Source organism: Muntiacus reevesi, chromosome 2 (assembly GCF_963930625.1).
Source record: "Muntiacus reevesi chromosome 2, mMunRee1.1, whole genome shotgun sequence".
In the NCBI taxonomy this organism is placed as follows: Eukaryota; Metazoa; Chordata; class Mammalia; order Artiodactyla; family Cervidae; genus Muntiacus; species Muntiacus reevesi.
In genome coordinates, this window is record NC_089250.1 from 22,989,062 (window position 1) to 23,133,240 (window position 144,179).

Below are 144,179 nucleotides of genomic sequence, written 5' to 3' on the forward strand. Positions count from 1 at the left end.
GATCTTAACTCTGTATTTATATTATTGACCCATCTTAAATTAATTTTTATATATGGTGTGAAGTAGGGATTGAGCTTTATTTCCTTGTATGTGGATCAGTTATGCCAAAACCATTTGCTGAAGAGAGTGTCCTTTTCCCACTGATTGGATATGGTTTGGTGGCCCAGACAGTAAAGAGACTGCCTGCAATGCAGAAGACCTGGGTCCAATCCCTGGGTCAGGAAGATCCCCTGGAGAAGGGATTGACTACCCACTCTAGTATTCTTGCTTGGAGAATTCCATGGACAGAGGAGCCTGGAGGGCTACAGTCCATGGGGTCACAAAGAGTTGGACACGACATGAGCGAGTTTCACTGAGTGTTCTTAGCACCCTTCTTAAAAATTATATACACAGATGTACAGGTTTATTTCTTAATTCTATTACATTGGTCTACATGTCTATTCTTACATCAGTACCACACTGTTTTGTTTACTGTAGCTTTACAGTAAGTTTTGAAATTGGGGTATGTGAGTTCTTCAATTTTGTTGTTCTAAAAATATTTCTTGCCTTTTAATAGCTCCTCACAATTCCATATGAGTTTGAGAATCAACTTTCCCATTTCTGTAAAAATTATCATTGGAATGTTGGTAGAGATTGCATTGAATCTGTAGACCACTTTGGGTACTGCTGCCATCTTAACAATATTGTCTTCTGTTCAATGAATATAGGATGTCTTTCCATTTATTTACAACTTCTTTAAGCAATGTTCTGTAGTTTCCAGTACACAAGTCTTTCACTTCCTTTGTTATGTTTATCCCAAATACTTCATTCTTTTGGACACTCTTGAGAATGAAATTGTTTTCTTAATTTCCTTGTCCATATATTTATGGCTGATGTACAGGAACACAACTGTGTGTGTGTGTGTGTGTGTGTGTGTGTGTGTGTGTGTGTGTGTGTGTGTGTGTTGATCTCACACTTCTACAATTTTTCTGAAATTTGTTTATTATCTCTAGTATTTTTTTTTTCTTTTTGGTACAGTCTTTTTGAAATGTTTTTATATATAAGATCATGTAAAAAAAAAAGCTCATGTCTTGTGAACAGAGATAGTTTTACTTTTCCTTTCCAATTTGGATGGCATTTATTTCTTTTTCTTGTGTAACTGCTCTGACTAGAACTTCCAGCACACTGTTCCATAGGAGTGATTAAAACAGGCATCCTCACAGTGTTACTGGTCTTACAGGGAAGTTCACCATTGAATATGATGGGAGCAGTGGGCTCTTCACCAACGCCCTTTATCATTTGAGGAAGTTCCCTTCTCTTCCTAGCTTTTTTGGGAATAGGGTTTTAGATTTTGTCCAATGCCTTTTCTGTATCAACTGAGATGATCATGTAATGTTTCACCTTCATCTTATTGATGTGGTATGTTTTGTTGATTCATCTTCTTACGTTGAACCACCTTTGCATTTCTGGGATATTCCTCACAATGTCCTAGTATATAATCCTTTAAATATGCTGCTAGATTTGATTTTGTTAATGATTTTTTTTTAATCAATGTTTATAAGGAATATTGGTCTGTAGTTTTCTTTGCAGTATTTTTGCCTGGTTTTAGTATCAGAGTAATACTTTCTTATTATGAAATGTTTCCTCTTTTTCAGAAGAACTTGAAAATAATTGGTATTATTTCTTTAAATGTTTGGTAGCATCAATTGATTTTAATTTGCACTTCCCTATTGTCTAAAGAAGTTGAACATCTTTTCATAAGCTTATTGGCCATTTTCACATCATCTTTTGTGAAAGTCTGTTCAAGCTTTTTGTCCATTTTCCTACTGGTATCTTGTCCTTTTCTCAATTTGTAGAAGTATTTACATATTCTGGATGAGTCCTTTGTCAATATGTGTATTGTTTTATCTTCTCCCACTCTATAGTTTGCCTTCTCATTCTCTTAAGAGCCTCTTTTGATGAACAAAATTCTTAATTTTAATATAGTTCTATTTGTCATTTCTTATTTTTTGGTTAGCCCTATTTGTATTGTGATTAAGCAATCTTTGCCTACTCCAATGCCATGAATATTTCTCCTATGCTTTCTTCTGAAAGCTCTGTAGTTTCCCCTTTAACAAGCAATCTACCTGGAACTTAATTTTTGTGTAAGGTGTGAAGCAAGGGTTAAGATTTTTTTCCACTTATATATCCAACAATCCAGCACCAATCTTTTCCCTACTGGCCTGAAGTGCTACTTTGGTCATAAATTAGATAACCATATATCCATGGGTCTTTTTCTGGATTCTTTATCCTGTTCTGTGTGGTGGTTTGTCTGTCTATGCAGGAATACATAATACATTTTCCTAATTACTATAAGTTTTGTAATATAAGTCCTAGGATCTGACAGTGAAAGTCCTCCAACCTTGTTCTTTAAGATCGCCTTGGGTAGTCATCACCCTTTACCTCTCCATATTAATTTTAGAATCAGTTTCACAATATCTACAAAACAAAAAGGGAAAACTTACTGGGATTTTGACTGGGAGTGTGCTGTTTATAGGGCTTTGGAAGCTGAAAATAAAAAGGGGACAATCTAGGATTTGGGGACAAGATCAAAAGAAACATTGCTTATCAATGAATGTTTGTTAGGTGCCTGATTCCGGCCATGCCCTCTGGGAGGTGTGGTGGTATGTGGAGACACAGTGGTAACCAAGACACAGTACCTCCACGTAAGGAGCATTCCTAGTGAATCTCCGAGTCCCACACTGACACTCTCCATAGCATTGGTGCTGCTTGTGTGTTGCTTGGTAATCATGTGTTGTTGATAATGGGTGAGATTAGACTGAGGCATTTTCTGATCATTTGTAAACGTCTTCCGGATGAAACTGAGTGCTTTCCAAATCCTCATGAGATTCACTTAAGAAACAGAAATTCAGAGTTTAATATGTACCACTGAGAATTTCAAAGATTTTAATTCTCATGACAACACCCAACAATGAGATAAAATATTATTATCCCTATTTTTACAGATGAAGAAACCGAGTCTTAAAGAGGCTGAGTACTTTAACCAAGATCATACAAGTGTACTACAGATCTAGTAGCCAAAGCCAGTGCTCTTAACCACCATCAATCAAAAATAGAAATGATATAAAATTATTTATCCTTGTGATTCAATTTCTTGCAACATGTCTGCATGTGCAAAGTTATAACAGAAGAGCCATGACATAAACAGAGTCGTATTGGTCCAGACGGTAAAGAATCTGCCTGCAATGAGGGAGAACCAGGTTGAATCCCTGGGCTGAGAAGATCCCCTGGGGAAGGGAATTGCTACCTACTCCAGTATTCCTGCCTGGAGAATTTCACGGACAGAGGAGCCTGGCAGGCTACAGTCCATGGAGTCCCAGAGAGTAGGACACGACTGAGTGACTAACACAAAGATAGACATGTATGAATTTGTTGGTGTTTCTGCAGTGCTCTGGGGGTAGGGGACAGAAAAACTAGAGTGATTGGGAACCTGGCCTGACCAGGTTGGGGCTGAATGGAGTAAACAACCAAGCAGTTTTGAAGGATGGAACTTTGGTAATACATAGTGCAATTAACTATAGCCACCTGGCATGAAGTGCTATTATATTTCATATGAGGCTTCATATGAAATCAAGGGCTTTCCCCCCAAATACAGCATGGGATGTTGAAGAATTCAAAGATATGATGAATTCAAAGACTGCAGGGTAGAACTGGGACTTCCAATGGTATGGGAGAACTTAAAGAAAGAAAATGGACTTTATCAAGGACTCATACTGGGACTTTCTATGATTATTCTTAAAGAATCTCTTATATATTGTGTAGCAGGGCTGATAGACCTCAAAATAAATGCTGAGATTACTGAAAATCGAACATCCACTTAGATCTTGTGAGTTATCTAATTTCAATACCAGGTGAAGTACCAGCCTCACCAGATTGCTCATGTTTAAGTTAAGGCTCTGAATAAGCAAGTGTAGGACTTGAGGACTGGAGTATGAATACATGGGAGGATTAGACTCAGTATATACTGAAACTCCAACCCCATGGAGTTTCCCTTGTTAATTACAGCAGATAAGATTCTGCTTGCCTTGCTAGAAAACTCCATAAAGACTTGACCTGGTGAGAAATATTTTCCTCATACCTTACCTCCACCACCCATCACTGTCTGTCTCTTATCTCTCTATCTAGATATATAGTTACATATACATGTGGTAATGCGTGTATGTGTGTGTGTATATATATACAGCTATGTACAGCTACATATATATTAATAACTACACATATTTATACCTATGTAACTATATGTAGTTATGTAAACATATTATATACATATAAATATACACATTGGCAGGTATATTCTTTACCACTGCGCCACAAGGGAAGAGTCTAAATATATACATAAGTAACTACATATGTAGTATATGAAACGCATATATTAGTATATAGAATGCATATAGTATATAATAATATGTATTATATATACCCTAGCATGCCTTGGAGGAGATATGTGATAATAACAAAATCCAGTAAGAGAGATAATGACTACATATCAGAAGAATTGTAAAATTATGCTAATTTGTATTTGTAAACTTTGGAAACTGATTCTGAGGATGTTAGGCTAAGACTAAGGGACGGAATTTTAGGTCAGACTGAATTTATTGGGTGTGCTAATGCCAGCAGCTAGGATTGGGTCTAATGCTTTGCCCAGTTGGTTGACTGAAACCTGGCTGAATAAAGTTGAGATGCCAGAAATTCCTTGATACAATGTCAAAGAAACAATACAAAAAGCAGAGAGATAAAATGTTGGAGTGGATCCATCAGGGAGAGGTTGCTCCCCCAACTCCCAACTGTGTACCCTTAGAGGGTCCAGAGACACTCCTTGGTGAAGGGGGTACCAGCACTGAAGAACAAGCACACAGACATTGTCCTGGCTGTTCAGTGCAGCCTGGGGATGTGTTAGTTGAAATGGTTCAGTCCCCAGTGAACTTGCAATGGGCGTTCCAAGATCCCACAGCAGTGTCACCAGGCAAGGTGTGTGTGGCAGTAGACTGGGAGTGGTAAAAAGAGTGAAGCCTACAAGAATCTTTGTTAGCAGCTATTTCAGCATTCAGTCCCTTGAACCAAAATTGATGGTCAGCCCCTTAAAGGACTAATTGATGAAATAGCCAACAACTAATGAGACTGGTGAATGACAGTTGCTCTGAGCCTTGGCATTGGGGGTTCAGAGCCATTTACCTGATTTCTGAACTTGAGCTGGTTCAGTGACCCCGAGCGTCTGCACTGAAGGGGGAGGGGGACCTGTGGAGGATAATCCCATCACAACAACGCACACAGGTACTGTGAATCTTCCTTCTGATTTTCCCCAATAGTACCTGAAGGTCATTGTTCAGGGAAAGAGTATATTATAGAGGCAAATACCTAGATGTTTTGGGGGATTATTGGAAACTGGCTGAGAACTAATTCATTCCTGAATGAAACTGGTTTACAGGATAGAGATTATTCCCTTGCTGCCTTTAATCTTAGCAGAAATACAGCCTTCTCTGGGCATCCTATTTAAAAGTACAAACACCTCCCCATCTAGAACTCCCTATCTGCTTTCCTTGACTGATGTTTTGATCCATAGAATTTATTGCCTTCTAAGGTTCTATATTATTTAGTTAGTTAATTTATTGTTACCTTCTTTTAGAACATAAGCTCCAGGAAGACAGGGATTTTTGTCTGTTTTATTCCTTGCTGTGTCCCAAGAAGCCAGACGATGTCGTTTATAGGACAGACACCTACAATGTAGTTACTGAATAAATAAAAATGAGAAATAATGTTTTGATCTGTGTTCATCTCTGTAGGCCCAGTAGGACTCTGATTTCACTCATCTGTTGCTAAGAGCATAAGGAATAGATGAAGTAAAAAACTGAAAGAATGACTCCTTGTCATAGTAAGAGCAAGAGCTATGACAGTAGGAAGGGCTACAATCAGACCCCTTGGAGCATTTCCTGTGTATCCCCCTATACCAACAAGTCACCAAAAAGCAAGCCCCATACCTGAGGGGTCACAGAGTTAAAGATCATCATAACAAACCTATCGGATGCAAGGGCAGGATTCTTTTCACATCACCACTTAAGTTACCTGTATAGTCAGTGAAGCTGATACATGTTTGCAAAGACAGCATATTATCAAAACTTTAATTCAAACGAAAACTTGAGAAGTATTACAGTGAGCTGATATCTATGGAATTCACTCATGCATCACCCAGAAATAACTGGCCTTATGGGAAATTCTCTAGGCAAGAATACTGGAATGGGTTGCCGTTCCCTTCTCCAGAGGATCTTTCTGACCCAGTGATTGAACTCAGGTCTCCTGCATTGCAGGTGGATTCTTTACTGTCTGAGCCACCAGGAAAGCCCAAGACACTGAGCTGGTACCCTTGGAATTCACTTATGCATCACTCAGAAGTAGTTGGCCTTATGGAATGGTGGAATAATGACACATGTTCTTGATAGACTGCTGTGCTTTCTCATGAGATACAGCAAACCAGCAACCAATTTTCCCAGTCAACCAGGTGAAATATAGAACTGAGCAGATGCTTGTTACTCATTTTTGTCACCAAATATCTGGGTTCTTTCTCCGTATTTCTAGAACCCCTCACTTTATGAGACATGACAATGAGAAACACTTCTTTTTTTCCCCACCTAAGTGAGAGCTTAGTGCTGCAGTCCATGAGGTCACAGAGCTGGGCATGACTGAGCGACTGACCTGAACTGAACTAGGCGAGAGCTGTCAGTCAGATGCATCTAGCAGTTCAAAGTCCCGGGAATCAGCAACACAAAAGACAAAAGGGGTGTGGTGCTCTGAAGACAGATGCCAGCTGGGGGCTGTTTCCTGAGCCAAGAATGAGCACTAGTTCCAGCAGGACCCTCCTGTGCCCTCCCAGTGACCGGATCTGTGCGCAGCTGTGCTGTGTGCCATTAGCTATTCTGCGTGCAGGGCTAGCTTCTGTGGAGCATGCTGTTTCCTGGCTGAGTGGCCACCAAGCAGGAGCGCGCTGGAGCCAGGTTTCCCTGTTTGTAAAAGGTAATCGCCAAAGTTTCAGGAATTCTGTAAGCCAGTCATTAAATGTAATGTTGAATATTAAATTATATAATATAAACTCACAATTAAATAAATTATCTATAAAACAAAGTAATATACTCTCTTACATCTATGGCACATTTCTTCCTGATTTCATGTTCAGTGACATCACACTGGAAGCTCAGACATCAACCATCATGGGAGTATTTACACCATGGAAATTGGCAAACACCACAAGTTGAGGCTTGATTTATTATTTTGTTGTCTAGAATTTGATTGTCTAAAATTTAACTGATGGAGAAATGTTAATACAAATTACACTGAAAAGCATGTCATGTTTATAACCATTACTTGTAAACAGCAGAGAAATTTAACAAAACATATTTTTCCCAGAGAGCTATATCTATAACAGGACAGTATCTTTGCAGTAGCACACAACAAAATTCTCTACAATGAGACTACAATGTCAAAGGGAGGGCAGGACTCTGCCTTTCATTCTGAAGCTAAGCCTCAGCTTGTAATAAGAACATTCCAATGCTTTGAACAGTAGTTCAATTCCTGTTCAAAACTGTTCATCTTTTTACATGTCCTGATTTAGTGGCATCATCTCTTCCACATCTTATAGTATACACCCAGTGTCCCTAAATGCATGTTTATATTTTGACATGGTACTAGTGTGCCTATTTTTGAGAAATTTAGCTACTCTATTAAAAGCCACAAGCATTTATTGAGTACCCGCTACTCACAAAATAACGGCTGAAAAATAAGGAGAAAGTTTTATGTGGTCCTTAAAGACCTTTATCATTCAATACTAGAGGTGACATAAACACAACAGCTGTAATTCAAATGAAATGTTAGGGGACTTTCCTGGTGGTCCAGTGGTTAGGACTCTGTGCTGCCACTTGCAGGTGGCCTGGGTTCAACCCCTGGCAGGGAACTAAGGTCCTACACGTGTTGGGGTGTGGCCAAACATGACAAGTAAAAATAAAATAAAATAAAAATGTTAATAACAAGAACAAAAATGTTAGGAAACATAAAACATGTTCAAATTGCTGGGAAACCTGATTTCAACATGGTAACAGTTAACCAGTTATGCCATCTATAACAATAAACCGAGCTTTACAATGAGTATCATCCAAATAAAAATCTTAATTGCACTTTTCAACATGAGAAGAAGGAATCAGACAGACCTGGGCTTGAGAAGCTCCTCAGCAACTTGCTTTCGATGGTTACCTAACTGGTTAATCATTCAGCTGGGGAGGCAGGACCACTTAGGACTGATACAGACTAAGGGGTTCGTTACAGTGAGTAGATATTACACAAATGGGGGGGGGTGGTGAAGATGTGATAGCAAAGGTCTGTGAAGGAGGGGGATAGTTGGAGGATCAGATAAAATTGCTAACCTTGGAACATGAATGGAAGCTGATGAAGGGCTCTCTTGAAACCCGACTCCTCGGCCGGTGGCCCCAAAGTCACCTGCCTGCAGAGTGGCAAGGCAGGCAGGCAGGCAGGCAGGCAGGAAAGCTGAACGCCAAGTGGTGGGAGGCAGGCACAACTGACTATGGTAACACAGCGTATTGCCTTCACACCGAGTCTCTTGCTGCACCTAATCTTGCCCGGGATCAAGAGCATTTAAAGGAGAAGACTGGTGGCACTGAGGGAGCTGCTGAGCCTCAAAACGAAAAGATGAGCCAACAAGGACATCGGTGACAGCCTGCTTTGAGGGTGACGGCTGCCACTTCACTTCAAATCTTATACAGACTTCTCCAGAGCCAACTTTAGACAGGAACCACACAAGTGCAGAACTTCCCAGGTATCTCAGCGGTAAAGAATCCATTTGCCAATGCAGGAGGTGCAGGTTCGATCCCTAGGTCAGGAAGATACTCTGGAGAAGGAAATGGCAACCCACTCCAGGATTGCCTGGAGAATTCCATGGACAGAGGAGTCCCGAGGGCTACAGTCCATGTGGTCCGGAAAGAGTCGGACATGACTTAGTGACTCAACAACAAATACAAGTATAGAAATTTTGAGGAAAATAATTCATTTAGCTAAAACATTATCGAACCAATATACTATATTACCTCAAGTAAAACCCTCTTAGCCTCAGTTCTCTTATTTGTAAAAAGGAAATAATGGTACTTACCTGGGAGTGTTGTTGTGAGGCTTTGTATGGCAAACATATTTAAAAAAGAAAAAAAAAAAAACCCAACTCATTCCTTATTAATTCTCATTTGGGACTTCCATAGTGGTCTAGTGGCTAAGACTCCATGTTCCCAATGCAGGGGGCCTAGGTTCCATTCATGATCTGGGAACTAGGTTCCACAGCCCAGGGATCAAACCCAAGTCTGCCACATTGCAGGCAGATTCTTTACCATCTAAGCCACTACGGAAGCCCAAGAAGACTGCAGTGAGTAGCCTATCCCTTCTCCAGGGGATCTTCCTGACTCAGGAATTGAACCAGGATCTCCTGCATTGCAGGTGGATTCTTTACCAGCTGAGCTACCAGGGAAGCCCACCCACATGGCACAACTGACCAAAAATAAGAATTTGCATGCCACAACTAAAGGTCCCATGTGCCACAACTAAGACCTGTCAAATAAACACATATAAATGTGTTTTTTTTTAAATTCTCATTTAACTGAGCATCTAATATTGTATACGGCAACACTCTCTGATTCTCCATTCCTTCAGAGGATCCCTGACCTCACTAATCTAAAAATCTTTTCTACTGTCCTACTTCTCATACTTTTTGCTGTCAATTCCCACAGCAACTCACTTCACACTCAGTATATCCCTAGATGAAGCATTATCTTAACCTCTAAAAGGATTACCCTTTCCATCAAGTCATGTCTGTCTGCACTCTTGACCCTTCAGATAGAATCTTGGGTTCATTTTCGAGTGTCCCTCTCCATCTTTACCTACCTCCATACATGACTGAGTTCCGTCAATTCCTTATTTAAAGTGACTTTCAAGTGCTCCTTTCTTCCTTGTTTTCACTGCCACTACCTCTCCCTGACTCTCATCTGCTAGATGGTCTCCTTAACCCCAGTTTCCCTCTTGGATCCTGTCTGAATCCTACTCAGCTTCCTGATGTCTCATTGTTCTGTGCTGATTAAGAACTTACAGTTGCTTGCTCTTGTCTGTTGTACTAAGTACTATGAAAAAGTGAAAGTGTTAGTCATTCAGTCATGCCCGACTCTTTGTGATTCCATCGACTATATGGCCTGCCAGGCTCCTCTGTCCATGGGATTCACCAGGCAAGAATACTGGAGTGGGTAGACATTCCCTTCTCCAGGGGATCTTCCAAACCCAGGGATTGAACCTGGATCTCTTGCACTTCAGGCAGACTCTTTACCATCTGAGCCACCAAAGAAGTCCATTAAGTGCTATAATTAATGTCAAATCTTTTGATCTTTGAAGAACAATATTATGAAAATGAACAGACAAGTGGAAATTTTCTCACACACACAAAAATAGGTAATCTGAATAGTATTATATCCCTTTGAAAAGCTAAAAGCTTTTTTTGAAAAGCTAAAGGCCTTAAAACAAAGGCAACTGGAGGCCCAGATGGCTTCCCTGGTGAATTCTACTAAATATTTATGGAAAAAATAATACTAATTCTATACAAACTTTTCCAGGAAATAAAAGAGGAAGGAAGTCAGCATTACCCTAATACCAAAAGGAGACTATTAGAAAAAAGAAAACTAAAGATCAGTATGTCTCATGAACATACACAAAATATCCTCAACAAATATTAGCAAATCATACTCAGCAATATATAAAAGGGATAATACATCGAGACCAAATAGGTCTTGATGAATTTATACCATAAATGCAAGTTAGTTTCAAAAATGCAAAAATCAATCAGTGTAAACTTAAACATACTCACATCAAGCCCCACACCTTGGTATTTATTTGAGAGAAATAAAGCATATGTCTATACAAAATTAGCCCACAAATCTCTATAGAGGCTTTATTTGTAATCTCCGAAAACGAGAAACAATCTAAATGCCCACCAGTTGGTGGACTGAATAAACAGACTGTGGTATATCCATACAACAGAATATACTATTTGACAATAAGAAGGAAAGAACTATTGATACATACTTCAACATAGGTGCCTCCAAAAATATTATACTTAGTAAGAAAAGCCAAACACAGAAACTGCATACTGAAGGATTCTATTTGGAAGACATTCCAGGGAAGACGAAACTATAGTGAGACAAAGTAAATCAATGGCTGCCTGGAGTCAGGGGTGAGGCAAGTATGATGACTGCAAGAGGGAAGGTAGGAAATTGTTGGGACTATGCCACTGCTCTGCTTATTGAGTGTGGTATGGCTACATGACTGTGTACACTTGCTAACACTCAGTAAATTGTTCAATACCTTGGAGTCCTGAGTAGCTCAAATGGTAAAGAATCTGCCTGCAATGCTTGAGACCTGGATTCAATCCCTGGTTCGGGAATATCGCCTAGAGAAGGGCATGGCAACCCACTCCAGTCTTCTTGCCTGGAGAATCCCCAAGGTCAGAGGAGGCTGATGGGCTACAGTAAATGGTGTCGCAAAGAGTTGGAGATGACTGAGCGACTAACACACACACACAAACTTTGGAGTTGTAGAGCTCAAACCTCCATATTCCAAACTGTGTGTCGTCCATTCCATGGTAGGCAAGGGTTCTTTTTTTCTTATTGTTTTAAATTTACTTTGTCTTCTCAATGCCTTAGGAAGCATGTGGCTTATGCAAAGATAGTCCAAGCAGAGCCAAAGGACCACAAGTCATGGATTACTCTAACCAGAGGATGAAACAGTAACTCCCTGACAACAATCAAAGTTCAGATCCTATAAACTTCAATATACTTTAAGAAGGCAGTGTAACATATATAACTTTATAGTGATCCTTACAGTTAAGATAAAAATAAATGAGAGGTGTTCCAGAGGAAAACATGAGGATGTCTTGACTTTGCTCCTGGACATTTTCTAATGAGTTGCTAACAAAGGAAATGAATGGATCAAGAAAAACTAGGGTAATAACCAGAGGAAAGAGAAGGAAAGCCCCATGAGGCCTTCTTAAGAGGGAGGTCTTTAGAGGCTGGCTGACCATAATGGACGCTGGCCTGGATTCTGAGATTCCTGGGAAGTCAAGAAATGAAGGGTAAGATAATTACTGTCATCAAGGTCTTTGTGGGTATCTTTTGACTGTTGCTATTAAAAGAGTTCTGTCAGATTCACTGTAAAGAAGTGGTAGGCAGCCCAGAAGGTTTTTATTTAATTTTCTAAGTAGGGGCTTACGTGCTTGGGGTCCTCAATGTTTGTATCATGTGCACTACAGCTGTAAATCTGCATGGAAAAATATCTACGCCAGTGAAAACAAAATTCAGAATTACAATATTTGGTTATAATTGCATGCATGGAACACACGCTAAGGCTGGGCACTGAATGCTTTGCACATACTTAGGCTCTGAACGCTTTTCAAGAGCCATATGAAAGAGATGCCATTATTCCTTCCATTATACATTTGAGACAAATAAGACTTTGAGTGTAAGTCCAAGGTCATAGAACTAGAAGGTTGGAGAGGGATATGAACCCAATTTGCTCTGACTCCATGGTCTATATTGCCTTCATTCATTCAATAAATATTCTTTACTATCTGTTATGTACCAGGTACTTGTCTAATAAAAGAACTCTTTTTATAAAAGGAGAGCAAAGTAAAAAAATAAAGAAGTAAAAAATGTAAAGGTTTAAAATTCCATGAGCTTCAGTATACTTTAAGAAGGCATTGTAACTTATTTTTATAACCTTATAGTGATCCTTACAATTAAGATAAAAATAAACTTTTAAAGCAGAGTTATGAAAATCTCCCTATTTATCTAGAATATATCTCTGGATAAGTACTCCACAAGAGATTTTTTTAATATTCATTTTCAATAAATCTCATTATCCTAACCAAGTATATTATTTGAAAAATGGACATTCAATATGAAATCATGGATAAATTCTAATCCTAAATTTGCCATTTAAACTCTTCCATTTCCAAAATATTATTCATCTAATTATTCAGACATCCTGAAGGAAAGAAAAAAGAGAGTAACACTTTTCTTTTCATTCAAAGAATGGTGCTTTATTATTACATAGAGCAGCATTATCTACTCTTTGATTATTGTATTTAGCTGGAATGATCAAGTGATCACTTAAATTTTTTGCATAATGTAAAGCTATGCAGGAGGTTGTGTTAACAGTTTAATGTAAAGTTTTTTGGTTTTTTTTTTTTTTTCCCTTTATCATTTTGGGAATTGTAACCAAGTTTTCTGTTTACACAGTTTTCTAAAACTTTAATAAAATAAAGGGAAGCTAAGAGAAAAGCTTAAGACAAACACAATTAACTTGTCTTTATACCATTTATATCAATGGACAGATAATTAAGGCATAAGTAAAGGTTTAAGTCTGTTACTTTATGACATAGGCTCCTTGCTACCTTGGCCATTACTTGACAGGATGTTTGTTTGCAAAATGACTATTTTCCTACAGTCACTCTTGATTTTAATATAACAGACTATCATTATGACTCACCTTGAAGATTAGTCACCATAGAATGTCATAGTCTCTACAAACAGTTGAATATTGATCATAGCAACTTTTAGAAACAGAATAACCAAAATGAAATGTAAATGAATTAAAAAGTATTAGTTTGAAAATGCTTTTAGGTTTCTAAAAACACATTAATCATTGGTTAAAATGTCTTGCAACTCTCTGTAATTTTAAATTTTTATTAATGTCCACCCTGTTATAAAAGTAATTTAAGGCAAACCTCAAAATTATAACATGCACAATAAAATACTATTTTCCTTCTATTATAATTGGCATATGTAAAATCAATATTTCCATATACACTGTTAAAGAAAGAGTCCTTTGTAGAATGAGCACTCTCTCTGTTCTTTATACAGAAATTTATAAAACAAAATGTGCATCTCCTTATTGATACCATTGGTCTTATAAAATATTCTTTATTTCAATTCACAAATATTTTAATTCAATTACTATTTTAAGAAAAACAAGTTTTCTTAACCTTCTGTCCATCACTACACACCTATATATTATAGTTGGGCCTCATTAAAAATCTTCTATCACCTTCAGATTTTAAGAAAAGCATATGAAAATTCCGAGTTTCCTTAGGCCTCATTTGCCCATGTATTTCCATTAACATTATTATTCTTTGCCAAATTTCTCCTCATTTCTTGGTCTATAATTTATAGAACACTGCAAGTCAAATAAAACTTGCCAATTATCTGATTAATTTTGATTTAGAACACCGTTGCTCCAAATGATCCAGTCCTATTTATTTTAGCACAAAATAAAATGTTGAGTAATTACCCAGATACTGGTAACTCAAATCCAAGTTTCTAATAACGTGGACTGAACTGACTGTATTAATACAGTTCTCCCTTTTACCCTGTTGCCACTCATTATTTTCTTGATATTTTATGACATTAAAATGACTTTATAAATCTTGCTCCCCACTTATGGAAAGTTTCCATGAAACACAGGTTAGAATGCTTACACAAAGGAACGTAATTTTGAAAATAACACTTGAAAGAGTTAGGACAACTGTGGTTATGTTTTAACCTTAATCATCAAATGTTTAGGGAGAAAGAAAGGGAAATTTTCATCTATTTCATAGGCACTTGTTTTCACAACAGTCTATAAAATTACTTTCTGAGCATTTGCTACAGTGTAAAAATCAGTTATGTATCAACTCTTTAAAGTATTTTCTTACCAGAGGCAAAGAGGTTGGATGGGGATGAATGAAATAGGTGAGAGAGACTAAGAAGTATAACTTCCAGTTATAAAATAAATGAATTATCAGGATGTAATATATATTATAGAGAATACAGTAATAAACATTGTAATAACTTTGTATGGGGACAGATGGTAATGACTTACCAAGATGATCATTTTATAATGTATAAAAATATCAAGTCACTATGCTGTACACCTGAAGCTGATAGAATACTGTAAGTCAATTACACTTTAATTAAAAATAAATTAATAAAGCAAAATTTCAGAATATTCTATATATGCAAAAAATGTGACAGAATTGAACACAATTATTCTAAGAATTTTTAAAAGTATTTTTAGACTGAACTTCTTATAAACTTGTTTCAAGTCTACATTTTATTTTGACAAGGGAAATAAAAATATGTATTCTGTTGAAAATACCATTCAAAAAAAAATAATTAAAATGTTAACTTCTTATCCAGTATTATTTAAAATATCATATATCTTTCAACATATTAAAACTCTTTCACCCAAGACTTTTTTTTACAAAGTAATCTCTCTTAACATATTATTTTGGTTTAAGTGGTTACTTTAAATGAGTTTAAAGCTTATTTTGTTCTCGTGTCTGCAATGTATTTAATTCAGATCACACATTCTTATATTATACACATAACTTCTGAAATAATTCATTTGATAAAAGATGGTCAGATCTTTCATTTTATAAGCAGTACAGATGATTGTTACCTGAGTTTAGTCTACAAAATACTTTATTTTTTGTTTCCTTTTTTTAAAATGATACTCCTTCAAAAAAATAAGTATAATTTTTATGTATTACTGAAATTTCAAATTTTAATATATAAAAAGCATGATCTCAAAATGCGAACTTTTAAAAAATACTGGCTTTATACAATAATATTCCTTTGAGTAGGCCCATTTGTTCCTTTTCTGTTGTTGGAATTCATTGATCTGGTCAAAACTTTATAGTTTCTGAGGTCTTAGAAAATACAGTGTTAAGAGTAGAGATTCCAAAAGCAGGACCAGAAAGGAAGGGAATCTGTGAGATATTTTCTGTTGTTCTAGAGTAAGTAAAAGCCATCTTAAAACTAGTTAGGTTCTGGACATGACAGATCTCTTGTTCCATTTTGAACATGACTGTGAGACTTAGTTGAATTCAGCGGAGCTAAGAGAATCTTGCTATACTGTACTGTGTCAGAGAAAAAAAAAGTAAAGAAGAAGTTTTTTGTGACATTTCTTCTCTTCAAGGGAAAAAATTTCCTCCCTCCCTCCCTTTTTTCCTTTCTTCTTCCCTTCCTTCTTTTAAGAAATATTCAATCTCTTTCTCCCTCTCTCTTTAAAAGTATACTAACAATTTAAAGGACAGTCTGTATGTATATGGAAGAATTAATCAGACATATTCATCAAAGTAAACTTGTTTCAACATGCCCATGCTTCACTTTCATTCAACTCTAGCTAACCCATGGGTCATTCTGGCTGATACCAGATCAATGAAGTAGGAAATCAAAGTGGTGATCTTTATCATTGAAGTTGGGAATAAAACCAACCTGCTATTGAGGGGGAAACTGTTTATTATCTAAACTATTTGACAGAGTTTATTGGATGATTGGCCAGTTTCTAATTTTTATATCACTTCACTGGTGAAGTAAATATAAATTATGTGACAAGGAGTAAACTTGGTTATTATAACCCACACAAAAAGATACTTTGTCATCATTTCAATCACTTACTGAATTTAAAAGTAAATAGTTTTGATCTGTCTGGGTAGAGAAATTCTAAGACACATAATTCAGCCTGCTCTTTTCTCATGAATTATACTGTGAACTATAATTGCCTTCCTTGTTTCTTATTTGCTTACCTTTAAATTAAATTTTGTCTGCATCCGTTGCCAAACAGCATTTTAAAATTTTCATTTCCTTTTAAAAACTCATTCCCCATTTCTTCCTAGCTGAAGATTTCATGATTTTAGTCAGTGAGACTCAGATACTCCCATGTGACTTTACTTGCTTGGCTTCAAAATAAGGGATTAAACTTCCTAACAGAAGCCCTGGAAAGTAGACACGATTTTTCCAATATGCAGAAAACCCTTTGAAACTTATAGACTGTTAAGATACAAAGATTTAACATTAAGAATTATCATTTGATTATTATGTACATTCCTTTAATATTATAGAATTATCTCATTCTGACTCAAGAAGCTAACAAAATCAAGGCAGGACACTCAATGATAAGTTCTAAATTTTACTTTATAAATTCATGACTATTTTCCTTTTTAAACAATATCTTGACTATAAACTTTCCTATTTGCAAAGTTTAACAAAATCATAATTTCTTAATTTCAAAAGAAATACTTTGATACTAATCTATTTAAGAAACTCAATTTCTTAGTAGTATGATCATTTAACCTATTATAATTTAGATTTGAAATATTTAATTTTGATTACTGTTATATCACATTTAAAGTTTGATATTTTCCTGAAACTATCTGAAAAGTGAAAATTTAAAAATACCACTAAATGATGAAATTATTAAATAGAAATTGTACTAACTAGTTTAAATGTTTTGAATTACAGTTTTGGGGAAAAAATTCAAAACATTTGTACAAAACCATAAGCATGAATTTTATAAGCATTTTGGAGAATGCTGTAGCACTGATTTTCATTCCTATGGTTCCAATTTCTTTAATGTGACTAGCATTTCACTTGCTTTCACACACTAAGGCACAAACTCCATTGAATGGAATTTGAGTTTATGCTCCAATCCTCAAATACAAGACAGGCTATATGATGTAAGGGAAGGAAAAGGTTGTATTTGCCTATATTAATTATTGTAGCAATGATCATTTATAAATTCTTAGACACTGAATTAAATATTTAATTTGAAAATTAAAGCTTTCTTGTCCTTTCTGAATGTTCGATGTGGTCTTTTGACATGTGCCACAAGACTAAATTTGAAATCACTGAACTCTGCTGTCATAAATGTGCAAAAACTTGATCATTTAAATTCCAAGACCCAATCTACACCTTGCCAAGTTAAGATATTTAATAAAAGAATGTGTGTAGATTTTATAAACTTGACTGAAATAATTTTGACTTACACTTTTATATATTATTTGCATCTCAGTTAATCACTCCTTCCAAATGTCCATTTGTGGCTAAAATAATTTTAAAATAATAAATTGCTTTTATTAATATTTCTCTCAAGGCTTTAAGATCACTAACCATCAAATAATCCATATGAGGGAATAGAGACAGAAGATGGCTTCTTGTGCTTGTATAATATTTAAGCATTTTTAACACCCTTCTTTCTGGAAAATGAGCAGATATTCCATGAGTAGGGATAAAACAGAACCCCATTAGAACACAGTATGTATGCCAATAAAACCTTTGGATGCATGAGCGTTTAAGTATATTGGCTTTTTTTTCTCCCTGTGGATGTTCAAGGAACTCTTTTGTCTAAAGGAATACTTTACTTAAGTTTTCTCTGCACAAAAGCTAAAGTATTTATACAAACTAAAAATTAAATACTAGAAATTGTTTTCTGCAACTAACAAATGTACCAAGGAGGCCTCTGGGAAAAGCTGATCACACAGATCCTACAAATGCCCCAGCATATTTAAATTGTAACCATGGTACAGAGGCCAATATTAAATTGGCTTCTAAAAAAAACAAGTTAACTAACCAGCACAAAGGATATAATGTATTTTAAAACATCCTAAAACATTATTTAAAATGATACTTTCTAATTCTTTGAATAATTTGTAGAGCCTCAAAAAGAAACCCAAATTTATCAGCATTGTCTATCTTAATATTTGCTGTGTAAAAGGAAAAATACATTATTAACACGATCTTTGAACATCTATTTTGCAATTTTCAGCTGAATATAATTGTTATTTTAAAACGCTCTTTCAGGGCAAATTTAATCTATTAGCTTTAAGGCTGAAGAATTTTTTAAGTCTAGTGAAAGCTCCAATGCCATTTTCAGGGATCAAAGTAAAAATTTTAAATAGTCCCCCCCCCCCCCAATTTCAGAACGTGTTCATATATAGTTTTTCTAATAATATAGAATATACTGATCTTATTGCCACAAGGAAGAGAGCCTACATCTACATAATCATGCCTTTTAATAATTATACTTAAATGTATTTCAATGGCTTCCTTGTTAAAGATACACATGTATGATCCACAAACAAATACTTAATCCTGTGCCTCCTTCAAAGGGAGTTGAAATAAATGTAGCTATAGGAGAAAAATTCAGTTTTTCTAGTATCAGAAAACATTACAGTGAAAGTTTTGATGTGAACTGGAAATGGACCCATAACTTAGGCCTAACACAGAAATACATATAGGCAGAAGAGGACAAATGCCTTGTAAAAGAAAGGACTTACATATATACAGGAGAGTAACATGACAGTTATTACAGAAACAATTCTTGTGAATTTCCTAACTTTTATGCTCAGAAACTCACATTTAATTGTACTTACTTTCCTCTTTTAAAATAGCATTTAAAAAAAATCTATGCTCAGCATTACTGCCTTCTTTTTTGACACCAAATTACGATTACAGTTATCAACTCAAATTCTTTTAGAGTATTAACAATCAATGTTATGCAAGGTTATAAAATATATGTGTAACAAACATAATGAGCTTGGGTGTTGTTAATACTGTTTAACTTTTACACAACTCTGCCCTGTAAAATATTCCTTATGCAAATCAGATATCTTGACATTTTTCAACTGACATTTTACTACTGATGAGAAACAGGGAGTTTAGAAAGAAAAGAGAGATGGGAAGGAAAAATGAACATGATTAATAGGTGTTTGTATCATAGAGACTCAAGAGAGACTTTTAAATTCTTCACTGTTCCTATAGGCTGACCAAAGTGGAAAGCTTGTTCACATGCCTTTCAATGCTTTCAAAGGAGAACTGAGTAGTTACCCAATCTTTACTGATGCTAAATTCTTCTATTTGCGTTCTGTTGTTGTGAAATCAGGTGCTTTTTATCCATTGATGCAAGGTTAATGTTGACTGTATTCATTAGGAACTTGTTTTTCAAATAAGCACCTAAATTATGCCTTTAAAAGTGTTTCATGCTAAGTCTGTTTCAAATTATGCCTCCTGAAGACTAAAACATCTTCCTCCTTCCTTATCCCTCCTCTCCACCCGAAAGAATTTTAAATTCTTTTGATCAAAAAAACTCATAACCTACTTTGTTGTGCTTTTTTCTTTTTTTAAAGAATCATTCTTGTTCTTCAACTTCGTGTAACTATAAAGGGGGAAGTTACTTTATACAATATTTGAAGCTTCAAAATTATGGGCATTCCCTTCTAATAAAGATTTTGTCATTCTTAACTGTATTGTACTAAGATAACTATCTGATATAAATATTTGAGGACTGCTTGACTGATTAAAACAGGACCCATAGATGTGAGCACAGTAGCACAAAATTTGTAGCAGTTTCTTTTGGAAAGGTGTTTATTTGCAGCTGCATCTAACTATTTTTTATCATTTTGTCCAATGTGTTCGTAAATAAGGTATTATTCTCTCAGTTGTCGAAATACAGAACTTACATGCGCGCACTGTATGAATGTATACGTGTTTACACACACACCCCCACGTAGAAAGGAATCAATTGCCGTATTCCAGAAATGACAATGAAAAAGGAGAAATAAGCAAGAATTAGAGGTCTACAATCTCATTCACATAAGGGCAGTGCTAGGGGGTTAAGCAGTTGAGTTAAAAAACAAAAAAGCTCAAAACCAAAAACCAACCAGTTGCCTTAGACTGGAGCTTCCCGCAGCTTTCGCGCTGAGCGGGGCACGGGGAAGGAGTAGTTCTCGGGGCCGGTGGGGGCCGGGATACCGACCCCGTCACCACCGCCCTCGGGGTCTTTCGGGAGCGCTCCCGCGGGCCCCGGAGGAGCCGGTGACAGTCCTAGGTGAGCGCCGAGCGCGTCCACAAAGCGCCCGGGCCGCCCCTCGCACTAAGGCGCGGCGGCGGCGGCGGCTGGAGCAGAAAGAAGGGCGAGACGGAAGCGGCGGCGGCGGCTGGCGGGCGGCCGGGGACGCGGGCCGGGACGCGGGCGGGGAGGCCGCCGGGGAGGCCCCGGGCAGGGAGGCCCGCAGCCCGCGCCACCGCCGCCGCCGCCGCCCCAGCCGCGTGCGCGCGCGGCCGCATCAGCTGAGCGCGCGGCGCGTGTCACGTGGTGCGCGTGTCGAAGGTCACGGCGCGCTCACAATGGAGCTCTCGGAGTATGTGCAGAAAGGCTTCCAGATGCTGGCCGATCCCGGCTCCTTCGACTCCAACACCTTCACGCTTCTCCTCCGGGCGGCTTTCCAGAGTCTGCTGGACGCCCAGGCGGACGAGGCCGTGTTAGGTAAGCCGCTCGGCTCTGAGCTGGATCGGCCTGGGTGGAGGGGCGCTCGGAGAAGAGGAGCGAGACCGAGCGAGAAGGGGAAAGCCCCGGGAAGAGGAAGTCTTCGGGCTTTGCCCTTCGCTCCGGACGGAGTGTGGGGATGTGGCTCTGCCAGAACCCACAGCGGACCCAGATCACTGTTCTCTCCTCACTTGGCACCTGCACACCGCCAGCTACACTTTCCTGGTCTGATTTTCCCTCTCAGGCTCTTTGTTCTTTTGTAAAGCCGGTGCTCAAGTCTTGTTTGTGGCCTAAACATCTAGGGTTTTCACCCTGGTCTGGGGCAGACTGACACTTGGACTTCATCAGGGCAGCTCCCTGCGATTCAAGCTTTCAGTACTAGGCTGGCGAAGGTTTTAAAGGGTCTGCTTCCAGAGTAATTACTCGGTTAAATAGTGTTGACATTTTCCAGCTTAGAGAATACCTCAAGTTCCTCTGATCATTCCAACACTCTAGTTCAACATGTTTTGCACAGTTTCCACGCCCAGACTCTTAAAATGTGGTGTATAATGTTTTGTTCCGCATCAGTTATCAGGAAGCAAGCCTGTTTTAAGTGGTCCGGTCACTGCGGAGTGCGATGTCAGTATGGATGGAGGCATATTTTAAGATAGATCGCTTTTAAATGATTTTCTTAATTATAAATATCTCAACAATTCAAATTTTTGTGTTTTTTTTCCCCTGTAGTTTCACGAGCTAAACATGTGTACAAAATGTATGAAAGTGGAAGTTCTTTAAACGAAAATAGTAACCACCACCTGGGTTAATCTCCAAAAAAAAAAAAGACTGTCAAAACTTGAAAATATTTTGAACTCTTTCCTTCTCCTCCACCTCCATGTATTAAAGTCCGTGGAGCCAGTTACCTACCCTAAAATTAATCTTTAGAAGGAAAGTTTATTCATTCTTAAATTTACACCATGTAAAATATTTATCTTATTTTCCTCCGTCCATCTTTAAAGTGACCACTGTATATTTTACAATAGGACTTTTTTTTTTAAGTGTTAAGGTAAAATAGAAAGAAGGTAATTTGACCAGGTAACAGCATGATTATTGATGTGTGCTCTTCATTGTTTTGCCATTGACCATATTGCTCATCTCATTTACTTAAAATTTCTAGTCCTTATAGTTGAATTCTTCTTATTATCTTGTTAAAGAGAGTTCTTCACCAAATGAAAATACCTTTTTAGAAACAGGACTATAAAGAATTTATTATTACAGGCATCACTGGCAATTACTTTTATTGTAGATCACCCAGACTTGAAACATATCGACCCAGTGGTTTTAAAACATTGTCATGCAGCAGCTGCAACTTACATACTGGAGGCTGGAAAGCAAAGAGCTGACAAATCAACTCTAAGGTACAGGACTTATTTAAATATCCATTTGTTTTAAAATAGTGCCTTTATGATTCAAATTTCAGTTTTTAAAATGGAGACTAAACTTTGGCTTTTTTTTTTTTTTTTTTTAGCACTTATCTAGAAGACTGTAAATTTGACAGCGAGAGAATAGAATTGTTTTGGACAGAATATCAGGTTACTTAAATTTTTAAAACTTAACAATTACTATTTTTCTTCTACTCTGTTTGCAAAGACATGTTTTCTTTTTCTTTTTTTCTTACCAGAATAATAGGAATTCCCTAGAAATCCTACTGGGAAGGTAGGTACTGTATAAGGTGTCAAGCTGAGCCACTTTTCACTTGCAGGTATGAATGGAGAGTGCTGGTGTGAAACAAAACAGAACAAAAAAACGGGGATCTAGACCAAAAGAAAAGGGGCCAAAGGGCAAGTGAAACAATTGAAGTTAAGCTAATGTTTTTAAACATAAAGTTTATTGAGATAATTTTTAAAATGCTCTTTTACTATTCAGAACTTGAAATAAAGTTTAACAGTATTTTAATTTCAGAATGGATTAAAATTGTGTGTGTGTATGGTGCAGGAGGTGGTAGACACCATTGTTGGTAAAGGACAAATACTGAAAGTTTTTCTGTAGCTATTATGTACAAAACTGTCATTATATCTTTCAGTATAGGCAGATCTCTCCCTCATATAACTGATGTTTCTTGGCGTTTGGAATATCAGATAAAGGTAAAGTTTAACAAATGTTCTCTAGGGCAATTTAGGGAATTAAAAAAAAAAGAGCTGAAGACTGAAATCTCTGTGTTATGTTGTTTTAGACCAATCAACTTGATAAGATGTACAGACCTGCATATTTGGTGACCTTAAATGTAGAGGTATTTATACAGAAGCCCTGTCTAAAAATTAAATGTATAATGAAATTTTCAATTTCCTTGATTTAAATAAACAGCATTTTTTTCTTCCCTAGAATACTGACTCCCGATCCCACCCAGAGATTAGTTTTAGTTGCAGCATGGAACAATTACAGGTACAGTATTAGGATCTGTGAATATGCCTATCTTCTTATAGATTTTTAATTGTGAATTATGCCCATGGAAAGTTCAAAAGAAAATTAACCATCTGTCAGTAGACAATGAAGGTTGGTTAAAGAATTATTGGGAAGGGGGTTTCAAAAGAAATATTTTAAAATAGGCTTTTGAAATTAAGATGTTAACTAATAGAGAACTGGTCTGGTTTGCTGTTCCCTTCAATTAAAATAAACTTGTAGTGTTGAGTGGTAAATTCTATTTGTGATGTGTTTGAGCCAGTAGGACAAAGGAAAAGAAAGCTTGGCTTTGAAAAATGTTCTCTTTGCTTTCAGAAACTTTGAAAACGTGATTTTTAAACAGTGGTTTTAAATGACTTTTTATAAAGGGGCAAGTTAAAAAAATTCTGAAACTGTTCATATTGCCTGTGTAAGACACTGGGGAAATTCAAAATTACATTGATTAATGGACATGACAACGAATTTATTTCTTAGCACTTAAAAAAAAATTAAGGACATCACTTCAAATTTTGATGAAATTGATTTTTTCCAGTGGAATCTCCTGCAGAGTCGTTTTAATGTAACCATTAATTGAACTTTAAACTTTCAAAAGATGTGAATACAGCATTATCCTTGTTAGATAACTGGAGAAATTTAATTTTGGTAAACCTTGAGTGTTCAGAAGATTCAGTTAGAAACTATATTTCACATCTGAGGGCAAGCATTTTGAAGATGAGACATTTTAGAGGAAAACTTTACTTTGATAGTGGTTTGTCAAAGGTTTAAAATCTTGAGTTTAAAATTGTTTAGAAAGTGTCTCCCGACTTTTTTCTTGCATCTTTCTCAAGCTTGGATACTTCTCTCTTGCGTTTTATCCTAAAAACGAGCCATGGTATACATCTTTCAGGACTTAGTAGGAAAACTTAAAGATGCTTCGAAAAGCCTGGAAAGAGCAACTCAGTTGTAACTTGGGAAAGTTAACGATCTGCCCGGATCTAGAGGAAGACCAGGAACGTCTTGCCGTCCGCTGAACCATCATTTCTGCAAGCTGGATGTCTTCCTTTTCAGAACAGATTTTTTTCTTTTGGGTTTCTGTCACTCATAAGTTTTGACACTTTATTTTTTTACACCTCTGGAAGGGTTAAGAGGGAATTTCTGCCTAAGTATTTGAATCTTTAGTATTATCCGTACACTTGATCCCATTTGATCTTTTCCACGTCTTCCAAAAGGAAGTAGACAGTATTACATTCTGAATAAATAAGTTGTTCTCACAAAAGAGTGGTGAGAGTTTGTCTGGATTTGAGTTTGTTAATTATTACTTTGAAGACATAGACACGATTGGCGTTAACTTTTAACGATCTCCTCTCCTCAGGATTAAAGTTAAACACTCTGGAAGGATGCGATCTCCGGGGTTGCTTGAAGACCCCAGCTTCGGGACGTGGGGAGCGGGCGCGGTCGCCCAGCGGCGGGAGCCCGTCCGTTCCGTTAACTGCGCCCGAGGGCTCGCCCGCAGCCCGACCCTCGCCCGCGGAGCTCCGGAGGCCCGGGAGGGCCGGCCCCGCGCGGAGCCCCTGCCCGGAGCGGCCGGCTGTCCGCGCGCGCCCCGCCTCGGCCACTGGCGGGCGGGAAAGGGGGCCGGCGCGGCCGCGGGAAGACTGGGGCGGGCGCTGTTGTTTCCGCGAGCCCAACTCGGGCGCAGGTTCCGCGCCGTGGTGCCGGAGTCTGGGCCGCAGCCCGTGGGGCCGAGCGGGGGGTGTCGGCCGGCGGTCTCCTCGCGGACATGTGTGCCGCGGGTGGAGACGGACGGCGGAAAGAAAGAAATAACGGGGGTTGGGGTGGGCTGAGCTGCGTGCGGGGCCGGAGCGATGCCCGCGCCGTGAGCAGGGTGGCGCGTGTGGCGCTGTGGAGAAATGTCTCCGCAGCCGCGCCAGCGCCGCCGCCGCGCCGAGCGAAGAGGAGGAGGGGGCCGGGTCGCGCTGCTCCGAGGGGAGGGGGCGGCCGCGGGCCCGACTACACCGACACTAATTCCCAGGCCGCCCTTAAGGAATGAGGGGAGCACGTGACCCGGTGGGGGGGCGGCGGGGGGAGGGGGCGGGCGGACTCTGAGCCATTTTGGAGCCGGTGTCAGTTTCCACTCTGCCTTCAGCGGTGCATTTTTTTTTCCACCCTCCCCTCCCCCGTCCTCAGCCTTCCTCCCCTCCCCCCGCCTCTCCGCACGCACACACACGGCGCCCCCCACCCGCCCTCCTCCCTCCCAACGGCAACTATGAAATAATAATCGTAGTATTAAAGGCAGAGATCGGGCGAGACAATGGGGATGTTGGCGAGGGAGCCCCGATCCGGATTAGAAACACCTCCCAGCCCCGCAGAATAATACTGATCGCGCCCCCTCCGCGCGCTCCCTCCCCCGAGTGCGGAGCGGGAGGAGGCGGCGGCGGCGGCGGCCGAGGAGGAGGAGGAGGAGGCCCAGGAGGAGGAGGCGTTGGAGGCCGAGGAGGAGGAGGAGGAGGCCGCGGAGGAGGAGGAGGCCGAGGCGGAGGAGGAGGAGGAGGAGGCCGGGCTCGGGAGGCAGCATGAGCCGAGCGCGGCGGCCGCCGCTCCTCTCGGCTGCGCTCGTTGCCCATTGACAGCGGCGTCTGCAGCTCGCTTCAAGATGGCCGCTTGGCTCACATTCATTTTCTGCTGAACGACTTTTAACTTTCATTGTCTTTTCCGCCCGCTTCGATCGCCTCTCGCCGGCTGCTTTTTCCGGGTACGTAGGAGGCGAGGCGCCTCCGGGACGGGGCCTGGGGGCGGCGGGGGCCGCGCGGGACTCAGGCCGGCCGCGGGTGGACGGGGAACGGCCCCCCCCAAAAGCGCCTCGCCCGCGCCGGCCGGGAGGGCGCTGACAGCGTGGGCGCCGAGCCCCGCGCCGCCGCCCGCCGGCCCCGCGCGCCGCCCGGCCCCGCGCGCCGCCCGCGCCCGCGAGCGCGCGCCCGCCGCCGCCCGCCGACTCCCGCGGCGCCGGGACCGACCCGCAGCCCGCGCCGCGCCGCCGCCGCCAGCCGGCCTCGGCGCCGCTCCAGCCGCCGCCCGCTCCAGCCCGGACGCGCCGCGCGCGGCCCCACGTTTTAGTTCCTTTCTCCCCCGAGCGCCCCTCTACACCCTCGCGACGCACATGGCCCCCGAGAAGAATACTTCTATTTGCAGCCTCTGCGGCTCTCCCGGCCACGGCGCCCTTTGTTGAGAGGTAGATTTTGATGAAACGGGGACGGGTGCCTGAAATCGGGAGCTGCTTGGGTCAAGTGGCTTCCCTCCTATCCCGAAGAAAGGGCTTTGGAGGGGTTTAAACAGTCAGAGAACGCCCCCATTTTATAGGGACGGGTTGCTTGGGGGGCCGCGATCCCGCCAAGGTGGATGTTAGGCTGAAAGGAGCCCGAACAAAAATGTTATTAACTTAAGTTGGAGGGACACTTGGGTGAATTTAGATGGCTTGTAAGATGGCGGTTCCCAGTTGTTTCCAAGGTCTCCTGCGTTTGTGTTTAAAATGGTAAAGTTTTCAAGGTGTTATTTGTTGAGAGTATCGGATAAGTTCTTCAAATATTACTTGGGAGGTGCTCAATGGGAAGTGGGCATTTCAAATTTGGAGCTTTTTTTGGAGTGATGATGGTGAGTGGACGTTAGTCTTGCAAGAGGTTTCCTCTCTTTTTCCTCTTTTTCTTTTTTTCCCCGTCTCAGAGAATACAGTTTTGTTTTTTGGTTTTTTTTCTTTTTTCCACCTCTAGTATGGGATGCACTTAGAACCATGACTTAAGTCTACAACGTTTTATAGGTTTTACTAAATGTCAGCATAGGTCATGTGGTGAAGAGATGCTTTGGAGAAAGGAGCACTAAAAAGTTGAAGGCATATGTTTATGCAGTCTTTTGGGTTTGACAGCCGTGTAGCACGATCTTTTTCCCAGAGATTTACAGTTAATAATTGGAAGTAAACAAGTATAGAGACTTTGATCATTCCCAATTGCAATAAAAGGATTTAGTGGGCTTAGTAGTCACGGTTCAGTATCTGAAATAGAAGCATGTATTAACCCCTTCCCAGAAAGTAGGCAAAATCCTGGGCATATTTATTCAAATCCAAATGTAGGTTGGTGATGCCTAGAATGTTATGTGTAATTCAACTTATGTTTTATAGGAAACTTAACCCCCATGTTCTGGAAACATAAGCCACACTACAGTCTAGAAACTTAAGGATGCCAATTGTTAACAGCATATGCTAACTTAAGACTATGTTAACATTTGAGTTTTATTTTAAGTAGAATTCCTTTGAGGTTGATTTTATGAGCAAATTTATAAATTTTTAAATAATTAAGTTCATTTCCATATATCTGCACCAAAGTGCAGAGGTGTTTGAAATAACCTACCTGTATAAACTTACGCCTAGTAACAGTATCTTTAAAGCCATTAAGCCAATGTGTATGCATGTGTGTGTTTGTATACACATGCATACACACACTTCTGTAAGAAAATTGAGCATTTAGTTGCACTTAAGTCCATTAATGCTCTACCATTAAGTTCTTGGATGTGCATTCAGTGCCCCTAAAAGGTGAAATTCTCCCTAGGACTCAAGTTAACCCCAACTTTCCCCATACTTGTATTGGGCTGGGAGCCCCAACTGGGGTTATGGAGTTCATTTGCATTTCTTAGACTGCAATAGTCAAGCTGATTGTTAACATAAGAACTTGCTTCTGTTTTCCTTCATTTTGACATGACTGGTGTTAGGCCTCCAACTAAACTGACTGCCCCAACTAAGTATGTTATAATGACAAGCTTTTAACTATTGAGTATTTTTCCATAGTACATTTGGTGCCTTTTTGCTTTCTTAACTGGCAGTTTCTATGGTGGAACCTAGAAGGTTTTCCTTTCTAAGGTGCAAGAGATTGTTTCTGAAACTCTTATCAAACATGTCAGATGTTTTGGAAGTCTTTATTAGGCTGCCAGTGCTTTCAAGTGGTATAAAAAGATAAAGAACTGATTCTTACACAAGTAACAAAGTGATACTTACTAGCACTGTGAATGGTTATAGGGTTGTGGCCAGATTCTTCTGAATTGAAGTGAAGGAGTTGTGTGAATTAAGACTTAAGATGAATTTGAAAGGGTTTTGGTCAAGTACGTGAGACTTAAATCTGATTGTTTTCTCTCTTAATATTTGTGTTTGTCTGGTGTTAGTTTTATATACAGGAGAAATTAAGGCAGCTGTTTTGATTAATGCCCCTTCCTGAACTTCAGGATCCCCTGGCGTTAGCATGATGTGCTTTCACATGGAGACAGAAGTATCACCTTGCTAACTATCAGTCTAGGAAAGGTCCTGCTGTTTCACAAGGAGAATTTTCTTTCAGAACCCAGAGGCTTGTCTTTAATCACCAAGTACAATAGAATTAAATATTGCTACTCTTTAGGGACACTGCTCCACCCACAACTCCTCTGTAACCCCACTTAGATATATAGTAACAATATGTTGACAATATTCCTCTAAACAAACCTTCCAAAGTTAACTGAGGAGTCACACATGACGTTTTCTGGTTGAAGTCACTCGTTGCCACTGTGGTCACTTTTCATAAAAGACGCTTTGTTTTGTTTTTACCATCCCCCCCCCCCCCCCCCCCCGCCCCTTAGTACTCCAAAGCTTTTAGTTTCAGCCATTGAACTGTGTTGATTAGTATTTCCCTCTTCTGCATTGCAATTCCCTGAGAATTAAAACCTCAGAAGCATCTTCAAGTTTCACCAGTTCCTAGATTTCTATTCAAGGCAGCTTTGAGAATGTGCTTCAGAGAAATCTGGAAGCTTGGTCTTATATCAGATTCTGAAATGAATGAAGTGGGAGTAAGAAATGCATTTTTCGAGCATGCTGCACGAAGTAATTGACTTCCCTTATTGTCCACTGGTGTATTGTTGCTGACAGTTCCCCCCGCCACTCCCCTCCTCGTGACTTTTCTTTAATATATGATATCTGTTGGGAATGTCATTTCATTGTGTGGAGGTTTGCTTGGAGGTTAGGCTGAGAAAATGACATTTGTTTTTCTCTGCTATGGATGCTCAGGGCTGACAAGGTGTTGATTTAGCGTTGGGAATGAGCTGGTCACATGGTTCTTTAACTTATTGTCACTATCGTCGATTCAAATAGTTTTTCTTGTCTCCATCCAGCATAGTTCAGGTAAAACACAAGGCTTTGTACTCGCCTCCTCTGCGGTAAAACAGATTTCAGTTTTCAGCCTTTCCAAAACTTTGTATCGCTCATCTAATCTGCGGAAGAACTTCCTACTAGAGAAGAAAGCATTAAAGAGGTTCATTTCAATAAACATCTCTGCAATTTGAGCCCTGATGGTTTCGGGCTAAGTGCACAGTTGGCAATTCTCAAAAGATCCCTTCGTGAAAATTTTGACCTAGTGATTGCTAACTGGAGAGTACGAGTCAAGATCTGAAAGAAGCTCTTCGCGCCGAGTCCACATGGAAAGAGGCCCCCAAGAGTGTCCGAAATGGCCGAGTGCGGCTTGCATTTTCCTTTACCACTTCACGCTCCAGGGTCCCCCGGGCTGCCTACCCAGTCGCCTGGTTCGGGATCCTGGTCCCCAGCGTCAAGGGGCCTCGTGGGGCCGCCCCACCCCCGCGCCGCGCGCCCGCACCCCACCCCGCCCCCGCGCCGGCCCCGCCCCCGCGCCGTGCCGGGCCCCTCCCCCGTGCCCGCCGCCGCCGCCCGGCAGCCCCGCACGCCAGCCGAAGCTCCGGGCTCGGCCCGGCTCCGCGCGCGGAGTTGCAGCGGTGGCCGGATGCCAAGTGTAAGTGTAAGTTGCTATGGAAACCCCGACAGAGGCAAGTTCCGAATCCGGAGCGAGACGGAGCCCCGGGCGCCGCCGGATCCGCCCCTCGCATCCCGGCCCCCGGGCGTCCGCGCGCTCAGGCCCCAGCCCGAGGCCGACTCGAGGTGCTTCTCCTGCGGCCCAAGCACCCAGCTCCGGAAATGCCAGGGATGCAGATAGAGCAGAATTTGCTTTCCCTTTGTATCACGTCAAAACGTGCCAGGTTCTGGTGGCTGGAACCGCCTAAAACTACCGGAACCCCTGGGAAGCGGGGGCATGCGCCTGGATTTTCGATCGCAGAGCCATAAGGAAGTTTTACGATAAATTTGGAGTCCTGGAACAACCCCTCGCGGTTGGTAAATATCTGCGGGGAGTGTGTGGCGTCTGCAGCAGCCGTGGGGCTGCTGGGCTGGAGGACAAATGGAAGAAAACGACCCGAATACTCTCAGCTCCCAGCCCCCACCTCAGACCTTTTCTTCTCACTCCTGGAATGACCCGAGGGACCAGATATTACTTTTTTTGGATTCTTTTCCACCTTTTCAGTAGAATTGATCGAGATCTGATCGGTGAATTCCTTATGTAGAAGACGTTGGGACAATCCTGCTGTACAGTGTTAAAAATGCATTTTATGAACTCCTCCAACATTTCAGAGCGTATGGTTCCTGGGAGTTGGAGATAATCTCGATTCTCTTTCTGTGAATTATAGCCAGTATTACTTTGTCTTTTAGGATCTTTTATCAAGCAGAAATGCATCGAACAACCAGAATCAAGATCACTGAGCTAAATCCCCACCTAATGTGTGTGCTTTGTGGAGGGTACTTCATTGATGCCACAACCATAATAGAATGTCTACATTCCTGTGAGTACCAAGTTTTAGACCTTTTTGTGTCGTGGATATTTAACATCTTGTCCTGAAATTTGAAAACTAACAATTCTGGCTATCCTTAAGAATGTTGGTGCAAAGTGAAGAAGTTGTTTTCTTCTCTTGTATTTAATGACTTTTTTGTTAATGCATATAATAAAAGATTATTGTGTAAGTATTCTCAGTCTATCAACTGAGTTTGATTGTAAATACCTTTTGGCAGTTACCATTTTGTTACTACTAGTTCTCTGTTTCTGACACTGATTTTATTGTTTAGCATCTAATTTCTGAACTGTAAAAAATTTGTGTTTTTACTTCTAGTCTGTAAAACGTGTATTGTGCGTTACCTGGAGACCAGCAAGTATTGTCCTATCTGTGATGTCCAAGTTCACAAAACCAGACCACTACTGAATATAAGGTAAAAAAATGTTTAAAAATCATTGTTTGTAATTTTTATTGGAATTGTAGAACTTAATAAATTATAAATCTATACATAAATATTCAATAAATTGTTGAGTTTATTGTTTATTTCTTCACACAAAATTCACCCTTTGGTCCCCATTTGATATGCATGTTTTGTAGAGGGTAGCCCCCTTCAATTCTTGGCCATTTTAATGATGACTAAACAGATTTTAAGTTTTTTTAACCATATTTTAGAAATCGAATTCTTTTTCCATTTTCGCATTGCCTTACTGACCTTGTGACAGGCAAGAGTGAATGTGTTTAAACTGCTTCCATTCTCTCATCTTTGTTCTCTTTCATATTAGCTAGTTTGGTCATTTGAAAAGCACACTTCTCTTAGTGAAATGTGAAGAATTTATTAGTGAATATAAAATGAAATATTTTGCTAATTTAAGACAGTGCTACCACATAAAGAACTTTTATCCCCATAATTATGTTGATGTAGTTATAGACAGTGTCACAATCAAGTTAAATAGTATAACACAAAGAAAACAAAGAATGTGTTGCAATGTATGAACATCATAGGTTTTGCTATATTGAAAACTTATTTTCTAATTTATTCTCTCAGGTCAGATAAAACTCTTCAAGATATTGTATACAAATTAGTTCCAGGGCTTTTCAAAAGTGAGTAACTTGCTTAAAAATAAACATTTTAAAGGTATTTACCTGTTTTACCTGCTATACCAAATATTTGTCTTTTTATTCTCTTTAGATGAAATGAAGAGAAGAAGGGATTTTTATGCCGCTCATCCTTCAGCTGATGGTAAACTCTTTGGAATGGAAAAGATATTTTATTTGGAGGGAGAACTTATTCAGTAATTCATTAAAACTAAGTTTAAAGTACAGTTCCATGCTTCTATGTATGCAGTATTTCATTTAAATGTTTAATTATTAAAAATTGAATTTTAAAATGTCTTTATAGCTGCCAATGGCTCTAACGAAGATAGAGGAGAAGTTGCTGATGAAGATAAGAGAATTATAACTGATGATGAGATAATAAGTTTATCCATTGAATTCTTTGACCAGAACAGGTAAATTCTTTAGGAAATATGTTTTATGCTAATATATTTATTAGGTACATTGTTTGCTTAATAAATTATTTGTTTTTTAGATTGGATCGGAAAATAAACAAGGATAAAGAGAAATCTAAGGAGGAGGTATGTTCCATGGACAAAAACACATTGTTTAGATTCTCGACTTTATGAGAGTGAATGTTGCCCTTTCGAATATCCTAGGGTCAGATGATGCTACCAAATAGAAGAAAATCATCACATTTGATGTTTTAGAGTTGATCTATATCTGATAGTTAATAGATGGAATTTATATATGATTACTATTCTTACAAAATATTTTCAGTAATATTTAATGCTTTGATAATACTGAAGGAGTCTGTTCATCTAGTATTTATAATAATAGCAAATTCAAAGTATAGTTGAGAACAGTCGAATCTCAGCTTTGGTGTTAGTACCTTTTATCATACTCAGACATCTATCTAACTGACAAAAAAAAATCTTAAAGTTAGGAGTTAAAAAAAATTAACTTTTCTTAATTATGCTTTTAGGTGAATGATAAAAGATATTTACGATGCCCAGCAGCAATGACTGTAATGCACCTAAGAAAGTTTCTCAGAAGTAAAATGGACATACCTAATACTTTCCAGGTATCTACTTTATGGTTTTCATGCATTTGATGTAAATGCTTTTTTAGAAAATTCAGTGACCTTTTTCTTTTTGCATTCTAAACCCTAAAAAGCAACATTTTTTTTTTTTTAACTTGGTACTTTATTTGAAAATAACTCTTTAAATGTTTGGTATGGATCCTGTTTTATGCTATGAAAGCAAACCCCTTAATGATTTCAAGAAGTTTTTCCTCATTTGAAGTTCCAAGAAGGATTCTTGCTTTGTCCAAATGTTTGGAAAAAGTGTTTTTTTAAAAGCGTTTGTGGTTTTTTTAAAATCATTTTTGGATTATATTTAGATGATCAGAAAATGTATATTCACCATAATTCTTTGTGATGCTTAATAATTGAAGTGTTGTTTATCAACAGATTGATGTCATGTATGAAGAGGAACCTTTAAAAGATTACTATACACTAATGGATATTGCCTACATTTATACCTGGAGAAGGGTAAGTAAGCATACCTGTTGCTCATAGATTATTTTGGTAAGCTGTACTTAAAGATCTAAGACTGATTCTTTTCCCCCCTCTTAACTTTGTAGAATGGCCCACTTCCTTTGAAATACAGAGTTCGACCTACTTGTAAAAGAATGAAGATCAGTCATCAGAGAGATGGACTGACAAACACTGGAGAACTGGAAAGTGACTCTGGGAGTGACAAGGCCAACAGCCCAGCAGGAGGTATCCCCTCCACCTCTTCCTGTTTGCCCAGTCCCAGCACTCCAGTCCAGTCTCCTCATCCTCAGTTTCCTCACATTTCCAGTACTATGAATGGAACCAGCAGCAGCCCCAGTGGTAACCACCAATCTTCCTTTGCCAATAGACCTCGAAAATCATCAGTAAATGGGTCGTCAGCAACTTCATCTGGTTGATACCTGAGACTGTTGAGGGAAAAAAAATTTTAAACCCTTGATTTATATAGATATCTTCATGCCATTACAGCTTTATAGATGCTAATACATGTGACTATCGTCCAATTTGCTTTCTTTTGTAGTGAAGTTAAATTTGACTATAAAAGATGGACTAGATGTGATATTCATATGGACGTTAATGGAAAAGAAAGATCATTTCTCGAAAGAATTAGTTTCAGAGAAAGCAGGCAAGATGTTTTTCTGTGTTAGGACCGATGTGAAATGGTTTCTGTCACCATTGTTTGGATTTGAAAATCTGCAGTGGATATAAACATTGGGCCGTAGTTTGTTAATCTCAACTAACGAAACCTCCATTACATCCTCCTTGATTGTTCTTGTTATTATGCTGTTTTGTGAACCTGTAGAAAACAAGTGCTTTTTATCTTGAAATTCAACAAATGGAAAGAATATGCATAGAATAATGCATTCTATGTAGCCATGTCACTGTGAATAACAATTTCTCGCATATTTAGCCATTTTGATTCCTGTTCGATTTTTTACTTCTCTGTTGCTACGCAAAACCGATCAAAGGAAAGTAACTTCAGTTTTACAATCTGTATGCCTAAAAGCGGGTACTACCGTTTATTTTACTGACTTGTTTAAATGATTCGCTTTTGTAAGAATCAGATGGCATTATGCTTGTTGTACAATGCCATATTGGTATATGACATAACAGGAAACAGTATTGTATGATATATTTATAAATACTATAAAGAAAATATTGTGTTTCATGCATTCAGAGATGGTTGTTAAAATTCTCCCAACTGGTTCGACCTTTGCAGATACCTATGTTTGAGCCTTATCAGCATAGAATATTTTTAATGTGGATATCTAATTCTAACTTCTGTTCCATTGGAAGCAATTGCCATTATTGTCATACGGATTTTTCTCTAGTAATACCTTTTACTTTTAAAATCGCTGCATTAAAGGAAAACTTTTCACTAAGGCATTTGGAAATGCTGTTGTCATTTCCTGTTGCTTACGATGGTAATTAATGTGTTTTTAAAATGCATATTGATCACTGTAATTCTAAGACCGATTTTGAAATAAGCCAGATTGCTGGAGAAAGAAAATTTTTATCTAAAATTATTTTAATATGTGGCATAGTGGAAATCTCAAATTTAAGAACTGCTTTTACAATTATAAACAGTGGAATATACCCTCTCTGTAACGTCAGGAAATAGAAGCAATTTATTGTGAGCTTCTACAGGTATTAGTTTTTAAATAGAGTGAGCATGTTGAATTTAAAATATGAATATCCCCCCACCCCCAAATTTTCAGTTTGTGTTTTGCTTTGGTCGAACTTGGTGTGTGTTCATCACCCATCAGTTATTTGTGAGGGTGTTTATGAATATTGTTTCATGTTTGTATGGGAAAATTGTAGCTAAACATTTCATTGTCCCCCGTCTGCAAAAGAAGCACAATTCTATTGCTCTGTCTTGCTTATAGTCATTAAATCATTACTTTTACATATATTGCTGTTACTTCTGCGTTCTTTAAAGATACAGTAAAGTTTTATGAAACCACAAAATACATATATTTTTATTTTGACCTAAATTTGTACAGTCCCATTGTAAGTGTTGTTTCTAATTATAGATGTAAATTTAAATTTCATTTGTAATTGGAAAAACTCCAATAAAAAGGATATTCATTTAGAAAATAGCTAAGACTTTAATAAAAATTTGATATGAAAAGCACAATGTGCAGAAGTTTTGGAAACCCTGTTGTGGATTACACCAGGTAAAGGCTAAAGAACATCCATTGCTGTCTTAGTGATGTTGCTGAGAGTACATGCTTTGTTGTATAATTGCTTGAAAGCCCAATGGAAAGATGTATCTGTTTATTTACTTTATAATCTTTGAAGTAAAAGTTACTCATGTTTGCCAATTTTGGTGAATTTAACTTATTTTTGTAGGCTTTTCTCCTCAAGTATTTCATGATGTTATCTAAGACAAGAAAAAAAAAGTTAATGAAAGTTTCAAGTGATGTTTTTACTTTGGCTATGACCATGTATATAAAAAATGAAAAAATATTTTCAAAGGCTAAAAGCTTCAAGTGCTAGTGAACTGTCATTTGACTTAACACAAAACCAAGTCTTAGGACCAACACAGAGCTCAAAGACTTTACCTCTCGACTTTTTATGGATTTATTTTTTAATTTACTTAGTAAAATATCAGATACTGCATTTATAAGCTCACCTAACGCTGTTTTCTTTTGAAACTATGTCCATTTATTTTGTTTGAAAGAGGAATTTTCCCCCAGTCAATGTGAAAATTAAGCTTTAAAGGCTATTTCAGCTAAAATTTGTCTTTAAATAAAACAGAAGAAAGATTACAATGTTTTTTATTCTGGATAACCAGCCATCAGGCTTGACAATTAGGCTTTAAAACTTTTGCTAAAATGCCACTTAAAATTTCAACCTTACAAAAACCCATAGCTGCTAACTTTGTAACTCTTAGTAGTCAATGCAGGAAACATGAAAAGTCGGCTGTTGCTTCTGAAAAGTATTCTGGGATTCTATACCACAAAGTTAGAGCTAAAAATACTCCACAGAAAACACCTAAATTGATTTCACAGATTTTAGCTTAAATGCAAAAAAAGAATGAGGCTGGCTCCTGTTGTGTAAATAGTGATCTATCTTGCTTTACACATGCATACCCCTTTACAAGTACTTTCTTGCTTTTAAAATTGCCGGCCGTTAATTGCTCTGAGTTGAAAAAAAAAAGTTGCCCTTCAGTTGACTTCACCTACCAACCATAGTGCTTCGTTTCCATATTCGTATGTGCAAATGTTAGGACCTCTGGAGGTACAGTGCCACCGGCAGAGTAAGCTATTGGGGCTTTTCCTTCATCCTTTCCTCTTATTCTTTTCCCAGTATTAGAGTTGCAGTTCACTTGTGGTCTTTTGGTACACTCACTGTATAGGCCTATCAAGTTTTGGTATGAAAAATTAATAGGAACGTGAAAAGAACCCATGTGAAATCCTACTTGCACTGGCCAAGGAGAAATGAAAATGTTTGGTTTTTTAAAAATAGCTTATGTTAATTAACCTTTAGAGGAGATGGGATTTTAATTTTAGAAACAATCTACACATTGAATCTAGTCTCCTTTAGAATCCTGAGGTGAAGGAAGTGTTATTTTTGTCCACTACTCTTTATACTTCAAAAGTTTTAAAAATGCATCTTTTTCTTCTGGGTATTCTATTGCCCTGGGATGACAGCTGGAAATTCTGATTTAGTTTAGTGTTCCATGGAATGGAGGATCCATGTTATTTTGAAATACAATGATTGTTTCCTTCATACAATTTTACTCGCGTGTTATCCAAAACAAAAGGTCTTGATGAAATAACATTTTAAAGGGCTATTAAGAGGAAAAAAAAAAAAAAAAAGTATATACCTTTAAGACTTGTAAGGTGTAAAGAGCACAGAACGCAGCTCCAAGGTAAGGCTCTTGGGTTAGACGAAGTCATTTCTTGAGGATGTTTCTTCAAGTATAAAATGAACAGTACAACAGGTGATTATTTCTAAGGTTGCTTAAAAAAAAAAAATCCTGATTCATCCAAGATAAGCTGGGACCACAGAATTCAGATAGATGGGTCCTTTACAAGGAAGAGAAAGTATCACATAATAGAACCTCCCAGTAGATTAGACGTGGAAAATACCCCGCGAAGCCTTTCCATCGCCTTAAAAATCTCAAGATCGCCCAGTTTTGATTATGAAAGTCTCCGAAAATGTTTACACAGTCGAGTGTTTCCTGTTTCCGCAGTTAATTTTTTTTAACGTTTTTTTCTTCTTTTGGTTCTTGAAACGGATTTCCTTTATTTGCACCAGTTTCTTTTTCTGAGTGTGCAATTTCTAGAGGTCTCACATGAAGACTTCACCACCAACTTTATGTCTTCATCAAGTCGACGACATCAAAAGTCATTTATCACTGGAAAGGCTATTCCAGGATCGTTGGGAGTTTTCTCAAGAAGTTTCAGAGCATGTGGAAAACTCACGCGAAGTCTCATTTAACCCTCTAGAGGAATAGTAAGCACTCAATAAAACTTCCAATGAACGAGTTAAATTACTTCCATCTTCTGACTCTGGTCTTAAAATATCCTTTCCAGAGGCTATTAGAAGGGACTTCCCCAAAATAGCAAATGATGTTCCCTCAGACTCACCTACATTTCAATGTTTTAAAAAAGTTACTTCTTGCTGTTAGGTCGTCATAAACGCCAAACTTCAAAGTGAACCTGATTTCAAATTCGGTGCGGATTCGGCGCTCTCCAACCTATCCTTCTAAGTTAGCTGGAACCCAACTGACCCTCGGAAGGCTGCGGACCAGGGTACTCCCGAGACGCGTAGAAAATTGGGATGGGCGGAATGAGAAAATTACAGAGACGGATAAAGAGGTGACTGGAGTCAGCGATGTCGATTTAGGGGCTCCAGTCTTAGGTCTAAGTGCCCCCAAGAGTGGAAATATTCAAAGAAAGCCAAAGACAGGAGCGCACGGCGCGGCTTGGAACTTAAAGCGGGGGCAAGGGTAATTAGGCTGGAAAGAGCAACTGCTTTAAAAAAGAAAGAAAAGGAAAGAAAAAGGCTTCTTCTGTTCAGGTATCGGGTGGAAAGGGCATAGGACGCCCGCCTGGAGAAAATGACCTTCCTTTCCCGGTAAATGACCTGCCTTCCCAATTAGGGAGCATTCACCGAAAGGACGGGTTAAAGAGGAAACGACCCTTCTCCCCGCTTTATTTTTTAACTAGCAGCATTCCGAGGACTGCAAAGAGCTGCAGCCCAGCCCTCTGCCGGGGATCGCGCCGTGGGGTTCGGCCCGGCCCGGCTCGCGAGCCCAGGCCGCGGGGCACCGGGAGGCCATTTTGCGCGTGCGCCGCTCGCCTCGCGCCGCTCTCAGCTCCGCGGACTCAGATCCCGCCAATTTTGAAAGCTAGATTCTCAGGCCCTAGCAGGCTGGGGAGGAGGGGAAACGAAGTCGTTTCTCCAAGTCCGGACGCCTTGGCGAGCCGCGGCGACAGCCGGGTGCGTGCGACCTCACAAGGTGGCCCCCGTCCGGCCGAAGCTTTTCCACCGGGCGGGACACCGAGGCGCGGCAACTGGCCCCCTGTCCTATGTCCTATGTCCCCGGGAGGCGGCGGCTTCGCGTGCAAAGCCCTCAGAAGCGCATCCTTACGGGGGCCATTCCAGATCATCGTCTCGCTTTGCCCTCCTCCCTGTGGCTGCTTCAATCCCTATCCTCTTGCCCCTTCAATAACAAGGTGTCCTTGGAGCTCGGGGTTTTGTTGGGGAAAAATTGTAAGCCAAATTATTAATCAATATAAAACTGCCATCCTGGGGGTTCCTAAAGGCTGAGCTTCGTGGACTGGAAAGGCCGATGGGAGAGAGTCCTTAACCCTCTTAACAGGTTGAACTTGTCTAATAGGTGGAACGGGCTCTAATACCCTGGGAAGGAAACTTGACCAGGTGATAGTGTCGAGGAAGTGAGTGGCCGCGCGACAGGAATCTCAAGATCTGGGCGAAGGACCACACTTTGGGACCCAAAGGCGACGCCTAGGTCTCCGGCCAGGGCAAAACTGGAAGGTCCGGCGGCCTTGAAACCCCGGCGGGGCAGAGGATCGGGCGGTCGGAGGTTGGGACGTCGCCTCTGACAGCCACCAGGACGCAGTGGTTTCCTGCAGAGTCCGCGCCTGCCTGATTCCCCCGGGGCAGAAACGCTTTTCTGGCCCAGGACTCCCACGTGCGCCCAAAACCCGGGAGCGAGAGGGACGGCTTGGGGAGAGGGGTAGGGGTAACTGCAGAGAAGTGAAAGCGGCCTAAAATGGGCGACACCCGGCGAGTCCTCTTTATCGGCGCAGACTGCAGGGGCCGCCATTTGGTGGCGGATTTCGGTATTTCTGTAGCACGTTGTGCTAAACTTCACAACTGGCTGGTCTACGTGGCACGGTCGTTTCGGAACCGCAGTTCTTAAATTTGCAAATTTCCTCTGCCCACCCGCCCCCCCCACCCCCAAGCCAGTCTCCAGGGATCCCCTTCCCTCCACCACCCCGGGTGGAGGGCGCGGCGGCTCCGCTCCGCCTCGACGCGGGGCGGGGACCTTTCCTCGGGGCTCCACTGGCCTCCACGAACGCCCAAGGGCTAGTATGAGGAGGGGTGGCGCCTAGCGTAGGACTAACGAGTGTTTTCCTCCCCGTTTTCCCCGATATTGCGAGCCCGAAGCTTTCTCCCCCGAGGAGAATCTCATTTCCTTGGCGGGCGGTGATGGGCATTGTCTTTTTTTGCAGGGACCGCATCCCAGCCCTGGGCTCTCCGCCTCACACCTCTTGGAAGCAAGGAAGAGAGAGGCGAGCCAGGCCTGGCGGGAAGGGACGCACCCGACGAGAGGCTGCTCCTCCCTAAGTGTAGGGTTAGCCTCCCGGACTCGCGATTACAGCTCGGCCCGGCGCCCTCCGGAGACACAGGGGAGATAAACACCTCTCCGGAGTCTCAGGACGTCGGCAGGCGTCACCCTGGGTCACCCTGTCTTCGAGGATCTCCATGAAAAGCCCCCGAAACGCGAGGTGCTTATCGAGTGGAGAACAAAGGGCCGAGGGGCGAGCGCGAGGCGAGTCCGCGCGCGGTTGTCCTTGGCTGAGTCCAGCTCGGAGGCGGGGGGCGCCGGCAGTGCGGACTCCGAGCCCGGAAAGGAGGCGGCGGGCGCGCTGGGAAGTCCGCGGCCCCCTCCTACCCCGGCGGACTGGAAGAGCCCCCAGTCTTCGAGCCAGGGCTGCCATGTTGCATTCGCGGAGGACAGTAGTGATTTGACGCTCCCGAGGCAGCGACACCTCCGACCCGAGAGCTCTTTGGGGCAGCTCTACGAGCGTCACAGCCCGAAGGGATCGCGGGTCGCGGGCGAGAACCCGATCCCCGCGGGCTGCGGAGCCGGCACGGCCGCGGCGCCGCCACTTCCCCTCGCCACCTTCCTTCCAGGGGCTGCGGGGCTGCGCGCTCGGCAGAGGCTCGGTTGCCAGTAGCAACCACACGACGGCGATTTGCAGCCAAGGCTGCAGCCGCCGGTACAGCCGCCGCCGCCTCGTACATCTCGGTGTCTAGCATTCAGAACCCTGGGGGTTGCCCTCACTGACATCTCTCGCCCCCTCCCCGGGGTCCTCACCCTCCAGGACCCTCAACTCCGCTCGAAAGCAAGCTCCCCGGCTCGGCCCTGCCCCCACGGCAGACAATAGACACACAGGCTCGGAGCACACTGCAGCGCGGTGCTGAGCCGGCACCTGAGCCCCCAGGATCCTTGCGCTCGGCTTCGTGCCAGCCCCAGGTGCCCTTGTCTCCAACTTGAGCCGAAATCTTTGTCAGTGGCCAGTCCATTAAGAAGCCTTTCTCGACATCAGCAGTAAGGATAGTGGTAAAGAAAGAAGTCAAGACAAGACGCCCACTCCCTTTTTAGTAACGCCGACACAAAGAGCTTTGGGTTGTGTCTGGTCTTGGTAGCGGTGGCTTTCCTCTGGGTTAGAGCCACAGGCAAACCGTACCGTCTTCTCTCTTCTTTGTCTACCAGAATATTTTGCATGAAATTCATAATATAACTTTCAAACATTACCTCCAGATACCTTTACAGAAGTGGATGGAGCACTTTTTTCCTCCTTCATTTCATTTGATGAACCACACCAGCCCTTGGTAATGAGGACTGAGTGGTCTGATGCTTAAAGAAAACAACTGACATTAACCCTTAGGAATCTTTCTGCCTTTTCTAATATCTGTGGCTCTAGGACATTGATTTAATTTTTTAAAGAACTCTTGTCAATGTTTTAAAGAGGTTTTTATTGAAGAAAAATCTTCAGAGTATCCAACACAATCTCTTGATTAAGCTAGTAGGATAACCCAGGAAATAGGTGCGTTGCCAAATTTCATCGCTTTTACCAAATGTCCCAGTTTTAAAAAGCCATTAAGTTAGTGGAGTGTTCTTCCTAGATTGACATTTAATGTAAGTCACAGATGTGCTGAAATTAAGTTTAAAGCTCCTTGAGGACAAGCACCTATCCTATTTATCTTTGTATGCTCCAGGATCCTTTTAACATAACTCAACAAATATTTACTGAATTTCCAGAGGATTCCTGAAGTTCAACAACCCTTATGAGAAATAAAACTTACTAACAGCTACTATAAAGCTTGGGTATCATTCATGGACTCAATGAAAAGGTGAACATTTTCCAATGAAAAGGTAAACATTTCCCAAGCTAGTGGTACTAATCAGATATCCTCACTCATGCATAATTTTTTACCTAATTATATTTCAAATGTGGTGATTGTATTAAAAAATATCTGACAGATGTTCCCAGAATTCTAAGAATGACAAGAACTTGCAACTTTGCTATTTTCCCACCAAAGGTGTCTGGAAATTGATTAAACAGGCATAAGAGGATATTTTAAAGTGACTTTCATACGGGACAGGCATGGCATTAACTGTCTTCACAGTTCATCAGGAACTCTTTAAGGGGCTAGTATTGGATACTGCAAATCTACTAAGACAATGCACAGTGAAATAGCCTGTTTAACTTAATCTTTAAAACGTACTGAAAATAGTTAATATGTCTTAATCATACCTGATAGTAAACTCAAATCAACGTGTCTCCTAAAATGCCTCTTAGGTATGTTATCAGAGGTTCACCTTTAAGCTTCAGAAAATGTCAAGTTCATGATATCAGACAGTTTACTTCAAAGAAGAAAGTTAACACTACTTGATTCCTAGAGGCAACATGATGACCTGTAGCTTGCCCAAACACCCCCACCACCACCTGAAAAATAGGAAAGCAAGGCTTTAGTGAAAAGTTCCTTTCTAGGTCTTTCAAGAAAGAAAAGCTCCAACAACTTGCTTTGGACCAAGTTAAAGAGATTATCTCCCTTTTTCATTATGACTGTGTCTTTCAAAGAATTGAAGGATAAGATCAAAGTGCATTCATATTCATGTGAATTATCGCTATTGACTTGAATAATGATGGATTTCATTGTTTTATTTAAACTGAAACCAGAAATGCTGCTGCTTTTGAGTCTACACCCCCTAAGGCTGTAGAATTTCTTCTAAGGACTCAAAAACCAAGCAATTAGGTCTGACAACCACGTCATTTCCATAATGTACTTCTGCACAGAGGACTTTTTATTGGAACTGGTTACATTTCTATAGAATCCTACCATGCAATTTTTGACTCCTTTTCAGCCTTCTGAACAAAACTCCTAAGTTCAATAAACACTCATCCAAAATACTTAAGTATAAATGGTGCTGGGGAAATTGAGTGATGTTTAGAAAACATCTAGCTGTTCCTGAATCAGAAAATTAATGTTATCAGTAATTAACTCAGGAGAGTGCTTTCTCTTTGAACATGATTTATTACAGTTTGTTTTCTAGTGTAACTGAAGAAGTTAGAGTAAGCTTGGGAAAATGTGTTTTCCAGCTGTTTCTTTCTAAATATGCCTCATGACAGCTATCTTAAAATATTTTCATTTGGGTTCTCTTTAAACTATCCCATCACTTTCTAGTGAGAAAGAGGCTACCAGATCCAAGGGACCCCACTCCCTTTTACCAAATAATCACGCTCCTCAAGTTAGTCACCAATTAAAATGATCACTTTGGAGAAGACGTCTAAGGAAATTCATTAGAATAAAGTTTACAACAGAATAATACAGGCAACCTTTAAAATAGGCTTAAGGAAATGCTTTTTCAAGAACTTTAATACACACAATTTGTATAGGCTTTCTAAACTTAAAGACAGACCTTAGTGCAACCAATTCTATTATATTATGATAATCTGCAATGGGTTCTGAGAATACCCTTTCCAAGAAAGAAAATTGATATCTTAATTGGTATCACTGTTAAATGTTTGCCATACAGCTAAAGCAAATGTATAAGCATCACATTTTAAAAAATCAGTGTTTTTTTATCCAGTTGTACTACAAGAAGTCTCTATCTTAATTTGTCTCCATTTGGTGTCCTTAGTATTGCAAAGCATTCTCTAAGGCAAAAGTGTCTTAGTAAATTTGATTCTTTGGAATTTGACCATAAATACACCGACATTACAAACTTTGTAAACTTCCAAGACCTTCACCCTTCACTTAAAATCAAAATGATAGGCAATTATTATTATTTCACGGGGGGGGGGGGGAAATCACTTCTTGAATAAAAAGTGTTTCTTTACAATTCATTTCCTGTCTTACTAAGGGGAAAGGCATTAGCATTTTCTTTATATAGGTAGTCATTAATTTTTTCTTATGTCCATATAAGAACCTTTATTCTTCGCTTTAAAAAATAAATATGAGGTAACATTGAAATAGGAGGTGAAGTAATACAGCTTTAGCCATATTCAGGTGTTTCCTCTGAAATGTATATTTTTTAAAAAGATGACAGAAGTTGCATAGCTTGCTTGGACTAAGGAGGATGCAAATCATAGCGCAAGTATTTCCACTTAAAGAATGGGAAGCTGTGCCACTGAGACTTCCAAGTCTAGCCTACATTTTAGCGGAGCTGCCTCTCGGCTCTGATAATCTGTGGGGGGGAACCGAAGGACCGGGTGGATACACAGCCTGGGCTATTTTTGTGAAATCAGAAACCTTAAACACCTTCTCATTGTACTTTTACACTATTTCCTAGGAATCAGAGCATACGGTTATTTTTCTGTGTAATCAATGAGCAAGAAATTTTGGCTTGGGATTTGATGTAGCGAAATGACGTCAAAAAATTTTTTAAAGACTTGCACATGCGCAGTGAGACGCCATTTTTTTTTTTTTTTTTTAAAGTAAGCTTTGGGCTCTTCACCCCGCCTTCGGGATCCGGCCCGCACCGCGGGGTCTAGGAAGCTGGCCGATCTAAGGCGTTGTAGGATTCCCACACTCCACTCGGGGCAAAGAGAGTCGGATCCCCCCTCTCCAGCCAAGCGGGCTCTCTTTTTTAAGTCCCGGCAGGAGAAAGGGGAAGCAGGGCCGACCTGAGCGGCCGCCGCTAGCTTTTCTGACTGCGCAGCGCTGCGGAGCCTCTGCTCCCGGGGTTCCAGCCTCCGCCTACATCTGGCTAGCCCCTGCGAGTTGGCCGCACCACTCCGGGGCCCACGGGTCAGCCGCGCCGTGGGGAGGCTCGCGCTGGGACCTCTCCGCGACAGCCCGCGCAGCGCTGCGGTGCTTGCTGGAGGCCTGACTGGGGGAAGCAAAGCGAAAGGACTCGGGCCTTCTTCATCTTTCAACCCTCCCCCAGCAGACGCCGGCGGCGGCATCTACGGCCCTTCTCCCTCCCGATCCCTCCCCAGGCCGGCGGCCCGCGGAGCCACGAGTCAGTCTGAACGGGGACCTGCCCGCTAGCTCGCCCCCGCAGGCCCCGCGGGAGGGGCGCCGCAGGTGCGGAGCCTGCGCTGCGCTTCCGCACTCGAGCCCTCGGGCCGCGCGCCCCTGCCCTTTCCACGCAAAGGTTCTCCCGGCCCTGCCGCCCCCACACCCCCTTTTCGGCCCATCCCAGCAACCCACGGCAGGGGCCTCGCGGGTTTCTGATTCAGACGACGGCCTGACCCCAACCGATTCATGCGCCCCCTCCCCGGTTTAGAATCGCGGGGAGTCCGCGGAGATGCCCGTTGGGAGTTTGAGAAACTTTGGCCTAAAGGAAAAGCCGAGGACATCTGTGGAGCATCGTCGTCATTCCTTCCCCTGGGGCCCCGACACCCACTGTCCACATTGAACGCAGTCGCCTGCCAGGGCCAGCGCCGTCGAGCCGGGCATCTCACGCCCATTGCGCGCGGACACCCGCCAGCGCCCAGCCTTGCGGCGTCGGTCCAGAACCTTCCCAGTGCGGCGGGCCTGACAGGACCGCACCTGAGGGATGCGTGACCGCCTCTCATGGGTCTTGGCCCAGACGCGGGCTTGGTGAGGCTCCAGGGCTTTTGTGGGGTTTTTTTTTTTCTATTGTGGCATCTTCCATCTTTTGTCTCTGGCGTCCTGTACTAATAAAAAGATGGAAAAGGAATAGTACCGACCTTGCTTGAGATGAGTCCAACAACACCAAGATTTTAAAGGGATGGGGGGTCTGAGGAGTGCTGAGAAGGAGTGGCCGACAGACATCTAAGGCAAGGCGCCTAGAGGGTATCTGGTGGTGCCGGGCTTGGGTACAGTCGTAAAGGAAAACCCACATAAGTCTTTAAAAGAAGATGTTCACGTAACACACACACATATAGCAGCAATAATTTGTCTTTTGTGCGGTGTCTCATTGCCTTTGAAAGTGTTACACTGTATTTCAAATGTTAGCGTCATCAATTTCATCACTTTGTGCTATATGGTGATTTTGGAGGTGAACTTATTCGTGTATAGAATTTCCCCCTAATGATGGTTTACTTTGGTAGTGGAAAAGCCGAGTTCAATCTCAGCATCCATTGAATCACTGGAAAAGGAAGCCATTACAGGCATATCTTTAGAACTTTGGAGCCAGCAAAATCTGTCAAATATTTAAACATTTTATTGGCCTTAATACAAAGAAACGTGAAAACTTTAAAGTTTAAAATATAAGGAGTTGCCTTTAAAAGGCTTGAAAAGCAAATGATAGGAAACAAGACATAAGCACAACACCTGCATAGAAATGTTAATCTTCCCATCTTGGATGGAAGTGTCCAAGTCTCTTCTGCTTTGCTGACCAACTTGATGGCACAACTGGTTGGTCTCCTGAAAACCAAACGTAAACTCCTGAGGTTTTTTCTCAAAAGAGGAGCAGAGCAACATTTAAGATGTCATATGTTTCATCATTACAGATAATATTTTGAGAAAACTAACTTGGTTATGGAGTATGTAATACCTTTATTTTTCATTTAAGTATGTATATATGGAGTTATTAATTTTAGATTTTACGTGGCAAAATGTTGTATTCTTATAACTTGAAAAATTACATGCAGTTGCCAAATGAATGCATATTAAGTACTGCCATTGTGTTTTTAATTTCTGGGGTGTGGGGGTGGGGGGAGGAAAGGCGATTATATCTAGGTAAAAGCCAGCTAATTTTTCTTAAAAACAAGACACCTTTTATTAAAGTGATAGTTTAGATATCCTCACCTTTTCCCCTATGTCACCCTAAATCCCTCTTCTTTGTTCCCAAAGCACTTACAGCACTGAGTGCAATTATAGTCCTTAAAACGGGGCAGACTGCAGTATATGCTTGTTTAATGAATTAAACTTTCTTCAGATGTCTTTATCTCCCACTAGATTTCATGTTCTAGAAGACAGGTACATTCTGTTATTTGTAGTGTGTGGTAGACACTGATATTTAATGTTTTGGGCTTGGGAGAGAAATATATATATACACTTGATTTATCTAGAAGGAGTTTACAAAATGTGGATATTATATCAAATTAACATCTAATTAACACATACAAAGCTTTAACTTTAAAAATTCATCTAGAAACTGAAAAAAGAACATGTCTGTTAAAATTAGTAAAATTTCTTCTAGGCATGTGTAGAATATATTCCCATGATAATGGGTTTTTCTCAATTTCCAAAGCAGATTTTTCAAGAGAAACAGCAGGATTTTTAAACTGGGTTTAGAATGTTGTCTTTTTTGAATCTCATTTTCATAAAAAGAGAAATTAGATGCAAAAATGATTTCAAAATTACATGTGATTAGCTTTATACAAAAGGGGCCAAAGTTTTCCACACAAATCTTTCATGGAAACATTTTTGCAAGTTAATTCAGATAATATGTTTCATTCTCAATCAAATGTATAGCTTACTGTGTCAAGTACATTGTAGATCTGTATTTAAAGTCACCAGGTACTAGAAGAGTAATCTTAATAGCACCTTTTCTTTTTTTAAAATCGAAATATCCCTTTGAATAGTTTTCTTTCTCACTACTTAACTGTTAGAGGTGTGTGTATGTCATCTTGGGGCATACAGTTAACATTATAAAACAGAATGGTATTTTATTTTAAAGTTAGTAAGTTCAAAAGTGGGTCAGAAATTATACTTCTGTCAGTAAAAGTAATCTTCCACTTTTGCCATATCTTACATTTGAATTACTAACAATTCTTTTCTGTTTTTTGATTAATCTATGTTACATTTTTCCATTTAATTTTAAAGACTTCTAAAAAGAAAGTAGAATAAAGAGCAAAGATCTAGTTTCTTTAGTTTGTCCAATTTCAGATATAAAGTAAGAATTCTATATTGTGTTTTATCAGCAACAATACAGTTTAAACCACAGACACTGTTAATGACAAATACTCAGAATCTATAGTTAAAATAATTTATACTCCATTTAACTTTTCAAACTTTGAAGTGTTCCATAAATAGACTGTCATGTTTACAGGTTTAGATTTTTTTCCCCCACTATTGGACTCTTATCTTAACGCTTTTAAAGTGGAAAATACACAGTTAAAAACAATGACTAAAAATGGCAGCTGTAGTCGCTTAGGAGTTCGAATTGTTAAAGGACTGAAACCAAACATAGAACCTTTTAGTTTTAAGGGGATTTTTTTTTTTCATAATGCAACAAGGAACTGAAAATAAAATTACAATGAAGGTTTATTTGCTATTTTAATTATTTGTCCAATCTGTCCCCCTCCCATCTCTAAATTAGTACACACCAAAACTTTAATTTTAAAACACCTGTTTCCTTAGGGAAATATGGGAATCACTGTTAGACTTTATGTCTTAGGGTTAAGTAAAGGGATTGTGGGTATTACTGGCTTCAGAACTTCGAAGCAAAAGACATGCACCTGTTCTGGGGGTAGCAGGGATCCCAATGAACATACTTATTATTCTTCTGATTGCTGGTCCATTCCACAACTATTTGGGGCTTCAGAAAATACCAAGACTTCATCAGAGAGCTCAAGTCAGAGTGAGATTTCAAAGATTATTATATAGGACTTATCCCAAATATGAGAACAAGCTAAATTTGCATGTTTCCTTCTATTAAAGAAGAGACATCAAGAGGTTTCCTGTCTTGGCACTACTCAGCAGCAGCTGTGACTATCCCCTTGACATCTGGCGAAATTGTAGTTTCTGATGGAGGAACATTTAAAGTTGACACCTGTCATTGAAACATTTGGTATACAGTTTTCAGACCAACTAGAAACCAGTGATAGACTACCTAACTTTTGTTAAAAGAAACTGGGTAAGAAAGTTATGTCAGCTAGAGAAGTCTGATTATGATAGTTTGAATCAAGACTTTCCAGGTAAAGATTCTCTCTCCTTTTCTTTTGGAAACGTCCTTCAGCAACAAATGCAGTCTGCATTTAAAAGACAAAATGTTTTTAAAAATCTCATAAAAATGAGGAAGCAGCAAAATTGGTCGTAATTTGGAAAAGTCATGGACGATAGGACGTTTATATTGTTTCCTTGTCTGCTTTTCTCATTGAATCTTTAGGACTGCTAATTAAATGCTTTCAATACATTATAATTAGGTGTATGAACCTAGGTATCCTGACCCTCTAGGAATCCTCAAACCTGAAATGCCCAGTATATAAAAGCTGGACTAAAGGGGGAAATATTTGACTTGAAGGCAGCACTGACAGTAATGTATTTATCAGATAACACAGTGTCATATGTGAGATTTCTCTCGACTGTCGAAGCCCAGGAGACGCCATCGCGGCAGTGTGCCTGTCTCGCCGCTCTAGGATCGAGTTCCCTTGGCGCATGGGGCTCCCTCTCGCCCCGCTGCAGTCAAGTTTGGGTTCGGTTTGTGAAGTTCTCTGACCTCCTGGCGGACGCCTGTGCCCACAAGGTGTGACCCTCGACGGCGCACGGCTCCCGTGGCGGCCGGGCGAGCTCCGCGCGTCCAGGGAGCCGTGCACCCGGAGTTCCCCACCTGCGACCGCTGGTCGCGCAGGGCGCCCAGGCACCGCGCCGTGACGTCACGCTGGGGACTGCGGTTGCCGCGAGACGGCCGCGTTCCGGTTCCGGTCGGTTGCCCGGGAGACGCAGGTACACAGAGAGAGCCGTTGCCGTCGGAGGCAGAGCTGTAGCCGCGGTTGCCTGCTCCGTAGACTCGCAGGCCCGGCGCTGTCGAGTCCGGCGCTGACGAGCCGGTGACGGGCGCAGAGACGCGGGCGCCATGAGTCAAAGGCAGGTGCTGCAAGGTAGGCCCGGGCGCCCCGACGGGGGAAGGAGGACGGCGGAGCCCGAGGGCCGTGCGAGGCGCCCTCCAGCCTATGCCTCTCCCCGCAGTGTTCGAGCAGTACCAGAAAGCCCGGACCCAGTTCGTCCAGATGGTGGCGGAGCTGGCGACCAGACCCCAGAACATCGAGACGCTGCAGAACGCGGGTGAGCCCTCAGCCTGCATCCGCGTCGCTCCTCACCCGGGTCCTGCCTCCCTTGCAGCCCCGTCCTCTCCCCAGACCTCCATTCCTAGTTGCCTCAGGCCCTCCTCTCAGCCTCGCCCCTCACCCCATATCCCCAGTCCTTTCGTCGCCCAGTGTCCCCTGGCCTCGCCTCAAGTCCCCGTCTCCCCGCTCCCCCGCTGGCTGGGCTGTCAGGGAGCTGCAGGGCGGGGACGGACGATGGCGTCCCTAAGTTCCTCCAGTCCACCGCGGAGGCGGTAGAAGTGTTCGGTCTCTTTTGCGGATCTTTGCGGGTCAGGTTTCCGGATGGGTATGAGAGGGGCCAGGCATTCCTATTTCCATCTTTATCACAACTAGGCAAATGTCAGATTTGAAAGTCAAGACCGTACGAAGTGCCTGGAAGTCACTTTATGTGAACGTGAATCTACCCTAATCAGCCCCATTTTCCCGGATGCCCTGCCTTTGATCACCTTCGACTTGACTTTCTCACACCAAAGGAATTCCAGAGCGGTTGATAACGTTATTTCTCGCCTTGTGTTGGTGAAAGAGTAAAGAAAGATATGCTTGAATATTTTCCCAAGAGATTCCAAGTAGGCAGAGACCTAGCTTTGAGAAATCTCTAGTGATGCTCGTATTCCACGTCTTGATCCGAACTTATGTAGATTCTACAGGCAGAGGAAGAATGTGTGTGCTATGTGTGTGATTTTCTCCTTACCTTTTCACATAATGGTGGTCCCTTCTCTCTCTCCATCCTCTGTGTCTGATTAAGGATGATTCCACCACCACCTGAAGGTAGCATTTTATTGCTGCTGTGTCATGAGAAACCTTCAATTTATGGGTTATGATCTTTAAAACTCATTTAAATTAACATGGAATTAGAAGAGAAGTAAGAACATATTTCCAGGGCAAGAATTTTAGACACACTGTTTACTCTGAGTTTCTTTGAGGGGAATTAGTACTACACTAGGTGGCAATTTCTATTGTCAGTGGGAGGAATTCTGGTGCTTATTCATTGCATGCTTTTATTGGGGGGGGGGAGGGTGGAGGAGTGTAGTTAGAATAGGGAAAGTGTATTTTATAATCACTTTAAAAAGCTATTAATTTTGAGGTAAGTGTACATTCACATGCAGTGGTAAGAAATAATACAGAGAACTCAGTTGCCTCAAAACTGTAGTGTGATCCAGGATATTGGCATTGATAACAATCCATCAGGTTTTGGGTTTGTTTTTTTTTTTTTTTAGTTTTCCCTAGTTTTCCTTGTACTAGTGTGTGTTTGTGTGTGTTTAGGTCTATATGATTTTATACTGTGTGTGTCCATCACCATTATAGTCAGAGATTATCACCACAGGATCTCTTACCTCCCTCTTTTCCCTAACTTTGGGCACCCACTCATCCCTTCTCCGTTTTGAAATTTTCAAAGCTGATTATCTTTCGTTCTACAGTTGTTTCACGTGGATTCATTTCCTTTCTTCTGCATGTGTATATGTGTGCTTGTGGGCACGCACATATATCCCTCAAAGTATCCAGCACAGTGCTGGACATACAGTGTTTCATATACACTGACTATGTTAACTTTATTAGAGCATGTTACATTTTTTGAACACACTTTTTTGAGGGAATTTTTTTTCCTTCCAGTCCTACTTTTGCTATTTACAAATACTTGATTTTTTGGACAGTATGTATACAGCTAAACAAAAACGTGATTTCTTAAAAAGGGAAAATGATTGACATTATTTTAGAAATTTGATAGCTGAAATATGGATTGTACAGATAACTATTAAGATGCAGAATATCATGTTTAATGTAAGAGTGACAGATTATCTCTTCCCATAAGTATACACTATAGAATATATTATGGAATTTAATCAATACAAACAGGCTAAGTCATCACCAAACTATAAGTAACTTAGATATGACATTCTTAAATAGCTACCTACTGTACTTACAGTCTGACTTAGGAAAGAATGGAATACAAAAGTAACATAGCTTAACAGTTTAAAATGATCTCCACTTGGTGATAGCCTGTGATGGTTAATTTTATGTCAACTTGACTGGACCTTGAGATCTCCAGACAGTTGGCTAAACAGTATTTCTAGGAGTGTCTAGGATGTCTAGGATGGAATGGTAAGGTTTTTCTTTCCCCTGAGGAACTTATTTTCACATACTTCATGTTATCTAAATTCAACTTAAGCACCACTTTAATAACTTTAAATAGAGACAGATAATGAAGATTCCAATAGATTTATCCTTTTAATATAAAAATGTAAGCTTTGTTGTGAAAACTGCTCTTATTAGTCATTTAAAGATTTAAGTGGTTTCCTTTTCAAAAGTCACTATGGATTTAAGATGCGTCTGAATGAGCCACAATATGTGTACATTATTACATATTTTGATCAATTTTTTTCCAGTCAAGTGAATTCATTTTGGTAACATAAGATACTAGTACATTTTATTCCTGACTTTGATATACAGTCTTTATACCTGGGAGAGTTTTGTTTTCTCACTTTTCTCCCTTAATAAACTGTTTAAATAAACATGTATCGGGGGTCCAAAATAATGTGAAAAGAAGTTTCCATATAGACATCATGATAAATTAGTAGTTCACTTGTTAAGAATTTTTAAATCCATTGACTAGGAAAGGAACCTTAAAGGTGAAAATTATCGATGAAGTTTTATTTCATTTAAAAATCTCTGATCTTTTTCATTGTGTTTTTGAAGTGTCAGTGAGAGAATTTGCTCTATTAATTATGTCCAAAGTAATTTTAAAACACAGTGTTGCAAGATACCTTCTTCAGAGTATTTGGACAAAAATTGGTCTGACTTACTATAAAAACTGTGTACAGTGTATCTGTAACCTGGATTTTTTTCCTCTTTGAGATTTTGTTCTTTCTAAATCAAAAGAACATACATGAAAACATTAAAAATTTGCTATAAAATCTCATTATACACTTTCAAACCCTATATGTCTGAACCCTTAAATCTTACAGGTATTTAAAAATGAATTTGAATACTTTCCCTCTTTGAATAATTAGTAACACTTGACTGCAGTGATAGAGATAATACATAGTAACTTGTACCAATTGTAGAATTTCAGCATTTGGAAGTGGTTGTTTAATTATAAAATATAAGAAAGATGTTTTATGGTATACTGGAGTGCCAGGCCACTTTTTGGTTGTTTAGAAGGTCTTTTAAAATAAGCTAATAAAAGCCCCAAGAACTTGATTTTTAAACTGCTTAGCTACATTAAATAAACTTCTTCTGAAGCAGCTATTTACATAAGAAAAGTAAGGGTAAAGTTTAAAATAATACTTTGTAATATTTTGCTTATAACCTATATCCAAATGGTAAACATGGCAAATCAAAAGTTATGCATATTTTCAAAAGAGTAGGAATAGAAAAGTTTGCCTAACACTTTAAATATGCACCTGTATGAAGCAAATTTACAAATTGAGGCAGTTTATTTGGTTCATAATTCAAGATAATAATTAATGCATATAGACATAAAATTTTAAATTACATGTGTCTGGCACAGGGTGAAAATCTTCAGATTAATGATCTAGCACTTCGGTTTCTATGAGAAGGAAAGGCCTGTAGCTGGCATTTATGATGTATTGAAAACACATCCTGGTAGATACATGAAGCATGAGTCTCCTACAAAAACTACTTTTCTAAAGGATTTTAGAACCGAAAAAATAATTAGTAAAGCAATTTCAAAAAACTTAATAAAAAAAAACAACCAAAAAACAAAACTTAATGAGTTATGCTCTTTAAATTTGATGTTTTTCCAATATAAAAGGAGCCTTATAGTTCTGAATGTATGATAATTACGGCACTTTTTATTAATGACAGAGGGAGTGTTTTTCTTTTTTTAAGGATAGAGATAGAGTTGTTTTTTTTTGAAGGATAGTGATAGAGGTTTTTAATTTTTTCTTTTTACATATACTTAAGTGGAAAATATTCCAGGGAACTATAAAAATTCTGAATTTGTATGCACCTAGTATGTCCTATAAACAAGGTTTTTCAGAGTTTTATTGTATGTCCCCAATCATTGTTCCTATGTGGACATTTCCTGTTTTGATATCTAAGCATTGGTACATAAGTAGAAAATAATACAACCAGGACTAGAATTTCACTATTTTCCTAGGAAAAGCTGGATGACTGGAAAAAAAAAAAAAAATCCAAGCAGTACATGAGCCTGAAAGAGTAGGTTCTTAAAATGGCAAATTGTGTGGGTTAAATTTTAATGTCACAGATTAAATGGCCTTGAAAAGTTATCTCAGTGTTTTCTAAAAACACTTTACATTTGAATGTTTTTTCAAGGCCTTTGCTCCTCTGACTAGAACTTTTTCCTACACTTTTTTGCCCAGTTAATTCCTACTCATTCTTTGTAGCTCTATTTAGATGTTGATTCCTCAGGGAGACCTTCCTCGAGCCCTTCCAGTGAGTTGTCTCTTATGTTTTCCTGATTCTAACATTTCTCTTTCATAGTCATCACAATTGTAATAGTTTAATTTCTGCTTTCTCTACTAACTGTTAAGTTCTATGCTTAACATAATGCTTAGCTTATCATAGAGCAGATGTTCAACATGTTTAAAGAGGATAAGGAAGGAGTAATTATTTTTCTAAGTGTTTTCATATCTCTTAGATTAGATTCTTGTAACAGCTCAGGTGAGTAGAGTAGGTATCGTCTTCACTGTGGTTAAATCTCAAAGAAGTCTGGATAATTGCCCTCATCTCTAAGTGAGTTAGTGGCCGAACTGGGACTAGGACCTGTTTCCCTATTGCTAGCTGACTTTGTGCTCTTCCTGTGTTACCTGAGGTATCAGGAAACCATTCATAGATATTCTAGGAGTTTCAAATAAACCTCAGTGTTAACTTTTTTTTTTGGCCGAGCCACGTGGCTTGTGGGAGCTTAATTCCCAGACCAGAGACTGAACCCCCGTCGTCGGCAGTGACTGTGTGGAGGCCTAAACGGTGGACCGCCAGGGAACTCCCACTTAGGGTTAACTTTTAAAATACGTCATCTGTCAGGCCTTTGGGTACCAGTGACTGTTCAGTAATTGTGTGTAATGGCTTTTGAGGTCTCCTCGAGGACCACTGTGGGACCTTGAGTGAAGGCCTACATGCTGAAGACTAACTTTAATTGATACATACCCGGAGATTTGAGGAAATGGAAGTTGTGTTTAGCACTTAAACTGGCCTCAGAGTTCTAGAAGACCTTTTGGCTTCCTCTTAACTTCTAAGGAAAGCCTTATCAAACCAGAGGCTCTTTCAAATCACCCAGAGAAAGTGTCTAATCCCCTGGAAGTTGAGAACCAAGAGAGAGTATTTGACAGAGTTGTTGGACTGACCCCCGCCACGAAGAGTGCCCGGGAGACCTTGCCCAGAGAGGCCAGCTGCCCTCTGACTGACCGCCTGCCCTCCTGGGCTTTTTGAGAACATGTGAAGTAAAGCTCAGTGAAGAAGAAGGCCCTTGATATTTGTTGGTTGATTGATGTGAGCGAATACTTAGCACTTCCTTTTGTTCTTTATTTAATCATACTTTGTGTGAAGGACTTTTCTTCCATGTTCACAGGGAGCAAAACTTTGGGATTTCTGTTAAGTAGATGTACTGGTCCTAGGAGAAATCCAGGGCTGTACCTTGAGGAAAAAATTGCCCTTGCTTTGTAGTTGGCCCATCTGAACACAAGTCAGACTTAGCTAATTTTCAAAGTGAAATATTGGTTTTGCCATACACCCTGGTCTTATAAGTGCGGCTCAGTTTAGAATTTATTTTTTAATCAAGTTCTGTTAAAAATTGAGGTGAAAACTAGTGATATTTATGCTTGAGTATGTGTGCCTATGTCTCCAAAGGAAATGATCTCTGTCCACTCACTGTCGAGTTAGAATCACTATTTAATTCTGTACGAATGCGAGATTACATTAGTTTTCCATGGAACTGTCTTTGTAGATTTAGTCTAATAATATTCCCTTTTTTTTTTTTGAAGACTTGTTTAAAAATAGCTACTTAGACTTTCCCATGACTTTTAAAATCTATCATTGAAGACATTGTGCATTTTGCTGTTATTTTTTAAATATAAAATTATATTATTTTAAAAGGTTTTTTGATATGGACCATTTTTAAAGTCTTTATTGAATTTATTACAATACTGTTTCTGTTTTATGTTTTTTGGCCCCGAGGCAGGTGATATCTTAGCTTCCAAGCCAGGGATGGAACCTCCATGATCTGCATTGGAAGGTGAAATCTTGACAGACTAGACCACCAGGGAAGTCCCCAAGTTTTACTCTTTTATACAATCGATCTTTTGCTATTTATTTAAATATTATTTTTCAAGCTAGGCTTATGATTTCAGGGAAAAAAATTGTTCCTGCTTCATTTCACAGAATGATTCTCTTTTTACTTTTGCTGCCACAAAACTCAAGTTTTATGCTCAGAGTTCAGTTGTAGCAACTATTACCTAAACTATATTTCTGATTAAAAAAAAACAAAACAAAACACCCAGCCCCCCTCTCCACTCCATTGCTCTTAATTATTATCTTTGTATCCATATCTTTTAGAGTGAACTATCTCAAAACAATGTAGGCAGAGTATGAGTAAAACCAAAAATTTCATCTGAAGATAGATTTTTAAAAATTAATTTATTTATTTTAATTACTTTACAATATTGTGGTGGTTTTTACCATACATTGACAAGAGTCAGCCACAGGTATATATATGAAGATAGATTTTTGAACTGATTGCCTTTCAAGAGTTTCCTTTTCAGAAATTACCCATGAAACCTCTTGGAGCAGGCAGTCCTTTTAGCAATGTTTCCCTTTTCTCTGTACTAGCCTCATCCCGACATTCCAGTCTTCTCCAGGCAGATGGGTGTAGTAGGTATATCTGTAAAAGAGAAAACAACAGCCTCATCATTTGCTCAGAAGAATTGAAAGCAGGGACTCAGATGGATACCTGCACATCAATGTTTACAGCAGCGTTATTCACAAACCTGAAGGTGGAAACAACCCAAATGTTCATTAGCACATGAACAGACAAACAAAATGCTTGAACATACAATGGAATATTGTTGTTGTTTAGTCACTAAGTTGTTTCTGACTCTTTTGCAACGCCATGGACTGTAGCCCACCAGGCTCCTTCTATCCATGGGAATTCCAAGGCAATAATAACCTCAGATATGCAGATAACACCACCCTTACGGCAGAAAGTGAAGAGGAACTAAAAAGCCTCTTGATTAAAGTGAAAGAGGAGAGTGAAAAAGTTGGCTTTTAAAGCTCAACATTCAGAAAACTAAGATCATGGCATCTGGTCCCATCACTTCATGGCAAATAGATGGGGAAACAGTGGAAGCAGTGTCAGACTTTATTTTTGGGGGCTCCAAAATCACTGCAGATGGTGATTGCAGCCATGAAATTAAAAGACGCTTACTCCTTGGAAGGAAAGTTATAACCAACCTAGATAGCATATTAAAAAGCAGAGACATTACTTTGCCAACAAAGGCCTGTCTAGTCAAGGCTATGGTTTTTCCAGTGGTCATGTATGGATGCGAGAGTTGGACTGTGAAGAAAGCCGAGCGCAGAAGAATTACTCTTGAGAGTCCCTTGGACTGCAAGGAGATCTAACCAGTCCATCCTAAAGGAGATCAGTCCTGGGTGTTCATTGGAAGGACTGATGCTGAAGCTGAAACTCCAATACTTTGGCCACCTCATGCCTAGAGTCGACTCATTGGAAAAGACCCTGATGCTGGGAGGGGTTGAGGGCAGGAGGAGAAGGGGACGACAGAGGATGAGATGGCTGGATGGCATCACTGACTCGATGGACATGGGTTTGAGTAAACTCCAGGAGTTGGTGATGGACAGGGAGTCCTGGCGTGCTGCGATTCATAGGGTCGCAAAGAGTTGGACACGACTGAGTGACTAAACTGAACTGAATATTGGAGTGGGTTGCCATTTCCTTCTCTCAGGGATCTTCCTAATCCAGAGATCGAACCTGTGTTGATGAGGCAGGCAGATTTTTTTTTTTTTTTTCTGTTTTTTTGTTTTTGGCAGGCAGATTCTTTACCACTGTTATTCTATCTTAAAAAGTAATGAAATTTTGATATGTGCTACAATATGGACAAACCTTAAAAATATTTTGCTAAGTGAAAGAAGCCAGACAAAAAAGGACAATATTGTATGATTCCATTTATATGAAGTATCTAAAATAGGCAAATTCATGGATACAGAAAATAGAGTAGAAACTACCGCAGGCTGAGAGTGGTGGATGTGGGGAGTTATGGTTTAATTGGTATACAGTGTCTGTTAGGAATGATGAGTAGGTTCTGGAAATGATAGTGGTGATGGTGGTACAACATTATAACTGTACTTAATACCACTGAACTGTGCACTTAAAGTGGTTAAAATGGTCACTTTAACGTTAGGTATATTTTACTACAATTTAAAAAAGAGAAAACAAAGAAGAGAAGTCACCAGGGCAGCCAGAAATCTTTACTGTGACTTCAGTGAACCCAGAGGCCTGATTTGCAGAGACTTGCTTTCAGTAGAAAAAAGTTGAGATGTTAAATATCTTTGTAAAGCTCCTCAAATTGAAGTAATATGTATAGAAATTATACACATGTAATATGAGACTGAGTTATTATTTTTTTTTTTTCTGAGTTATTTTTTTGTCTTTAGAAATGTTTGACCTTTTCCCCCCTGGCTTATATATGCAATTGGCCTGCAAAATTCAAGTGATAGGCCTATGTTGTATTAAAAGGAATTAAGGGAAAGGTTGATTGAGGCTATTCTATAATTTCTTCCAATACTTTTATGAGTGCATGAGCTGCGTTTACTCATGTGTGAGGTCCCTATTTCTTGCCACTTGGTAAGCCTTGATCTATTTTTTGAATGAATAATTGTGGGCAGGATCCATGAGGTTTTTATTTTTGTAAAACTAGATAACAATGTAAGTATTATTAATAGAAGCAGTGCCTCCAGTATGGCACTGAAACAACAAACACAGAAAAGAAACTCAAAGCTATAAAGTTGGGGGTGGGGAAGATTGTAAAGATTTAGCCTATAGGTTACATTTCATAAACATTTTCACACCATTTAATGAATTTATATAGGGAAGACAAAACTGTCTTATAGATATCAGAGTATAATATGTGAATTGCTTTTACTATTAGATACAATATTAGGTAGTACTTGTTGGTTCCTTCAGTGGAGACCCCAGTGACTTCATTAGCTGCTCACTGAGGACCTTGTCTTATTAGATATTATAGCAGTTATTCAGACTTCTGTAACCTATGGACTCTATATTTTCATGCATTCACTCACCAAGGATCAGTCACCATGGATTCCTAATGGACAGACAGGTAAGGAAATTTTTTTTTATGTTATATATGCTCCTCTCCTTCCTCCTCCCCTCCCTCCCTCCCTCTCTCCCTTCCTTCTTTCCTCAGTTCCTCTTGCAGCATTATCTGTATTTTTAGGACAAACCTGAAATTGATTGGCCTCCAACTAATAAAATAATATTAAAAAAAAAAAAAAGAAAGTAACAAAACATGCTTAGCCTGTGTAGGAGATAAAAACATGTTCCTGGGAACTGAAGACTATGAAGCACTAAGAGGCAATTCAAAGACTAGAAATTTGGGGCAATATTTTCTCTAGTAAAAATGACCTTATTCAGATATTTTAAATGGAAACTTTAGCTTTTACAAATTTTTCAAAATTCTCATTGTCTGAACAAGGGCATATGACAGAGCATCTGTATGAAAGCCTAACTTTGATACTGAATATAGGAGTAGAAGCGAAAGGAATTGTGTGTCATTTTATTGACCTGATTTTTGCTGGGCCAAATGAAGTAGAAAAAGGGAGGAGAAAATATATAAATCAGCAAAACCCCTTTGAATATGTGGACAAGTGAAATATATTTTTGGGGGTAGAACATCTTCTTGCTAAAACGGGAAACTGAAGATAGCCACCACTGGGAGACTTGTGGTATACTAGCTAAATATAGTAGCTAATAATAAATAATAATGTAATTGTGCTTATTGTGCTTAGTCGCTCAGTTGTGTCCAACTCTTTGTGACCCCATGGACTGTAGCCCACCAGGCTTCTCTGTCCATGGGGATTCTCCAGGCAAGAATACAGGAGTGGGTTGCCATGCCCTCCTCCAGGGGATCTTCCCAATCCAGGGATTGAACTGGGATCTCATGCATTGCAGACGAATTCTTTCCCAGCTGAGCTACCTGGGAAGCATAAGAAGTGTAAACTCAGATAGATGAATTCATTCTTCAAATTCATAACATGAATTTGATAAAATTTTGATAAAAGTTCGGTATATAAATTATACACATATAATATGAGAATAAGTTTTGTCTTTAGAAGTGTTTGACCTTTTTTCCTCTGGCTTATATATGCAATTGACCTGCAAAATTCAAGTGATAGGTATACATTGTATTAAAAGGAAATAAGGGAAAGGTTGATTGAGGCTATTCTATAATTTCTCCCAATACTTTTTATGAAAGTTCTAATAGAACTTTATAATAGAACTTTCAGAGTTTTTGAGATTTAATTAAAAATTTTAGGTTAATAACTCAGTATGGATTAATTTTCTATTTATATTTCAAAAGACAGTTCTATCAAGTTAGGAAAAAAGGGAATACCAGAATCATCAGGAAAAAATAACATAAAACAAGTTTGTGATTCTTTTAAAATTATTCTAAGCATATTTTCATTTTATATTTTTTGTCTCATTAATGTATTTATTATGAAACTTTAAATATATCTTAAGAAATTTAGCTTTTCTTTTTTAGAGTATTGACCTGTTTTACTTAAAATGGTACATGTTCATTATAAAAAAAATCAAGTTATACTCAAGAACAAAACAACAAAAAACCCCAACTCAATTTAAAAAAATGGGCAAAGGACTTAAGTAGGCATTTCAACAAAGAAGATGCACAAATGTTTAATAAATACATTCACCATCATTAGTGAGAGGGAAATAAAAATGAATCCACAAGGAGATACCACTTCATACCTACTAGGTTGGGTTATTCTAAAAAAAATAAAATGCAAGCATTGGTGAGGATGGGGAGAAATTTAAACCCTTGTACTTTGCTGGTGGGAGTTTAAAGTGATGTAGCCTCAGTGTAGTGGAAAGTGGTTTAACGGTTCCTAGATACTGGTGATGATTACACACCATTGTAAATGTGTTTCATGCCACTGATTTGTACACCAGAAAATGCTTAAAATGTTATGTATATTTTACCACTATTAAAAAACTTAAATCAAGTAATAAGCAACCACAAAGAAGAGATCAACAAATGGTTGGTTTTAGATCCAGCTTTCTAAAAGGAACCATGTTAATATTTGGTAGTCATTCTAATACCTTATTTTGCACATTGAACTGTTTGTTGTGAGATACTTCAGAAATTATCTCTATAGAAAGTGTAGAGAATAATGTAAGCAACGCTTATGCACATGGATGTGCTGAATTGTTTAACCTGAGCTGTGGCCTAGGCCTGAGAAAGGGGGGCTGTGTGCCTGCAAAGCTAACCAGCCTGAGCAGGATGCAAACTTGCAATAGTAACCTTCTGTAAAAGGACCTAACCAAGTCAAATTAGACAGAAAAAGGATCACTGAAGAAAACTGGGAACTGAGAAAAGCCACAGGTCACATCATTAAATGTTTCTATGATAAGCATCCTTATCCTCTGTTTATGTTATTTGATAGTACTGTTTATCTTATTTTGGTCTAATTCTAAATGTTGTGTTTTCCTTTTATTTCTATTTCACGTGTTTCTGGATATAACATTACAAAAGAATATTGGTAATATGTATCTGCTTTTATAAGTCACAGGGGTATTTTTTAACAAAAGATGTCATAACATGCAAGTTGAACAGTCCACTGTAAATTACATTTAAAAGTCAAGGGGCACTTTGTTCTGGTTTGAACTCTGTCATCACCTTTTTTGTAGTGTCATACTAAAACACCTTTATTAAGGGGTTGCTTCCAAGATGGCACAGTGATAAAGAACCTGCCTGCCCATTCTAAAGAAGATCTCCTGGAGTAGGAAATGGCAACCCATTCTGGTATTCTTGCCTGGAAAATTCCATGGACCGAGGAACCTGGAGGTCTACAGTCCATGGGGTCACAAAGAGTTGGACACAACTGAGCACATAGCACAGCAGAGTTAATGTAGAGTTGGAATGTTGAATAAAATGATCCAAATGAAATAGTTTACCCCACCTCCTCAATTTTCCATATTATATCCATCCAGTTTTACGTATTATTTAGTAAGTATGAGTAAAGAATGTCTGAATTTCTAACCTTGCTCCTGCATTTTAGCTGTGTAATTTCCCTAATTTTTCTCAGCCTTCATGTACACATCTGTAAAACAGATATGATAATAGGACCTATTTCATAGATTTGTTATGAGAATTCAGTAAATTGATGTAGAAAAGAAGTTTTTAAACACAAAATAATATATAAGCTACTTTTATTATTGTGCTGTGATGATGGTATTCCTACTATGTACTCAACCCTAGAATGAATATTAATGAGAGCTAGTAATGTGACATACTTCCTTATCTTAAAGAATTTATTTATTCAGAGACAGTGTCAGAAATCTGAATTCACAGCCCTTTATGAATGGGAAGCCCTAGTCCAATGGCCCTTCTTACTCACCTGGCCCTGACATAGATCCTCATAAAATTTCTGTAATAGACCCTAAGTCGGTTGGGATCAGAGAGAAAAAACCACCAGAAGACTTGAGAGGAAAGAACTGAACTGAGCCCTGAAAGAGATGGGGTTTGCAAAGGCTGTTGGGGGGGTGGGGGCATGTGGGGTTAAGCGGGGGGAGCACAGCTCCTCAGTACCTTCCCTCCCACCCCCACCCCCATAACTCTGCTAGGTGGACTTTCTACTCTGTGCATTACAGCCTCTCTCTGCATTCCTCGTTACATCACACAGCTAGAGTTTGCCAAATCAGGGATTTAAACTCTGGTTCTCCAAAGCCGTTCTTAGTTCCATGCTAGGCTGCTGCTTTGATAATTGCAGGTTATATTATTCTATGCCTTGTCCAGTTGGCTGCTGCTTAATATTGTATTAGTTTTTAGTGGATGGTTTTTGTTTGTTTGTTTTTAATGATATTTCCCTTTGCTTTTTCCTATCTGCATCTATGCTGAATGGTGTTTGCTTTTTAATTTAAAATTTGCTGATTTCTTATTTCTTGTAACTTAGGCGTAATGGCTTTGCTGAGGCCTCTTCTTCTGGATGTGGTCCCAACAATTCAGCAGACTGCTGCCTTGGCTCTGGGGAGACTGGCTAATTTTAATGATGACCTGGCAGAAGCAGTCGTGAAGGGTGACATTCTTCCACAGCTTGTTTATTCACTGGCAGAACAGAATGTAAGAATTTTTTAAAACCAAAGTTATATGATTTTTGTTTTGGATTTTAAAAAAATTGATAGTTTGGGTACAATTGCAAGTGTGCAGACATAGAATTATTAGGATATTAATACAACCTTCAATTCTTTGAACTACACATAATAATACCTTTAGGGTATTTTACTTTGAGGCTAATAGCTTTTCTGCATTACTGTTGGTATAGGAGAAAACATATTAAAGTTTTTAATGGAGTTATACACACGGCAGTGCTTCTATATATGGCCTTATTCAAGTTATAGGATCAGTCTTCGAAAGATGTATGGCACCCTGGGCAGATAAGTTACATACAGTGGTGTTGTGTTATTCGCTCAGTCCAACTCTTTGCGACCTCGTGGACTATAGCCTGCCAGGCTTCTCTGTCCATGGGATTCTCCAGGCAAGAATACTGGAGTGGGTTGCCATTTCCTCCTCTTGGGGATCTTCCCGACCCAGGGATCAAAACCAGGTCTCCTGGATTGCAGGCAGATTCTTTACCGTCTGAATCTAGTTAATGGGCAATGGAAGAGAGAGCTTTGAAGCAAGGGGGAAGGGAAGCATTTGAAAGCAAGGAAAATGCATGTAAGGAAAGGTTTGACAAAGCATTTTTTGCCAAGTATGCAAGCATGTCAGGCCTTCTAAGGGTCATCTAAGAGTGCTTCTATTTTTTTCCCATCCTGTCTGGTTCCCTTTATGTTCCTAACAATAGTTAAGGATCTTCCTTTAGGTAGGGTCTTTGCCTGTTTGTTCCAGCCTACTGATTTATCATAACCTAGGGATATATCTTTCTTGACATGTCTTTAAGATTAAATTATCTTTCTTACACATGTATAACCAGAGGACAGACAATTCAATTAAAAAATGGGCAAAAGACTCACACAGACATTTATCCAAAGAAAATGTACTAAGAACCAAGATGAAAAAGTACTCAATGGCGTTAGTCACTAGGAGATGAAAATCAAAACTGTGAAGAGCCAGCATTGTACCTACCAGGATGGCCATAACAAATAAAAGAAAGAAAAAAAAGGAAAATAGCAAGTGTTATTGAAGATGTGGAGAAGTTGTGTACAGTGGCACAGCTGCTATGGAAAACAATTTGGCAGTTCCTCAGTAAGTTAAACATAATTACTATATGACCCAGCAGTTCTACTCCTGGTTATATTTTCAAAGAAATTGAAAACAGGTGTTCAAGCAAAACTTGAACACAAATGTTCATAGCAGCATTATTTGCAATAGCCAAAAGAATGACTAGATAAAGTAAATGTTATATATCCATACAATGGAGTATTATCAGTCATAGAAAGGGGTGAAGTACTGGTACATTCTACAACATGGATGAACCTTGAAAAAGTTATATTAAGAGGAAGAAGCCAAACAAGGCTACATATTGTATGATTCTATTTATATGAAGTATCCAGAAAATGCAAATTCATAGAGATGGACACAGATTAATGATTGCCAGGAGCTGGGGGAAGAGGGGAGTGAGAAGTGGCTACTTAATGTAGGGGATTTCTTGTTGGAGTAATGAAAATATTCTGAAACTCAATAGGTATGGTTGCACAACATTGTGAATGCACTAAATGTCACTGAATTGTACATTGGTGGGAATGCAAACTAGTACAGCCACTATGGAAAACAGTGTGGAGATTTCTTAAAAAACTGGAAATAGAACTGCCATATGACCCAGCAATACCACTTCTGGGCATACACACTGAGGAATCCAGATCTGAAAGAGACACGTGCACCCCAGTGTTCATCGCAGCACTGTTTATAATAGCCAGGACATAGAAGCAACCCAGATGCCCATCAGCAGATGAATGGATAAGGAAGCTGTGGTACATATACACCATGGAATATTATTCATCCATTAAAAAGAATTCATTTGAATCAGTTCTAATGAGATGGATGAAACTGGAGCCCATTATACAGAGTGAAGTAAGCCAGAAAGATAAAGAACATTACAGTATACTAACACATATATACGGAATTTAGATAGATGGTAGCAATAACCCTATATGCAAAACAGAAAAAGAGACACAGAAGTACAGAACAGACTTTTGAACTCTGGGGGAGAATGTGAGGGTGGGATGTTTTGAAAGAACAGCATGTATATTATCTATGGTGAAACAGACCACCAGCTCAGGTGGGATGCATGAGTCAAGTGCTCGGGCCTGGTGCACTGGGAGGACCCTGAGGAGTCGGGTGGAGAGGGAGGTGGGAGGGGGGATCGGGATGGGGAATACGTGTAACTATATGGCTGATTCATGTCAATGTATGACAAAACCCACTGAAATGTTGTGAAGTGATTGGCCTCCAACTAATAAAATAATATTAAAAAAAATAAAAATAAAAAATAAAAAAAGAAAGTTCAAGGAAAAAAAAAATAATAAAATGGCCAATTTTTTTTTTTTACAAAATGAAATAAAATTCTAATTGCTTTAAAATGTGCCTTTTTTTTTCTTTTTTTAAAAATTGGAGAGTCAATTGTTAATGACTTTTATCTCTAGGAGGAGTTACAAAAATTGTATTTTTCTTGTAGGCGTTCTTTCTATCATCAAATGCTTGGACTCTTAGCTCCTTCTTTGAGGGCAAGGTCTGTGTTTGATATCTCACATGGAAGGTACTCTAAGGTTTTCTAAGTATGAATGAGTGCCCATTATTAAAGCAATAGGGCACATGTGAGGAGAAAGTGAGAATGGGAAGCATCTTCACAGGCTTCTGTCTCCCTCCTCTTCCAGGCCTTTAACCCATTTCTCACCTGAGATTTAATCTCTTCTCTGGGCATACGAAGTCCTCTGGTTTGGTTTTCCCTCCCTTTTCCTTCCAGGTTTTCTTTCGTTCCTCCCTTCCATCCTTTCTTCTTTCTCTTCTTTTCTATTCTGGCAGTTCTTTTGGTGAGGCATTCCAGGAGAGAAGAGAGTTACAGATTTGGAGAAGCAGAACTTAAGAGGAAGGGGGAGTGAAACAGGAAAGTGTGAATTCTAGGCACTGTAGTTAATACTAACTGTTGGTGTTCAGTAAAGTGTGAATTCGAAAATTCTGCAATATACATTCAGATCAGCTTACGGTAATGACAAGAAATGTATCACTATTATTTTTCCACAATCATGAGAAAATAATCTATGGAAAGCTACGTTAAAACTCTATTCTAATTTTTGTAATGATTTAGTACGTATTTGGTTATGGGCTTGTAAAATTAGACTTTATAACAAATTTTTTATTTTTTTATAATAAATATTTTAATGTCTATATATGTTGACACTTAAGAAACTAAAGAAATATATCAAATAAAAACATTACTAACAGTATATTCCTTATCTTTTCAACATATCCTAATTTTTAAGATATAATCTGTTAAAATATACCTTTTGTGTTTTCTCTCTCATATTTATTGATTTTTAATATTTTAGCCTATGTAAATAGAATGCTTTCAAAACAGTTGTGGTAGTCACCTAGTTGCTTTTTTCGTTTACACTGTGAAGAAATAGAAACTTTATCTGATGATTGCTAAGTGCACCTCAGAGCATAGTTGTTATTTCAGGATAACACGGGACAACGGAAAGGTTAGTTGAGGTCATGCTTAGAGACTGAGGGCAAGTAAAAGAAATGAATTTGTCAGGTGACAGTTTAGTTGCAAGTGCTAACAATCTAGGAGTTCCCACAGGACAAACAATACCTTTCACTGTAATGCACAAACATAAACTCCCATTATTTTATGAATCTGTAGGAAATAGAATGCTTACATTTTATTTTATGCAGTTTCCAAATGCATGTTTCAGAGTAAAACATTTGAAATGAAATTAAAGATGTATACTGTTTCAGTTCAGTTACTGAACAAAAGCAATGGGGAAGCCTCAAAAAATCAAAATGATTTTGCAGGATGTTTTTCATCTTTTGTATTTAAAAACTGCTGAGCTTTTTTTTTTTTTTAAATATCAGTGTCATTTTTTATGTTTGTTTTGGTCAGTTTTAACTTTTAGCTTGATTCACACTGAGTTTTGTCTGTTTATCCTTGTAGCGTTTTTACAAGAAAGCAGCTGCCTTTGTGTTACGAGCGGTTGGTAAACATTCTCCCCAACTAGCTCAGGCAATAGTTGATTGTGGAGCACTGGACACACTGGTGATTTGCTTGGAAGATTTTGACCCTGGAGTCAAAGAGGCTGCAGCCTGGGCACTTGACTATATTGCAAGACATAATGCAGGTAATGGCCCTTATTATAAAATAGGATTATTAAAGTTTACATTAATAAGGTAAACCTGGTTTTGCTTACTAGTAAACCGTAGATATGAGGTCTTAATGATGTGTTTATACATTATGGGAGATAAGTTTGGAACGAAGGCCAAATTGTTTGAATCACAAATTCATAAAAAAACAAGCAAACAAAAAAACCCCCTGTACATGTCAGTCTTTATCTTAGTTAGCAAAAGAGACATTTGAAGACAGAGTGGGAAGCAGGGGAACATGGGGAGAATGAGATATTGATTGATTCAAAGACCTTGATAAATTGGTTCTGTTACAAAATTATTAGAGCTTGTTACTCCCCAGGGGACATTGGGTCTTCACTCTCACTTATGGTAGGGTGTTCCAAGGTAACCAAGAGCCATGTTGTATGAGTGAGTAATGTTGAAAAGATGTGGGCATGGTAACTTTCTAGAATATATTTGTATTCAGCCCAAAATTGGCAGGAAGAAGGAGAAAGAGAAGGAATACCTTTTCTTATGAATTGAGTTCAGTAAGGCCATCAACAAGGGACCTGGGCCTCTTGTGTGAAGGTTGCGCCGATACACCTGATTGGTAAAAATTATACAGTGAACAAAATTGCTCCCACCACTTTACAGAAGTTGCTAAATAATATGCAAATAACACAATAAGAGAATAACAGTTTGAAACATGTGAAAGTGAAAACTTTGCTAGTAATCAAAGAACTGCATAATAAAACATCAGTGAAAGTAAAGCAGAAAAAAACCAAGTGGTTAAGAGCACTATGGCCTTAGCTAGAATCTGAGTTTGAGTCCAAGTTCCAGTCTTTAGTTGCTGTGTGACCTTGGACATGGCTTTTAAACTGTCTGAAACTTAACTTCCATATCTGTAAGAAAGGTTGTACTACTTCCACATTTGTTGTGAGATTGATGAGATAGACCAGTATGTGGTAAATATTCAATACATTTAATATTATTAAAACTGAAGATTTGAGAAGGCATGATGATGTTTCTATTGACAAAGGCACTAGAAATTGTATGAACTTGTAAAACCATGCAAATCTAAGCCATAAAAGAGTTTATGGTTACTGTAGAAACCCTGCTTTGAGAATTCATCCTAAGGATAGAATCCCACAGAATGAAGAAGCTGCATTTATGCAAATCTTATTGTAGTGTTATTTGTAACATGAAAACCCCTCAAATATTGGGTAGAAATTTAGGGGTTAAATTATAGAAGTTTACCTAATGGGATCTCATTCAGTAGTTATGAATCCTGCATGATAACATGAAAAAGTGATTGTAATGTGAAAAATTAGAAAATTATATATTACAATTATATGTATGTGTGAAAGTCACTAAGTTGTGTCCCACTTTTTGCGACCCCATGGGCTATACAGTCCATGGAATTCTCCAGGCCAGGATACTGGAGTGGCTAGCCTTTCCCTTCTCCAGGGGATCTTCCCACCCCAGGTCTCCCGCATTGCAGACAGATTCTTTACCAACTGAGCCATAATGATATAAAAATAAAATCTTATGTGGATTTAAGTTACAAGCGAGTACATGTTCGTGTTACTAGGGTTATAGAATGAAGAATATTTTAAATTCATTTTCTAGATTTTTCAATGTGCATGCATGTGTAAAATAATGACTGTTTATTGAGTAATTACTATGTGCCTGGCTCTGTGCGGTATGCATCAGGGTATTATCTCATTTTGGCTGCAGATACAACTAGGGCAGGTATTACTCTCCCTGTTAAACAGAGGAAGAGAGTGGAATGTAGAGGATGCCTGAAGTTGCGTTAATGGTTGAGCCAAAATTGGAATCTAAATCTGTCTGACTCCAAAGCCAGATGTCAACCCTGTACCATACAGTTTCACTGCGTACTTCTTGAAAGAATATTGAAGAAGAAATTCAAAATAGAAACAGGAAGTGGTTTTCCCATAGTTATGTTTAACTTGGTTTTTAAATGATGACACTGTTGGAGACAATAAAAAAATGTAAAAATAAATCAAGAAAGAAAACTATTGTCATGCTTAGAATGATTCAGAATTGGTACAATAAAATTATTTCCTTAATATCTGAATTTTGGTTTTCCAAGTAGGTTCACCTTAGGACTATTGCTTAACACATGTTGATTGAGAAAACTAAGGCAGGGTTTTAAATTAGAAGCTGGTTATCATGGGGAAACTACATAAGTATACTTAGTCATTTTTTTTTAAATGTCAGAAGACTTTACAGATCATAACGTGAGTATTTTAAAGGGTGATGCAAAAGAACTTTGAGGACAACCGTGCAGATACTCTGTCAGGCGGGTGCCCATAGATAACCTTTCCATATCTCCCTTTTGTTGAATCTGAGGCTAAATGATTATAGTTTATAAATAGGCTCTGTCGAAGGGATTCCATTCCAATTTCTTGCTATAATCTGGCTCCCACATGGAATTCCCAGTGTAATTTCAATATTTCACAGTCATTAGGGGCTTGGGACCCAGAAGCTCCCAGAAGGGATTACTGAATAGATTTCTCAGAAGGAAAGGGAATTGTTATCTAGGAAGCACTAAGTCATAATTCACATCCTGAATATCAGTGAAAAGAGAAGATTTACCTTCAAATGACCTGATTTCTTTCTTGATGATCTCCTAAAAATGGAATATATTGAGATGGAAGGGATTCATTCATCGTTTTCTTCTGGGAATTAGTGGTAAATTGTTTGATTAGGTAGTTTAAGAAATATAAACCTTAAAGGAGATACAAAAGAAATGACCTTTAAGGGCAATAGAAGGAAAGCGTTTTGCATGTAGGAAACAAAAGTAAACACACAATTGTTAGAAGAGTAAAGTCAGTGGGCATCATCTGATGTTTCCTTATTTGAAAAATACAATTTCTAAAAGATACTTGTACATATAGATTTTAAGGCATTGTACAGCTAACCAAAGGAAACTGGAGGCCAACTGTCAGAAATGGTGGTTGTAGTGTTGTTTTTAACTCTCGGCAAATCATCTCATTAAATTTCCACGATAGAGTCACCAGTTACTGAACACAGTTGATAATACACACCTCTTTGAAGATAAATAAACTACCTCTTTCTGTTTTGGGTTCCTTAAGGAAGGCTCAGACTGCTTGTTGCTCTTCCTATCCCGCTACAGTCTCCCTCTCAGCAGAATTATTCTGGTTGTGTATTTACCTAACTAGTGTCCAATCTTTCATTATTTTCAAGGACTAGTCTTGCTTCTGGAACTACAAGGGGTGAGGCCAGAGGAACGGTGGGCCCTGCTGCCTTAGTGCTCCCGCTGGGAGGGCCAGGCCCTCCCTGCCCACTCTGCCTGGCAGCCTGGCTCGAGCCTTGCGCCTGTGGGTGACACAGAAGCTTCGTGGAGAAGGGCTGCCAGTGACCTGGGTGGAGTGTGTGGCAGCCGTCACAGCACTCGGGGACTGAGGCGGGAGCAGTGGCCTGACGGCAGTCTGAGGAGGGAGGAGCTACGTAGGTGTTTTGGAGGAATGCTCTTCCATGTTGGGGCTAAAAAGAAATAAAGTTTAAGTGTTTGTTTAGGAGCTTTAGCTAAAAACACTGTCTCTTGTAAACTTTGTTTCCTATAAACCTTTGCTGTCTCTGAGTAACCTTGGCAAGTTCTCAGTCCTGGCAAAGTGTAATAGGTTGGATTAAGTGTCCTAAAACTTTTTAATTATTAACACAATCACCTTATTACAGATGAGGAAACTGAAATAGAGAGGTAAAAGGATTTATTCTGGTCAGATGGCAGTTTATGGCAGAGTTGTTTGACCATTACTCAGAAGCCTTCAGAGATTCTTCCTTTTTATAATGTGAGAAAGGCAAGTGTATGAAAGCTCATCACTCTTCTTCTTAAGCTCCTTGTAGTATCTGCAAGTCTCGCCAGATACTTCTGTTCTTAATTCTCGATGACTGGTTCCACATGTGTGACTATGCTGTCTCCCAGGGACCTGACTTATCTCCTTAGGACCTAAATCAAGTGAGAGGCTTCCCTCCCTGCTTGGTGGTGGTCAGGAGAGGGGACTGCTGCAGCCCCAGATGAGCAGTGCTTAGTGGGCTCAGCTGATTAGGATTCCACAGAAACAGCGGGTAGACCGTGTCTTGTTCACCAAGTAGATAAGGTAAGGGAGGAATCCAGACAGAGCTGGCTAGCTTGATTCTTTTCTGTGTCATTTAGAATAATGAAATGATAAAAAGAGAAAATAATTTTAAAAACCAGAATTTTTGCATATATTCTTCCTGTGCCACTCATGCCGGCCATATATAAATAGCAGTAATCTACATCATGTGGAACAGGCTTAGCATGCAGCACTTATATCTGAGGTAATTAAGAACTCCGTACTGTAGGTCTTAGAGTAAGGAAGGAGGGGGAGAAGGGGACAAGAGAATAGTAATTCTGTGTTAAAAGCCATAAAGACTTTAGTAATACCTGTAGATAAAAAGTTGGTTTCTGTGTCACATTTTTATAACTTATTTTATTTTGGAGGGGTTGAGGAACACATAAGCATAGAGAAAAATGATGTAAACAAGATTATATATATTATATATTATACCAATTTTAATCCTAACATTTGTTTCTACCAATACTTTTCTCCTTATTTAGGTGTTGGTAAAAAAAGATGAAAGTAAAAATAAATGTCTCTTCTATGTTCTTTGGATATAGACACCAAACGTGTTAAAGTAACATTTTAAAAAATAAATTTATTTATTTATTATTTATTTTATTTTTGGCTATGCTGGGTCTTTATTGTAGCATGGGCTTTTCCCTAGTTGTGGAGGACAGGAGCTATTCTCTAGCTGCAGTGTGTGGGTGTCTCATTGTGGTGGTTTCTCTTGTTGTGGAGCACAAGCTTCAGCAGTTGCAGCTCCTAGACTCCAGAGCACAGGCTCAATAGTTGTGATGCACAAGCTTAGTTGTTTGGAGGCATGGGGGATCTTCCTGTACCAGGGATTGAACCCGTGTCTCCTGCTTTGGCAAGTGAATACTTCACCACTGAGTCACCAGGGAAGCCCTAAAATAACATTTTTAATTGTAACTTTTACTCAGTGGTTACCTAATTGTTTAGTCCTTTTTAGGGTTAGTTTGTATGCTGGGAAAAAACTGTATGTGAATTTTTCTGTATTTTTATTTCTTGTGATTTTTAAAGTACAGACTTTTGATTAATAAAATCTTCTAAGCTTTCTTTGCATTTTTTTTTGGAATTCAGAATATGGAACAATAAAATATAATTCTGTACTCTCAGATTCCCAAGTCACTGAGAACTACAACTTTGTATATAAGGCTAGCAAGCAATTTCTTTATCTCCATCATCATCATCATTGTAATTATCAAGAAGTATTTGAGGCACTTATATATATGTTACCATGTCTTTTGTTACTGCACAAGGTAAAATAAGTTGGCTAACATCTTACCTCTAAGACTTTATTCTAAGATGGAAGAATTGATACAGTGAGCATAGAGGTCATCCAGAGAGCTGACCAAATATCGAACGAGAAGGTACAATATTAAGAATATGAATAATATATTGGGTGATTTTACTTTGGATCAAGTGAAAGACAAATTGTGAGTTATGTTTTTGTACTCTGGTAGAAAGGGGAATCTTTACTTTGTTTTTAAAAACTTTGTTATATCCAGATAACCCCTGAACTCTGTTGGGCATAGATATAAAAAGAAAAAGTGACATTGATAGGGATAAACACACACACCTACAATCAATTAATCTTTGACAAAGGAGGCAAGAATATACAATGGGAAAAAGTCTCTTCAGCAAATGGTGTTAGGAAAGTTGGACAGCCACATGTAAATCAGTGAAGTTAGAATATACCCTCTCACCATACACAAAAATAAACTCAAAGTGGCTTAAAGACAAACATTAAGACAGGACACCATGTAACTCCTAGAAGAGATCATAGGCAAACATGCTCTGATATAAATTGCACCAGTGTGTTCTTCACTCAGTCTCCCAAGGCAATAGAAATAAAAGCAAAAACAAACAAATGGGACCTAATCAAACTTAGAAGCTTTCGCACAGCAAAGGAAACCACAGACCAAATGAAAAGACAACTTATAGAATGGAAGAAAATATTTGCAAACAGTGTGACTCAGAAGAGCTTAATTTCCAAAACATAAAACAGCTCATACAATTACAACTCAACAACAACAAAAAAACAACGAATCAAAACATGGGCAGAAGACCTCAATGTCTTCTTTCTCCAGAGAAGAAATACAAATGTCTAACAGGCACATAAAAAGATGCTCAATATCACTAGTTTTTAGAGAAATGCAAGTCAAATTGACCATGAGGTACTATCTCACATCAGTCAGAATGGTGATTATCAAAAAGTCACAAATAACAAAATGCTTGAGAGGGCATGGAGAAGAGGGAACCCTCCTATACTGCTGGTGTGAGTGTAAGTTGGTATAGCCACTATGGAAAACAGTATGGAGCTTCCTCAGAAAGCTCAAAATAGAGTTGCTGAATGATCCAGCAGTTCCCTTCCTGGACATATATCCAGACAGAACTCTAATTCAAAATGATACATGTACCCCTCCATTCATAGCAGCCTTATTCACAACAGCCAAGACATGGAAACAAATGTCCATTGACAGATGAATTGATAAAGAAGATGTAGTACATGTATATAATGGAATACCACTCAGCCATCAAAATGAATGAAATAATGCCACTTGCAATAACGTGGATGGACCTAGAGATTATTAAGTGAAGTAAGTTAGAAAAAGAAAGACAAATACCACAGGATATCACTTACATGTGGAATCTAAAATATGACACAAATGAAACTCTTAGAAGAGATCATAGGCAAAACACCTGTCTATATAATAGATAAATTCACCTATCTGTGGAATAGAAATAGATTCAGGGACGTGGAGAACAGACTTATGGTTGCTAAGAGGGAGAAGGTTGGGAACAGGATGGAGTGGGAATTTGGGGTTGGCAGATATCAGCTAATGTATATGGAATGGATAAACAACAAGTTCCTGATAATTAGGAAAATTTTAGGCATGACTGGAACAACGTTCATATGTGAATATACTTTTTCAACTGTAAACTTTTTGGAATCTTAAATACTGTAGATAGAGCATTTCCAATAAAAATTTAGCAGCTAAATTGAGACATGTTTTAAGTGCAAAATGTACACTGGATATCCAAGACTTGATGTGAAGAAAAGAGTGTAAAGCATCTCATTAAAACTTTTAAATATTAATTACATGTTTAAATTATAGCAGTTTGGATATATTGTGTTAAACAATGTGATTATTTAAAAAGTTTATTTTTTTTTAAATTAGAGGATGACTGCTTTACAATGTTTTATTAGTGTCTGCTGTACAACAGTGTGATTCAGCTGTAAGTATACTTATATCCAGGCTTTCCAGGTGTCTCAGTGGTAAAGAATCTGCCTGCCAGTGCAGGAGACGCAGATTTGATCCCGGGGTCAGGAAGATCCCCTGGAAAAGGAAATATCAACCCACTCTGGTACTCTTGCCTGGGAAATCCCATGGACAGAGGAGCCTGGTCGGCTACACTCCATGGGGTCACAAAGAGTGGAATAGGACTTAGCAACTATACAACAAAAACAATGCGTATATCCCCTGCCTCTTGCGTCTCCCTCCCATCACCCCCCATCCCACCCCTGGGACATCACAGACAGCGAGCTGAGCTTCCCACTGGCTGTCTGTTTAACACATGGTCGTGTTTATGTGTCAATGCTGCACTCTCAGTGAGTCCTACCCTCTCCTTCCCCCACCCCTGCCCATGTCCACAAATCTGTTCACTACATCTGCGTCTCTGTTCCATTTTTTCAATTAATCTCACCTATTTCTTTTTACTTTTTAAGTGTAAGTGGCTACTAGAAAATTTTAAATTAGGTATGTGGCTCACGTTCCCGTCAGACAGTACTGACAGAATTCCTGTGCTGTGCTCTGGGTTTTTTCGTTTAAAGGCGATGAAGTGATGATGCTATGGCCTCAAAAAGTCACATAATATTCATGCTTGTGAATCAGTATAGCTGAATGGTGACATGTAGTTAAGTTAAGGAATATGGAACTAACTGTACTATTTGGGGAGAAGTAAATGATGAGTCAACTTCAAGCAAGCACTTACTAATGTAAGGGTTGAAATATACTTTATAAGTGGCTAAACTATCAGACTTGCACATTGTCAGTGAGGCCCCATATTGATAATCCCCTTTGGAAAACAGTATTGCAGTGGTTATTACTTTGACCTGTATGAAATTACCTGTATTTGATTGGTCTTGACTTAACAAAAACAGCAGTTTCTTGTGGTTTAATCTAAAAGTATCAAGAACCTCTGAAGTAGGGCAGCTAAAACCTGTGCTCTGGGACAACCTAGAGGGATAGGGTGGGAAGGGAGGTGAGAGGGGGCGTTCAGGATTGGGGGGACACATGTATACCTGTGGCCTGCTCATGTTATGTATGGCAAAAACCATCACAATATTGTATAGTAATTATCCTCCAATTAAATAAATTAATTTTAAAAAGCCACCATTCTTCTCCTCAGAACCTCTGTCTTAAGTAAATATACACATGCATGCACATACATACGAATGTGTATGTTTGTCTAACGTGTGGAATATTTATGTTTGAATATAGGACCCACGGTAGCCAGACTCCAAGATGCCCCTCAGATATTCCATGTCCTGGCATTCTCACCCTTGTACAGTCCCTCCCGCCTCACCCCAGGGTTGATCTGTGTTACCACTAGACTGCAGCAGAAACAATGGTCTGCCATTTCTGAGCATGGGTGACCAGCTTTACAAGACTTTACAAGGATTCCGTTTTGGAAGTCTCTCATCACTTGCTTGGAGGGAAGCCGCTGCTATGACCTGAGGACCCTCAGGGAGCCCATGGAAAGGCCTGTGCTGTGAGGTCTTTGACAGCCAGCAAGAAATGGAGCTTTCTAGAATGACATGAGCGAGCTTGGAAGCAGATCCTACCCCAACTGTACCTTCAGAGATGCCGGCGGCCCCCACAGACAGTGTAGCAGCAGTTTGCCGAGAAATTCCAGGCCTGAACCACCCAGCTGGATGGCTCGTGGATTTCGGACCCACAGAAAGTGTGAGAGAGAAAATAACGCTTTAAGTTGCCAAGTTTGGGTCAGTTGGTATGTAGCAATGGTTAACTTATATATAATCTTAAAGCACTGTACTTAACAGTGCAAAACCCCAAGCCCCAACACAAAACAATTAAGTGTCCTGAGTGTGGGGGCGGGGGAGATGGTTAAGTAAACTATAGCATATGTGCTCAGTGGGTTATTATGCAATTATTAACACTGTTGGGCCAGCTCATCCTCGGGAATAAAAGTGGACAGTGGAGGCCCAAGGGTAACTTCAAGGAACCACTCAGAAGGAGTCACACCAAGAACTGCTAACCAGGGAGCCCTTGTATGAAAACGTCCTGTACACTTTCTAACCATCCAGTATTTTGTTTCTGTTTCCTCTCTCCTTCTTGTGTTCTCATAGAGAATTCCACTAGGGCACAGCTGACCCTTTACTGTTTAGCCTCCTCTGTTAGCCTGAGCTCCTAGAGGCCTGAAGCAAATAACAAACACCAATGAAGTTTGAAGATTCAAAGTTTAATAAAATGTTTTTAAACATCTTAAAATCCACTTAAGATTGTTTTGTTTTTGCAGATTGTAGGTATTGTGAAACTACAATTATGGTTGCAATATTATATAAAGCAAGAGGAAATTATTTTTTGTTTGGTTTGTTTTTTTTTTTTTTTTTTTGGCTGTGCCACATGGCATGTGGAATTTTAGTTCCCTGACTAGGTATTGAATCCACATCCCCTATGTTGGAAACACGGAGTCTTAACCTGGATTGCCAGGGAAGTCCCTAAAGCAAGTGGAAATGAATGGAAACATTTCTAGATACAAAAAGTATATTTTGTAAAAAGCTGATTCCAAGTAATTTATTGTTTCATCCCAAGAGCCCTCCAGACCCTCTCTGTAGTTCTGCCTTCTTCCATTCAGCCTAGTTTCAGCTGTTGAGTAGTTAGAAGTATGAAAGTCACTAAAATTGGGGTTTTAAAAATTGCTTTATATCTTATGCTACTTATTATCTTCCAAGGCCATGTCAAAGTCTTTTTCTTTTCCCACCTTCTCTTTCTCTCATCTCCACTTCTTGACTTTTCCTTTCTGTATTTTGAAGCGGTTTTTTTATGCTTGAGCCTTGTATAAATGTGCCATCTTTCCAGCTGATTGTAATTTCTTACTGAGGCCCCATTAACTCCAGATCAATGGCTTATTTGACTCACTTGACTTTTTAAAGGTCCTTTAGCTAGAATTATTTAACCTTCAAAGCATATGTATGTATTTATGTATGTATGTATGTATGTTAAACTTTAATCTCTCAAACACTCAACCCATGTGTAAGGGTTAGATGGATGGTTCGGAAGATTGGGTGGAGAGAAATAGTATAGAAATGATGAGTAGGAAAAACGGCCTTTGTGAGGGTAGGGGATAAATAAAAATCATAGATTAGATTTTTTTCATAATGATATGCAAATTCCTTCCACTTTTTCACACTCCCACCTGCAATTGGAGATGTCAACTTCTCAACTCAGAATTATAGCTCTAGTTAACTGTTAACTACACTGTTAACTACAGGAGAATGTTGCCTCTCTCAGATGTATTGGTGTAGAATAAAGGTTTCTTGCTAGCTGTCTCCCAAGTCTGCCTCCTCCTATTCACAGCCCTGTGTAATCTGCTTCCACGTTGCACCAATGATATATAGCAGAAGTGATGGTATGTCCCTTCTGAGGTTAGATTATGAAAGACTACAGCTTTTGTCTTAGGTTCTCTCCTGTGGATCTCTCACTCTGGGGGAAGCCTCATCAGTGAGCAGCCTATGGAAAGACCCAGAAACAGGAAGGAACTGATGCCTTCTTCCAACATTCCCGTGGCTGTGCTGGGAAAAGATACAGACCCAGTCAAGCCTGCGATACCTGCAGCCCTAGATAATGATTGCAACCTCTTGAGAGGTCACAGCCGGAACCTCCAGCTGAGCCGCTCCCAGATTCATGACCTATAGAAACAATAAGACTATACATGTTTCCTGTTTTAAGCAGCTGAGTTTGGTATGATGTTACATAGCAGTAGGTAACAACCCATTGTAAACAGTGGGTTAGACCAAAAACTAGACAAATTCTTTTACTTTGGAAGTGACATTTCTAAAGGCAAACTGGAGTATGCTGTGCTGTGCTTAGTCACTCAGTCATGTCTGACTCTGTGACGCCGTGGATTGTAGCCCATCAGGTTCCTCTGTCCGTGGGGATTCTCCAGTCAAGAATACTGGAGTGGGTTGCCATGCCCCCCTCCAGGGGAGCTTCCCAACCCAGGGATTGAACCCAGGGCTCCTGCATTGCAGTCATTCTTTACTGTCTGAGCCACCAATGGTCAGCATATAAGCAACTTTGGTGATTGCAGCTCTGTATTTGTTTTGACTGTGATTTCACCAAATCATGAAAAACTTGGTCGAATGGCTTGATAATATAATGTAAGATTAATGTCATAAGTTGTAGCCAAATCTTAAATCTTTTTTTAACCTGCTTTATTCAAAATGGTTTTGAAGTAATACAGTTATGTGTTTTACAGCCAGATGCAAAACCAGCCTATCTTTAAACCAATAAATAGGGCAAACTAAATGCAAAAAAATAAAGATTCATAATTTTATTTTTAATGAAGCAAATACTGAAAAACATAACTTTTTGTCAGGTTTAAAAACAGTGAGTTACAAGCAGTGTTTGGAAAAATATATAGCAATAAAGTTAAAAGAAATTAGAGTCCCTGAGTTGTTTGAGTTGCCTAATTACTATATAATTTTGAATATATATTAAAAAAGTAATATATATACAAAAATATATATACATATTTTTTCCTTTTTTCTTTTTGGAGAACCTCTTCATTTTGAGTACTTTTTGTGAGTTCTCATGATGGATCACTTAATTTTGCTCAAATTCTTCCCTCGTACATTGCCATTGTGAGCAGGAAAATTAGCTGAGTATCAGTATATGTTTAGATCAATCCTTTTTTTGCAGGCCAGTTTTTAGGTTTTTGTCAGTTTCTTGGAATTCACCTCTGAATTTTCTTATATAACCACAATAGTGGTTCTTCCTTTATGACTCCACAACATGTTGTGAAGAATGAAAAGTAGAGAGAACTACACCTTTTTCACATCCAGAAAGTCCCCACAGCTCATTTCAGAAGGTTTAAGATTTAAGCCTAGGATTGTAAAATGATGAACGTATTTTATTTGGCCTGCACTATGTCATTTCAAGGGGCTTCCCGGGTGGCCCTAGTGGTAAAGAACCCATCTGCCAATTCAGGAGACATAAGAGAAGTGGGTTCGATCTCTGAGTCGGGACGATCTCCTGGGACACAAGGCACAACAACTCACTCCAGTATTCTTGCCTGGAGAATCCCATGGATAGAGGAGCCTGGCGGGCTACAGACCATGGAGATCACAAAAGAGTCAGACCCGACTGAAGTGACTTAGCATGCATGAATGCATATTGTCTTTCACAGTGTTTTTTGTTTTGTTTTTTAAAGTTTCCAAAACTTAAAAACAAGGCAATCAGATGTCTGGCTTCTCTGGAAAAATCCAAAGATCTGACAGTGGTAGGCCTGCATTCCCATGCGGCAGTGCTGGGTTGAAGAAACAGTAGTTGGTGCTCCTTGTATCTGGTGCATATGTTTTTCCAGTTTACTATGCTCCGCACTCGGTTATTTTTCCTCTGGCTTCACTTATTTTAATTACTTGCCTGGGTCCTGCCTTTACCACTGCTGATCTAACCAAACCATGAGCTGTAACAATTAAGAGGGGTTAAGGCCATGGTGGTTGTTTGTTGTGTCCAACTCTTTTGTGATCCCATGGACTCAAGCCTACCAGACTCCTCCTGTCCATGGGTTTTCCCAGGCAAGAATACTGGAGTGGGTTGCCATTTCCTTCTCCAGGGGATCTTCCCAACCCAAGGATTGAAGCTGCATCTCCCGCAGCTCCTGCCTTGGCAGGCGAATTCTTTAACACTGAACCACTAGAGAAGCCCTGAGGCCTTGATGAGCACTATTAAAGCAAAATGATTTTTGCCTGGTGCACCTGGTTTCACCTGTTAGAGCTGTACCTGTTATACACTGATAGACTTTCCTGTTTGTGTTCTTCCTGTCTAGTCCACATAAAGTGATTTATGATATTTGATTCATCCAGCTTTAGATACTAGTAATTTTATGACTGTTGTTGATCTTAAATGTCCCCCCTTTTATCTGTGTCTCTTTTTGTTTAAAAAATTAAATCTAAATTCATACTGAGCTTGTCACAGTTCCATAGAGATGGCTACTTCATTTCATTCACTCAGCAATGAGGTGTTCAGGAGGCCAAAGAGAACTAGTTATTCCTTGGCTGAAAATAGCTGACCATCAGATTTGAGGACTGTATATCAGTTGTCTACATGCATGCAATCAATGGCTTTAATTATTATTTATGAATAAGGAAGGTGCTATTGGATAGCTTTATTTCCACTAACAATTTGAAGCCTAAAAAATTGTTAAAAATGAATAACACTTAGCATTGAAAAATGTAATATTTTAACTGTAACAAAGGGATGAATTAAGACAAGAAGGAAAGTGCGAAAAAGTGAATAGTATTTCTAGAATATATTTGTAATTTTTCAAAGAATAATTATGCATTCTTTCTGAATTTGTTTAAAGGATATACATTCCCACCATTTTTAAAAATAAGAAAATTTCTTCCATACTGAGAAGTAAGCTAAAGTATTTATATTATTTTTCCTTTATGATAGTAATGTTAGTATAGTTAGCCCCAGCAATAGCTATGTGTTTAGTCAAAGACATGTTCATATTTCTTTTATTTTTTAAAAATAATTATGTTGAAGAAAATTTGGCAAATAGAGAAGAAAATGTATCACCAATAGTGCCATAAGCCCTATTTAAATCCTATTAATGTGTTGGTATAACATAAAACCTTTTTTCTTTGATTTTTTTTTGGGGAGGGCATAACTACTTCTAATCTTGCTGGTTACCTGACAGTATATGATTATGTCACATGTTCTTGCATAAAAGAAGATATAGTTGTTAAAAATTCACTTTTTGAAGATTCATTTAAAATTTACAAGGAGGTTAAGATATTTTCCCACACCGAAGATATGTTTCTTGGCTTGTTTTTTTACTTGGTCAAAACTTTTATGAACGTCTGTACATATCAATCTTTGATTTCCAAAGTGTAATAATTAATTAAACAACCTACACTCATTCCCAAATTAGAGTTAAAATGAATTCTGTGAGATTTCTCCTATGGAGAGTAACTTTTAAAAAATGTATTTATTTATTTGGTTGCATTGAGTCTTAGTTGCTGCAAGCGGGATCTTTTAGTTGCAGTTTGTGGGATTGAGTTCCCTGACCAGGGATTGAACCCGGGCCCCTGTGTTGGGAGCAGAGTCTTAGCCACTGGACCACCAGGGAAGTCCTCTATGGGTATTAACTTTTAAGGATACCAGATTTTTGTAAGAGTTTTGGTTATCCCTGCCTTTTTTTTTTTTTTAAGAGTAGAAAAGTATAGGGAAGAAGAAAAGGGGAGATGGAAGGAAAATGGGAAGCACTGCCTGAAATTGCACCCTATGTACATTTCCCCAAACACTCCACGCACTTGACTCCCAGCCCCGCTCTGCACTGCGGTCTGTTCACACACTCACCTTTAGCAGAGTCCACCAGAACAGAACAATGTTTTACTCTATTTGGCTTCCCCAAGATCTAACTAACCCAGTTTCTGGCACACAGTAAGCATGTAATGAACACTAAATGACCAGAAAAAAGAGCAAAATATGTGCATACACCAAGCCTGAGAGAGGACAGAATCATATCAGTATGGCTGGGTCTGTAAGTCAGACTATCAACCACAGGTGACTTAAGCCTGAGGATGTTTTTCATTTCACATGACACAAAATTCAGAGTCAGGGCCATTCCAAGGTTGGTTGTGCAGCTGAACAGTGTCACGAGGGACCCAGATGTTTCTTATTTTTGTACTCAGCCATCCTCAGCATATTGGTGATTTCTCCTATTACAGTTGCAAGATGGATGTAGAAGTTCCCAGATGTCATTTGCAGGCAGATGTGCCCATGTCCAGCACAGATGAGGTGGTGTTTCCTCCTGTGTATCTCTGTTTATTACAGAGGAAAATCTCTCACAGATGCTTCCAGCTGACTTCTACCCAGGTCCCATTTGCCAGGATTGGTTCACAAGCCCATGCCCTGACTGACAAGAAGCCAACTGCAACTGGTACCGAAATACCAGAGGAAGTGATGGTGTGGAAGAGAAGAAAGATACACTGCAGGAAAAAAGAGCTGTAGAGGCAGGATGAAATAGTTAGCCTGTGGTTTGTGTAATGTACTGGATTGGCCAAAACGTTCATTTGGGTTTTTCCATAACCTAATATCTAATAGAACCATAATATCTTATAGAAAAACCTGAATGAACCTTTTGGCCAACCCAGTAGTATGGCTTGTGTTATTTAGGCCTATTATATTGTAATGTGTATATGTACTCTTACCTGTATATATGTCTTGTACCCAGTATATGTATGAAGGTGGTTGAACAATATTGTTTATTAATAACAGTGTGTGCCATCTAAGAGCAGAGCCAGGTTTTGAAGGAACATGTAAACTGGAGAGGTAAAGTATATGAAACTCAAGTACAGCATTGATTGCTAGGCCCCATCCAGGTCCCTGGAAGCTTCATTCCCTTCAGGCAAGCCTTTCTTTGGTGCTTTCCCCATCCTTCCCCTCATTTAGCATCACTATTCCAGAAAGAAATGGAAAGCAGCCTTAGATGGGAATGGGTAAACAAGCCAGAAAAACTGGGGTTTCTTTCATAACAGAGTTCAGGGAAAGGAGGATAATGGTACTCAATTATCCAAGGAAAGAATAATATGTATGGGAGTTACAACCATAATACTTGTTTTAAAGAACTTTGTCTTTATTAATAGTACTTTTAATTGTTCACTGCATATTCTTTACTCTTAGAAACGGTGTGTAAAAGTGAAAATACATACATAGATGAAGTAATCCTTATGCTTTCTCAAAATATTTAGCCCAGTAGAGTTGACCTTGAACAATGTGGGAGTTAGAGGTGCTGATCCTCCCCAGAGTGGAAAATCTGAGTATAATTTATAGTCAGCCCTCATATTATCACTTCTTGCATATCTGAGATTCTGAATCCAGTCAACCACTGATGGTGCAGTACCACAGAGTTTATCATTGAAAAAGTCTGCCTACACATGGAACCATATAGATGAAATCCAGTGTTGTTCAAGGGTCACTTGGATATATAGATTCCAGTCACTCTTGAATATGACTATAGAAAGTTGATGTTACCATACAACAGGTAGGTCTGGCGTGCTGCAGTCCATGGGGTCACATAGAGTCGGACACAATGGAGCGACTGAGCAACAGCAGCAACCATAACACACCTGTATAATTTGGATTGAATTAAATTAACATGCTAATTATTAGAATATAAAAGCTATATCTGGAAATTACATGGTATCACACCCTTATGTTTTCTTCCCTTTTCCCTTGGGAAGAAAGAGTGATCCCCTGCTTTACCTGCTATATTGTTGGTCTTCAGGGAATGGCAGTAGAATCTCAGAGAGGTTTCCGAGGAATGTCTTCTATTGATTTGAGGTGGATATTTATTTTATATTATTTTATTTTTAATTTTATTTTATTAGTTGGAGGCTAATTATTTCACAACATTTCAGTGAGTTTTGTCATACATTGACATGAATCAGCCATAGAGTGAGGTGGATATTTAATAATCAGTTGCTGCTGTTATCTTTTTTTTTTTAACTAAAAGTTATTTTTTTATTTTTACTTTTTGGCCATACTGTGCAGCATATAGGATCTTATTTCCCTGAACAGGGATTGAACTCACGCTCCCTGTAGTAAAAGCAGAGTCTTAACCACTGGACCACCAAAAGAGTCCCCTCCCCACCTTTTTTTTAAAAAACATATTCCTCTTATCTGCCTCTGGTTCTTGAGATTACATATTAGCATCCCATTGTATTTCATATTTCACACTGGATTTTTTAATTGAAACATATTTGCTCATCAGTGTAATGTTAATTTGTAGAAGTGTATCATTTGCACCGGCGTTGAATGAGTCTGGCACACAATAACCTTCCATTAATACTTGTTTAATGAAAGAATGAATGAATCGTTTATACAATATGGAACTTCTCAGATAATTATAATAATTGAAGGAAAACAAGTGTTGGACACTAACCTTCATTTTCTAACATTATTTCCTTTTAGAAAATGTGATATTACCGATTGTTTGAAAAAGGAAACACTCTTGTTTAAAGACTAAGTGATATGCTGAATTGATAATTTGGCTATTGAGATAAATCATCCAGGAGTGGAATTGCTGGGTCATCTGATGGTTCTGTTTTTAGCTTTCTGAGGCTTCTCCGTACTGTTCTCCATAGTGGGTGTACCAGTTTACATTCTGCTGTGTGGTGACCTAAATGGGAGAGAAATCTAAAATAGAGGGCATATATATGTATGACTCACTCACTTTGTACAACAGAGGCTAATGCAACATTGTAGAGCAACTATACTCCAATAAAAAAATTTTTTTTAAATAACAAAAAAGATATAAATTGTCAAGCTGCTACACATCTGAGAAAATGAGAACATAATTTGAAAGGAAGAGATTGTAGAAATGGGTATATGTGATTCAGTAAGAGAGACCATGAACACGAGAATAGAATCTGTAACTATGAGGTATATTTTATGTTTCTGAAAAGACATTTTTTACACATATATGGGTCTGCCTGTTTGCCTCACATTCTCTGTAATTTAAAAGCTGTGTTATTTTTTATAGCTGTTATTCTTAGACGCACAAGTAAATCAACATGTATATTCAAAAGATATTATTTCTGACATATAAAATGTTTATGATTAATTTCTCTAATGTTAACATTTGTATATATTAAATCCTGTTGTTTGGTTGTAGTTCTCATTTTTGAAAATATTTTTGTATGTACAACAAAAATGCACCTTTTGTGTACAAAGTTTCAAAAAATCTTTTAAAAAGTACAATAAGATGAAAGGAATTAAAAAATCAACATTATTGGCACGAGATTCATGTTAATGTTTACTCATGTAAATAGCACAAAATACTGCCTAATTAGTGTGGTTGGTAAATTTTTGGTACTTTAATTTTCTCTGTTATTGTAAACCATGCATAAAATGCTTGCCTATTGAGAAGTGCAGAATTGTCAGAGCTTAAACAGCTGACATCTGCTTACTCTCTTAAAAAAAAAAAAAAAAGAATAACAAGCCGTTTCAGCCTAATCTACCTCAAATGTGTTCATGTAAATGGAGGTCCATCTATTGACCTGTATTCTTTTCAGCTCGTGATTGGCCCACATGGTTCATGAAACCAGGAAGGCTGATTTGAAATGCAGATGTCGAGACAGTGAAGTACACCCCCCCCCTTTTCCCTTTGCTGTATCTGTCAGGGTGAAAAGTGGCTTGTACAAGGGTCAGTCACCCATACTCACTTAATTACTTTTCTTGGACCCACAGAGCTGTCACAAGCTGTGGTGGATGCGGGAGCTGTTCCTCTTTTAGTGCTCTGTATCCAGGAGCCAGAAATTGCTTTGAAAAGGATTGCTGTTTCAGCCCTCAGTGATATTGCGAAGCATTCTCCAGAGTTAGCACAGACAGTGGTGGATGCAGGAGTGATTGCTCACTTAGCCCAGATGATTCTGAACCCTGACGCTAAACTGAAGGTATTTTAAAAATAAAGTTGAAAAAAAAAAAAAATAAAGTTGAGAAACAAATGAACCAAGATTCCGATAATCTAAGAAAATGGAAACGTGTGCAGATGGATAGTATACATTTTTAGATAATTAGTAAATTATCGTGCAAAACAGGTCTGAGTATATTATGTATTTGGGTCCTTTCGTATGTGGAAACTATGCTGTAAGGATTAGACAATCACGATGTGACTGGGGAAAAGTATGTGCAATGCTGAAAACTAGAAGTAACATCAGAATTAATAATTAAAGTAAGGAATCATGTCACGATTAAACCTCAGGGTTAGAAGGGACCTAAAGATTTTCTAGCCCACTATTATATTTACATTTTCTTTGAAAATGGCCATATTAGTCTTCTTTTGAGCTTTCTAAAATTTAATTTTCAGTTAATAGTCACCAATTATACCTCTATATTAAAATAGTTACATTTTATAAGATTTTAAGATTGTCAGTGTTAATTAACAATGTAAAATTCTTTAAAACGATAACAGAAATATGCCCAAAGTTCTGCTTGATCATGTCTGTGTTACATTACTGTACTTATCATAAACTAATGATTTAAGTAGTACATAATTAAGAAATAATATTCATCCAAAGGGCATATTCTTTGACCCCAGCCTCAATAAGTAAATATTTAAATAGTCAATAGTGTGAACTAAGATGTTCAACTTGGAAATTAGGAAGTTTAAGAAATTGAGTATTTAGGTATAAGAGTAGAAGGTGAATACTTCAAGACTCTTAGTTTATGTTGGATTTGTGATTATTTCTTCCTCTTTACAAAGGAATTTGAATGTGTACAAAGCTGTTTAAATTACATCTGAACTCCACAGTGGACTCTGTGTAACATTTGCATTTGTTTTTTGTTGAATAGCGTCAGGTCCTTTCAGCTCTTAGTCAGATTGCGAAACATTCTGTGGATCTGGCAGAAATGGTGGTCGAAGCAGAGATTTTTCCAGTTGTACTTACCTGTCTGAAGGACAAAGATGAATACGTGAAGAAAAACGCTTGTACTTTAATCAGAGAGATTGCAAAACATACGCCCGAGGTAAAACACGGGGAAAAGAAGTCAGCTTCAAAATGCAACCACACGCCATTAGTTTTAGTTATTAAGCGGAACATCAGTTGTTGACAGGGCCCCGGGTGGTGTCACATGTTCTGAGGGTTTCTCACCCTTAGCACAGTTGATGTTTTGGACGAGATGATCCTTGTTGTGGGGGGCTGTCTATACTGTAGGGTGAATGTTCAGTAGCATCTCTGGCCTCTGCCCACTAGATACTCATGGCACCCCTCCCCTAAGTTGTGACAATCAGAAATGTCCCCAGGTATTACCAACTGTCTCCAAGGGGACGAAAGTGCCCCCACTTGAGAACCTCTGGGTTGTAGCAATGGAGTTTGAGTCCGAAATCTCAGTTTTTAGTCATTAATCATTTTCTGCTTTTCATTTCTAAGTTGTCGGGACCGTGGACCTTTGTTGTCCTGTCACTCTAGGTCATCTGGGTGTAGTGAGAGAGAGCGCCCCTCCAGATTGGGAGAGATCACCAACTCCCTGCTCAGCCGCTCATACACGGGGTTCCTGCTCTGGGTTCTTAGGTGGGAAAAGAATAGAGATGAAGCGAACTTGGGTAGATTCTGAAGTTGTGTCTTTTTCTGTGCGTATTTTCACGAATCAGTTTCATTTCACCAAACTCTTCAGTATTTATTCTTTATTTCACCCAACATCTTTATCTGGTTGAGAGTTTTCAAGATTGGAGTGCCAACAGCTAGTGATCATTGCTAGCAAAGGACGGAAAATGAGGCTAGAATATTTCAAGTTTGACCTCATCTTTCAGTATTGAGTGATTAATCTGCTTCATACTCACGCATTGTGCTGAGTGTGGAGGGGGAGCGGTTTCAGCAGTTAGCTAGTTATGAACTAGCCCTAGGTTTAGTGTTTATGTGAGGAACTTTGACATCTATTATGATAAAGATGAAAGTTATGTAAGAAAAATTGAACAGCAGAAAGGCTCACAGTGAGCATATTCTGTAATTAGAAATAGCAGGATTGTTACCCTTGTATATTTCTTTGATAAATATAATACTTTTGAATGATATTTTGAAATGAATGATATTTCAGATTTTGTTGTTCAGTCCTTAAGTTGTGTCTGACTCTTTTGTGACCCCATGGACTGTAGCCTGCCAGAATCCTCTGTCCATGGGATTTCCCAGGTAAAAATACTGGAGTGGGTTGCCATTTCCTTTTCCAGGGGATTTTGCTGACCCAGGGATCGAACCTAAGTCCCCTGCCTTGGCAGGTGCATTCTTTACCACTGAACCACCATTTTTTAGGTCTGAAATTTTACAATTTGGCAATGCTAACATAATATTTAAAGGTCATCTTACACTGAACTTCCCTCGTGGTCCAGTGATTGAGAATCCATCTTGCAATACAGGGGACATGGGTTCGGTCCCTGGTGGGGAAACTGAGATCCCACATGCTGTGGGGCCTGCTTGCTGCAGTGAAGACCCAGCACAGTCAGCTAATACTGCTAATAATAAAACCAAAATATCCTCTATAAAATATTTAAAAAAATAATAATAAAGATCATCTCATACTTTAGGGCCATGATGATGTAACTCTCCCTCTTTTCTCTTAGCTTTCTCAGCTGATAGTGAACGCTGGGGGAGTTGCTGCCGTGATCGACTGCATCGGGTCCTGCAAAGGGAACATAAGGCTGCCAGGCATCATGCTGCTCGGCTATGTGGCAGTTCATTCTGAGAACCTGGCAATGGCGGTCATCATTTCCAAGGTTTGCCCTTGCTTCCTTTTCCCCTGATTCTTGCAGCGAGATCCTCTAAGACAGACCACAGATTAATACTCTCCCACAGAGTGTACAATATAACTGATCAGAGATAAAGAATTACCAGCTTTTTTCCAGGCTTACTAGTAAGTTTGCCAGAGCAATATTTAAAATAAGGTTGACTTGGCAGGAAGTTTGAAGTTTTACTCAGTGTTTAATATTAATAAAATGTCAGCACCTCTGAGTGTTAGTATTATCTGTATCTAAGTTAATGTGTATTTTGTATCTTGAAGGATTGGCTTTACAAATATGTAAAGTATACTTTGATTAAAGACAACTAACATACCCAGTGGTCGTTTGTATCATCTTGTACGGATGGCTGTCTCTCCTTTAGCTTCCAGGAGCTAATTTCTCTTCTTAGATGTGGGCAATTCAGAGTGCATGGGCACATGTCGGATAGCAGTGTTTCTGTTTACTTGCTCAAGGTATTTGGCCTTATCTCAGTTTACAACTTGGTATTAACCTACCAGATTGAGTAACCCAGGCTCGTAGTAGGTGCTCAAAAAATATTTGTTGAATGAGTAAATATTGATCTCCTGAAGCACGCTTCAAAGGCTGTGTGCTCCCAGTGTCTCTGGTAACCCTCTAGGGTTCAGGTTTCTTATCTGCCTAGAAAACCCGCTGCTCTATGTTAAACAGAAGTGTGGATTTTTTTTTATCCTTTGCTAATCCTCAGAATAAAAAGGAGCCTCAGATCTTTATTTTCTACCTATTTCTTGATAATACTTTACTTCACTCCCTTTTTATCCTGAGCCTTTCCTTTTGTTCTTCTATTACCGAAGACTCTGATAGTGACTAGGGCAGTAATGCTGCTTTCTGAAGGGTCACAGTGGGGATATTATTGGAATTCTTGATTCTCGGTTCTTGTGTGGATTGTCAGAAAGTCCACACATAGGAGGGACAAGGAAAGAAGCCGCGATTGCTTTTGCTTCCTGTGTTTCTTCCCCAGACTATCCAGGAGGTGCTCCCTCTCTTTGGTCTGGGGCTGCTGGCCTCTCACACCTGGTTGTCTTTCATTTAATTGAAGATCAAGGTGGGGGCAGCAGCAGTTTGAGGCCGATCACATAGCACTGCGTCATTCTTTCTGGTTCTGTGTAGTACTGTCAGGATTGAAAATACCTCCCGTCCAAATAATACTTTCTAACGTTCAAAGCACTTTCATGCTTCTTGTCTCGTTTGCTGTTCATAACAGTCATGGCTAGTAAGTCAGCATTTTGGGGACCGTCTTCTTTTCCTCCTGCTTCTTCATTCTTGGTATGTCTCAGATGTATGGACTTTCTGGAAAGTTGCCTCATTCTGAGGATAGAAAAGATTCTGACCTTTTTTTTTTTTTTTGTATGGGCTGACATACATTTTTAGTTGTAAGAAAGAAGTCAAAGACGTAATATGGCAGATCTCTTCTGGAAATTGGTCTTAGAAGCCAAATTTAGGGACTTCCATGTTGCTCCAGTGTTTAACACTCCTTGTTTCCAATGCATGGGGACTTGGATTTGATCCCTAGTTGGGGAACTAAGATCCCATGTGCTGAGTGGTATGGCCAAAAAATTAAAAAAGAAAAATTGAAAGGTGGAGGAAAAAAAATTATATATGATCATTTGGCCTTTGCTTGTGGGAGAATGACCATATGATAGTGGCTTTTGTGGTACTGAATTTAAGGTGATAATTTAGTGTCAGTATTAGATAATTTAGTGTAGTCTCAAGTTAGAGTTATGCCCATACAGAATGAATTATAATTTGCTTTGGTTATTGGACTCTTCTTTGGGTATATAAGCTGTGATGCATTTGAGGCCCTTTAGTTAATTTTGTTTTATTTAGCTACAATTGAAGTTTGAAGTACAAAATACAAGCACATGCCATCTGTGTAGTAAAAGTACTCATCCCTACTTTGACATTCAGTCAGATTAAATTGGGCAAAACTATTGTGTAAATTTTGACCAAAAGTAGTGGAAATTTACTATTTCAGGAAAGATTTTAGTGAATATATTTCACCTAAAATTTACTTAAATAGGATTCTTGCTCATATTATTCATTTGATTTTGGGTCTATAGTAGGTGTTTTGCTTTTGGATCTCTTGGTGGAAAGTCAATTTTTAAAAAGATTCTAAGTTAACTTTTTTAGTTTAGAAGGGAAGCAAATGGTTTTAAACTCCTATGCATTTTTAATTTGTCACAGTGGTATCTGGCTTTGCCTAAATACTAGCCTGTAGCATCTGTTTTTTGGTTAAATGCCTCTGTTTGGGGAGCAAACGCTAGTAGAGATATTTAGTTTAGTTGGATTGTTACAGATAATTAAGGTAAATTAGTTCTAGTCATTTTATTGACTTGAAAAATGACGGCCCCTGTGAAGTGCTCATTTATTGAACCGTTTAAAGGAAAAAAAGGATCAAGACCGAAATGATTCCTTCTAATGTCTGAGAGACATGGAAGAGCCTTTAATCCTGCTCTGGGTTCGTAACTCTTGCTCTTTTGATCCCCCACTGCAGGGTGTACCCCAGTTGTCACTCTGCTTGTCAGAAGAACCAGAAGACCATATTAAGGCTGCCACCGCCTGGGCCTTGGGACAGATTGGGAGACACACTCCTGAGCACGCACGGGCCGTCGCTGTCACAAACACTCTGCCTGTCCTGCTCTCATTGTACATGTCAACCGAAAGTTCTGAGGATCTTCAAGTGAAAGTAAGTGCTTAATTCTTCATTGTTTTAATGACGATTTGTTAGATTTTTTAATTCATAATATGTAATTTAAAATGTTTTAACTTTTATTGTGGACAATATTTTTTTTTTTGTAAGGCTGATTGATTGATTTTTGTCTGTGCTGGTCCTTGCTGCTGCTCTCAGACTTTCTTTAGTTTCTGCGAGCGGAGTCTACTCTAATTGCAGTGCGTGGGCTCTAGGCACTTGGGCTTCAGCAGCTGCAACTGATGGGCTCACTAGTTGTGGTACATGGGCTTAGTTGTTCCAAGATGTATGTTATCTTTCTGGACCAGGGATGGAACCTGTGTCTCCTGCACTGCAGGGCCGTTTCTTAACCACTGACTGGACCACCAGGGAAGTCCAACAATATCATTTTTCCGAGTCAAGATATAAGTTTATCAGAAGAATTGAGGTGACTCCTTGAAAACGAATTACCCTTGTCTCTCAGAATCAATGATAAACTCTAAAGGAAGTTCTCTATGGGTACAAAGTTGTTTGTGAAACAAATGTCTGACTGTTTCCATCTGCATTTCTATTGACTTTTCTTATGGAATAGGAATTGAATAATAGGACTTTGGAGGTGAAATTGGCCAGAGAGAACTTTAGTCCATTTTAAATTAAAAATTGAGCCTAAAAAAATTTAAAAGGAATGCGTCTCCAAAGGCATTCCTGAAGCATGAGTGACGAGTGACCTCTCCTAACTCCAAGTCTGTCTGAAACCATCTTATATTTGTTCCTTGAAAGGAAAATGACCATACGATTCCCCAAATTAAACATTTTAAAATCTTGTATTAAAAAAATGAGGATTTCTGAAAAAAATGTTACTGATTACTAAAATGGTTCATTAAACATGAATATAAAGTAGGATGGGTTTAAAAAATAATTTTAGAATTTCAAAGAAAGAAAAATGTTTCCCAGCATACTCCCTATTAGGAAAACGTGTAACTTCTTGAAAGTAGCTCTCAGAATTAACTTGGGTTGAGGGAAATACATAGAAAAGACAATAATTCAAAATAAAATGAACAGTAAGTTAAATTACTCTTAAATTTGAAGGAAAACAATAAAGTAACAAATAGGAAAACACATTTTACAACAACTTTAGATAGTATAATGGGACAGGAAATCTATTTGAACTGCATAGTTTGAGGGACTTTGAAAGCTATCGAGTGAGTCATTTATTTGATTTATAAATTTTATAAAAGTGAATTTATGTTGATTTGATTATGTTTACATGTTTTTTTCTCTACAGACTCATTGAGGGAAGTTGATTTCTAAGATTAACACTTTTTCCATTTTTATAAGACTTTTCTAGATCAAAGCAATGATTTAATAGATTTCAAATACTTGTCTCCAATGTTGAGTCTATTCCTTGGCAAAGCATGGTAGATGGTAAAATTGATAATGTGCTAAGGTCTTTTCCTGTGTAACAATTCTGTGATTCTTTGACTTTCTGGTGAGAAACCACAACTGCGTTTCCAGTTTTGAGTTGTCTAAATACAGATGATTTACGTAAGTGTAATTTTAACCTACGTCTGTCATTCTCTTTTTGCCTCAAATTTCTTTAACCCATCATCATCATTGTCTTTCTTCCTCCGTCCCACTCCCCTACTTCCTCCTCTTTCCTTCTCCCTCCTCCTCACTTCTCAGTCCTCCCCACCCTTACCTCTAGTGATCCAGGGACATAAAAGAACACATCAGCTACAGCATGAATAATTAATAGCAGAGTAGATAGCAATTATAGTTTGAGAAACCCTTGCAAATAGTCTCTTAGGGAGCACCATATACTATTTACATGCTACCAAGTTTATATAACTTGATTTTTAATGAATGTTATGATGCTATATTGTATAAATATCATCGGAGTAAAAACGGTTGATTACTTTTCGAAGTCAGATAATTTTTATTGTGTATTAGTTTAACAAAGGTGGTTTTGTTAAAACATTAAGGGTTACTAATAGAAGGTTCCTTCTACCTTTATGTGATACAATATTTATTTTCAGGAAATACAGTGGGTATTAAATTAAAAGTGATTTATCAATCATTATCCTGTCATCAATCTTTCCAAGGCTTTAAATCCATCCAAATATTTTCTTATTGTAGGTACTTAATCATTCCTTTTTTTTCCCTTCTCCAAGGTCTCTTGGAGTCTATCAGTTGTTTTAAAGGCCTTAGAGTAAAAGCCCAAATCCTTTGATTTGACACTATCTTAAAAGGGAAAAGTAACCAAAAACTTTAGGAACTGTCTAATGGTGTTTCTCATTTGTTATTCTGTAGCAGCTTTCAAATTACAAGGCCATGTTGAAGTTGCTTTTGTCCCACAGACCTGCAAGCTTCTGTAGGCATTCTCTAATTGGTTCTGAGCCAGGAGAGCCCAGCAGCAGCCCCTTGGAATTTCTTGCACATTTTCACATGGTCTTACTATCTGCCTGTACCTATGTAATTTCAAATGCCTTATGAAAACTGAAAAAAAACCCATATCTTTTATATAATCATCTTACCTACATATATTTTGAAAATATTCAGGCAGTTGCACTTTCATTTGTTTAGATTCAGAGGTATTAGATGGAATTAGTTTGGCATTTGAATGGTTATAAAACTATTCAAATAGTTATAAAACTATTTCTAACATAATTATTTAAATATTACATTCTTATTGTCTTGCTTGTTCCCCTTTGTTTTTAGCATCTTTATTGAAATATAACTTGTATTCCATATAATTTACCCATCTTAAACTATATAATTCAATGGTTTAGTGAAGATTCACAGGTGCTACCATCACCATAGTCTAATTTTAGAACATTTTATTTTCCCGTTAGCTGTCACTCTATGTCCTCCCTGTCTAGCGCCAGGCAACCATTGTTTTACTATCTGTCTTTGAGGATTTGCCTCTTCTGGGCATTTCATTTAAACAGAACCATACAATATATGTGGCCTTTTGTGCCTGGCTTCTTACACTAAGTGTAAGTTTCAGGGTTCATCCACGTTGTAGCATATATCAATATTTTGTTCCTTTTAATTACCAAATAATTTTCCATTATATTTATATACTCCATTTTGCTTTTCTATTCACTGCTTGGACCTTGAGTTGTTTCTGCTCCTTGACCATTATGAACAATGCCACTGTGAACATTACTGTACAAGTTTTTGTGTCCATGTTTGTTTTCATTTCTCTTGGGTATATACCGGGGAATGGACTAGTGAGGTCATATGATAACTCTTTTTTAACATTTTGAGGAACTGCCAAGCTGTTTTCCAATGTAGTTGTACCATTTTGATTCCCACCAGCAATGTATGAAGGTTCTAATTTTCAGCATCATTGCCATCACTCGTTACTGTCTTTGTTTTTAATTGTAGCCATCCTAGTGGGTGTGAATTTGTATCTCATTGTGGTTTTGATTTGCATTTCCCTGATGGCTAAAGATGCTGAAATTTTTTTTCTTGTGCTTATTGGCCATTTGTATATCTTCTTCGGAGAAATGTCTAATCAGACCTTTGGCCCATTTTTAAATTGGGCTGTTTATGTTTTTATTATTGAAAATCTAAGGATTCTTTACATCTTCTGGAAACAAGCCTTTATCAGATGTATGACTTACAAATCTTTTTTCCTATTCTATGGGTTGTCTTATTGTTTTATTGATGGTATTGTTTACAACAAGTCTTTAAAAAATTTTAATGAGATTCAGTTTATCTTTTTTTTTTTTTTTTGCTCCTGTGCTTTTGGAGCTATATGTGAGAAGGCTTTTCCTAGCACAGAGTCGTGAAGATTTACTCCTGTGTAACCCCCTCATTTAAATAACTATAGCTCTTTGGTCAGAATACTTTCAGAATAAAATTAACTCTTGAATAAAGAAGCATTTTTCATTTTAAGCAGTTTTCAAGAAAGATCATTCATTTTCAACAATGAAAGCAACAATGAATAATTTTTTGTTACTCCTTTCATTTTCTGTGAAAAACAAAGTGGCATCAAGTGTTTGTCTACAATTGACAATTTTGTTTTGCTAATTACTATTCTTATGTGTGTTGTTAATAGGAAAAAAGGGTAGTATTGCTAATCACTTATTGTGGTTTCTACAAGAGCTTTGATCAGTGTGGCTAGAGTCAGTTTTTAGAAATGACAGAAAAATTAATGAATGTAGAATTGTAGATGCTATGCTAGTTTATAGGAAAACCAGGCTCAAACCCGTTGCCCGACATAGATAGTCCATGATTCCTTCCCTAACATCGTCATGTAATATTATATATGTCTAAAGATAAACACTAACTACTAAATGCTGTGACATTTAGCAAAATTCATATTCTCTTATTCATTATTTTGAAGTAACACATTTCTTGATTTTCTGACCTAGGTAAAGGATTTGTTGACCCCACGTAATTTCTGTACAATTCACAGAATAAAATCATAGGAACAATTTTATTTCACTCACGACAGTAAGTCACCAAATACAAGTCGTATTTTCTAAAGGCTTGGACATTTTAAACCCAACATATAACATGATCTTGTGTGTAGAAAATCCTAAGGAATACACACAAACACAGTCACAAATACTAGAACTAATAAGAGTTCAACAAAATCACTGGGTAGAAGGTGAATATGTAAAAACCAACTATGTTTCCATATTCTAGTAGTGAGTAACTCAAATATGAAATTAAGAAAATAGTTTCATTTATAATAGCATCAAAAGAATAAAATATTTAGGGATAAATTTAACAAAAGTATAAGACTTGTACACTGAAAACTATAAAACATTGCTGGAAAAAATTAAAGAAGATCTGAATAAATGAAGAGACATTCCATGTTCACAAATCAGAAGGTTTGATATTGTTAGAATGGCAATTCAATATTGTTAAAAATGATCTACATGTTCAATACAATCCCTGTCAAAATCCCAGTTGTCTTTTTTCCTCAAAAAACTTGAGAAGCTGATCCTGAGATTCATATAGAAATGCAAAGGACTTGAACTTGCCAAAACAATCTTGAAAAAGAAAGACTTACACTGTCCAATTTCAAAACTTTCTATGAAGCTACACAAGCAAGATGCTTACAGAAATACTGTATATATATATCAATGTATTAATCGGATAAAAGTCTGAAATGGACCCTTTTATCATCAACTGATTTTTCACAAAGGTGCCAAGGCAATTTAATGTTAAAAGATAGTTTTTCAGCAAATGGTACTAGGACAATTATTATATCTTCAGACAAAAATATTAATTTGGATCCTTATCTCATACCATACACTAGAATTAACTAAAAATGGATAATACTGATAGATCTAGACGTAAGAATTAAGATTAGAAAACTCTTAGAAGAAAACATAGGAGTAAGTCTTTTTAGCCATGGAATAGGCATTGATTTCTTAGAAATGACACTTAAAGCACAAGTAATAAAAGAAAACACTGATAAATTGGATGTCATCAAAATGAAAAACTTGTATGCCTCAGAAGACATTACTGAAAAAATGAAAAGACAAGCCACAGACTGAAAAATTACTCACAAATCATATATTCAAGCAAGGACTTATATTCAAAATATATAAAGAGCTCTTACAACTCAATAAGAAGATACATAACCTCACTAAACAATGGGCTAAAATGAATAGACATTTCACTGACAAATGACCAGTCAGCACATGGAAAGATATTCAACATCATTAGTCACTAGTGAAACAGAAATCAAAACCATAATGAGATATTACTTCACATTCACAAGAATGACTCTAATTAATAAGACAGAAAATATCAAGTGTTGATCATCTTATGGAGAATTGAATCTTCTTACACCCTACTGGTGAGAATGTAAAATGTTGCAGTCATGTTGAAAAATAGTTTGGTAGTTTCTCAAAATATTAAACATAAATTTACCATTATCACTCAATAACTCTACTCTTCAGTATTTTCCCAAGTGAAAATATTTGCATGTGAATCTTCATAGCAGCATTGTTCACATTAGCCCAAAGTGGAATTAACCCAAATTCCCATCAACTGGTGAATGGATAAACAAAATGTGATAAATCCCTGTAATGGAATACTATTTGACAATGAAAGGAGTGAAGCACTGATATGTGCCATAATGTGGATGAACCTCAGAAACATTATGCTTAGCAAATGAGGCCAGATCCAAAAGTTAACATATTATGATTTCATTTATATGGATGGTCCAGAAGAGCAGAGGAGACAGGAAGTGGATTAGTAATTGTCTGGGGTTGGTAGGGGTAAGTAGAGGAGGGAATATGGAATCACTATAAATGGGCATGGGTTTTTGGGATGATGAAGAAAAGTTCTAAAATTAGATTGTGGTGATGGTTTCACAACTCTGTAAATTTACTAAAAATTCATTGAACCTTGCACTTAAAATGAGTGAATTTATGGTATGTAAATTATATCTCAATAGTGTTGTTAAATAATCTTAAGCCCAGATATTGACAAGTAAACAAAAATCTTAACTAATATACTAATATTTGTTTCATGCTAGATAATACAGCTGATTATTATTAATGATATACATCCTGATATAGAAGTTTATGGTCAAAAATCAAGTATATATCTTGATGAAGGATAGTAAAGTTCAGTGGATTCCTACTGTCATTAGAGTTCTTGGTTAATAACTTGACAGTCTGTCACCAGCTTGGAACTATTAGGATTGGGGTATGGCTGTCTGGTACAGTGAATGTGATCTCCACTAGCACATTAGTAGGCTTTGTCACCAACAGCTGTTAAGTTCATCATAAAGCTCTTCATTTCATTTTCAAACTCCAGAACACAAGACGTGACTTTTTGTCAAGCTTTCATTGATTGCTTACTTTGGTTTGTATTTTGCTTTTTATTTCAATAGAGTAAAAAAGCCATAAAGAATATCTTACAAAAATGCACCTATTTACCAGCTCTTGAACCATTTCTGTATGATGCTCCTCCCAATATTCTGAAGCACGTGGTTGGACAGTTCAGTAAGGTAAGACATGCTCTTTTAGCCTGGAAGTGGGGAAAGAGAATTAAAACAAGGTACTAACTTGAATTTTTCTGTTGGGTCAATGTTTTCTTCTGTAAGATGGGGACAGGGTTTTACTGTTTGATTTTACTGATCATATCGACAGGGTAATATAGGTTAATAAAATTCACACATAAATAATTCACACTTCCTTCTTCATCATGCTTCCTCATAGCCTCTGTACTGTCTTTTTTCTGTTCTTGGAGAGTAAGAGAGTCAACATGTGAAAACCTCATAACCCTTTGGTAGTTTTCGTGTTGTCTGTTAGTCTCACTCAGCTGGGAACAACTGCAAAGATCCCCACAGTATTTTTTGCGAAATCCATGCACTTACTGGAGATGCTTCCAGACAAACATTTGGAATGTATTGGCTTATTTGGTGACCACTCTTTAACCAGCATGGCTGTCATGTTTCTTAGCTCACTGCAGACTCAAGATAGTAAGGTGGAAAGGTCAAGCTGCTGGAAGGGGTTCGGCCAGAGGAACTGGCTGCTGACGGCTGAGGCCGAGAGGGTGTGTGTGTTCCCACCGCTGTGGATGACCAGGAGGGGGCCTAAGTCATCAAGAGGTGGTCAGGTTGTGTTCAGGCTGGATTTAAGAAAATAGGGTCTTTGAAATTAGTATCTCAGTGTGGCTGTGAGCTCAGGCTCTGGAGCTGGGTTGCCTGGGTTTCTACTAGCAGCAATACCTTTAACGATGTCTTGACCTCTCTAAACCTTAGTATAATTACCCATAGACGGGGACTAATAAGAGAACCTATTTTATAGGGTCAATGTAAAGATTAATGAGTTGTTATATGTATAGAGTTTAGCCTAATCCCAGGCACTCAAAAACAAAAACAAAAACAAAAAACCCCCACAAACCCCCAAAAAGTTGTTTTTGAGAAATAAAACATAAAAGTGCTAAAGGCTGACTTTAAAAAATTAATAAAAATGAATGGGGGCCAAATTCACTTGAAGCGTCAGTTATAAGACTATATAAAGGAGGTACTACTGTTGTGTACTATATTTCTACAAATAATAAACAAAAACTGTATGTTGTTAAAATGTTTAAGCTAGGCCCTACAGCAGAGTAGATCTAGTTTTAGGTATTCCTCTGAAAGATCATACTGTCTTTGACGCATTTCTGTGATCTCCAACACCTTGCTGCCCCTTAAGCACCATAGTCACTGGATGGCAGGAGGTTTTACATTGCTGAAGCCCCCTCAGGATACAGCTCTGCGTATTAAACACCTGTGCTCTGTCTTCTTCCTTCTAAGAAAATAATAAGGGGACTTCCCTGGTGGTCCAGTGGCTAAGACTGTGCTCCCAGTGCAGGGGGCCCAGGTTTAATCCGTGGTTGGGGAATTAGATCCCGTATAACACATCGAAGATCCCACATGTTGCAACTAAGCCCTGGTGCAGTCAAATGAATACGTTAAAAAAAAAAAAAAAAGAATTAAAAAAAAAAGAAAATAATCAACCTTTGCTTTCTGGATGCTAAGTAAGAAAGCAACCAACTAATTTGATCAGCTAAGAGGGAGGAAAGTGTAAGGGGACAAGTGGATCATCTATAGACCGTCATCATCTCTTGTGCATAGCTGACATTATTTCTGAAAGTTTCATTTCATACTCTAATCTTTCAGGCTACCAGGAGTGAGATATTCTAGTTTTATTGAACTTGCTGTGAAAATGAACACTAGCCTGAACTGAGTTCAAAATAAGTCACTTTTAAAGTAAGTCAGTGGGATTTGTGGAAGTTAGCTAAGATAAAATAAACACAATACCACATACCACATACTCTTATGTGCCTTTAGGAATATTTGCTTCAGGTAGAGTTTTACCTTTTCTTAATCTAAGGATCCAGAGCACTAGAAAAGAGAGAGGAAAGCAAGGCAGAAGATAAAAAAATATTAATTTAAAAGATAGGCGATAATAAAAACCCTCCAGGCCAAACAAAATATTTAAAGCCTATAGGCATTTCCACTTTTTAGAAACATGCACACTTAGTGTCATCTTTTATTGTCTAGTTGATGTGTATTATCATTCTAATAGCAAGATCCCTTTGTAGTTTTAGTTTTGTTAGATGCCTACAAGTTAAGCATTAAGGGATAGGCGAAAAATAGTAAGACCAAGTTCTTTTTCAAGGAACTTTATAATTGAGCTGGGGGACTGGATGAAACAATCAGAAAACACTTCAGTGTGCTAGACTTCATGATAAACTTTAAAAAATTTTATTTTTTAATAGCTTCTGGGATCTTAGTTTCCTGGTCAGGGATGGAACCCTGTGCCCTCTGCAGTGGAAGTGCAGAGTCTTAATAACCCCTGGACCACCAGGGAAGTCCCTAATAGTTAAACTATTATGTGGCAAGTGCACTGAAAGGGGTCTAACAGAACGCTTTGAGAGAAGAAATGTACCCAGCTCAGCCTGGGAAAGAGAGTAGGGGTGTCCCAGAGAAAGTTTCTTAAACGAAGTTACTCCCAAGTAATGTGAGAAGTGTGTGGAGGGCAGAAGGGATTTCAGAGAAGAGGAAGCAGCATAGGCAAAGCAAAAAATGGTTCAGACGCACCCTTTGAAGTTATTGAAACAAAATTTAGTGTAGAGGTTGGTATGGAAGGATTTCGGAGAGTTATTTAGGACCTGAGTCACAGAAGACCCTCTGTGCCTTGTTAAGGAGCTTGCCTTTAACTTTGGAGAGACCTTGAATGGCTGTAAGTGAAGGACGGCCACTGTTTTTTATCATAACTATACGGTTGGATCTCTATTACCTTTGCTTCTGTTCATTGCCTTTAATGCATCTCCACAGCATACCAAGTTGATACATTTCCCAAAAGGCTGCATTTTTCTTAGAATCATTTGCAAATTTAGGCTCATTATGTTCCAGGTATATTAGACATAAATTCTCTTTTTCATTTCCTCATATATTATTGCTTTTCAAGAGTAAAAATCCACCTTGGAAAAGAAAAGCTGACAGTTTTATGTGCTTCACTTTTCAAGGTGCTGCCACATGATAGCAAAGCTCGACGACTTTTTGTAACAAGTGGTGGACTTAAAAAGGTGCAAGAGATAAAAGCAGAACCTGGATCTCTCCTTCAAGAATATATCAACAGCATTAACAACTGTTACCCAGAAGAAATAGTAAGGTAGGAAAAATGAACTTTGGGAAGGTCAGTGTTATTCTGTTTTTCTATTCTCAAATTGAGATTTTTATATCCACCGTGCGAAAATGTGGACTTTGAAATAGCACAGAAGACCAACATATACTCCTGCTTCTCCCTCGGTCTCTTTTCCTTCAAATTAAATGATGCTCTGATTGACACATACTTTTCCAAATGAAACTGAAATGTCATTTGAGACATTTCTGTACTAATTTAATGTATGCTTTACTAAAGAGTACCCAAATACAGAGTTCAAAGTAAATTATCAACTGTTAATAGAAAGTGTTTGATTTTTATAGTTCCCTGCATATTGTTTCTCTGCCTTAAGCTCACATTCATATTAATGAGACTATTATTACAAATTACTGCTATTACAGATAGAAAGGAGATGTTGATGGAATACTCTGTTCAGTTCACTCGCTCAGTCATGTCCTACTCTTTGTGACCCCATGGACTGCGGGATGCCAGGCTTCCCTGTCCATCACCAATTTCCAGAGCTTGCTGAAACTCATGTCTGTCGAGTTGGTGATGCCACCCAACCATCCTCTGTCGTCCCCTTCTCCTCCTTCCTTCAGTCTTTCCCAGCATCAGGGTCTTTTCCAATGAGTCAGTTGTTTGCATCCGTTGGCCAAAGTATTGGAGTTTCAACTTCAACATCAGTCCTTCCAGTGAATATTAAGGATTAATTTCCTTAGGATTGACTGGTTTTATCTCCTTGCAGTCCAAAGGACTCTCAAGTGTCTTCTCCAATATCACAGTTCAAAAGCATCAATTCTTCAGCGCTCAGTTTTCTTTATGGTTCAACTCTTACATCCATACATGACCACTGGGAAAACCATAGCTTTGACTAGACAGACCTTTGTTGACAAAGTGATGTCTCTGCTTTTTAATATGCTGTATAGGTTGGTCATAGCTTTTCTTTCAAGGAGCAAATGCCTTTTAATTTCATGGCTTCAGTCACCATCTGCAGTGCTTTTGGAGCCCAAGAAAATAAAGTCTATCACTGTTTCCATTGTTTCCCCAGCTATTTGCCATGAAGTGATGGGACCGGATGCCATGATCTTCATTTTTTGAATGTTGAGTTTTAAGCCAGTTTTTTCACTCTCCTCTTTCACTTTCATCAAGAGGCTCTTTAGTTCCTCTTTGCTTTCTGCTCTAAGGGTGGTGTCATCTGCATATCTGAGGTTATTGATATTTCTCCCAGCAGTCTTGATTCCAGCTTGTGCTTCATCCAGCCTGGCGTTTCACATGATGTACTCTGCATGTAAATTAAATAAGCAAGGTGACAATGTACAGCCTTGACGTACTCCTTTCTCAATTTGAACCAGTCCGTTCTTCTATGTCTGGTTCTAACTGTTGTTTCTTGACCTACATACAGATTTCTCAGGAGGCAAGTAAGGTGGTCTGGTATTCCCATCTGTTGAAGAATTTTCCACAGTTTGTTGTGATCCACACAGTGAAAGGCTTTGGCATAGCTAATAAAGCAGAAGTAGATGTTTTTCTACTCAGCCATAAAACAGAATGAAATATTGCCGTTTGCAGCAACATGGATGCAACTAGAGATTATCATAATAAGTGAAATAATTCAGAAAGACAAATACTATATGATATCACTATATGTGGAATCTAAAATATGTCACAAATGAATCTATCTATAAAACAGGAATAGACTCACATACTTAGAGTACAGACTTGGGTTGCCAAGAGTGAGGAAAGACTGGGAGGTGGAATTAGCAGACATAAACTGTTATATAGGATGTTTAAACAACAAGATCCTACTGTATAGAGTAGGGAAGTATATTCAATATCCTTTGATAAACCATAATGGAAAAGAATATAAAAAGAAGAATGTCTGTATGTGTATAACTGAGTCACTTGGCTGTATAACAGAGTTTGGCACAACATTGTAAATCAACTGCATCAGTAAAAGAATAGACAGAGATGTTGAATGGCAAAAAGAAAGCTACTATCTGTATCTGAAAAAAATGATCTTTATGAAATGCAGATTCTTCATAGTAATGTAGCAGGAAGTTGTCTTCAAGATAAGTTTTTATAAATTTATTTTCACAATCGGCGTATAACTGCTTTACAATACTGTGTTAGTTTCTGCTGTACAACAAAGTGAATCAGCTGTATGTATACACGCAGTCCCTCCTTCTGAGCCTCCCTCTTACCCCTCCAGGTCATAACAAAGCCCCGAGTTGAGCTCCCCTTACTGTACAGCAACTTCCTGCTGGCTATCTGTTTTACATACAGGAGTCAGCGCTACGCTCTCCATTCATCCCACCCTTGTCTTCTCCCACGGTGTCCACAAGCCTGTTCTCTAAGTCTGTGTCTCCATTCCTGCCCTGCAAATAGGTTCATCAGTACAATTTTTCTAGATTCCATATATATGTGTTAATATTTGTTTTTTTTCTCTCTGACTTACTTCACTCCATATGACAGAATCTAGGTTCATCACATGATGACAGATGACCCAATTTCATTCCTTTTTATGGCTGAGTAATATTCCATTATTTATGGGTACCACATCTTCTTTATCCATTCATCTGTTGATGGACATCTAGGTTGCTTCCATGTCCTGGCTGTTGTAAATAGTGCTGCAGTGAACACTGGGATGCATATGTCTTTTGAATTATGGTATTCTCGGGGTATATACCCAGGAGTGGGATCCCTAGTTCACAAGGTAGTTCTATTTTTAGTTTTTTAAGGAACCTCTATACAGTTTTCCATAGTGACTGTACCAATTACATTCCCACCAACAGTGTAGGAGTATTCCATTTTCTCCACACAATCTCTAGCATTTAGTAATCAATATTTAAATTATTAATGAGCTATTTAACATTTTTTATACTAAGTTCTGGAAATCTGGTGGGCATTTTGTCACTTCCAGCACATCTCAATTTAGATATTAAATTTCATTGGAAATGCATGATCTGTATTTAGATTACATAAAGTTTACAGTTGAAAAAGTAGATATGCAAGTTGTTCCAAACACACTTAAATTTTTTCCAATAACTGAGTTGAATATCAGTTATTAATATTTTCAATTAAAATTTAATATAAAAGTCAGTTCCTCAGTCATATTTCTAGGGCTCGAGAGCCACCTGTAGCTAGTGGCTACCATGTGAAACAGCATGATTTTTAAAGTTTTGGTTTTTCTAAATCCACTCACTCTTTACCATTTCTATAAAAAGTATTTACTTTGTGTCTATGCATTTATAAGACCTAGGAAGGTGAGGCCTGGTTTAAAATTTGTGACTAACTCATAGAGAGACAGCTGTAACTTCCTTGGTCTAGGAATACTTTGAAGAGACTCACTGTCTAGGGGCAATTTTTCTCAAGGGTAGGAGGCCTTTTGGGACTTCCCAAGTGGCTAGGATACACCCAGATAAAGAATCTACCTGCCAATGCAGGAAACACAAGAGATGTGGGTTCAATTCCTGGGTTGGGAAGATCCCATGGAGAAGGAAATGGCAACCCAATCCCATATTCTTGCTGAGATAATCCATGGACAGAGGAGCCTGGCAGGCTACAGTCCATGGGGTTGCAAAGAGTCAGACACAGCTGAGTGAGCAATCACACGAGCCTTTGGTGCAGAAATATTCTTTAATGTAGCTCTTTATGTATGCATGTATGCACATGTTTATCTGTGACTGCTTATAAGCACACTATTGAGAAAACGCAGCTCTTTTATCCACAGTAACTTGACAAATTGTGGAAGAAACTAATGTAACATAAGTTATGAGTTTTTAAGTCAAGCACCTGAGGAGAGATAAAGATAATTAACAAAGGATAAAGTAAGTCTTGAATGTTAGGTTTATCTGGAGAAAACACCTTAGGAGGTTTAATTATTCCAAGTGTTTTAGAAAATTTTAAATTACACTTGCTAGTTTTTTTAATCCATTTATTGTATCATATATTTGTTGTGATCCACACAGTCAAAGACTTTGGCGTAGTCAAAAAAGCAGAAGTAGATGTTTTTCTGGAATTCTCTTTTTCAATGATCCAACAGATGTTGGCAATTTGATCTCTGGTCCCTCTGCCTTTTCTAAATCCAGCTTGAACATCTGGAAGTTCTCAGTTCATGTACCATTGAAGTCTAGCTTGGAGAATTTTGAGCATTACTTTGCTGGCATGTGAGATGAGTGCAGTTGTGCGGTAGTTTGAACATTCTTTGACATTGCTTTTCTTTGGGATTGGGATGAAAACTGACCTTTTCCAGTCCTGTGGCCACTTCTGAGTTTTCCAAATTTGCTGGCATATTGAGTGCAGCGCTTTCACAATGTCATCTTTTAGGATTTGAAATAGCTCAACTGGAATTCCATCACCTCCACTAGCTTTGTTTGTAGTGATGCTTCTTAAGGCCCTCACTTGACTTCACATTCCAGGATGTCTGGCTCCAGGTGAGTGATCACACCATCGTGATTATCTGGCTCATTAAGATCTTTTTTGAACAGTTCTTCTGTGTATTCTTGTCACCTCTTCTTAATTATCTTCTGCTTCTATTAGGTCCATACTGTTTCTGTCCTTTATTGTGCCCATCTTTGCATGAAATGTTCCCTTAGTATCTCTAGTTTTTTTGAAGAGATCTCTAGTCTTTCCCATTCTGTTGTTTCCCTCTATTTCTTTGCATTGATCACTGAGGAAGGCTTTTTTATCTCTCCTTGCTATTCTTTGGAACTCTGCATTCAGATGGTTATGTCTTTCCTTTTCTCCTTTGCCTTTAGCTTCTCTTCTTTTCACAGCTATTTGTAAGCCCTCCTCAGACAACCATTTTGTCTTTTTGCATTTCTTTTTCTTGGGGATGCTTTTATCGCCACCTCCTGTACAGTGTCACAAACCTCTGTACATAGTTCTTCAGGCACTCTGTCTATCAGATCTAATCCCTTGAATCTATTTGTCACTCCCACTGTATAGTCATAAGGGATTTGATTTAGGTCATACCTGAGTAGTCTAGTGGTTTTCCCTACTTTCTCCAATTTAAGTCTGAATTTGGCAGTAAGGAGTTTATAATCTGAGCCACAGTCAGATCCCGGTCTTGTTTTTGCTGACTGTATAGAGCTTCTTCATCTTTGGCTGCAAAGAATATAATCAGTCTGATTTTGGTGTTGACCATCTGGTGTTATTCACAGGTAGAGTCATCTCTTGTGTTGTTGGAAGAGGGTGTTTCATATGACCAGCATGTTCTCTTGGCAAAACTCCATTAGCCTTTACCCTGCTTCATTTTGTACTCCAAGGCCAAACTTGCCTGTTACTCCAAGTATTTCTTGACCTATTACTTTTGTATTCCAGTTTCCTGTGATGAAAAGGACATCTTTTTTGGTGTTAGTTCTAGAAGGTCTTGTAGGTCATCATAGAATTGTTCAACTTCAGCTTCTTGGCATTAGTGTTTGGAGCATAGACTTGTAGTACTGTATATTGAATGGTTTGCTTTGGAAAGGAACAGAGATCATTCTGTCATTTTGGAGATTGCACCCAAGTACTGCATTTTGGACTCCTTTGTTGACTATGAGGGCTACTCCATTTCATTTAAGGGTTTCTTGCCTGCAGTAGTAGACATAAGGGTCATCTGAATTAAATTCACCCATTCTGGTCCATTTTAGTTCACTGTTTCTAAAACAGCCATCTCCTGTTTGACCACTTTCAATTTACCTTAATTCATGGACCTAACTTTCCAGTTCCGATGCAGTATTGTTTCTTACAGCATTGAACTTTACTTCCACCACCAGTCACATCCACAACTGGATGTTGTTTTCGCTTTGGCCCCGTCTCTTCTTTCTGGAGTTATTTCACCACTCTTCTCCAGTAGCATATTGGGTACCTACTGACCTGGGGAGTTCATCTTTTTTAGTGTCATATCTTTTTGCTTTTTCATACTAATCATGAGGTTCTGAAGACAAGAATAGTGAAGTACTTTGCCATTCCCTTCTCTAGTAGACCATGTTTTGTCAGAACTCTCCACCATGTTTTGTCAGAACTCTCCACCATGACCCATCTGTCTTGGGTGACCCTACACGGCATGGCTTATAGTTTCATTGAGTTAGACAAGACTGTGATGTGCCATGTGCCTCCTGAGAAATCTGTGTGCAGGTCAAGAAGCAACAGTTAGAACCAGACATAGAACAATGGACTGATTCCAAATTGGGAAAGGAGTACATCAAGGCTGTACATTGTCACCCTGATTATTAACTTATATGCAGAGTACATCATGGGAAATGCTGGGCTGGATGAAGCACAAGCTGGAATCAAGACTGCTGGGAGAAATATCAATAATCTCAGATATGCAGATGACACCACCCTTAGAGCAGAAAGCAGAGAGGAACTAAAGAGCCTCTTGATGAAAGTAAAAGAGGAGAGTGAAAAAGCTGGCTTAAAACTCAACATTCAAAAAATGAAGATCATGGCATCTGGTCCCATCACTTCATGGCAAATAGCTGGGGAAACAATGGAAACAGTGATAGACTTTATTTTCTTGGGCTCCAAAATCACTGCAGATGGTGACTGCAGCAAAAGCTATGACCAACCTATACAGCATATTAAAAAGCAGAGGCATCACTTTGTCAGCAAAGGTCTGTCTAGTCAAAGCTATGGTTTTCCCAGTAGTCATGTATGAATGTGAGAGTTGGACCATAAAGAAAACTGATCACTGAAGAATTGATGCTTTTGAACTGTGGTATTAGCGAAGACTTTTGAGAGTCCCTTGGGTTGCAAGGAGATGAAACCAGTCAATCTTAAGGAAATCAATCTGAATATTCATTGGAAGGACTGATGCTGAAGCTCCAATACTTTGGCTCCTTTGAAAATACCCTTTCTTTGTCATTGCATTGATACTCCTTAAATATTTTGCTGTGTTTCTGGCACAGTCTTGTGAGCTGGTGTTCTCTTCCTTGATCATTTCTAACCTCATACACAAAGCATTCCTGCAGTATAATTGGTTGGTGTATTAGAGATTTCATTCAAAGAATTATTTCAGATAAATATCTTACATTGAATCTTTTGTGCATACTGTGCCAAATCTTTTCACAAAAATCTAATAGAAAATTTTCTTTTTCAGGTATTATTCCCCTGGATATTCAGAAACACTTCTGCAGAGAGTGGACAGCTATCAACCACTTACTAACTGAGAAAAGTTACATTTTTATTCTCAAATTAACAGCAGAGTATTTGTGAATGATATTAATTAAAGTTCTAAGTATTCGAACTAAATACATACTAATTTAGTCATTGTGAAATACTTTTGGATAATATTTTCTAAATTTATGTAACACTTTAAAAAATGAGTGGTTTGAATGTATGAAGGAACTAGTCATGATCCTTTGCATAGGATCTGATGGAAAGGCAAATTTAAAAAAGACAATAAAGGGTCTTTACATATTTGTTATTGTTCCATTAAAGACCACACATGCACACACTTCTAGCTAAATATAGAAGAAAGATAGTGTTCAGAAAATCTTAATTAATTTGCCAGTGCCTCATAGGCACAAGCAAGGAAGGCTGACCTTGGGAAGTCCAAGGATACCCAGGGGAAGTAGTTGCAAGAGGACACAGGGACAAAGTGCAAGGCATTTGAAAGAAGCTGACGCTGGCTCCACAAATGCATTATCTGAACACATGAACTCTGCGGGTACCCTGGCAGGTTTTCCTAAGAATTTAGGAAGTTTCCTCTTCCTCCAAAGTTTTCTACCTCTCATCTTACTCTTCCCTGAACTGTTCCTTACCTTTCCTGGGGCTGGATAGTGTAGAAGTCAATATTAAGCATTGTACTGTTGCAGACATCCCTCTCATTTTCATTGAAAGGCTTCTTCTTAGTCTAGGCCTGCTATTGAAGCAAGTAAAATGGGTCCTCAGTGTTCCGTTGTCCTAGTTTCACATTTCCAAGTTTCAAAAGTCACATTTTCAGGGATTTAAGGAAAATTTTGAAAAAGATACCATTCGACTCAGACTTTACATGCGTTTTCACAAATGGAGCTGAAAGGAAGATAAGAGGGAGTTGTTATAAAATTTTAAATAAAAAAAGCATTAGTTTTGTCCTTTTTATTTTTCCTATGTGGTGTTTCTAACCTTGGGGAATATATGATGGGATTCAGGAGTCTTGGTTAGTTGGCATGTGTGTGTCTTTTTTTTTTTTTTTTTATTTAAAGGGACATTCCTGACAGTGATCTACCCAGGAGGCCTGAAGAGGAAGTAAATGATAACCAGAGAGTCCCTTGGACATAGTTTCCAATCAGGTTAGCCTTCAGGTTTCCTATTGGACTCTTTTTTTCCCCATCTCAGAAGAAACCTATCCATTTATTTTTTATATTTTCTAGACTAATCTCTGTCATCATTTTCTAATAATATGTAGCTTTGTTGTATCTTTTAAAATTTTATCAAACCCAAGATAAAGATAAAATTTTATCAAACCCAAATCCATTTCTTTTTGCCTTGTATCAGTCTAGCAAATGTTATGGGAATGGTGAATTTCTCATTATGTATTTCTTGCTATTATATTTTTTGTTTGAGAAATTTCACTTCTTACATCATTTCATACTTACCAAATAGCTTTAAATTAAGGAAAATAAAACATTTAATAGAGTTTGAATGGGTGTTTCAAGGTAATCATATGCAATTTGGAAAATGTATGCTATGAAATATTTCTTGGCTTAAAGCAAAATGAAGCTGTCTTTATTCTTTGAAAAGTCTATTAAGAGATTAAAAAAAAAATTTTTTTTCTATTTATACTAGAGGAAAAATAGCATTTGTCCTCTATTCTTTGTTATTTTCAGTCCTGGTTTGAATTTTGCCAATTCCAATCCTCTGGCCTGAACAAACCCTGTCTTACTATTTCCCCTCCCTGGCCCCTGAAGTTTATTTGAAATTCAACTGTCATTAGGATATCTCTTTAACTTAGATTAACAGCAGTTTATTTTTAGGACTTCGGGAACAGAGTGGGTGAATCTTACTATTGATTGAACTTTATTCATTCAGTCACCTGTTGCAGAAATAGGTGCATACATATCAGTGATGCCTGAAAGGAGATTAACATTTGGGTTCTAGTCAGTCTGTCAGTTAGTAAGACTGATAATACTTGTTCAGCTGACTCATAAGATGCTTATGATGATAGATTGCATTGATGCATAAAACAATTTTGTCAACTATTTCATTCTGTACAAACCAATATGTGATTTAGGGACAATCTTGACAGTCAATGAATATACTTTTTGGCCAGCAATTGGGCACACACCAGGCCCCACACTCTTAGATAAGTAGAGTTTATACCAGATGACTTATGATAAAGAAAAGCTAAATTTCCTGCCCTCATGGAGTTTTCTGATATAAACACATTTGCCCAGACACAGGGAGTAAAATAGATAGAAGACACTGACCACCAAATAGGCATATTTCATGCAGTATGTAAAAACAAATGACAACCTCATATTTACAACAGGAGGTTGATCTGTTTTTCTAACCTTTCCTCTCAAACTATCCCCTTAAATACAGGATTAAAGATTTACTTGTTTCTAAACTTGATTTGAGGTCCTGCTTAACATAAACCCTGACCTTAAATTCCTGGGTAAGGCCATCTCCAATTCAAGATGTCAAGTTGAGAAACTAACCTTGAAAGAATGAAGGATTTTTCTGTTGTGTTTTCAGATCTCCAACCCTTTCCTTAAATTCATAAACCCTGACCTTAAATTCCTGGGTAAGGCCAACTCCAGTCTAAGATGTCAAATTTAGAAACTGACCTTGAAAGCATGAAAGATTTGTTGTGTTTTCCAGTCATCTAACTTTGATTAAGTTAGGTGCTAGCAAGTGGTGAGGTTTGTGTATACTGTGTTTTATTTTGCTACAAAATTCACTGTGTAGAAAAAACAGATTTGTAGCTTTTCTATTTCAGAGATTAAAAGGATCAAATGGCTGTCTTAATTGTAACTATTGCATTTACCCATTGGTTAAGGCATTTTGGACTTTTTTTTAGGATCAAACTGGCTTTAATTATTTTTTTTTAATTGTATAGTTTTTTTGCAATATTATAATAGCTTCAGGTGTACAACACAGTGATTCAATAATTCTATAGATTATACTCCATTTAAAGTTACTATAAATTACTGGCTATATTCCCTGTTCTATTTAATGTATCCTTTTATACATAGTAATTTGTGCCTCTTAATTCCCTACCCCTAATTTGCCCTTCCCCTTTTCCCTCTTCCCACTGGGAACCACTGTATCTGTGTCTGTTTCTGTTTTATTATATTCATTTCTGTATTTTTTATATTCCAGATACAAGTGAGATCATGCAGTATTTGTCTTTGTCTGACTTAGTTCATGTAGCATAATTCCCTCCAAGTCCATCCATGTTGTTACATCAACTATTAGTTTCTTTTACCTTGTTTTGTCACTGACAACTGTAAGGGGAGAAGAGGAATTTGGACCATTAATTTGCAGCGTGTCTTACTGACAGTTAAATACGGTGGTTTGTTCTGTTTTCTGAAGGTTATTTAATTAAATTCATGACCTATGATGCTAACTAGCTCCACATCTAAAATAATTGCTTCTCTGTAGGTGATATGTAAAGCCGGGATTGATTTTCTCCTGGCCGATAGCTCTCCTTTCTGAGTCATGAATGTCATCTCCACTCTCCTCCCCACATAATTTGATCTGTGTATTTGATCACTATTTAGTATACACTTCACTAAACAGATGTCTGAGTAATTAAAATCCCACATGGGCACACTCATCAGTGAGCTACATCTATTTAACAGTCAGCCTAGAAACTTCTCACCCTCGGCTCTTCTCATCCTGGTGTCATCTGTCACTGGCCTTTAGCAGGCTTTAAATATTAGAGTTCAAACCTGGCTATGTTTGTTTTCCTGTATTCATAGAATCTCTCCTTTCATTCTCAGCTTGCATTTTCCCCACAAGTCCCTGATCTCTTTCTCCTTCAATTCACCTGGAATTTATGTCCAGTTTTCTACCAGCATTTAAATTCTCATTGGATGAATCATCCTATATTTCATTCATGCCAGCACCAGAGGAAAAAAAAAGAAAAATCAGAACAGTGTTGTCAGAGCCATGGATTAAGAGTGCTTTTTATTTTTTTTCCCCTGAGGCATAGCCAAATATTTCAGTCTGCACAATCCCCCAATTTTTTTTTTTTTTTAACTATTTGAGATCAAATCCTGGAAACCTGCTTGGTGGCTACAGGTCACTGAAGGATTTTGATGGCCAAGAATTATAGAAGGAAAGAATGTGGGTTTGGAGCAGAAAAGGGAAGCTAGGAAGGACTTACTACATGAAATTTACTCACTTTTGTGAGAGGATTTAGATAGAACTTTATTGATGAAAATGTTTATACTTAGGCAATATTCTTATGATAAATCTTAACAACACTGATATAACACTACAAACAACTTGAGGTCAATGCTGTAATTTACAGAGGTAAAGGAATTCTCTTTGCAGTTGATGCACATTGATTTTAGGAAAATTTTGAAATGAGTATAGAATATATATTTTCTGATACTTATCATTTGAGACTTGAACAAAATCAGATACATGAGTGGGCAGCAGTAATACAGCAAAATAATTATTTATTTTCCTACTTTAAAATAGAATTCCAGTGCATTTAACGTGGATCATTTTTATAGAGATAAGTTTATCAGAGCATGGGTGTCTCGTGAAGTTCCCTTGTATTCACGACACTGGGGAATTTTTAAGGTGATTGAAAAACAAGCAACAGGTTCAGAGGTTAATTAATACAATTTTAGTTCTATGAGAGCAAATTCTGAAAGTACTTGTATAAATATTATCACCATGACTGTATTTTAAAACTACGTGAAAATCATATTTTGCCTGGAGCTTCTTGTTGGTTGTTTCGACATAACTCCTAGCCTTGCTGTCTAAACTAACAAAGGCCAGGTAAATAAACAGAGACATAAATTAATAACAGGATTCTTGGACAAATAGTGACATGGACCAGGAGCTAGTATTTCAGGAAGGTAAACGAGTTCAACATGATGAGAATGCTTGTGGGCGTGATTTCTTTGACTGTTGATCATCCAGCATCACTACAGTCCTCATGGCTCCTGAGGTAAAACAATTTTCATTCTTCCAGTGCTCAGGGTAACCTCCCCTTGCCTGTCCCCTAGCTCCCTTCCCCTCCATGCAGCTTGTGTTTCATCTGTTTAAAGTTCAGGGCACTTCTTTCTCTTATCCAAACTTTGTAAGTCTTGTTTCCCCTCCAGTCATTCCTTATCACATGTCCATCTATGCTCTGCTGTCAGCTTTTTTCAGATCATTAAAAAAAAAAAAAAAAAGGAAAAGGTGACTTAACTCCAGTAACCCACTTCTGGCTTCCCACTTTCTTAGTGTAAATCAGGGAGAATCTTTCCTGACCTTCTTACCATGTTGTGAGGGTCAGATGTGCTCCTGTGAATACAAGGGCTTTATACATGGTTACTTGTGGCCAAGGGGCTTGGGCTCCAGCCCCACCTGCCTGACTGAGATACAGTTTCAACCACTCCCTTGCTGTGTGAGCTTTAGCAAGCTGCTTACCTTTTCTGTGCCTCAGTTTCCTAAGTGGAAAATGGAAATCATAAAAGTACATAAGTCCTGGGGTTGTTTATTGATGGTTACATGAGACAATTCATGCGTATTATGAAGTGAGTACATACTCAAAACAGTCCCTCTGTTGAGCCCCCAGCAGGTGTTAGCAATGTTTTGAGCCCCCAGCAGGTGTTAGCACAAGTGCAGACATCTCTGAACTTCCTCCCAGCCTTCCCTCTTCAGTGGGGTGTCTGGGACCTGTCCTCATTCAGGCACTGCCGAAAGCTGGGCTGTATTCCTTGGGTGTGGTCTGTGAGCTAAAGATTGGGCAGGATGTAAGAATCCTGGCTGAGCACACATCTTTGTGGATTGACAGGCCTCTCTTTCTCTAAATTGTGTTCACTGGGCATAGCTTCTCCTCTGATGACATGTTTATGTTGATACTTCAGTTTGCTGCTTTTATGTACTTAAAGCCACAGAGATACATCTTTCCTAACCTGGAAAATGGAGATAGTAAGAGTATCTGCCCCTGGGTTTGCAATGAGAGAAGTCAAGTGGACCCCTTAGGAGGAGACAGGGAAGCACAGTATTCTAGGGTTTGCTTTTGAAAAAGAAACTGCAAAAAAAAAAAATCATGTAATCCAAATAGCATCACTTTGTACATATGAAGTAACGTGGAAACAAATCAGAACATATCAAAAGCAAAACCTTGCATTCTAAAAATGGGACAAATGATTCTTCCAAATGAACTCTCTTCTTCAATGTGGTTTCCTCTGAATTTATAAGACATAACCCATAATACAAGGATGCTGTTTTGCCCCAAAGGTGTTGGGATTTCTTCTTTGAAAAGGCTTTTAAGAACCGTGGTGCAAATACAAACTCTATCATTTTATATTTATGACAAATATCTTTCTACTTCTCAGCTCTTTATTTATTGTTATTCTTGACATGTTGTTCAGTCACTAAGTCATGCCTGACTCTTTGTGACCCCATGGACCCTATGGGCTGCAGCACACCAGGCTCCTCTGTCCTCCACTGCCTCCCGGAGTTTGCTCAAATTCATGTCCATTTAGTCAGTGATGCTATCTAACCATCTCATCCAAAAATGTCCTTCTCATTTTTGACATACAGATGTTCTAAATGTTTATGCAGATACATCTATGTATCTTCCATTATTTTGCATTTTTCCCACTCAAAATTCCTTATTTAAGGGACTCATTTATATTTTCTTTTAATATTTCATGTTTGCCTCTTTAATCCACTTGGGATGTATTTCAGTAAATTGTATGAAGTGAGCATCTAATGGACTAAATTTTTGGCCAGTTTTGAATAATCTGTGTCCTCCTTATTGGTGATGCTTCATTTATGGACATACTAAATTTTCTTTCAGGACTTTTTCTGAAACATTCATCTATTTGTCAAGCTTTTCTCAGTCATTCAAAATCACTAATTGCTTTGGCTTTATAATTTGCATTAACATCTGGTACAGTGAATCTCCTATTATTATTATTTCTTTTCAGAAGTATTCTGGCTATGATTCTGTTTTTTCTTCCAAACAGCAATTTTTTTTTTCATTAAAAGATAATCTTACTGGGATTTGGTTAAAGTCACAAATAAAGGAATAGATACATTTATCTAGAAGCATATGAGATTTCTCAATCTATTTAAACCTTTTGCTTTCATGTTTTTTCTTTCTTTCTTTGCATCAATCCCTTCCAGGTGTTGCCAATATTATTTATATGTTAATAGAATCTTTAAAAAATATATATTTCCCAACAGGTTATTACTGGATCTGGAAAGGTTACTGGTTTTTAATAGTCATTTTAAATAGCTTTTTAATCATGTCTCTTGAGTTTTCTAGGCAAAACATCTGCAAATAAAGGTAAATTTTCTTCTGCCTTCAATATTTTACCTGTTATTTCTGTTTCTTGTCAGAATTATTTCAGCATAATTTTAAAGGATAGAGTTGATAGTGAGCATCTTTATACCTGATTTTAATGAGAATGCCTCTCCTGTCATATCACTGGATATGGAAATTTAAAAATACACCCAAAACAAGATTGAATAGTAAAAAGAACTCTCATTGCCCATTACCTAGCTGCAACAATTATCAATATTTTGGCAAACATTTAAGATCATAAATTAATCCAGACTTTTTAGATGCTAATTTGGAAATATCTATTCAGAAATGGATCCAGCAATTACATTGCTAGGCATTAATCCTAGTACACCAGTACCAATAGGCAAAGATACGCAAGGATGCTAATGTAACTGTATAGAATTGCAGAAAACTAGAAAATATTTCTCAATAGGTGAATGAAAAATAATGGCACATTCATATATGTAAACTGTTCTATAATTCATGTATATTCAGATAATAAACTACAAAAAAATTTTGCACATCTATGTGCTGATATGGGAGGATGTCCAAGATACCGTATACAATGAAAAAACCAAGTGCCGAATAATCTGTATAGTATGATTCCCTTTTCAAAAGGCAGTAGTCACATACTTAAAAAAAATTTTTTTTTGGCTATCCTGTGCAGCATGTGGGATCTTAGTTCCCTAACTTAAACTCGCTTCCCCTGTATTGAAAACTCGGAGGCTTAACCACTGGACTGGCAGGGAAGCTTAGTCATATGCTTTTATGTGCATGGGAAAATTCTGGAAAGTATGTAAGAAACAATTAATGAAGGTTATGTCTGAGAAGGAGAACAAGGAATGATGGTGGGAGGTTGAGGAATTACTATACAGTTTCTCCTCTTCCTTACAGTTTGACTGTGACTGTCCTACCATTAGCATTATTATTTTTATGTTGTTTAGTCACTAAGTTGTGCCTGACTCTTTTGCTACCCCATGGACTAGCCTGCCAGGTTCCTCTGTCTGTGAAATATTCGGGCAAGAATACTGGAGTTGGTTGCCATTTCCTTCTCCAGGGGATCTTCCAAACCCAGGGACTGAACCTGCGTCTCCTGCATTGGCAGGCAGATTCTTTACCACTGAGCCACCTGAGAAGCCCCATTATTTTTATAAAACCTTATTAAAGATATGATGTTGGCTATTGGTTTAATATTTACTAAGAGATTTTTAAAAATTCAGCTGTTTTAATGAGGTGTAGGTGTTAGATTTTTATCATCTATTGAGATAAGGTTTTGTCTTATATGGCCTAAATGTATGATTTGTTATTTCAAATATTTTTCTATTATTAAAATATTATGGCATTTCTCAGATAAAATCTTCCTGATCTTATTAAAAATTACTTGTTTCATTGAAAATAACTTGCTGATATTTCTGGGGGGAATTATGGCATTTGATTTCTTATGTGAGTTTATATCTTTGACTATTCTTTTTGTACTCTTGATAGGTTTTATAGTTATATTTGCTTCATAAAATGAATTACATTTTTATATATTTATGTATTCAGAAAGGGAATTATATGTCTTTCAAAATTTGCAAGAATTTGCTTATAAAATCTCTAAGATGAGCCTTTTCTGACTTCTTCTCTGGTTTTTATCTACTTAGTTTTTCTAACTTATTGATAAAATTTGGGTGACATTTTTTCTGGAAAAAAAAAGTATTGGAATATGGCTAACTATATACATAGCATTCTCAGATAATTTTTTAAAAAAACCCTCAAACTTCTCTGTATCTATTGTCTCCTTTCCCCTTTATAATTTTATTTATATTTTCTTTTTTTAATTAGAGTTGCCAGATACTTCTCTACTTTCTTCCTATTTTTTCCAACGATTTACTTTTGGAATTGATCAATAATTGTGGCTTATTTTCTCATTCATTAATTTCTACTTCAATCTTTCCTTGATTCTTTTCTCAGAGTTTAATTTTTAAAAAAGTATTACTTCACTTGTTCTTATTCTTTCACATTCATTGTTCTACTGCTAATTAATGTTCCTAAACTTGGTCTGATTTCAAATGACTGTGGGGTATTTCTAAAAATTAATATACTTTCAAAAGAGAAAGATTTGCTATTCCTGGTGATGTCATTTAAAAGAATGTGACTCAGTGTCTTATAGAACTCTAAAGAATTCTAAAAATGTTTAGTGACAATTGCAGCAAGCTTAAAGTGACCTATTCTGAGAGGGCCAAGATCTATAAAACCTATACATTTCCTAAAATGCTTTCTGCCTTCATATATTTGAAAAGAATCAAGGGCTAGGAGTTAAAGAGAAAGTCTCATATTTGCTTAATGGGTTGTCCTCTAATATCACATGTCTATAAGTCAAGATATTTTAAAATGCTTTTTCTTTATGTGAAAATGTTTTTAAATACAATTTGAACACAGCCTGGCTTCATGATTGCTTGTGATTGAAATTAACCCTAGATAAAACATTTTTCAAAGGCAAAGATGAAAAACTGTTCATTTGATAGGATGACAAAGTTTTCCCTGCAAAAATCAATGATGCAGGTAAGAGAGAACATGTTTTTAAAAATAATTTTTACATGCTATGAAACGCCAGATTATACACAATAAAAATGTCTTTACTAAAAAAAAATTGCTGATAGAAAGGTAGATTTGCAGGTGTGACCTTTGCCAACATAAGTAGATCATCATCAGATCCACATGTTTGTAGAATTATGTAATAGTGTTTAAGTGGTCAGGAAAGGGAGGATTTTGTGGTCAAGAAAGTGGAAATGTCCTATTTAACATATGACCCTGGCCAGTCTCATCTCAAATTACTGTTGCTCAAGTTACAGATGGTTAGTAAGCCAAGTGGGAAGGAAGAGAAAGGGCCGACAAACCTACAGTTAACAGGAGGCCACAAAGCCAGTGGCTGTTATCATTAAAAATACAAACTTACTCAAATCTTCCTATATTTAAAGTAGTGCAAAGAAAAAAACTGTCTTGCACAGCATTCTGGACCAGAAGACGTTGCTGTAAATGGGTTTAACATATATCCTTCCCTAATAATTAGGTTTTAGGAAAGATAGAACATAGTTTTATGAATGAACTGAAAAACATATAATTAGACCACCCTTCCCAACTGACAGCTTTATGATCATGATTGAAAAGCAGTTTTTTCGTTTTGCACTTATTTGTATCTCAAGTTTTTTAAGCTTCCAAATGTTTAAAACATAAAAGTGCCTGTGCTCTAGGAATTTACTCTTGAGAGAAAACACCACCAGGAACTAGTAAGTGGGGAAAAAAATTTTTAATCTCTACAAACACAGAAGCAAGTATGCATAAATTTATGTATTTAGTATTGGTTTCAACTGATTGCCTTGTAAAGAAGCAGTTCAGGGCTAACAGAAGAGTGCGTCAGAGCCCAAAATAATCCTAATGTTGTTTGTTATTATGGTTGTGAAAATTTCAGTAAAGTACAGACTGAAAGCCGGATGCTAAAGGATTATCTAGAAAGCAGAGCCTCAAGCCAAGTTTAAGTGCTAAGATTTTATTAGGAGGTACGACACCAAGGCAGCAAGGGTGAGGGGAAAGGCAATGCAAAGCAATGTTTCACTAAGCTGAAAACAACTTGAGGAGAAAGTACAGGTGGACTGCTCAGTCATTTCCCAAGGACAGCTTCTAGACAGCCACACTGGGACCTGCTGCCTACGGAGCAAAAACGAAAGGTCCTTATTTCTTGCTCTCGGCCCTCTTTTTTGGGTGTGTCCCTGACCCTCCAGGCCATTGCCAGAGACAAGAATAGGCTGAACCTCTGTGTTTTTCACCAGAGTCTGGGACTGGTGGGAGGAGCCTGGGCCCCTCTGCACTAAGCTAGAGGCTGAGAGAGGGGGTGCAGCAGAGCAAACCGGGGAGGTGCACAAGCTGGGTCTGGCACAGCGCATCCTTCTGGGACCTGAGCTATTCCTAGTGCTGGTGGTCATGATTCTTAGGGGGGGGAGGTGCCACTCCATTCAGAGATCGCACAGTTAGCTCTCAGATTGTGTGAATGTAATTTTTTTCCATCAAACTGTCTCCTGTTCCTCACTACGCTTACCCACTGCTTTAACTCTTCCCCTTCCAAGATTTTTTGAGGTGTAATTTGAATCGGATTCTTTACCGTCTGAGCCACTAGGGAAGCCCAAGAATACTGGAGTGAGTAGCCTATCCCTCTTCCAGGGCATCTTCCCGACCCCAAATCGAACCGGGGTGTCCTGAATCGCAGGTGGATTCTTCACCAGGTGAGCTACTAGGGAAGCCTAATTTGAATATAAAGAAAAATCCACCCATTTGAAGACTACAAAGCCTTGGATTTTGGCAACTGTACACGTCCTGTAACACCCAGTCCTATCAAGGCTTGGAATCGTGCCATCGCCCCCAAAGTTCCCTCCTGCTCCCCTGCCTCCCATCCTCTCGCCTCTTTCATTCCTCCCCAGGCAACGACTTTCCTCACCAGTTTTGCTTCTTCTAGAATTTCAGATAAACGCAATCGGACAGACTAAGGTCTTTTGGGTTTACCCCCTAACGCCCATCTGTACCAAGCAATTTTTTTTTTTTTTAATCCATCCTTGTTGCTTCCCGTGTTGTTAACTGGGTGCATTTTTATGCTTCGCTGTTTTGGAGAACTTCCTCTGTGTGCTAAACGTCGGGCACTTTACCTGCATTCGCCCGTTTGGAACCCTCACAACTACCGTTCTTTACAGCAGAGTGACCCGAGGGCGAGGCTAGGGGGGCCCGGCTGGGGAGCTTGGGGAGGGGGCGCGGGGCCGACACCGTCTAGTCAGATTATCACGCTCGCCCAGGTCGGGAGCCCGATCTGCGGCACCTGCGGCTGGAGAGGGGAACAGTGGGTCTGGTCGTGCACAGCCGCGGGCCAGACAAACGCTCCGGGACGGAGGCCTTGCCGGGCCGCCCGCAAGGCCGGAGCCATGGAGGGTACTCCATCCTACCATACCCGGGCCGCCGCCTCCGGGGCTGCCTGCTCTGGCCATGAGTAGGGGCGGGGCCGCGGACGGGCGGCGCGCCAGGGCGCGGAGGAGCCGTGTTTCCGCGGACGCGTCACGTTACCAGGCGTTTCACCGCGCGCCGTTTCCCTCCGCGCGGTCGGCGCTACTTCCCGCGGGGCCCGAGGACCCCAGTCGGCGGTGAGGGGAGCGTGCAATTGGCTGCGGCGGCGTAGCTGCTGCAGAGGAACTAGCGAGAAGAGTGGTGCCAAGTCGTTTTCACCTCCTCCGCGGCTGCCTCTCTACGGTAGTCCGCGGAGGCCTGATTTGAAGGACCCGGTGGAAACAAAGATGCCGGTACTGTGCTCTCCGGCTAGGCGCGGCCTGGTCGCAGCTATTGTCTGGCTGCCTGACGGGAAGCAGCGGCTCTATTTTTCTTCTGCCGAACTTGGTGCTTCGCGGCTGCGGAGGGACTGACGAGGAGCCTTTGTCTGCGGGAGAAGAGCTGTGGCGAAGCGGCTCTTCCTGAATCACCGGGCCGCTCTCTGTGTGCTCCGCTGGCGCTGTTTTCCGTGTCATTTAAACCCGGGAAAATCTGCTTTTCCTCTCCTGACGTTTTCATTCTAATTGGAGTCTTGGCGTCTGAGTTGTTAGAGGGCTACCCTCTATCTCTTTTAGCGAATCTGAAATTTGAGGGGCCGAGTTCTCTTCGGACGCTTAGCACATCTTTTCCTCCCTCAGAAAGAACTGAGTTGGAAAACCGTGGAGGTGGGCGAGGGTCACACAGACTCAGTCCTGAAATTTGTTTTGCTGAGTCCACGCTGATGCCCGAGACGCAGGCATGAGGAGGGGGTTTAAAGTTGTTTGGGGATCTCACTATTCTATGACTTCTTAGTGGATATCCAGAGAAACTGCCCGATCAGAGAAGGTGGAGGCTGCCAAACCTCAGAAAGGGGCTTCCAGTTCGCTGCGGAGGCGTCTGTTGTTTGGTTACACTACGACCTCGGTGACAAAAGCGGGGAGGAGGGTGTATTTTGAGAGCACTGCTGATCTCGTTTCCCTTCGTGGCATTTCTTACCACCTGCTAGATGTATATTTTATATATTTATTGTTTGACTTCTCTTCCCCCACTTGATCTAACCTTGCGTGAGCAGGGGCTTGTTTGGTCACTGTGGTTGCCTGGAGCGTAGCACAGCCTAGTGAAGTACTGGGGGCTTCGTAAATATTTACTGACTCAGTGAATGAAAAACACATGGCAAATTCTTTAAAGGAATCGTGAGAGAAGCACAAAACTGAAAGCCATGTGACATGGGAAAGTTGATCTCAAACCCGCTCTTTTCATTTCAGAGCAGTGATTGGTAAGGAAATGGCCAAGAGATAGTGATATCCACATTTTGCAAAAGAAAATAATGAAAAGAATGAGCTTTACATCTAGGGTGCTCTCCACTTCACTGTAGGGATTAAGTCTCTGAGGTGAACCCACTAAAAATCTTTGAAGAAAATTGAAACCCTTTTTCAATAGTCCTATGTGCCCCCTCAAACACATGCTCAACTCCATCTGGGGGTTTAGGTGGCCTGTCTGATGAGCAAGATGTGGGTCTTTGGGACATTGAAAACACAAGACGGACACCAATGCGCCACACAGATATTTTTCTGTGCTGGACCCTCTGTATCATGTATCATGTTGGAGATACATCTAGGGACTGTTTCACATGAAAATTAGTTTGCTAAATTCTGCTACCTGAAAGCCCTTTCATAAATGGCCCCAGGGGATGCTTATTCATAAATGATGGACTAATTTTGAAGGAAGTGAAAGTGGGGTGCTTTGAGAGTGGGGTGCTTTGAGAGTGAACAGCCAGCTTCTCTAAAGAATAACCCTTGTCTCAACCTCCATTTCTTTGAAACTTTTGGTTAGGAAACGGCCATACCTTGGCCAGGAAAGTTTATAATACCTGTCAGAGGTTGAAAAGTCCTTCACAAAAAATAAGTTTAAGATTTCATATATTAATTTCTCAACCAACCAGTAATCATCTCATCCTGGTATGCAGAACTGGAGGTATCATGTAAAATCATTCATTCAACAAGTATACTATATTTATTGATATTCCTTGTTCTAGGTATTGCAGATAAAGCAGTGGAAAAAAAATTCCTATTTTATATTGTTCTACTTCCAGACCCCTTCCATCTTTTCACTATCTATTTTTTTCTTATTTTCACCTTTCATCTACCATCTACTTTACCACTTTTTTCAAAACATTTTTTAGTTCTGCCCCTCACTTCATCCAGAATATGAACATACAAAAATACATGATGAAGTCCATTTAAAAAATCAAGTCCTTTTAAAAACACAGCTTTTTACCATTTCTAAAATGTTTGTTTTATGGCTATAATTTTTCAAGTTTAAAAAGGAAAAAATGATTTTGCTGTTTCCTTCATTTCGCTATTGTATAAGATAATTACTGTTCAGTCAGCTTTCACCCTTCCATGAGAATGTTTCCTTCACCCAGACTTTGCCTAACCATACCAATCTTACAATAAAACACAATAAAATATTATGTGGAGAATAGGATGCATGTGTGCTCAGTCATGTATGACTCTTTGGATTGTAGCCCACTAGGCTCCTCTGTCCATGGGATTCTCCAGGCAAGAATACTGGAGTGAGTTGTTGTTCTAGGGGATCTTCCTGACCCAGGGATCAAACCTGTATTCCTGTATCTCCTGCCTCTTGCATTGGCAGGCATATTCTTTACCACTGTGCCACTGTACCAATATTAAAATTTTCAAAATAGAGGTGTTCCTTTTCCAGATTTTTAAAAAAGGAGTAAACTAAATGTTGGCTTAGAGATTAGGAAGAGAAATGTACAGCAAAGTTCTAGTGCACAACACAGTAGCAAAAGGAATTTTCTTAGTTGTACTAACTAGTCTTTTTCACCATTTTTCTCTTAAGTTTTTTCCCCTTTCATTCAGTTAAAAATTGCTCACTGGCCCAAATGTTCCCTGAAGATTATGCCTTAACTACAGTACTCCCCTTTTCCCATTTAAACATGTTATGTTTCAAACTTGCTTACACATTGTATTGAACAATCCCTATATTCCTGCTAATTCCCTTCAGCCTGAACTGAGGAAGCAGACAGCCTCTCTGTCCTCCCTCACCTCCCCTCCTCCAGCCCTAATGCCAACTCCCAATTGCTCAAACCTAGGGGTTAGAGCTGAATTACCCAACATGCTAGTCATTATCAACCCTGGTTGGCATATTAGAATCACCCGGGAGACTTTTAAAAAAATACTGATTTCATGGGCCTACCCCTGACCAGTGACCTTGGAATCTGTGGATTTAGAGTTCCAGCACTGATATTTTTGTAAAGCTCTCAGGAGATTCTAACAAAAGGTAGTTTGAGAAACAGTGCGGTGGGCAGGTCAAGTATCTGTTTAGGGTAATGATTCTCAAACCAGTGCTTCAGAATCGCCTGAAAGGGCTTGTTAAAACACAGATTGCTAGGTTCTAGCAATCAGAGGTTCTGATTCAGTAAATTAGGGGTGGGGCCAGAGAATTAGCATTTCTGACAAGTTCTCAGAGGACGGTGCTGCTGCTGGTTTAGGATTACACTTTGGGAACCACTGTCCTAGTACACCAGGATAAATGGACATCAAGAAAAAAATGAGAGGGGTGAGTGGGGGAGCGGGGAACCCAGAAAGATTCATATTTCAAACAAAGCTTCTCAGTAACTTTCATGGTGCAAATCAGAAATATTTTGAGCTTCCTTACCTTTGCCAACAAAGATCTGTCTAGTCAAGGCTGTGGTTTTTCCAGTAGTCATGAATGGATGTGAGAGTTGGACTATAAAGGAAGCTGAGTGCCAAAGAATTGATGCTTTTGAACCATGGTGTTGGAGAAGACTCTTGAGAGTCCCTTGGACTGCAAGGAGATCCAACCAGTCCATCCTAAAGGAGATCAGTCCTGGGTGTTCATTGGAAGGACTGATGTTAAAGCTGAAACTCCAATACTTTGGCCACCTGATTCGAAGAGCCGACTCATTGGAAAAGACTCTGATGCTGGGAAAGATTGAGGGCAGGAGAAGGGGAAGACAGAGGATGAGATGGTTGGATGGCATCACTGACTCAATGGACATGAATTTGGGTAGGCTCTGGGAGTTGGTGATAGACAGGGAGGCCTGGCGTGCTGCAGTTTATGGCGTCGCAAAGAGTCGGACACGACTGAGTGACTGAACTGAACCTTTATTTTATGGCTAGTTTGATTCTTGATTTAGACTTGTGTTTAGGGAGATAGGAGTCCCATAATTCTTTTACTGCTAAAGGTGGCTTTTAAAAGTCTTAAGCCCTATGGTTAAGCATCCCACAAGCCAATGCATCTCTTCGTGTAAACTGCAGCTTTCACCTTTCTGTGAGAATGTTCCCTTCACTAGATTTTCCCTGACCATAATGGGTCATAGTAGCCCACCATAGAATATTTATGGAGAGTAGCAAAGTAAAATATTAATACACACATATTGCTCACATCTCCCAACAAAAAGCTCTAAGGCAGAAATAGTGTTTATCTTGTCTTCCAGGTGATGGGTGAATGTATCTTGCATGTTGAACACTGTGACAGAGAACTTGACCCATGGAGGGCATATAAATAAGATTGCAAGAAGACCTGTCAGAGTTATGGAAATGAAATGTACTTTTGCTCTTGAATAACTTTTCCATATGCTTTTGCAGTTTATCTTTTCCCTAGCAGCACATGAGATTTTCTACTTTATATGTAGAAAATCAGGTGCAGGAAGCTTTCAAACTTGCCCAGAACCATACAGCTCATTAGGTCTGAAGTGAGTGCTGTTTACTCCCAAACTCTGTCTCCTTTTCTGTAGAATATACTATAATTCAAATTACAGACCACTGGATCTGAAGGGAAGAGGGAAAGAATTTGAACATTTTTTTTTAATCCTGTAGAAGTGAAATCTAAGAAAAACACCCTACATTTTTCAAGTCCTTGTAAGTAACAGGGTTAATGTGTGGTTAGATGCAATTTATGATGCCTTAGGGAAGAACAATCTGAAAAGGGAGTAAGACCACAACATGGATGGACCTTGAGGGCAATATATTAAGTGAAATAAGTTAGAAAGACAAATACCATATGATTTCACTTATATTTGGAATTTTTAAAAAACAAAGAAACAAACAAAAACCAAGCTCATGGAGAGAACAAACTGATGGTGTGAGAGGTGAAGGATGGGACTTGTGAGAAATGGGTTAAGGGGATCATAGGTACAAACTTCCAGTTATAAAATAATTTGTCAGGGGATATAATGTGCAGCGTGGTGACTATAGTTAATAGTACTGTATTGTGTATTTATTAGATGATAAAGAGTAAGTCTTAGAAAATCTCATTAAAAGAAAAAAATTCTGTAACTGTGTGGTGATGGATGTTAACTAGACTTACTGTGGTGATCATTCTACAATATATAGAATATAGATATAGAATCTGCAATATATAGATTCTATACAGTATAATCATTCTATAATATATACAAATATAGAATCAATTTAACACTTGAAACTAATATAATGTTGCATGCCAAATATACCACAGTTAAACAGAAAAAAGAAAGAAAAGGGAATAAGAGAGTAGAAGAGATTTAAGGTAAAACACTTATATAGTTAGCTAATAGTCTTGGCCTGAAAGAAATCCCATTGGACTTTAAAAGAAAACAGGCAAAAGACTCACCTTTTCAGTTAACTACTGCTGTGTTACAAGCCACCTCCAAATTTTGTGGCTTAAACAAAGACTGTTTTATTTTCTCACAGTTCTTTGGGTTAGGAATTCAGGCAGGGCTCACTAAGGATGCCTCTTCTCTGTTCCATGTCGTCTTGACGGGGGTGCCTCAGCCGGATGACCCAGAGTGACCTCATCCACTTCCAGGCCTTGGTGCTGTCAGCTGGGTAAGGCACCTTTGTTCTCCTCCAAGTGTTCCCTCACTCTCTTTCCATGTGGTCACACATCATTCAGTTGTCTAGCATTTTTAGATGGTGGCTGTCTTCCACGGAGTAAAAGGGATTATGTACCATCAGTTTCCCTGTATTCTGCTGATCAAGTCCAAGGGCCAGCATGGAGTCAAAGGATTGGAAAATAGATTTCACTCTTTTTGTAAAAGTAATTTTATTTATTTTTGGCTGTGCTACGTGTTCGTCACTGCGCCAGTGTTTCTCTAGTTATGGAAAGTGGGGGCTGCTCTCTAATTGCAATCGGGCTTCTGATTGCGGTGACTTCTCTTGTTGCAGATCACAGGCTCTAGGGCATTCGGGTTTCAGTAGTTGCGGCTTGTAGGCTCTAGAGCACAGGCTCAATAGTTGTTGCCCTCAGGCTTACTTGCCCTGCGGCATGTGGGATCCTCCCAGACCGAGGATTGAGCTCATGTCTTCTGCATTGGCAGGTGGATTCCTTACCACTGAACCCCCAGGTAAGCCCTAGATTTCACTCTTGATGGGAGAATGGTGCAGGCACATTGCAAAGGGGATATGGTTCTGCTTTTAGAAAGAAGCCAGATACAAAAGAGTATATTATGTGTGATTCTATTTATGTGAATTTCTGGAAAAGGTAAACTCATCTGGGGGTGGAAAAAAGCATATCATTGCCAAAAAGTATGAGCAAACTTTGGGGGATAATAGAAATATTCTGTACCTTGATTGTGGTCGTATATGGGCTTCCCAGGTGGCTCACTGTTAAAGAATCCACCTGCCAATGCAGGAGACATGGGTTCGATCCCTGGGTCAGGAAGATTCCATGGAGAAGAAAATGGCATCCCACTGTAGTATTCTTGCCTGGAGAATTCCATGGACAGAGGAGCCTGGTGGGCTACAGTCCATGGGGTCACAAAAGAGTCAGACATGACTTAGTGACTAGAACAACAGTATACACAGGGAGCATTTGTCAAAATGTATGCATTTATTATAACTATGGGGTATATCCAAAAAAAAGTAGGATGTAGGAGGAACTGTGGAACCATCTTCAGAAATAATCTGCTGTACATAAAAGCTTAGATCTGAACCTTTGAAGATCATCTGATCCTGTGTCTTTACAGACAAAGAAAGGCCCAGAAAGAGGAACTTTCTGTATCCTTTCTGCCAAAGGATACTCTGTTAGTGATAAAACCAGGATTGCAATCCAGGCTTCTGACCACAGGCTTCCTCTGAGAAGACTGGGGAAAAGGATGCCCCAAGCCTGGGTCTCACTGACTCACTTAGATGTAAGCATGTCTGGGAGTGAAGGATGGACTATGAGAGCTGTCAGTGTCCCTTTGCATTCTAGAATTTTCCAGGCATCTCCAGTGCTCAGATTTCTGTCTCTGTTTCTAGTTCTGAGGGAGTGTAGACAAGTTCCTGTAACTCCTCTGTTAAGTCAGTGCCTGAAATAAAGGGTAATGGAGCAATATTTATACATAGATTTAAACACTGTGTGGAAAAAAATAAGAGAAGAGCAGCTGCGCCATAGCCACTTTTGTCTACAGGGCTGTCTCTGAGTTTCCTACAAGGGTGCTGGTGGGAAAGGGTAAAGAGGGCTGTTGAACTACAGAAGCAGCATTATTCACTTAGGTTTTACTAAAATTAATAAATCCACCTTTCAGGCTCATAAGAGTTATTGCTAGCTTTCATGAAGTGCTCCATAGAGTAAGATAAGGTTGAAATAGTGAAAAATAGTATTTCCACTCATAGTAACATGCAAATGTTAGGACATATGTAGGGAATTTGAAAAAATGAATACAGCTCATTCTCTACCTTTAATATACTATCCTTACTCAGAAAAAAATGATTTCAAACCTCACCCAAAGTATCTCAGACATTTATCAGATGTATCCAACTCCTCTGGATGCCAAAGAACCTTTTAAAAATTATCTACAAGAGACAACAGAGCACTTTAGGCTGAAATTATTTGTGGCCGATACATCAGAGAGTAACACCGTGCTGATCTTGAGCAATTACCCAGAGAATTACAGACTTGAACTGCAGAGGATATCTGAACTTTTTGCTAACACTAAGTCACTTTTGAAATTAGTTACCATAGCACTAAACATGAGTAATTCACCAAAGAAACCTTTTTAAAGAGAGAACATCACTCTGATAGATTCCTCAAGCTTAGAGTTTTCTTCATTTTAGTTTTAGGTTGTTGTCATTTCCCCATTTTTCTGTTACTTGTATAATAATTATTATTATATAGTAAACATCTTATTAAGTGAGGGGATGCTGATTTGCATCTTGAACTTGCGGTTTCTGTCTCAAAGCTGCTGTTTGGGAGGAGCCTGTTCTTTCACAAACTTGAAGGCCACTTGCAGTATAACTCCACTGGCCTAACACTAATGCCAGGTGGGAAGTGATGCATTTATGGAAATAATTCAAGCCAAAGAAATCTACTCTTGTTTGGATTACCCCAGCTGGGCAGTGCTCTGCTCCTGAAAGGATTCCCCTTGGGTTAATTTGGGTTAAAGAAGGCAGAGCAGTATGGGATATAAGGAAATCAGCCCTGAGCTCTCTTGGAGTCTAACCCTGCAATCTCACAAAACTTAGCTTGGTCTAAGCCAGACAGACATTCCCAGCTAAAGACCTTTTTAAAAGTTATACTTTCACTCCATGGCTTCCATGTTTTGAAATATCTGGATTACCCAACATGTAGTGTTATTCATAAACTTTTACCTAGGTCCACACACATTTTTTCCTAGGTAGTGCTAGTGTTCTTGCCTGGAGAATCCCAGGGACGGGGGATCCTGGTGGTCTACCGTCTGTGGGGTCTCACAGAGTCAGACACGACTGAAGCAACTTAGCAGCAGCAGCAGCAGCAACAGCAGCAGTGCTAGTGGTAAAGAACCTGCCTGCCAATGCAGGAGACGTAAGAGATGTGGGTTCAGTCCCTGGGTCGGGAAGATCCGCTGGTGGAGGGCATGGCAACCAACTCTAGTATCCTTGCCTGGAGAATCCCATGGACAGGGGAACCTGGTGGGCTACAGTCCAGAGTTGGAAAACTGAGTGGCTAACACTACTACTACGATGCACATTTTGGTAAGGAGTTTTTCTATAGCACCGGGAGTGGTGTACAGATCTTCAGTACTACCTTAAGAGCTCAGGAACCCAGCATGATAGGAAACTCATGAGGAAGATGAACCAAGACTGCTGAGTTTTCTACATGCCTGCCAACCTGGCTCCCACTCCCCTCCATCACCGCTATTCCTCTGGAATCAATGGTTGTTTTAATCACCTCCTATTCAATGCCATTGGTGAGAGAGATTCTCTCCCTAGAATTACAGGGATGGCCAGACATACAACTCCTGACTCAGGGCAGATGAGATTGACAGCAGTTTATTGGTCATCTACACCCATAGCCAGTGGGAGGAGAACCCCACACACAGGGCCACATAAAGGTTGCACTGGGGATGGAATAAACAACCAGGAGTTGTGCATAGGGTGGGGAGCAGGCTTTTTTTGTAATATCAAGAGGGCGAAGTGCCCTCTGATTTCCATGACAGGATGTGACTAGCTTATTTGAATTATGAGTCCTGGGAGGCAGGGAACTGAAATCCACTGTTTAGGGATTAGCACCTGGTCCAGTTAATGAGGGTTGTTGGGGTGGCGGACCTTGTCTTTTGGAGCAGAGTGGGGAAGGGAACTTGTGGTTAGCCATTAGAGGTCTCCCAATTTTTCCCTGGATGTCAAGACATGTCCGATATCGGGCCTTAGTTTCAGGGTTCAATGCCACAATAGCCATATAGGGTATTATATCTAGACCACCATCTACAGTGCCCTCTTATAACTGGGCTGGGGTTGGGGAGGGTGGTGGGTGGGGAAAGGTGGAGTGATGCAAAAGATGCAGACCAGGCTTTTCTAGTTAATCCTTTCAGGTAGTCACATTGTTAAGTGTTCACTGAATATCTTTATGTGCCAGCACTCCAGGCCCTAAGGCTTAAAGATGAATGGGACACAGTCCTATTTTGGAAAAGTCAAATGGAGGAGAAACAGAGGACATGAACAGATGGTCATAACAGAGTGACCAAAGTAGGAGCCAAGATGTGTGCATGTGGTGTGAGAGCACAGTGATGAGGGCAGGTCACCCAGGGATGAGGGCCAGTGAGCTGGCCTTGAAGGATGAGTAGGAGTTTGCCAGTTGAAGGGAGAGATGGGAGCATCGTAGCAGAGGGATCAGCATGACCAAAGGAGTAAATGATCATGACATGTTAGAAATAAGTGACAACAGTCCAGCAGTCGGGGGTGGAGGGGATGTTGTTAGTTTAGTGATTGGAGTGGTGTTGACACAGTCTCAGAGGGGCAGCCTGGGAGAAACCAGGAGCGTTGTACCTAGGGGGCTGCCCTAGCTTTCTGCTTCTCTCATATTCCTTCCCCTACATTTCCCTCCAGTCCTCTTTCTCCTGCAGGCATCTTCTCATATTGCAGAGTCAGACTCTGCCCTTACTGGGAGCCAGGGCAGATAGGAGCAAGATGAGGGGAGATGAGAGGAATGTGCCATGGGGACCAGAATAAACTGTACTTCCCTGACCATCTCACCAAAGGCTGCCTCTGAATACACGTGCAAAATATTGTGCCAGTCTCAGCATGTCAAAGGTCCCAGGCACAGGCCAGGCCAGCTGGGTGCTGCCCAAGGTTTGTCACAAGTGCTCAGATCTCCTGAGCTCGCTCTCCTGCTGCTTTTGGAATCTTTTCCATGTTCTGCTCCTGCTTTCCTTGGCTGCGATGACCAATTCTGTAAAAGACTCCTCTAGAGACTAATTTTCCTGGAGCAGAAATAGGGGAGAGGTAGTTCAAGGCATTTCATTCAGGTCAGGAACTCTGCTGTTACCAGTCCTACCTTAGCAGATAAATCTCTGAGCTGTGTTTATTTCCTTATATAATTTTCTGCTTTCAGATGTGCTGCTATCTTGGATTGGAAATTGCCTTCCCTTCATTTCTCTCTATGTTCTCATCTGGAAAACTCCTACTTATCTTTCAAAACCTAGTTCAAAAGTCACCACCTTAAGAAGCCTCTCTTGGGCGAGCCAGTTGCTTCCTTCTGACATTCCCTTAGCAGCTTTTACAATTTTTTTTAAACACGGAACACATTGACTATAATTCTGTTTGCATACATTTTCTTCACTCATCTAAGTTCCTGAGGCATCTTTGTTTCCATAGCAACCATCAGTAACAGACACATAGTAGATATTCAGTAAAACTTAAATGAATAAAAGAGGAGGAAAGCCAAAGAAAACTTTTTAAAAATCACACATGTGGATCAAGCTTCCAACTACTAATTTACAGAAAATAGAGAAGAAAATTTCTTTTCCTGCCACCCCAGGAAAAATCAGAAAAATCCTGAGAGAGGAAACCCGTTAGGACAAATATCCTAGTTTCTTGGAAAATAAATTGCAAGGGGGAGAAAGAGAGTTGGAGGAGGACCAGTATTTAAGAGACTTAGAAGACCCATCAAACAATTGCAAAGTTGGACTTGACTTGGATCTTGATTTTTAAAAAATTTTAGATTATGACATGTATGAGACCTTGGAAATTTGAACATAGGACATTTGATGACTTTAAGGCCTTATTGTTAATCATTTTAGATGTGGTAATTGTGTTATGTTTACTTTGAAAAGAAAGTAGTCATTATTTTTAAGAGATGAGTCCTGAAATATTTATAAGTGAAATGTCTGGAATTTGCTTCAAAATAATATGGGAGGGAGGAAGTGGATGACAGTGTAAATGAGGTAGGTTTGGCCATGGGGTTGATGGTTGTTGAGGTTGAGTGATAGGTGGGCACAGAAAGAATCACCCTCTAGATATTTTTATGTATATCTGAAATTGCTAGCAGTGTTTAAAAGCAACAGAGTCTTTTAAAAGCTTAAATGTTTTGCATTTACACTTTTCAGTACAATAATTATTTTTTAAAATATATTTGTTTGGCTGCAAACAGGTCATGGTTGCAGCATGCAGGATCTTCAATCTTTGTTGTGGCGTGCAGGTTCTTTTAGTTGCAGCACATGGAACCTAGTTCCCTGACTAGGGATTGAACGTGGGCCGCCTGCATTGGGAGTGTGGAGTCTTAGCCATGGGACCACCAAGAAAGTCTGTACAATAACTATTTTAAACAACAGAATTGAAATAATTACTCCTCACCTCAATGTGAAAAAAATTTTGTTTAATGTATGCATGTATGTTTTGTTACGTGTTTGTGCTAGAATATTTTTCAAAGGAACATATTTATTAAAAAAAAAAAATAAGTAAAGCCAATTAGAAAATAGGGGGCTTATATTTAGAAATTCACTTTTTTTTCTAAAATTTATTTTATTCAAGTATAGTTGATTTACAATGTTATGTTAATTTCTGCTGTACAGCAAAGTGATTTACATACATACATATATATGTATGTATATATGTATGTACATAATGTACATACATATATACATTCTTTTTCATATTCTTTTTCATTGTGGTTTATCACAGAATAATGAATATAGTTCCCTGTGCTATACATAAGACCTTGTTTATCCATTCTATATATAATGGTTTGCATCTACTAATCCCCAAACTCCCAGTCTATCACTCTTCCATATCCCCTCGTCCTTAGCAACCACAAGTCTCAATGTCTGTGAGTCTGTTTTGTAGATAAGTTCATTTGTGTGGTATTTTAGATTCCACATACAAGTGATATTGTATGGTGTTTGTCTCTCTCTTTCTGACTTTCTTCACTTAGGTAATCTCTAGGTGTTGCTGCAAGTGGCATTATTTCATTCTTTTTTATGACTGAGTAATATTCCATCATGTATGTACTACATCTTCTTTATCTATGCACCTGCTGATGGACATTTAGGGTGTTTCCTTGTCTTGGCTATTATGAATAGTGCCTCTATGAACAGAGTGGTACATGTATCTTTTTGGATTATATTTTTGTCTGAATATATGCCCAGGAATAGGATTGCCAGATCATCTGGTAATTCTATTTTTCGTTTTCTGAGGAACCTCCATACTGTTTTCCATAGTGGCTGTACCAATTTACATTCCCACCAACTGTGTAGGAGGATTCCCTTTAAAAATTCACTTTCTTAGTCAATTTTTAGGAACACATCTGTTTTTTCCATATGTATAGTTGAATCTTTTTGCCTTTTCATACTGTTCATGGTGTTCTCAAGACAAGAATGCTGAAATGGTTTGCATTCCCTTCTCCAGTGGGCCATGTTTCGTCAGAACTCTCCACCATGACCGTCTATTTTGGGTGGCCCTACATGGCATGGCTCATAGTTTCCTTGAGTTAGATCACATGTGATCATGTGAGTTAGATGTAGTTTGTTTAGCTTTCTGTGATTGTGGTTTTTATTCTGTCTGCCCTCTGATGGATAAGGAAAAGAGGCTTATGGAAGCTTCCTGCTGGGATGGACTGGCTGTGGGGGAATCTGGGTCTTGCTCTGATGGGTGGGGCCATGCTCAGTAATCTTTAATCCAGTTTTCTGTTGATGAGTAAGGCAGTGTTTCCTCCCTGTAGTTTGGCCTAAGGCCAAAAGGACTTATGCCAGCATGCTGTAGCTTCCAGGACTGTTGTATTCAGTGGCAGGCCACTGTCAACCTATGCCTCTGCCAGAGACTCCTGGACACTCACAGTCAATTCTGGCTTAGTCGCTTGTGGGGTCACTGCTCCTTTCTCCTGGGTCCTGGTACATACAAGGTTTTGTTTTTTCCCTCCAAGAATCTACTTCCCCAGTCCTGTGGAAGTTCTGTAATCAAATCCCACTGGTCTTCAAGTCAAATTTCCTGGGGGTTCTCAGTCCCTTTGCCAGATCCCCAGGTTGGGGAATCTGTGGTGGGTCCTAGAACTTTTGCAACAGTGAGAAAACTTCCTTGGTATAACTGTTCTCCGGTTTGTGGGTCATCTGCTTGGTGGCTCTGTGGTGGGGCTAATGGCAACCTTCTCCAAGAGGACTTATGCCACACACCAAGCCTCCCAAGTCTGCTTCATTGACTACACTAAAGCCTTTGACTGTGTGGATCACAACAAACTATGGAAAATTCTTAAAGAGATGGGAATACCAGACCACCTTACCTGCCCCTTGAGAAATCTGTATGCAGGTCAAGAAGTAACAGTTAGAACTGGACATGGAACAATGGAGTGGTTTCAATTTGGGAAAGGTTTCAATTTGGGAAAATATCCATCAAGGCTGTATATTGTCATCTTGCTTATTCAACTTATATGCAGAGTACATCATGTGAAATGCCAGACTGGATGATGCACAAGCTGGAATCAAGATTGCAGGAAGAAATATCAATAACCTCAGATATGCAGATGACACCATCCTTATAGCAGAAGCAAAGAGGAACTAAAGAGCCTCTTGATGAAAGTGAAAGAGGAGAGTGAAAAAGCTGGCTTAAAACTCAACATTCAAAAAATGAAGATCATGGCATCTGGTCCCATCACTTCATGACAAATAGATGGGGAAACAATGGAAACAGTGACAGATTTTATTTTCTTGGGCTCCAAATTCACTGCAGATGGTGACTGCAGCCGTGAAATTAAAAGGCGCTTGCTCCTTGGAAGAAAAGCTATGACCAATCTAGACAGCATATTAAAAAGCAAAGATATCATTTTGCCGACAAAGGTCTGTCTAGTCAAAGCTATGGTTTTTCTAGCAGTCATGTATGGATGTGAGAGTTAGAGTATAAGGAAAGCTGAGCACTGAAGAATTGATGCTTTTGAACTATGGTATTGGAGAAGACTCTTGAGTGTCCCTTGGACTGCAAGGAGATCCAACCTGTCCATCCTAAAGGAAATCAGTCCTGAATATTCGTTGGAAGGACTGATGCTGAAGCTGAAACTCCACTACTTTGGCCACCTGATGCAAAGAACTGAGTCATTGGAAAAGACCTTGATGCTGGGAGAGATTGAAGGCAGGCGGAGAAGGGAATGGCAGAGGATGAGATGGTTGGATGGCATCACTGACTTGATGAACATGAATTTGAGCAAGCTCTAGGAGTTGGTGATGGACAGGGAGGCCTGGCATGCTGCAGTCCATGGGGTTGCAAAGAGTCAGACATGACTGAGCAACTGAACTGATAGCTGAATCTACAACCACTAAACTTTAGTATTTTATTAATAGTATTTATTGTCAGTTGCAGACAATTCTCAGGTACAAAGCAAATTTGGAAAAACAGTTTCTAAGCACAATCACCAACAGCATTAGCAATAAGTAGATTTTAAAGTTTGTTCACTTACACAAAGTCCAAAGTTCTATGAGTTTCCAAGAGTGCTTATCGGTGTGAATAAACAAGGTGTGGTAATACTCACATGGGCAGTTTTTGAAAGAAAGAAAACTTCATTGAATTAGTTTGCACAATATTGGTTACTTTGAACATTCTATTACCTGTATCTTCACCATAATATTGTCTTCAATGTTTTTATATGATAAATATCTTATGAAAGTTAAATATTACATATCAGAACTTGGACTTTTGGGGTCAGATTTGCTCAAAGTAATCTGTGAATGTAGGCTATTTTCCTGCCCACTCTGTAACTCTCACCCTGAAAATTACCAACACTTGGTCCTTGGAACTAATGATTATCATTAAGTGTGTGTTTAGTTAACATGTCAATGGTATGTGTGAAAGCTCAATTTTTAAATTAATCGAAAATATTCCCCAGTTTTAAACATATCTTGAGATTTTTAAGGTGTGTGCAAGTATTGCTGTATGATTGGGAAGTTTACTGGTTGTCTGCTACGCCATCTAACGTGCTTGGGTGCTTTTCCAGTGTTGTTTCATTTAATCCTCCCAGTGTGCAGTAAAGAAGAGTTTTACTGTGTCCACCTTGCAAATCGGGAAAGTAAGGCTCAGAGAAGATAAAAGGCTTGTCCAAGGTCACACAGCCTGTAAGCAGTAGGGGGAGACAAGTGTTGGTTACCCTAATTTTACCCTTGTGCCCTTGTGCCCTGATTAATTATTTTCTCCTCAGGGTTGTGAGCCCCTCAAGAGCAGTCTTTCAGGTCTTTGGGACCTTCATGGTTCCTTAATCCAAGTGAATATTAATAAACAAAAGTGAAAGTTGCTCAGTTGTGTCTGACTCTTTGCGACCCCATGGACTGCAGTCCACCAGGCTCCTCTATCCAAGGGATTCTCTGGGCAAGAATACTGGAGTGGGTAGCCATGCCCTTCTCCAGGGGATCTTCCCAACCCAGGAATTGAACCCAGGTCTCCCGCATTGCAGGTAGATTCTTTACTGACTAAGCCACCAGGGAATCCCCATGTTAATAAATATTTGTTAGATAATCTCAGCAAGTCATCCAAGTGTCAACATCCAGCTGTAACCTCCTTAGACCAGGATCTGGGCTTCTTGGCTCATATTTTCCAAGCTTACCTTTGGGACTATGTAGAATTATACAATAGAACTTCCCTGTGGCTTAAATGGTAAAGAATCTGCCTGCAGTGCAGGAGACCTGGGTTCAATTCCTGGGTTGGGAAGATCCCCTGGAGAAGGGCATGGCTACCCACTCCAGTATTCTTGCCCAGATAATCCCTTGGACAGAGGAGCCTGATGGGCTGCAGTCCATGGGGTTGCAAAGAGCCAGATATGACTGAGCAACTAACATTTCAGTTCATGATTATACAATAACCACTTAAGAAAGTGTTTGAGAATACATCTGGAGACTTAAACTATATAAAGAAGAAGTGGGAAAAGTAATGATATCAAAGAATAGGATCAAGGTTGAGAAAAATTGAGGTTCAAATTTGGAAAATGACAAATCAACCAGAAAGGTTGATGCTGTTTGGTCTTCACTCTATAGTCTTACTTCAGAAGAAGTAGAGAAATTAACAAACTATGGAAGAAAATTCCTAGAACACTGGGATCAAGTCAGTACACCTGATGGTTCTGGAAGACAGAATTTTCAGAGATAAAAATACAACAGATCACTCCTTGAACCCCTATCCTCAGCCCATGGGTGTATCTGCCTGACTTGCCTTGGCCAAGAAGGAGTATTTCCCTGATGTGGCTTTATCTGTGGTACCAGTGCAGCCTCATCAGCGTTGAGACACTTGACTCAAACTGACACGTGCTTTGACAAGTGTGATGATTAATTTTATGTGTCAACTTCATTGGCCATGGGGTGCCCAGATATTTGGTTAAAGATTATTCTGGGTATGTCTGTGAGGGTGTTTCTGGATGGGATTGGCATTTGAATTAGTAGACTGAGTAAATAGATGGCCCTTCCAGTATGAGGGGGCCTCATCCTCCACTGAAGGCTGAAAAAAACACAAAGGTGGAGGGAGTGGAGAGAACTTTCTCTCTCTTTGCTTGTCTTTGAGTTGGGACATAGGTCTTCTGTCTTTGGACTTGGAATCAATCTGAAACTATACCATGGTCTCTCCTGGTCGTCCAGCTTGCAGACTGCACACCTTCAGACATTTTAACCTCTATATAATTGCGTGAGCCAGTTAGTTACAATAAATCTCTGTCTCTTTTTCTCTATCTCTCTCTGGATAAATACGGTGAGTGAGATGTTAAATAGTAGCTAATAATATTATCTACCATTTGTTGCTTGCCATTATCTAGTGGGGGCCATACTAAACATTGTACACAGGTTATCTCATGTAATCCTTACAGAACCAAATGAAGGAACTAAGGTTCAGCGAGTTGTGATTTTGCAGCTAGAAGTTTTGAACTCCAGAGCCAAGCACTGTTCTCAGAGATGTGATGCAGGATGGCCAGCAGTGTCATGAAAGTGGGTTTGTGTTTAACGAGCTCTTGTGGCAAAAGTCTGTAAGCATTTAGAGTTCCTGGAGACCTGGGTTCGATCCCTAGGTTGAGAATATCCCCTGGAGGAAGGAAAGGCTACCCACTCCAGTATTCTGGCCTAGAGAATTCCATGGACTGTAAAGTCCATGGGGTCGCAAACAGTCAGACACGACTGAGCGACTTTCGCTTCCACTTTCAAAGTTCCTAGGGAGCTGTGCCCTAGAAAGATGTAGAGAAAACTATGAAGGTGACTGACAGACCCAGAAATGGGGGCCTGGTCCAAGACCCCCTAGGAGCTCTTAAGCTGAAACTCCATATTTAACATTCAGAGTACAAAGCTCAAAAGTAAACTAAGGTGGAGTCTTCATTTTCAAAGAAAGGAGACTCATTTTCAAGAAAGGAGCAAACTGAATAGATGAGTCTATTAGAAAATTTGCCTCACTGTTTCTAACACCTGCTTATCTGTGTCTGGACTTCCTGCCTCGTTTCCTCCCTGACCTGTTTGCTGTGCCCAGAGTCATGCTTCCAAAGCATCAAGGTTACCGTGGGCTTTTTGAGGGCGGGTTCTGGGATTCTGATGAGACTCCAATCTGGGAGATGCTCAGCAAGTATCTGTGGATTTTTCCAGGGATCAGAGCATGCTACGTGAGAATTAGGGCCACCTTCACTGTCTTTCTCTTTTTCCCTTCACCATGGAATGTGTGGGGACAGGGTCTGCTGTCATGCTCTGCAGACCCTTTCTCACCCCTTCTGCAGATGGACAGACCTGGCCTGGTATGAAGGCACACTTAGCTTTCCTCAATATCGTATTTCATAAGGTTCTTTATTTTTTTCAAAAAACATCCAATGGGAGAATGGCTAAAGTGAAAAAGGTATATGGGCTTCCCCAATGGCTCAGAGAGTAAAGAATCTGCCTGCAGTGCAGGAGACACAGGAGATGTGGGTTCGATCTCTGGGTTGGGAAGATTCCCTGGAGGGGGAAGTGGCCACCCACTCCAGTGTTCTTGCCTGAAAAATCCTACGGACAAAGGAGCCTGGCAGACTATAGACCAAAGAGTTGCAAATGCAAGTTGGACATGACTGAATGACTGAACATGTGCACACACACACACATATATAATATCAAGGATTGGTGAGGATGTGGGACAACTGGAATGATCATACTCTGCTGGTGGGAGTGTAGACTAGTACAACCGCTTTGGAAAACAAAGTATCTAGTAAAGCTAAACACACATATACTCTCTACTCTAAGGCCCAACAACTCAGTTCCTAGTTGTGTAGCCAAATAGAAGGGTGAATACAAGTGCTAAAATCCTCATGGCAGCACTGCTCACAGTAGCCTCAAACTGGAAACAAAGTGTCAATCTCTGGTAGAATGGCTGAGTAAATCCTGGCGTACTTATAAAAGGGGATACTGCACAGCCCTGACAGGAACAAACTACAACTACGTGCGACCGTATGTGCGACCGTATGTGTGAATCTCTCATGTTAGACAAAAGCCAGGTGCAAGAGAATCCATACTCTATGATCCCATTTCTAAAACACTAAGGTGTTTATATTAAAATACAAAAACATTTTCTAAAGATAAACTAGTCTGTGGCCTTATAAATCAGGATCATAGTTATGTGGTGTGGAGGGAGGGGCAGTGGGCACGGGGGGCAGGGTTCTGGGGTGCTGGTCACATTCTGCTTTTTCATAAAGTTACTCGTTACACAGGTTTATACACTTGGTGAAAATTCATCAGACTGTGCACTTATGATTGGTCCACTTTTCTGTTTGTAGGTAATGTATCAGTACAATTTACAAAAAAAAAAAAAGTGCAGTTAATTCTTTGAAACTTCTCTACTAAAAGAAGTCTTTTAAATCGTGGGTTTACTCTGACATTGTTTCTTCGTAAGAAGTGAACTAAATTCTGAACTCTTGTAATATTTATCATGTACAAATATCATCATGCTTAATGTGTTACTAGAAAAATGTTCTGTAAGATAATAGTTTTCTATTTAGGAAGAAGCCTATTTGCTAGCACTTTTATAGGAATCATTTAATGAGAAGCGTGTGAGTTTCATCTAGCTTGAAACTGCTTTTACATCATCTGCTTCCATAGAACAAAACTGACCACCACTTTATTATGAAGCAGTAAATAAGCCAATTTCCGAAGGCCAGTAGCTGATAATTCCTAACTCATCAGTTTGCTAACAAAATAAAACACAGGAAATCAAAAAACTCCTTGCATAGAGTGAAATTATAATATAAAACTTCTGAAAGTCCCCAGTACACTGATATCAAAAGTGCTCCCTGACACTATGGGCCTAGGGAAGCAAATACATATTTTGATATTCATTTCAATGTAAGATACCTCACAGGGACTCAAAGGAAGCTGTGACTACAATGTGGTATAGATTCAGTAATGCTGTATTTATTTATTATTATTTTTTAAAATATGCCTGTATTTACTTATTTGGCTGCACTGGGTCTTAGTTATGGAATCTGAGATCTTTAGTCGCAGCACGGAAACTATTACTTGCAGCACATGTGATCTAGTTCCCTGACCAGGGGTCGAACCTGGGCCTTCTACACTTGGAGTGTAGTCTTAGCCACTGGACCACCAGGGAAGTCCCTCAGTAATACTTTCAATTCGGACTCTGACAATATTCTGTTGCATGTGATTAAAATCAACACAATAAGTGTTAAGTGAAAAACAGCCAAATGCTGCAGTAATTTAAAACAAAACAAAAACAGAGATAGCTCTCAAATCCAACTCATCAAAATGCTCTTCCTTTCCTGCTAGTTGAAGGCAAATGTGTTTTCAGAAGCTAATTTATTTCTTCCCAGATCTTGCACTTACATGCCTCTTCTTGGATATTTTGTTAAGTAAAGAAGTCCCCCTTAATCTCAAGATCCCAAGTCAACATTTCAGAAGGAGTATCTTTTAAAGTCCAGTGTTTTCAGAAGTACCCTAGCATGTTCCTTCTTGTTCAGGGCCTCATATAATAGTAACAGTAGTAGTGGTGGCAGTAATGACAACAACAACAACAGTTAACAGCTAACATTTATTTAGTGATTTGTGTGTACTGCGAACATGTTTTAGTCAGTTAGGGCCACTGTAACAGAAGACCATAGTGTGGGTGGCTTAAGCAACAAGCATCTATTTCTCACAGTTCTGGAGTCTTGGAAGTCCAATATCAAGAACTAGGGAGATGCCACTTCCTGGTGTGCAGATGGCTGGCTTCTCTTTGTATCCTCATATGTAGGGGAGCAGAGAGCGAGAAAGCAAACTCTCTTATAGTAGCCCCTTCTAATATCATCACATTAGAGGTTAGAACTCCAACATATGAATTCTAGGGGAGCTGCAAACATTTAGTCCATAACAGAACTGTTGTAAGTGTTTTCTATATATTAAACCATTTAATCATGCCAACAACTCAGTAAGGCAATTATTAAACTATCATCCTTGTCATTCCATTTTGGAGGGAAAAAAATGAGTCACAGAAAGGGGAAGCTTTTTTAAAAAAAAAATTTATCTATTTTGCTGTGCCATGTCTTAATTGCAGCACATAGAATCGTCAGTCTTTGTTGTGGTGTGTGGGTTCTATAGTTGCAGCATGTGGGATCTAGTTCCCTGACCAGGAATCAAATCCAGGCCCCCTGCATAGGGAACATGAAGTCTTAGCCACTGGGGCATCAGGGAAATTCCACTGGAGAGGATTTGTAGGAGGTTATGTAGCTAGTAGGAAAAAGGGTCAGGATTCTGGCTCTGGGCAGTGATTCTCAACCTTGACTGCACAGTGGATTCGCCTGGAGACCTTTTTAAACTCTCACGACTGAGTCTCAGCTCCAGTGTCCCCGTACCATGCCCAGCCCCAATTCCAGATTGTAATTTAATTGGTCAGGGAATTAAATATATATATATTCTTTGGGCAATTCTAGTGAGTGGCCATGGTTGGGCCTCCAATCCCTTAGCATCCTCATATGTAGCCCACGAGAAGCTCTTGAACAGACAGTGTATCTTGGTTCCTGTGGTTTTCCCCACTGGGCACCAACTGGTTAAAGTCGGTGGAAGAACAAGTCTTGTGAATGAAATAATGACAGCCCATGGGCATCAGCCAGCCAAAAGGTTTTAGGCAAGTGCCTTAGGACTTAGTTTATTCATCTGCAAAGCAGAGGGTTTGACTTGAATAATTTCCAGCTTCCTTCCAGTCCTATGAGTCTATGAATGAAATCAATATATTAAACACTTGATTATCCATGAGTGGATTATCCACAGAAAATGTTTAATCTGAGGACTGGCTTCCTTCAGTC

General features: G+C 39.2%; 3 protein-coding genes across 8 annotated transcripts; all 3 read left to right on the plus strand.

The window, feature by feature from the left end:
* Positions 1 to 21,016: 21,016 nt before the first annotated feature.
* On the plus strand, positions 21,017 to 24,895 carry COMMD3 (COMM domain containing 3). 2 transcript variants are annotated; one of them, XM_065921086.1, is made up of 8 exons: positions 21,017 to 21,204; positions 22,487 to 22,598; positions 22,709 to 22,772; positions 22,862 to 22,896; positions 23,264 to 23,324; positions 23,414 to 23,470; positions 23,563 to 23,622; positions 23,956 to 24,520. In XM_065921086.1, the coding sequence occupies exons 1-8, from the start codon at positions 21,066 to 21,068 to the stop codon at positions 23,962 to 23,964; spliced, it is 537 nt and encodes a 178-aa protein (XP_065777158.1). In that variant the 5' UTR covers positions 21,017 to 21,065; the 3' UTR covers positions 23,965 to 24,520. The 2 variants fall into 2 exon arrangements, with proteins under 2 accessions (XP_065777158.1, XP_065777157.1); XM_065921085.1 differs by lacking the exon at positions 23,956 to 24,520 and adding an exon at positions 24,527 to 24,895 and having other exon boundaries at positions 21,019 to 21,204.
* A 1,271-nt stretch (positions 24,896 to 26,166) lies between these two features.
* Positions 26,167 to 36,249, plus strand: BMI1 (BMI1 proto-oncogene, polycomb ring finger). 4 transcript variants are annotated; one of them, XM_065921081.1, is made up of 10 exons: positions 26,167 to 26,371; positions 31,178 to 31,308; positions 31,633 to 31,729; positions 32,342 to 32,397; positions 32,486 to 32,536; positions 32,696 to 32,804; positions 32,885 to 32,930; positions 33,335 to 33,433; positions 33,821 to 33,901; positions 33,994 to 36,249. In XM_065921081.1, the coding sequence occupies exons 2-10, from the start codon at positions 31,197 to 31,199 to the stop codon at positions 34,321 to 34,323; spliced, it is 981 nt and encodes a 326-aa protein (XP_065777153.1). In that variant the 5' UTR covers positions 26,167 to 26,371; positions 31,178 to 31,196; the 3' UTR covers positions 34,324 to 36,249. The 4 variants fall into 4 exon arrangements, with proteins under 4 accessions (XP_065777153.1, XP_065777156.1, XP_065777155.1 ...); XM_065921084.1 differs by lacking the exon at positions 26,167 to 26,371 and adding an exon at positions 26,830 to 26,848; XM_065921083.1 differs by lacking the exon at positions 26,167 to 26,371 and adding an exon at positions 30,312 to 30,428.
* A 14,054-nt stretch (positions 36,250 to 50,303) lies between these two features.
* On the plus strand, positions 50,304 to 109,933 carry SPAG6 (sperm associated antigen 6). Of its 2 annotated transcripts, XM_065919557.1 has the most exons (11): positions 50,304 to 50,436; positions 50,525 to 50,620; positions 63,862 to 64,028; positions 68,062 to 68,245; positions 86,890 to 87,095; positions 87,994 to 88,167; positions 89,756 to 89,908; positions 92,442 to 92,633; positions 99,484 to 99,600; positions 102,612 to 102,757; positions 109,830 to 109,933. In XM_065919557.1, the coding sequence occupies exons 1-11, from the start codon at positions 50,412 to 50,414 to the stop codon at positions 109,897 to 109,899; spliced, it is 1,530 nt and encodes a 509-aa protein (XP_065775629.1). In that variant the 5' UTR covers positions 50,304 to 50,411; the 3' UTR covers positions 109,900 to 109,933. The 2 variants fall into 2 exon arrangements, with proteins under 2 accessions (XP_065775629.1, XP_065775630.1); XM_065919558.1 differs by lacking the exons at positions 50,304 to 50,436; positions 50,525 to 50,620 and adding an exon at positions 59,939 to 59,990.
* Positions 109,934 to 144,179: the final 34,246 nt, after the last annotated feature.

Excerpts from the sequence above, each read along its gene's own strand:
- COMMD3 (XM_065921085.1), top strand. The coding sequence starts at position 21,066 with ATGGAGCTCTCGGAGTATGTGCAGAAAGGCTTCCAGATGCTGGCCGAT. Across the intron at positions 23,325-23,413 it reads GTTTGGAATATCAGATAAAG|ACCAATCAACTTGATAAGAT; the intron begins GTAAAGTTTAAC and ends ATGTTGTTTTAG. Across the intron at positions 23,623-24,526 it reads GCAGCATGGAACAATTACAG|GACTTAGTAGGAAAACTTAA; the intron begins GTACAGTATTAG and ends TACATCTTTCAG.
- BMI1 (XM_065921081.1), top strand. The coding sequence starts at position 31,197 with ATGCATCGAACAACCAGAATCAAGATCACTGAGCTAAATCCCCACCTA. Across the intron at positions 31,730-32,341 it reads AGACCACTACTGAATATAAG|GTCAGATAAAACTCTTCAAG; the intron begins GTAAAAAAATGT and ends TTATTCTCTCAG. Across the intron at positions 32,805-32,884 it reads GAATTCTTTGACCAGAACAG|ATTGGATCGGAAAATAAACA; the intron begins GTAAATTCTTTA and ends TTTGTTTTTTAG.
- SPAG6 (XM_065919557.1), top strand. The coding sequence starts at position 50,412 with ATGAGTCAAAGGCAGGTGCTGCAAG. Across the intron at positions 64,029-68,061 it reads ATTCACTGGCAGAACAGAAT|CGTTTTTACAAGAAAGCAGC; the intron begins GTAAGAATTTTT and ends TTATCCTTGTAG. Across the intron at positions 87,096-87,993 it reads ACCCTGACGCTAAACTGAAG|CGTCAGGTCCTTTCAGCTCT; the intron begins GTATTTTAAAAA and ends TTTGTTGAATAG.